This window comes from Agelaius tricolor, unplaced genomic scaffold (genome assembly GCF_023055355.1).
Source record: "Agelaius tricolor isolate 1412-34295 unplaced genomic scaffold, bAgeTri1.0.p SCAF_3, whole genome shotgun sequence".
NCBI lineage: Eukaryota > Metazoa > Chordata > Aves > Passeriformes > Icteridae > Agelaius > Agelaius tricolor.
In genome coordinates, this window is record NW_027269263.1 from 45,102,230 (window position 1) to 45,246,408 (window position 144,179).

At 37.2% G+C, this 144,179-nt stretch overlaps 2 protein-coding genes across 2 annotated transcripts; one reads left to right on the plus strand and one right to left on the minus strand.

The window, feature by feature from the left end:
* Nucleotides 1–9,593: 9,593 nt before the first annotated feature.
* LOC139587649 (uncharacterized) lies at nt 9,594–10,460 on the plus strand. The gene has a single exon (XM_071422044.1). The coding sequence runs from the start codon at nt 9,594–9,596 to the stop codon at nt 10,458–10,460; it is 867 nt and encodes a 288-aa protein (XP_071278145.1).
* Nucleotides 10,461–23,267: 12,807 nt separating this feature from the next.
* On the minus strand, nt 23,268–88,371 carry TFEC (transcription factor EC). Its single transcript, XM_071423687.1, has 8 exons — nt 88,287–88,371; nt 61,661–61,891; nt 59,402–59,497; nt 41,576–41,690; nt 40,663–40,719; nt 37,350–37,425; nt 29,093–29,240; nt 23,268–28,180 (listed from the first exon to the last, which is right to left on the minus strand). The coding sequence occupies exons 2-8, from the start codon at nt 61,730–61,732 to the stop codon at nt 27,800–27,802; spliced, it is 945 nt and encodes a 314-aa protein (XP_071279788.1). The 5' UTR covers nt 61,733–61,891; nt 88,287–88,371; the 3' UTR covers nt 23,268–27,799.
* Between the last annotated feature and the right edge of the window lie 55,808 nt (nt 88,372–144,179).

A 144,179-nucleotide genomic window follows, 5' to 3' on the forward strand; every position in this document is an offset into this window, starting at 1 on the left:
AAAAAATGGCTGCATTTGTGTAGCGTACTCATCACCATGTCACCATGGTGACATCATCCCAAATCACAGTCTATTCTACCAGTTTGGCCAGGCATCTTGGCATTGGTTTATGGCACCAGTTTGTCATAGATTTAGGGAACCCTGTTTTCAGTTTTGCTGGGAAACACGGGGAATCATGCAGAATGCTGTAAATACTGAGGACACATACTAAATCGCCTAAGGTGGACCCACCCACTCCAGATGCTATCTATAGCATCCAGACCTTGCTCACTGCCACTTAATACATTTCTGAAAGTATCATTTGGATGTTACCTCAATTTCTGCAAGGACTGTTTAGTTTCAAGTAGCATTTGTATATTTAATTATGTCAAATATCCTTGGTGCTTTTTGATTCAAAACTAATTAGACAACATATTTCACCAGGGTATCTTTCCTCTAACATACAAAACTCTGCTAATAAAATGCATCAGCTTGGGAACCTGAGAATGGAAAAATTGTTTTGGATCGAGTTTCTAATTTTTTTCACTTGAGAAATGTTCGCAAAATACCAGGTGAAGGATGGATTTGAGGCATAGGAAAACTGACATGGGGGCCATCCTAGTTTATTTACTATTTTCAGCTCGGTTGTGGAGTAGTCAAAAATAACAGTGCTGCTCTGTAAATGCAAAGTGTTGCAAGCCAGGTGAAGACAGAGCAACTCTGTTTCCAAAAAGCTTAATTTCATAAGACATTTTGCTCTTCCAAATATTCTGTGGTCACTAGCAAGAAACAAAAATCTGCATCTCTTGCATATCATATTAATGAAGCCAAAAGCTTTGTGTGTAGGGCAGTGTGCCCTGAAATAGTTTGAAAGTTTAGCCCTGATACACCCTGGAGTCAATTGAATCTGGGGGAGAAAAGGTAGGGCACTCTCAAGTTTTCAAACCTGGAATTTTTTTCCTGAAGTAGTGTTTGGAATAAACTGCTTACAGTAAATGACTGTAATACTGTGGGAGTTTTTGCTGATAGAGGAATGTGTTTAAGACACCCTGACATAAAAAATAAATCAGCTTTGACTTCAATTATTAAGTGCTAAAAGAGAGAAAAAGGGGTGGGCTTCCTGCTTTTTGAGGATAAATGTGTACAAAAAAGAAAAACATCACCATGGAAACCAAAGTATCACCATAGTTTTTCATACAGAAAAATGTTACAATGGAAACTTGTGTTCAGTGCAAAAACAAACAGCTTGAAACTAAGTTGAAGGTACTGTTACAGCATTGTCAACCTCTTCAGCCTGGGCTCCTTTGCAGTTCATTTTCTTTTATCCGTCTTCTTGTGTTTCCCATCTGGATTACAATTACAATGTCATACTTCAACCTGCTGTCTAAGGTGAAAAGTTTAATATTTTTCCAGTTCAATAAAGAAAAACTTTAATAAAGATGAAAGGAAGATAAGCATCCAAAAATGGTTCTCTTCACCTGTGTTCAATCATAATGACAAAAGCTACTTAAATCAATTTTAAATATTAAACAAACATCAAAAAATTAAATTAAAGCACTAATCCTACAGGCACAGTTCTTCATGTGTTTAAACTTATAAATAACTTAACTGTTGTGACTAGCGTCTTTGTAATCAGTGAGATATTTGTGTGACTGTTTATTAGCAGGCTCAGGACTTCAGTGGATGAGAACAGAAAATACTCAGAAGCTCAGAGATGATTTTAAATTATGTAATACATCAGAAAGGAGAAAACAGTAGGAAACTGAATATTAATCTATGAAAACTGCATCCGCAAATGCTGTCAAAGGCTATAACCTTCTGTTTGGTATATTTGCCCCACTGAAGACAGCCTCTTTGGTAAACACAGATGATCAAGCATGTGCTAATTTGGAAGCAGTGTAAATGACTTTCAGCATGTCTCATTTGCCAAGACTATAAGTGAATTTGCCAAAACACTTTACCACAGCTGGGCAGCACAATGTTGCTAAATCTTACTTTCTTGGAGTCAAATCAAGAACCCATTACCCACAGGCAAGTAATGCTATTCTCCCAAGGAGTCCCTTTGGTTTTAATAGGACTCATTGTGTGAATGAATAATCACAGAGGAATGTGAGCAGGAGGCTAAAAATCTGGCTGTTGAATCTCCTCTTTGCAAGCCAGGCGGACAGCCCAGGTAGGAGCGCTGTGGTTTTCCGTGGCATTGTTCCCCAACCTATGAACCCACATGCCAAGAGGCTTTTCAAATATCTTTATGATAACTTAGCTGACTTCCTATTAGTAACTATTCTATTTCTTCTCTACAGCATAGGAGTTCTTTGAATTACTATGGGCTATTATTTAAATGCATATTTAAATTCCTGCAGACAGGAGATTTTTAACCCCAATAGACTACAACTGCTCCATTAAATCAGTTTCAGAATTTCATGTCTATTTGGCTGCTGCACATACAGAACAGTCTGTGAGCAGTTATGAAATATATTATTTTTAAAATTAGGTTGTGGGTGTATCTGTGTATAAATGACCAGTTGAAAAAAAATATTAGTTATCTGGCATTTTCACAATAGCTCTTAAAACTTCTCTGCCTTTAAAAGACTAATGGCCTGCAAAATTTAATTTTAATTTTTTTTTTGTTTCATAAACCAAAAAAGGCATCTAATACAACACCATTCCCATATCTTTCATTTATGCAACATCATAACAGCTGAAACAATTTGCTTCCATTTTTTTCTTTAGGCCAGCTACATTTGAACTTTAGATCCTATAGTTCCTATAGTTTCATCCCAGAGAAAACTCCAGCTTTGGACTTATACAATACACCGAACCTTAATTCCATGAACCAAGTTGTCCCATTGCAGTTAGCCTGTCAAAAAAAAACAGAGAAGGTCACAGCATTGCATTCATGCTTATTTATATATTTACTATAAGGACAATGCTGGGCACTCAAGCACATGCATATGGTTTTTTTCCAATACTCTGGTCTAAGTCTTTTTTACGAGACTGGATTCCTAATGGTTTAATCATAAAAATCTGAAACAAGGAGTTATAAGTGAAAAATATGACATAAATGTACCCAGAGTGGCACAAATGGCATCATCATAGTAATCACACTAGATATTTTCAGGGAGCAAAACAATATAATTCAAATCTTTCTACTGAGGAAAGAAAAAGAGTTAACTGAATAAAGTACTTCAGAGGATTGTAACTCACTTATGTTTTCATTTAAATACACATTCAGATTTTTCTAAAAAGGCCAAAGACAGTTTTTGTAACACCACATATGGATGTCAGCAGTGTATGCAAAATGGAGAGAGAACAGTTCATTCTCATTAGGTTTAGTGCCATATTTTTCTAGGTAAGATCAGCTGTAATAGTGGTATTTCATTGTGATTTTGAACCATTAATTTTCTCAATAAAAAGTGCTAGATTTTTAATAAATGGAAACCTAAGAATGCGTGCATGTTCATGGTCAAGTGCCAAGCATTATTTAAAGAAAGCTATTGTAAGTCTACTTTTATTGTTCTTCACAGACCACCAGGATCAGATAGTGTGTGGCCTACAGAGCAATTAGAGATTTACAAAGGATTCTCTGCTGGAACAGCATGCTCAGAAACAAAAGAAAATCTGATTTGTAAATAGCAAATACTCAAGGCAGGAATCTTGCTGAAGTTCTGTCTCTTTATAAAAATAGATGAAAAATTATCATGTGAAAATGAGAGTGGTTGCTGAAATTTTCTTCAGGTCACATAGCAGGGGAAATTGTATTCTTGATCATGGTATTCTGTCTAGGGATGAATGCCTGGTCCTTGTGCAGCTGATGGCAACACAAAAGTTTCATTTCTTTCCCTCCCACTTCTCTCCAAGCTCCAACACCAGGGAAGCCAATCTGAAGCCTAAATGCTGCTCTCCTCTGGCTGACCTGGACAGCTGTGCAGGGGAATACATGGTGTTTCTCCAAGGGCTGAACTAGGACATGTCGTTGACTCTGTCATCCCTGAATGTGATGATCTTGGCTCTCCCTCTTCAGCAGCTGATGCCCAGCCAGAACATGCACGATGGATGTCTCTTGTCCATTTTTATCTGCACAGCTTTACAAGTGGCAGGCCTGCTCCACAGCCTGGCTGCAGCATTGCTGCATCTCTCGGGAGAACAACCCCTGCCTGAAACAAAGGCATATCATTCTGGCAGCAAATAAAGCCCTTAGCACCGACTCTGAAGGGCCATCAGAAACTTCTGTAGACACACTTTGTCTCATGCATTGCTGCTAATAGCATACTTAGTCCTTATCACCATCCCCCAGCAATGCTAAAGACACAACCTTATGTCACTGGAGGTATTTCCCTATTAAGTGTTCCCATCAACAGCAATACAAGGGTCTCCAGGAAAATCCATATACCAATGCCTAATCAGGGACAGTGCTTAAGGTGACATCAGAGGGCTGTACAGAGAGGAATATGGGCAGCCCATGCTTCCTATTACTCTCAGTTAAATAAAAGGATTTTAGTGTTTCTTGTAAACAAAGACTTGGGAATACAAACTAAAGTAACAGCAATTCAAATCAAACATCCAGTCTATACAGTTGAGAATCTGCTCCAGTGTACATATTCTTTAAAGGCTAAACCCACCCACAGTTTAAAGGACTATTAGGGTCAGAATACATATCATTAAGGCACCATAGTCTGATGGATGGAGTCAAGCTGAAAAATACATGTGGCTTTTAACTATTTGTTTATATTCCTCTTAATTTAAGTGAAAGTAAAAACTTCACAGGCAGAATTATAGCTGGTATAGATCTGTACAGCTTTGCTGACTCTTCTGATTTACATCAGCTGGGGATCTGGTCCACACTATTGCATTGTCAAGGAAAACATTTCATGTTTGCTTGATTATTATACCCAATGTCTTTTTTATAATATGAAGACAAATTCCTTTCCTTTCCTTTCCTTTCCTTTCCTTTCCTTTCCTTTCCTTTCCTTTCCTTTCCTTTCCTTTCCTTTCCTTTCCTTTCCTTTCCTTTCCTTTCCTTTCCTTTCCTTTCCTTTCCTTTCCTCTCCTTTCCTTTCCTCTCCTCTCCTCTCCTCTCCTCTCCTCTCCTCTCCTCTCCTCTCCTCTCCTCTCCTCTCCTCTCCTCTCCTCTCCTCTCCTCTCCTCTCCTCTCCTCTCCTCTCCTCTCCTCTCTCCTCTGTTAAAAGTTTCCAGAAACACAAAACACAACTTGTAAATAATTTTTGTCTTGGCAAGCTCTCATGCACTAACGGTTTACATATTGTTCTGATTAAGCAAGCTAAACATGGTACTAAGTATGCAGACGTGTTTCAACTCATGATGACAGCTTGTGTATGATTTACAGCATTGGCTGCTAAAGGCAGTTGTTCTGGTTCAATATTCCTATTTATTTATGCCAGCATTTTGCTGTAAACAAAGGCATTTATGTATCAGATGGCTACTGACAAAGAGTTTTTTTGAAAGCTCACTGCCAAGAAATGTGCAGACATATATCCACAGTTTAAATAAGTATTCTAGCATTCTTTATACATTTTTGGATTGAAATGAAACTGAAGAGAGATGTTTCTATAGGAATTCAGCAGTTCATTTTGTCTGATTCTCTTTCCTTCTTAAATTTATCTTTAAATATAAATTTAATGCCAACCCAACAGGCTGATAATATCCCAAACATGAAAACAATACAAAGTGATGGGTAAGGAGTCTCCACAGTACAATTCATACAGGGAAACAAGACATCTCCAAATACTTCCTTTAAGTCAGAATTAATATCATAAGAATTTTATTTCCTTATATTCACAGTGGATGTCAGCTGTAATATTATTCTCTTACTATCTCTGCAGACCTATACATAAACTGACTGATAGTTGGTGTTAATACCCTTGTGAAGCAAAGTTCAAAATCCTTCAAATCTGCTGCAAAAGCCTAACAGTGTGACCAGAAGGCAATTTCTGCTTTGCAGAGGCAGAACGGGTAACTTCCACTAACAATTAATGTCAATGACAAAACCTACTTTTTTTAAATGCAAATATTTGTAATACTTTCAGCAAATGGGATGAAGGTGGACTCTGTCTCAAGTTCTCCATAGGTATTGGATCTTGGATCTCTGGTGGTTATACATGGCCCATTACATCTAGTATTTCCCAGGCAAAGAAGTTTCTATACACATAGACTTTTCTCTTTTCTAGGCTGTTAGTTGTAAAACTTAACCCATACTTCAGTAAGTCACTGATGAATACCTGACCTGATCCTGCCAAAATGCAAGTATGTTTTTCCCTACCCAGTACCATTTTCATTTGAGCTTTTTGATTTGCAAATCTCTCTGTCCTTTTTTTATTTTACAAAATGCACACATGTCTCCAGACCACACACGTTCTCCACAGCAACTTGAGAGAAGGCCTACCTTCTCCTCTGGGTAAAGTGAGTTTATACATGATGGCTCTCTTCTCAGAAGCCACCTTTGAACATTTACAGTTACAGTCTTTCCCAGAAATCTCCACCAAAGCCATGGTGGGGTCTAACATTTCAAGAAACATCCTCCTGAAGAAGCAACATAGAAGCTCTTGTGAGGACCAACATGTAGAGAAATATCTTCCCAAAAGAGGTAACATAGGATAACAGTTTGATCAGCACTGCTGTTAAAGAACATCATCTATAAACCTGCCATGCTGACCAGGTGTGTTTTGCCCTATGTAAATGTAAAAGAAAACCTAAACTCTAAAAAAACCCCCAAAACCTAAAACCTTGGAAATCACAGATTCAGGCTCACTGAAAGCTGTAGCTACTACTGAGAGCAGGTGAGGGGTCTGCAGAACAAGGACACTTCCAGAGATAATACAATCCTTTCTTATTTTCTTAATTTATAGTAATAGCCAAGCCAGCGTCCAGGAAAAGATGAACTAAAAATATTGAGGTCATGGGTCTATTTAATGCAGCAGTTAACAGCAATGGATTTATGAGACAAAATAAGGGGCGCATACTCCAGGTCATGAGCTGAAGAAAATGCTGCTCTATGTGTCAGCATGGCAGCTGTGTCCAGCTCTGCTGAAGACAAGGCAGCCCTTCCCCATCATTTTCTAGGCTGGGATGTTTCCCCAGACAGGGAAGGATTGGGCCCTTGGCCTCTGGCGTCTCTTTGCAGTCCCTGCTCCAAAGCAGTAGTGGCTCTGCTCTGCTCTGCCCCAGGAGATGGGCCTGAGCTACACAGCCTATTGGGCAGACACTTGTACTTAATGTATTTCTTATCCCTGATGCACACCAAAGGCAGCACAGCCCAGTGAACACACTGAGAATGGGGGAAAACCGGATTCTGTGTATGACCACTCTGTCTCTCTGGATTCATTCCCTCTCCCTTCAGTACAAATGAATAATGAATCTGGTCTTTCTTTCCCCTTCTGTAAGCCCTAGCAGTAATGATAGCCCTCAGGCTACAATGATCCGTGTGGAACTACTGTAAATGATGGTGAAATTAACTGCATTGAATGTCTACCAGGATTTCAAAACAAAAATGACCTCCTCATGCAGAAGGAGATGAAGAAGGTTTCTTAACACCACCTTCCTTCTACATAATGGAAAGACACTTGCAGCCACTAGGCTCAGAAAACTATGCAAACTTCTCAGTCTCTTAGGATTTCCATTAGTCAAGGAAGGAGGGATTTACCTCTCCACACTGAGTCAAGAAGGTTCTCACCACAGAAAAGCTCCAAGTTTAGTTATCATGCTCTTCTACAAGCTAGTGGTTTTACTCTCAGTGTTGCCTTCTCTGATTTCAAAAATCTACTTCTTTCTTCACTTGAACATCTAAATTGAAACACACAAGTTGGTGAACTGAATCATTCAGTTCACCTCTGTAGTGATGAAACAGCAGTGTCTCACCAGGTGCCAGCAGCTTCAATAAAGTAGGCCAAGAGCCTCACAATACGTATCAGCCTACCAGAGCCTGGTCAGAGTGTCTGGCTCTGCAAGTACAAGTATCACGGTCCAGGTTTTGGTCTATTAAAGATTTGAACACCACAAGTATCCTAAGAATTATGAGTGCATGATTTTCTACTGCTTATCACCTGCACAGTTTTATGTGCTTAGACAAACAGAATGCCACAAGGCAGCATTGGGCAGAGAGTATTCTACACTCACTCTGAAAATTTGGGAACAGTGAAGGAGGTGGAGCTGGAAATTGAAAATAAGGCTTTTTAAAATCTTTGAGAAAAAGATGTTTTTGTCACTGAACAAGCAATTTGGAGTCATAAAAGGAATATTGAGAACTCTTTGCTTTTTAGAATCCTGAGTGTGATCTCACAGGACTGTAAATAAGTAGTAACTCCTGTGAGATTTCCAGCTGCACTATAGTGGAAGCAGTATAAGTGAAATCAGAATCCAGACCTACACTAACATTTTAATAATCCCAATAAGATATTGTGGGGAGTATGTACTCGCACTGTAACTCCACTTATCAGTTTGTTAGTAGGAAATAGATCTCACCTTGAATTCTCTCATCATAGCCTGAATGGTATGATTATGGCCCCGTAACATTTCCTTACAGTGCTTTCTCACTCAGTTCATGTATTTTCTGATAGAGTATTCTGGCTTCTTTTTGTCTCCCAATTTTGGCCATGCTGCATCATCCTACTACTGCTAATTGAAACCCCTTTTTGTTCCCCCCCCCCCCCCCCACCGTTGCACAGTGTCTCCTTCTCTGTTTAACAGGAATCTCCTCCCTTATTCTGACTGCCTTCAGCATGTTACTGTCAATGATTTGTTGCAGTATGTTCTTCTTTACCTCCCACATTCCCCATCCTGTGCTAAGATTCCCTCCACCTGTCTTCCTCCACCGTCCTTAGAAATCAGAAAATTCTCTCTGTTCCATGGATCTTTATATTCCCTTATAGCTGACATCAATTTGCTTTGCTGTGCTTTTTCCAAATATGATTTGCCTTGATCATGGTGATGGGGTTGTGTTTGCATTTTGTTCAGTTTGCTTCACAGCCTTTGCTTTTATTAACATAACATTATGTGAGTTGGATAGTGTTGTGCCTTATCTGCGTAGGAAGTATAAGGAAAGCAACATCATCCAAGCATTGAAAACAGTAAGAACATGGTAAACAAATAAGTTTGATAGGGATTTTTTTCATAATAAGGTTACAGTAAAGATGACTACCTAGTTAATATCCCACTTTTTATTAAAAGAAAAATGCACGAGAAAGGGGAAGTAGTTATCCACTAGAATTTTACTGTCAACTTATAGAGAAAAATATGCCTTTATTTCCCCCCCCCCCCCCCCCCCAAAAAAAAAGGAATAGAAATGACTGTTAAAGGGTTCACATTTGCAATTATGGCATCTAAGTATATACCAGATCCTAGGTGTCCTCATGAGAGTCTGAAGTTTCATGCTGCCTTTCTCTCGATAGTAAGGCCCTTTTTTACCGGGGCATATTGTCTTATCTGGTCAAATTTTCAACCTTTTGGAAGCCAAGGTGAAAGCTCAAACTTCTCAGCTAAAGAATATCCATTGTGTATTAAAATATCCGGGATGATTCATTCAGTCAACCCAACATCTACTCATCAGCAGGAGAACAAGCTAAGGAGGCACTATATCTTTCTCTAGCACGCCGCTCAAAATGAGGCATTCCGATCGAAAAGGCAGAATTGTTCCTTTGAGTCGAATAATTACCGGGCGCGGGGCCGGCAAAGCTGGGACGAGAGAGACCTCTAGCGGCGGCAGCGCCGCGCCGGCCCGGCACGCCTCCTCCTGCCCCGCACCGACCCGCACCGCACAAAACAGCACGGCACCGCTGCCAACCGAACCGCACCGCACGCACCGCACCGCACAGCTCCGCACCGCACCGCTGCGAACCGAACCGACCCGCACCGCACAGCACCGCTCCGAACCGAACCGCACCGCTGCGAACCGAACCGAACCGAACCGATCCGCACCGCACAGCTCCGCTCCGAACCGATCCGCACCGCTGCGAACCGAACCGCACGCACCGCGCCGCACAGCACCTCACTGCTGCGAACCGCACCGCCCTGCGCGCACAGCTCCGCACGCACCGCACTGCTCCCACCGCCCTGCACCTCTCCGCACCGCACCGCACAGCTCCGCACCGAACTTCACCGCCCCCACCTCCCCCCACCACACCGCACCGCACGAACCAAACGCGCTGCTCCCCGCTTCCCGCACCGCACCGCACTGCCCCGCACCGCTCCGCACCGCACCGCACAGCTCCGCACAGCCCCGCACCGCCCCGCACAGCTCCGCACCGCCCCGCACAGCCCCGCACAGCCCCGCAGCGCCCGCTCCCCTCCCAGCTGCCCCGCACTCCGCAGCACCCCGTGCCAATCAGGGCCCTGGCCCGAAGCGGAGCCGCGTGGCCCCGCGCACCGCACCGCGCCTGCCGCACCCCCCGAGCTCTCCGCCCTGCGGAGGGGCCGCGGTCCTCTGCGGCAATGGCCACCACCGGCACCCCGCTGCTGCCACAGGCTAAAGGGACAAAGGTGCCTTTCTCTCCGTTTCAGGCTTTAATTTACCGCGTTCTGCAGCAGTGCACTGCGGGATGTGACACTAGAAACTAAAGTTGCTATTAATCCCATGTGATTTTTTTAAAATATAAAATATTTCAAGTCAAGAGAAAATTTGGGTAGTTTTACTGCTCCTGTTACTTGAGACCCCTGACCTACTTAAGTGAGGAATTTGGAAAAATACAGGTGATGCAACTTAGGTTCTCCCCAATAAGGTGCTGTCACACCTTAGTAATTCCATATATTTATCTCCTGTTGCTTTACTTGTTTATGGGAGATATCTTTTTTTTTTTCAACTTCTTTTTCATTTTAGCAGCCCAAATGACAACTATTTGTCAGAAGGCATTTGTAGCTACAGTCACTATTGAAAGTCTCATCTCACAAAGTCCTCTTTCTTCTGGATGTACTGATCCTGTTGCTGCCATGTCTGTAAGCATGGTGTTGTGTCCATGGGGCAGCTCAGCTGTCATGCCCAATGCAGAGTTGGCACAATTAGGCCCAAAGTGTGTGAAATCTAGCAAAATGTTAATAATATTAATCAGAGCAATTTTTTGTTTTAAGAAGCAGATTCAAAATAATGCAAGGGCAGAGAGAAAGGGGACATGCACCGTGTATTAAGTGCAGGTTATCAAAAAGAAACTTGTCTCTGGATTATGTACAGTTTCACTTGACTGAAGCTTCATGGAAGATTAAGCTTCTTTTGTTCTCTGTGCTGTTTCACATAGATCAGTTGATGATGTGCAGAATAATTTTAACCACATATTAAACAGTGGTTAATCTAAGATAAGGAGATGAGCAAATATGAAGAGTGAATAGTGTTTTTAGTGTTAATGCTAATTAGAGAAGGAGCAAGCAGTTAATCAGAAATTTAAACTCTTTGTGCAGGGTTCTCAAAAATAAAGGTTTAAAGAGAAGGCCTGTTTACTATCACAGTGTTTACCAGCCAGTCTGCCATGTGGTACACATAATTCATAAAGGAATCAATCACTCCTCTCTGATTATGGAGAATAATAACACTGAAGGGACTGATTTCTGGAGCTGCTGCAGACACGGAAAATACAATGGGCAGAAGGTGTTAAAATCCAGGACACTGTGTCAAAGAGTTTTGAGTATTAAGCTATTTGGGTAGCATTTTTAACAGGAAAAGGAGGTGGAGCTGTGGAGTTCTGCAGTATATAAAAATAACACATTGTATTCTCCCTAATTTATGGTATTTCCAAAATATTACACTTCAGACTTTTGCTGGCTTCACAGGAGACCTCTTCAGTGCCTTTTCTCTTGTAAAGATTTAATTGATCTCTTTTGAGGCTAGGAGAGATCTAACATTTTGCAGATCTAATTTTATTTTCAGCTTTTGCCTTAATCCCCTTCATACACCTTTAATTTCTTCATTTGAATTAATTAAGCTGTCCTCAGATAGATGAAGATGATGTGATTTCTCGACCCCATTCACCACACAGGTTATTCACAGTTCTTTCATGAGTTTTACCCACAGTTCTCAGCAATTTGCCAAGATAACCCACTTGTTACTTGTTTGTAGGTATTTCAGCAAGCCCACGAATCAGACAGCTGGTACTTTGGAATCTGCAATGAGAGCATTTATCTTTTTCAATAGATTCCATTTTAGTAACATAAAGTTTATTCATACAGCTTTGTTTTCTAAGTGACAATAGTACATCAAGGAAACAAGTACATAGTGGTTTGGGTTAGCAAGGACACTAAAAAGGGAGTAAAACCTCAAATTTTTTAACTTTCTGTTTTCTCTTTTCTTTTGGAAGACAAAAGACAAGTTAATGGTATAGTTTATACGCTGTATTATCTCCTCTCAGCCACCTGGCTTTGTGTTTGGATCACATTTACTCTTATATGGTGTATCTTCAATATTCATTTTTCATCCTTCAAATGTTTATTGCATGAAAACAAGTCTTATCAATCAGTTTCTTGAATATATTGCTTATGGCAGAAGAACTACAGAGTCTACTTTAGTGAATAACTTCATCATCTTTGCCTCATCATCTCTGATCAGATAGGTGTCTGGGCTACTTTTCCCCTGTAGGTGGACTCCTCTCTAAATATTATTTAGAGTATTGCTGGAGGTGGTCTACTGCAGAAATTTATTTGGCATTGCAATCTTTGTGCATAAAATATGTGCTGATCTTTTAAACATGAAAAGATTCATTGCTAGTCCTGCAAAAATGTTTAAAAATCAAGGAAAGGTACCATATTGGGGAGGAGCAGGAGGAAAATGGTTAACCAAGTGTAATTTACCAATCATTCCAACAAAGAGGCACATGGTTTCAATTTTCTTACTGAAATTGAATTACTGGTTTAGAACAGGTTGGCAGGGTAAAACCGTTTCATATGTAGCCATCCAATACTCCCTCCCTTTCTTTTTCATCTCCAAGTACATGTGGCAAGTTCAGAGATTGTTTTCTGGAATTTAGGAATCCCAAACCAAAGGATTCTCTCACTGTGCTATTTTTCACACTTTTATTTTTCATTTTGTGATAATGCAAGCAGATAGAACTTTGTAAACTTAAAATAACAGAGAATAATTTTTTGAGTGCTTACTTTTTGAGTGCATTTTTCTTAAATATCTATAAAGCCAAACTCTCTGTTCTTACGTCCCTCAAATGAGAGCAATTTGCAAGGGAGTATACTTTTGGGGGAAATAGGTTAACCGTGTACATCATCATTACCTGAATTGTCAGGGAAAACACCTAGAAAATATTTTTATCCTTTTTATCACTATTAAAACCACCAGGCACAAATATTCCAGTGTGAAAATAAAAGAATGCCTCAGTAATCATTAAATTTATGTTAGTGTTATTGCGCACCTAAAAATATCTTTAAACATCTGGGCAATATTTTGTGGCATTCCCAAACCTCTGCTCCTCTGTCTCCCTGGTCTGTATGTGCTTCACATGCTTGCACCACAGAAGGGAGACATTTGCTTGCAAGGTGTGTGTGGCTGTTTCTGAGGCTACTGCTGTTCACCTTCACTACAGCCTCTACAGAGCTTCACTCAAGTGGACCTGGTTTTCCTCGCACCTGAGTCCACTACTGGATTTCCTGCTAAGAAGCCTGAAGAGTGGCTACCAACATCTGAAATGTGGCTTCATCTCAAATTCCTGTAGCTTGTTTGCAAACAAGGTTATGCCAACACACACTGTTTCCTCTCATGAGCATGCACATACCTTCCAAATTCATGGTGGTCCTCAGACACTCGGAGCACTTGCCGAAATCCACTTGGCATTGTTGGTCTAGCTATGGCTTGCAATAAATTCTGTGGAGAGGCAAGCTGGAAGGTCCCAGAGGAGAAGGGAAAGGACTTGCAGTGAGAGTGAACTAATAGTGACAGCTGAGAAAAGACCTCCCAGCTGCATCAACAGTGACAGAGTCACAGAACCATTGAACAAGCTGAGTTGGAAGGGACCCAGGATGATCATCAAACCCAACTCATGGCCCTGCACATGACATCCCCAAAAGTCACACCAAAAGCCATAGAAAGAATAGATGGAGCAAAGTCATTACTGCAGAGGCTTTACTCCCTTACTTCCCTGACTCATCATAACAGGAGACATCATGGAGAGGGTGTCTGAGCTTCAGAATACAAAATCAGAATTTTTAATTGAAATAAACAAAATAGAGTGAGGAGAAAAATAAGATCATGGTTCACAAACAATAGATTAAAAGCTGAAGAGTTATTTTTCAAATTTATTTTTTATTAATCCTACTCCTTAATATCTATATGAAAAGATTTTTCTTCATAACCTACAGAGTGACTGATTATTAATTTTCACTAATTCAGTCTGGGAGCAGGAATCATTATGTCTTGGCAAACAATCGTTGGCATGAAAGAAAACCTGTTCAGGTGAGGTAATGCATGTGGGAACAGACAATTGGCTCAATTATGTTTTTATAATCCATATAAAACTTGGGAATTACAAATACCACTGTAGAAACTGGAACTGTGAACTAATTTCCAAATGAAAAAAGTGACGAACAATTTTGTGACCAATTAATCCAAGTGTTTTGTTCTAACAGATATTATTATTTTCCCAGGTAGATTTAACAATATGAAAAGATGAACAAAATTACTTTTGTAATAGCATACATCCTTAACCTGGTGGATAACATCTCTTATTTACTTCATCTAATACTTCATTAACTCAATGAATGCTTCCAAGTTCCAAAGATTAATACTTCCCAGGATTAAAGTCTTTTAGACAAAGGATCTGAGAACAAAAATGAGCAAGTACATTGAAACTAAGAGAGGAAATCAAACAGAAGGGTAAGGAATAGAAGCCATAATGCAGGTTGCTCTCCTACAGCTGGTTCCATGAGCTGCTGCTGTCACCCTAATGCTTTGTCTGACTTGGGTTTGTCTCCTCCTAATTTTTTTAAGTATTAGAAAGTAATTTTATCCTTAGCTAGAAGACTGCATTTCTAGCCAAACCTGACAACGATTATTATTTCTGTTGATTTCTGTAGACATCTGGAATTATTGAAAAATTCATGGATCTTTATACAGGTATATTTAATTTTTTACTGTATTATAAAGCTTCCCCTGTGGTAACAGAAAACAAAATTATTCATAAATATAAATTATGGTGTATTTTAGTGAAACTCAGAAACCTTAGTTATATATATACTTTCAAAACCTTGAAGAGGATATTCTCCCTAAAGGTGGAATGAGTGCTTATTTTTTAACAAAATGCATTTTCAGCAGCACTTTCTAAATTTAAATACACTCTATAATCAATTTGAACTGTGATGTGTGCAAATGTAAATAGAATTAAATCTCATAAAAAAACTGTCTTTGGTTCATGAAAAGTCCTGTTCATGAATGAGAAGATACAGACAAATGAAATGCTGAATTGGAAGTATGAGCAATTCAAAATCTGCCTTCCAGACTGACCCACAGACACAAAGTTCTGCTCTGAGACCCTTAGAGGGAAATTTGCCACTTGTCCTATTACAATCATGAGTACTCCTATTTTCCAGCTTTTACTGAACATGTTGAAGATACTCATGAGCTGTTTTGGCAGATACTTATTGATGCAGTTTAAGTCTTCTGTTAGCTATAGTCTTTAGTCATTTTAGTACACTGAGAACTAATATCCAAGTCTGTCAGTCCCATTTTGCATTACAAATCATTTGTAGTTTTATAACTGTCATTTCCAAGGACATCTGGAAAAGATGGATTTATGAAAGGTTATCGTGCATTCTAAGGAGGCCAGGAATTAGCATGACTTTGTAAAGGTTCTTGTAAATTGAGCAGCAGCCATCACTGGCAATAAGCTGTTTTCTGCTCCAGTCAAGTATCTTTATTTAAATATTAAGGAAGAGGTGTGACCTTTGGCCTTAAAGATGACTATGATACAGCAATAGCACAATCTATTAGCTGTCAATGAAGTATTATGGCCCTGGCTCTCTCAAGACACCTATTTGTGGACAGTGTTATAATAACCCTTCCATTAGGCATCCCCAAGGCAAATAACCTTGGCTTTAACAGAGTCAGTTTAAAATTCCTTGGAGTAACATTAAGAGAATATCTGGTTTGTGTCAGTTTAGGATCAACTACCAGCATTAGTCCCATTCTGTAAATTGTAAGTAGCTGTGGATTTATTAGAATTTTTTTATACATGCCCACAGGTAAATATTAAATACAAAGAATGTGAAATCTCCTATTGCTTTCTACTTCCTACATGGAATATATATAGGTTAATGGACATCTGACAGATTGGAGCATTTTAAAACGGGATCAATTTTCTACTGTATATATTTAATTTCTTTTGTTGATGAAAATTACACAGTACCACTAAAATTAAATTGCACTAAAAAAAAAAAAGAAATAAAACAGTAAAAGCAATAAAAAGTAGTCTAGATAACATTCCTGTGAGTTGATATGTTCTGCTATATAAATTGTTAGGTACAATAGGATTAGAGTACTATCAAAAAAGCCAAGAAATTTTCACATGTTGTGTCTTGTTTGCCTCTGCTGCATTTTGATAGCAAGGTGTCAGTTTAATACTCAATGTTCAGATCAAGACAAAGTATTTTCAAACTTACATGGGATGTTCAGAACAAGTCTTTTCTTCATGTCTCCTTTGTTGCTTAGACAAAATAAACCTGATTATTCCCCCTTCATTATCAGCTGAACACCCTTAAAAATTACAAGATATTCTATCCATATATAAATCTGCTAAGGTTGTGCTTTGCACCTTGTGCAAAAGAACATCTCTAAAGTTGCCTTTCCTTGGAGGTAACAATCAAGGTAAACTCCCTTTACATATTTTGAAAAATTAGAAGTACATGCAAATAGTAAAAAAAAAAAAAAAAACACCACTAAAAATCCTATTAACATTTCAAATATTTTGGCCAGTATCCTGGCTATAGTGTTTCTTCTGAATCCAGCTTTAATATCTTACACAAATGGCATTTGAAGCACAAACAACTGAATGTGCTTGCAGTTCTGAAATCAGAAGCTTGTCTGGTTCTGTAAGTATAGCTTCTCTAAAACTTCATTTTCTGTTGATTTTGAGCAGTGGAATATAATTCCTTACACAGGAATAAAAGCATTCATGTGGGGGGAACCACATGAGCTGTCCCCCCAGCAAGATTCAGTGCCTCCACGTCACCTGCCTGTCCCCAGAAGAGCTTTGATGGAGCCAAGACAGTAATGGATCCCCTCCAGCCACAACCCCCAGGAGTCCTCTGCTCAAGGAAGGTTTACACATTGCAGAAGAAGAAAGCACCTGAATTAAAATAACTCAGTGCTAAATTGGCCAGTTCTCTCTGCTAGTTTTGAAGAGTCCCCTCACCACCTGCAGTTCTTGACCTCCTTAGAGGGTTTTACAGGAGGAAGACGAATAAAGGGAAAAAAAAAAACTGTGGAGGCAATAGCCTACCATGCTGTGATCCATCTTCTAATGGGTGCATTGGGATTTATCCCCTTGCCTGACAAAGGCAGACAAGACAACTTGTACTTGTACGTGGGTCCAGACTGGAAACACTCAAAACTGTCAGTGCAGATTCATGCTACAGCCAAGAATATTTGGCTCTTTTACAAGGACCATCACTACTCTGGGCAACATGGCCTTCAGGATTAATATTTTCAGCCTGGGAGCTCTGCTTCCCCCCAACAGGTCGTGGCATGGTATACAGTCCCTGCAAGACACAGAAGATCATGAATCAGACTGGACAATTCAAAAATGTTCAGCGGGTATTTTGACCCTGACATTCTCAGAAGTAAAAGCTGCAGGTCCAAAAAGTACAGCACTGTCAAAGATGCACTCACCTTTCTTGTGACTCTGACAAGCTTGTCACAAACCAGTGTTAGGGAGCTCCACACAGTTACAAAGCAAACAGTTAAGTTGAGGATTGCAGCAGTTGTTTTCAAGTGCTCAGTTCTCACATATTGCACACCATGAAGGCAATTTTCGCTCTCAATAAAGGGCACTTGACTTTTGGTTCATTCTCCCTTTAGCACTCCTCTTACACTGATATTGGATACAAAGCCATTTTCTTTCATAGGGCAATACCTGGCAGAATCTAGGATGTAATTTAAGGGGCTCTATTGATATCATAAATTACAACAAGTCTGCTGAAGCAGTTTATGAATGGCAGTAAAAACCTGAAACTGAACTGCATCATTAGAATCATCCATTGCATACATGTATTATTATTTATAATACAGACCTAAGTATCCCTGCATTTTATAGACAAAGGAGATAATGCAGGACCTTGCACTGAATGGGAACAGGGCTTCCACAGCCTTCTTGATAGCAGATGTGCTCTAATAATGAAATAGAAAAGTGATGTAACTTTATGAAGTTAGTTCGTAAATGAGAAAAAAATCAAGTCTTGGAAAGTGTGATACTGCTGCAAGGTTTTTTATAAGATCAATTCCTTGTGCTGCTCTCTAAATAACACCTTAGCTCCACATATCAGCAGACTGAATTTGAAGGGGACACTTAGGATCTTAATTATTTCTGTACACAAGATCTGTGTCCATATTTTTCCATATATTCCAGAAGTCTGATTTGGCTGTAAATCACTGTCTCTGTTTCTACTTTTAAATTATTTGGCTGCTACTGGCATCTAGCATAAACACTTTTACCATACAGTTAAGCAAAGAAAGAAAGAAAATTAAAAAGCTACCATCACACTGAATGAATAGTCCTGAATCACTTGGTCTCCGTTTGCTTGAGAACTTAGTTCTCCAAAATGAAGTAATTCAGAGCCTGTATTCAAACTTCAGACATCTGCTTCAGGAAATGGGCTTTGAAGGGGAAAGTCCAAATAGGCACATTTTTGCAAATATGTTAGTGTGTAATTTACTTAATTCTCTGTGTTACTTCTCTGTTCAGAACAGTGAAGTAACACAGGACATGAGGCTGATGGTGGCAGTAATAACCATATTTTTCTTAACTATCCAAAAAATAATTTTGAACGTGCATGCATGAACCCTTATTTAGAAGGAAATCCTCAGTTAAGCCAACATGCTCTTGATGAAAATCTGGTCCCACCAGCAAGGTTAACAGGCCATGAGCACCTCCTAGCAACAATAAGAGTGCCTGAAGCCAACAACCATCCAGTTTGGGACTTCAGGGGTCTGAGGGAACCAAATCTATTTCTTACTGGCTTTCAATACACTGAGCATCAAAAATAAATTAGCTCTTCTGAAGCAATGTGTTTATTTTACTCCCATGCTTGGTAATTTTAAGATCAAGATATATAAAAACCCAATCTGGCCTTTTGAAATAATCACATAAATACTTGTCACCAGTAATGTATTCACATTCTTGCAGAGCTACCAACATGTTAAAGCACTGACTGGTCTGGCAGGTTCACCTGGAGCTGCAGCTGCTCCCTGAGAAGCAGAAGGAGCTGATGCTCCTCACGCTTCCACCAGCCTCTTGGGGAGGAAAAACAGTGAAGAAGGGAGGGGAGAATATTTTTTATCTTACAGAATAAGGCACAGTTTGAAGAGGGAGAGAATAATAAGAGAGGTGGGCAAGAAGGGGTACTCATAACTTACCCTACTGAAAGCTGCAAATACACTGAAATAAACTCCCCTCTTTTCCTTTGGGAAGGGACAGGTTCTGCCAGAGCCCAGCCTGGTACTCCTCTGCCTGCTTCTCAGGATGATATTTGCCCTTGAGCAGAGATCTTCCTTTGGGTGTACCAAATCCCATTTGTGACATTTTGGGATCAAGGATGTATCTTCCTTTGTTTTCTATGCTCCTTAACTTCAGTTGTCTCATGTTTTGCTTTCACTTGCCTGAAGGATTCTCTGCCCACTGCAAAAGAGCAAGTCAAATTTAAAGTAATTTGGAGTTTAAATTTCCAAGTGGAGACACTGTCCCTTGGGTGCTTATTGCAGGAGCCAGTTCTCTGGTCCATGCTTAAAATTGACCATCCTTACTTTACTTTGCAGTAAGACTAAATTGCTTTTTGTCAGTTTGTTTTTATAGCAAGCTAGCTCTGTATATTACCTGTTCTACAGTAGAAACTATTTTCCAGAGGAAATGATGGAATGGTATTTCTGCAATTAGTTTTGTTATTGCCTTTATGTTCCAAGTGGCTCTGTAGAAATACAATTTTATTTCTTTTTGTGAGGTTCCTCTCCCTAATGACACGAGGTGCCCATGTCACAGAAAAATTAATTGATAAAAGGATATTATGTTAAGTACTTTTAAGGTTGTCACATTATGTTTTGAAAAGAAATATTTCCTTTAACTCAACCTACTCCTGGAATAGTATAATAAAATACTTTAGCTCACATATTTTTATCAAATTCTGAGTATCAAACTTAAACAGTTTTGAATCTTTGGGAACTGAACACAAGCTCATTAGAAGTAAATTCAATGTAAAAACATGTTTTTTCAGTAAAATGCTTAAAAATAAAAACCAACCAAAACTCCTGTTAACCACCCTTAACAAAATTAATGTTTTCAGAGGGTTTGTAGGAGGGAGTGCTCTTGGTCTGAGATTTTGGCTGCCCTCTTGTTCAAATCTCCTTGGGCTCAGAAGTCTGGGAGGTCTGCAGAAGAGCTCAACTATGTTGCCAAATCCTGGCTTGTATCATGGGCCAATACCAGATTGTGTAATGTCTGTATTATACTTGCAGATTTTGAACCTGTTGGATGTCAGCAGGATTGAAAAGTGACCCAGCTCTGGATTTGAGGCAGGATTATTCAGAGCCCTGTCACCAGCCATCTGAAGAAGAAATCCAGATGGAAAGTGAGACAGGGAGGAGATGTCCTTCCCTGGAGAGATGGGACCGTGGGCTCACCACCAGAGGCTTGTTTCATTTGAACCTTCTGGCAGTGGGACTGGTTGCACAATGGAGCAAATGCTGTCCCTGATGCCTCAGTTTCACAGACACGTGGTCCTGAGACATACCAGAGGTATGATTTTGTGGTGATTCAGGCCACATAAATGCTACATTCTAGAATTCTAGAAGCCTGAAAGTAAATTTCTAATCCAAGGAGTATGTTTTAATAATTCAAAAGCACTTTGAAGAGCCACTACTTTTTGAATGGTTCCTCTTTTGCAAGCAAAACATCCATCTAGAAATATTTATGCATTGATTCCAGAAAATTAATAGATGTGATATGACCTGAATCAAGGTCCTTCACAGAAAACACTGTTTATTGCCTCCTTTCATGCAGATGAGTGTTTCCAGCAGTAATGTGGCTGCTAATCACAGCAATCTGTGGTGTGTAGCTTTCTTGACAACCTAGCATTAAAAAACAAAATCCAAAAAACTCCACAAAATTTCAGTAACTGAAAATTAACATCTTAAGTCCTTCCTGGAAATCAACAGGAAAAGGTCTCAAGTCTATGTCGAGGTGCTAATGCAAGGACTGATAGGCCTTCTAAGGAGGCAAGACAATTAAGATAATTTGCCAGTGAAATCTTTTGAGATTCAACCCCTATATATGCTGCTGTAAAATAGGAAAGTAAATATAAGAGTCAGGAAACTTCATGGCAGGTAAGGATGCCAACATCTTAAAGTGAATGAATTAAATGAATGTATTAAACACAATCTTAGCACCTAAGTACCTATGCTTAGACACAGGGATCTTATTTGGGCAGGAAAATGCAGTTTGGAGAGACTGAGATTTTATATCTCAGTGACATTTGAAAAAAACCTCACTGGTTATTTCTATGATTTGAAGCATTTCTCCTTCTTATACAAAGTGTTGTCTAAAACTCATAAGCATATGAATCTCTTTGACTATACTACTGTTTAATCTGTCTGTTCATAACTCAGCTTCTTATTCCATTATAATGCTTGAATGATTCACATGCAGTGTTTCCAATCCACTTTTCCTATCTTGTGAAACTTTTTAACGAAATGTTAGCATTTGCAGGCACCAGATGTTTTGACATAAGGAGAAGCAATATGTAAATTTTAATCCATGGTAGGAACAATAGCCTGGAGGCACCTTCTTCTTATTACATGAATCATATACTTAACCACAATGTGGTGGATTATATCAAAATCATCACCACTCTCAATATAGAACACTTGTCTTGTGGTTGCCAATTAATGAAACTGGTATATATTTAACTTGATGGGTACCAGTGATTTAACCAATAAGCCTTGGCATACTTCACTGCTGCAGTCTCCTTTATAATTAGACTTTTGATCTGATTATTATCACAACTTCATACATTTTCCTCTAATCTCCCATTGGCTGTCACCACAAATGATGCTGACATTAAATCTGTTTGTCTGTCATTGCAAACATCACTACTTTTAATCAAGCCGTATATCACATAGGGCTTTTATAATCTCTGAAATAACTTCGGATTTTATTTTCTGTCGTTGTTTATTTAATCAATAAGTCTCTGAGTCCTAAACAGGATAAGCATTGGCTTTCACAAAGCAAAGTGGGGGCTTTCAGTCCCTTCACAAAGGAGCTGAGTACCTTTTATGGTCAAATCCTAAGTACATAATAAATATGGAAAAAAGCAAAGCTTCTTCCATAGATAATCACTGAACTTTAAATAATATTTATAATAATATTCAATTTTAATACTGATAGGGGTGTCTTAATTATTTGAAAAAATAAAGAGACTGAAATGTTTAGTACAAATAAAATGTTTCTCTGATGTACACAAAATTGTGCACTGTTTTACATGAAATAATAAACTATTAAAAAACTAGTTGAAATTTGTATTCCTAGTCAACAATCTTACATCATTTCATGCACAGAAACCACCAAATATCTTCTAAAGAAGGCAGCACTTTTGATATTAGAAATTCAAAATGAAATCTGAATCCTTAACTAACTTCCTTAAGTGAGTATCTTTAAGTGCCAAATGTACCTAATTATCAGCTTTAAAAAATGTTTTACATCTTAAAATACAATATTCTGTTTATCCTAGATTGTCTGGGGAACATCTAGTACATTAAAAGGTTTTTGTAGAGCTTCTTAGTGATTTAACTGATATCATCATGCCTGCTAGCAATTTTGCAACATTCTGAAAACACTTTCCATAAATCAAAGCCTTAGCAGCAGGAATAAGCAGATGGCAGGAGACCATATTAAAGAATGTATCAATTATTTTTATTAATGGGATGCTACTGGATCATGATGTATCATAATAGACTAAATGTTTAGCTGTTGTGAAGTATTTTGTCTGTTAGGTATCTCAGATGTTCTTACTGGATGTTACTAGATTGCTTTTGGTGGCATTTTTGAGGGTCTGGACAGGGAAGTTTCACAAGGGACATGAAAAAGATGTTTTCATTTCAGTCCTTTAATTATATTCATACAATAAACATAAAATGCCCGCAAGTATAAAATGTAATTGTAAAAAGATTGCATATATAGTGCGTAATAAAGTACATTCTGTCTGCATACAATGACTTAGAAAACAAGATACTATATGGTTAACAATGAAAAATAGCAATTATTATAAAAATATTCTACAGTCTCATAATAGCAATGTAAATGCCTTTACTTACTTATCTAAGAGACTTAACATAATTTTAAATTACAATAATTTTACATCTTCCATTTATATATACAGTTCTATTAAATTCAAAAAGCATTATAATATCAATGTTCTTATTAAGATTAAGCAACTGAATTATATTTCATTATTTTATTATATAAAGCAACTGTGTTTCTGTTTGTTAAAACTGTTTGCACTTACTGTACCTTTTCATACTATCATGCTGTGCACAATGAAATAATTTAGTTTTATTTTCTTAGTATAGCATCTATATCCATGTCATGAATTAAACAGGATGTTAATATTTCAACTCCCTTTCCTTTTGTGTAATTATCAGTCTGCTGTTTTGTGGATTCTGTAGGAATATGTCCACCAGCTTTGAACAGCTGTTACTGAAAACAAGTAATACCTTCTCATTTAATACATCTTGACAAAAATAGCCAGCTCTTCTACCCCCTGCCCTGCTTGAGGCCCAGATCTGCAAGACTTCAAGTTCTTTTCTAGGCCCAGAGCCAGAGGCATATTATGCATCTCTTTCATGAGATTTCACTAAACAGATCTCTGCTGGAAATAACTAAAAGTTTTATTTTTCTTGCACCACAACTCTGCCCAATATAACTTGCATGGACAGCAAAGAAATTCTGCCAGACAGAAAATGTCAGGATCTGGCCCTGTAGTTATGAAATCCCTTTCCTCTGCAGAAGTTGGTGGGACTGGGCTTGGCTCTGCCCTAGAAGTCCTCCCAGGTTCACAGCATGGTTTCCAAGCCTGTGGTGGGAGAGGGAGTGTTTAATTCAGAAAGTCTGGGATGTGACTACCAGCACATGCACCTCCTAGATACCTTCAGCAGCATCTCTTAATTCCCAGAATGTCCTAGTCTGGTTTTGCAGTCTGTACCACCATTTAATTTCGAGGGTGAGCCTTTAATCCAGGTTATAATTATTAGTTGAAATACTAATTATGGTGACTTCCTACTAGAGAAAAATGCAATTTTGGTGAAATACCATTGCCATGGTAAACACCTAGGAGGGTTGATGTATTTATTGTTTTGGGCAAGGGAGCTGGGGGTTTTGTGTGCAGGAAGACAGCCTGAATATGTTTAATGATAGATGCAGTACAGTGCCTTGCAAAATGAGCATTGACTATCTTAAGTTTCACATGCAAGAACAGAGAGAAAAATTCTGGTGCCTTAGACTGAAGCAATTGTCAGAAGAATGAAAATCAACTTTAAAAAATTTAATGGATGCACTATAATGTTTTTTTAGAACAGTGCTTATAAAAGTGATGAAATTCAGGATGTTATTTAAAGTCAGTATAGTTCAGAAGTATGGTCTAACTCACATGTAAAAGTTCAATGGGAAAATCATGTAATACATTCATATTTAATTTCTTTTTCTCCATTATGAGCAATCCACACTGGTGTATTTAAAACTAATGTAGTAGAAACTGCAGTACAAGGACAAATGGCATTTGATATTAACCAAATAACCCTTCCTTTCATCTGCTGAAATGGACAATACTCATACTAGACTAGACATAATATGGGCATAAAGGTTACTTTTAATTCATCATGTTTTATATTCAGATGTCAATATTAGCAATTGTCTTTGACAAAACTATGACAAAGTGCTTCCTCTTTTAATTAACCCAATTAAAATGGCAGTCACTCCTATATCCTGTTATCTTTGGTTAATACTTGTTTGTCTTTCTGATATGCTACAAAAACAAAACAAAGAAAAAGTGCAAAAAAACCAGAAAAAAAACAAAAAACAAAAACAAAACAAAAAAAACCTCACCCCAAAATAAAAAAGCTAAACCAAACCAAAGAAACAAATAAGAAGACAAACAAAAACACCAAACCAAAACAAAAGAAAATCACCAGAACACGTCTGTTTTCTGTTTTTTTATCTATGAAGTGTGAGTGTATCAAAGCCTCTTCTAATGGTCAGGTCTGTGCTTACACGTCACCTTACATCCAAGTAGTTTGCACAAACTCATAGAAAACTTTGAGATTCCTAAAATTATTAATGTTCTTGTGAAATTGGAAACACCATCATCTTTCATGGCCATCTGTGATTTATCATCCAGCTGCTGATTTTCCAATTATGAAACCCTTGTGACACTGCCAGGGTTGGTCAGGCATGTGCTATGGCCTGGCAGGAGCACAAAGCTCACAAGGACTGCTAGGAGGAGCCAGGTACCAATAACAAAAGAGGCAATGGTAAGAAGCAATTGCTCTGGTTTTGGATAGTATGTTTTTAAAAACTTAAAATGTTCATGCAAAAAGTAATCCCCTGATCTCTTACTATTTCCAAACCTGTGACACTTCTGAAGTGAGACAGGCTCAGTGACAACAGAATGAATACACATTTTTGAAACATATTTTGAATCATTACAGAATGATGGTGGTTTCAGCTGGGGTAGAGTTAATTTTCTTCACAGTGGCTAGTGTGGGGCTGTATTTTGGATTTGTGCTGGACAGATATGGTTTTGTTGGTGCTGATCAGGGCTTACACAGGGCCAAGGCCTTTTCTGCTTTTCATACTGACACACTGGCAAGGAAGCTGGGGGTGCATGGGAGGGCATGGGAGGCTGGGAGGAGACACAGCCAGGACAGGTGACACCAACTGACCAAGGGATATTGCACACCATATCAAATCATGCTCAGTATATAAAGCGGGGAGGAGGAGAAAGGGGGGATGTTTGGAGTGATGGCATTTGACATCCCAAGTCACCACTATGTGTGATGGGGCTCTGCTCTCCTGGAGATGGTGGAACACCTGCCTGCCCACAGGAAGCAGTGACCTAATTCCTTGTTTTGCCTCACTTGTGTGCATAGCTTTTGCTTTTCCTATTAAACTGTCTTTACCTCAACCCAAGAGCCTTCCAGATTTTGTCCTTCCAATTCTCTCTCCGGTCACTCTGGCCAGGCAGTGACTGAGTGGCTGCTTGAGGCTTGGTTGCCACCTGGGGTTAATCCATAACTATTCCCTAATGTGATCTTTTGGCTTTGATTGAGGAAGAGCTATGAAGAACTTGTTCCAGTTTATTTTCCTATGTTTTAATATTACAACTGGAATGATTGCACTTAATGTTCTTTAGGAGTGTACATCACTCTCCAGACTTTCACTATGTATAGAAGTGAGTTTTCTGGATGCCCTCTCAAAGTAAGCTGGTTATGAGAGGTAGTGCATCACATCAGTTTCTGAGTATTGCCTTCAGTTTGACAAGTCTTCCTTTCAAGCTTTTCTGCAGGGAGTCCAAAGGCAAATATGAAATGAAATTCTTGTTGTTTAGAGTTCATGCAATGGGAATCTTGTAATTTCCCTCTGCTTCCAAATGGATCAAAAGCACATGTACAGAGTCCCTTTGCAAAAACCTCATTGTGCTGCCAAAGGACACTGAAAGTGTCATCCAGCAGCCCAGTATTGTATCTGAAATCCAATTTCTTCCATATAAAAAAGGACACAGTTTGAATATTCTTGGAATAAATAGCTGACATAGCACTGTCACAAGTAGTGCTTGTTTTAAATTGTGCTAAGTGTAACGTGGAGTGTCTGTGCTGTCTTGTATATCCACACAGTCTTTCTGCTGCAATGCTGTGTCTTTTTCTGTCTGAGTTCATTTGAATCACTGTCATTGTGTTAGTTTCCATTTTTCTTCTGTGTCCTTAAAATAGATACTTAAAAGATGTTCTTTTCCTACAAATGAAATTAAAAAAACCTAAAGCCATTCCATAGAAAGCTTAATGGATTTTCTCCTTTTAAAGAGAAGCCCACACAGTTTAAACTTCATGCTTCTCTGAAAGCATTACAATCTGATGTTTTTAGATTTTAAAACCTGTAACATCTCTACAGTTCCCAGCTTAAATAGTTCTCTGTTGCTTCACATTCATTTTGTAGAATTTTTGTTATAAAAAAATAAAGAAATTAGCAAATTACTAAATCTCATATTTGTAGCAGAGAAACGTGTGAGCAGATTGAAAAGAGTTTGAATACAGTTTTGCAACATAGGTATTCCTTTAGGGGTAACCATTTTCATAGTACTGATAAAAGTCACGAAGTGATAGTAAAAATATTCCCAGTGAAGAGAGATTTACGCAAATGTTGGCTGTGAACAGAGGGTGAATTTGGGGCAGAGTGATATGGGTTCATGTCCATCTTATTTTCTTCTGAAGTGAGGGCTGATTGAAATCCTTGTCATGTAGTAATTGATTTTTACAGTGTCTCTCCTTATAGGTATTTAAAATAAGAGCAAACACCACGCTTACGTTTAACTAAGTCTTTTAACAAGTGTTTCGAGAAGTATGAGACCCTTTCTGCTTTTATAAATCATCTCCATCATCTGTGCTAAAGCTGCTTCTCCTGCTGCTCTCTTTTGATGCAGCTGGAGATGTGGAGGACAAGAGTGGGTCTGTTCCGAATGGTGACACTGTGTCGTCCAATAAAATTTCCTCTAGTCGTTGTTCTTCTTTTAAAGCTGCGCTGAAGGACAAATCCGTGAAGTGAGAAAGGGGATCAGAAAAGGCTGTAGATCCATCGCAGACATCAGAATTTTGTCCATGTACCAGAGGCATTTGTTGAGAGTAGTCTACAGAGTTCTCCTCTGGATAAGATTGTTGCTTGATGACTTGTGCAGCTAAATCGACAGCACTGAGCGAAGACATGACTGGAAGGCCGTGTGCACGTGCCTGGATCTCCAATTCCTAACATTTCAAACAAAAATAATTAGACAACAATTTTAAAAGAGAAAAGAGTCTCTTCAGAACAATTGCAGAAAGTATACAAATCATGCATGAAAATTTATTATACCTGTTGCCTAGTTGTGAGATTAAATTTTAAAATACTAATTTTTTTATCGAAGAAAATTTGTCAAGTGCTTTTATATTTCTTTTTGTCATTAAGCAACTATTCTAGAGCAGAAGAGGTAGGACAGCCTCTCTAAAACCATTGCACACTGAATCCAATGAAGGTAGCAGCAAAATGTTGCAGCTTGATAGTTCATTATAAAACTGTTGTTCAGAGAAAAAAAATATTCTTTACTTGATAATGCTTATATTATACAGATATATAAGTAAATCAACATATGTAAGATGATTGGTTTTATGTCTATCTACCTATCTACCCATCCCATTTCCATAGGTGCCTGTCTATATTAGAATCTTGCTTTTTAAGCCATGAAGGGCTATATTCTACCTCTTAGTGTAAAAAGAAGATATCACATAAAATAGTCTTACAGGGAAGAGTAATGCATTAAATAGTTTGAAAGGGAAAATTAAAATACTGAAGGGAACTTTGTGACCAGTATTGATTTTTGGCTGCAGGAATATGCTTATTTCTTTTTTTTTTTGTCTTTGTTTCTAACACATGCATAATGGAACTGTTTGTACAAATACTTTATTACTTTTCCACTAGTTACTTTATGCAAAGTATAATTATCAAAGAAATTTCCTAGAAATCTAAAGAATACCCCCTCCCCAATATACACAGAAATACTAAGGCAAAGTCAATTTATTTTTAATAAACGTAATTTGAGGAAAAATTATATAGATTAACAAAATTTAATGGGGGATAAGTACTGAGAAAGCTTTGTAGTTCATGGCAACGCTTATACAAACCTGAATTCGGAGCAGAAGTCTTCTGTTAGCATGCTCTAATTTCTTCTGCCTGTGTTCTAATTCTCTGGCTCTCTGTTGTTCTTTTTGTAGCCACTTGATGTACTCCACCGATGCTTTTAAAATAGTTCCTTTGTTCCAGCGCATATCACTGCAGAATGTAGAGATAACCTTTTCACAATTGTGCATGTCAGCAGAATTCATAAGAACTTACAAAATCTTTTACATTAATATGAAATAATGATTTACATGACTATTATTCACTCTTAGATATTATTGCTTCTGAATGGAAATTTTAATAGAATAGTTAAGAAGCCCTTATATAGTAAAATTAATCCCAGAATGAAAATAAGTGTCAAAAGAAAGTAATAAAGTGACTTTTTGTGGGAGAGCTAAATGCAATATCATGATTCTACCATTACAGTTTTTATATTTTTAGTGAAAATTGCTTTTATTATTAACTCTGAGATTAAAATCTATGTGCAGTATTTCTGCATTAATGAACTAGGAAATATACATTACTGAGGACTTAAGCCTAAATTTTTAAAGATCATTTTGAATATACTACTTCTTTTACCTGACTCTACTAATGAGGTTGCTTTTATGCTTGTAGAGAAAAAATGATCTGTGCTGAATGCCACTCCTCATTGATGACAGACCAGAAAAATCACACTTTCATAACCCTAATGACTAGGGAATGACAAAAATCATGTCCAAAAATCTTGAAACAATTTAAAACACAAGTTAAAATCTATAGCTACATGCAGACCCCAACTCAAAATAAAAGCTTTGTAAAACAATTAGATTAAATCTGTGCATCATTCAGGAAATCATGGCTTGAGTTCCACCTTACAAGCAGCCTCACTAGCAACAGAACACTTGTTCAAATTAAACTGTCCAAGACTTTCATGTAACCATTTATCAATCATACATTCCTTTAAGTAAGGTCTTGGAACAATAACGAATTTTGCTAAAAATTTTTAATTTCTATTAATTTCAGTATTTTACGATACACAATGGGTTCACTGCATTAAATATACAGTTAAATGGGCTCTATCCAAACTATCTACTTCACTGCAAGTTGCTTCGGCTGAGCAGAAGGTTGGTCAAGCTTCTGGTCCCAAACCAACACAAAGCTGTTTTAAGAGCAAGTAAGAATCTGATGTTGGGAGGGACAAGCATTTTTTCAATACCTCTTCCAAAGACATATATTTACATGCTGTCATTTATGGAGAAAAAAAATATGCCCAGCTATTATCACTTTCCCTTATTCATAAAATCATAGAATATGCTGAGTTGGAAAGCACCCACCATCCAACTCCTGGCCTTACACAGGACACTCCAAGTCACACCATGTGCCTGAGAGCATTGTCCAAGCACTTGAACTCTGCCAGGCATGGAGCTATAACCACTTCCCTGGAGAACCTGTTTCCAGTGCTCAGCTACCCACTGGGTGAAAACCTTTTCCTGATTTCCAACCTAACCCTTCCCTGACTCAGCCTCATGTCATTTTCTTGAGTCCCATCACTGGTCACGAGAGTGAAGAGATCAGTGCCTGCCCCTGCACTTCCCCTCATGAGGCTGAGCACCTTTAGAGATTTCTGCAGTTATTTATCTCCTGAAGGTATAGTGCAAAAGCCAGGGAGGTACAGGATTTAGGGACCCAGACCACCCAGATTCTCCAGATGCTTTACTGTGGACAAAACTTTATGGAGCTGGTAACTTTAAAACACTAAGAAGCAAAGGCAAAATTAGTTGTGATAAAGCATCACAGTGTTTAACCATGCCACAGAATTCAGATAATTTTCTAGAGATTTGGGAGTAAAATTTTTTTGGGTGATCCAAGAGTGCTCAAATTCAAATGTCAGTTATTTCTGGACAACACACAAACTGTGAGGCTCCTGAATACAGGGACCTCACCTCCTCTCAGTGCTGCAGGCCAGAAATGCACTGCTTTTGGGATTAAAGGTTGAGGAGTTTGGAGAGAAAATAATTGTTGTCTACAACCCTACTGTCTTGGGTACGTATTCTGATTTAGATATTATTGCCTGGTCAAAAGGCTAGAGCAGAGGTGGGACTGGGAGCCAAGAGCAGCATACACCGCTCCCATGATGATGGCTGAATCATCTCTTGGCAGTGCCTCTGCCTTCTCCTTCCTGTCCCTGTACCTCTTGAGCAGGTGGAAGGACAGAATTTCTTGCCAGCATCCCATAGGCACCCTCCTAGGAGAGGACATTCTCCTCTCAAATGGCTACCTATGTTCAAACTGTAAAGGTTAGGGAAGCTTTTAGCATGCATATTGTCTGGACAATCTTTCACTGCCATCACCATGTCACAGTTTCATTTCCACCACACCTTTTTAGAAAGTTAGGTAAAAATACTGAGAGTTCTCTGTTTATGACTAAATTGCAGTGGAGTTTGAAAGGCAGTCAAGTGTCTGTCTATCTATGCCAGACCACTCATGAATAAAGAAGCTAAATGAAATAAATAAAGTTAGCAGGACAAGAACTTTTCAAACAGGAATTCTCCACTCCCATCTCAGATATGAGCTATATATGCTATATGAAGAAACACAATCTGCCTTGATGAGGAGGTTAGTCTCTAATAAGTGCTAAAAACAAAACTAAGACAGGTTTGAACTGATGGTCCAAACCTAAAGATATAGTACTATGAAATTAGGAATAAAACCCTTGCTGGAAAAATGGAAATAATTGAGGAAATGTAACAGCAGCAGAAAAGTTTGAATATATCACATATTTAGAAAATATTTCATCGTTTTAACAAAAAAAATTCATTAATTCAAAATAAGACAAAATTATGTTTGGTTGATTTTTCTGATTGACATATGAATAAGTCAAATATTCATGATTCTATTTGGAATATTTCTTGAGGAAATTCATTTGTGTTACACTTCATATAATCTTGTGATATGGCTTACTTTTAGTTCACGTTTCCCTGATAGTTTTGGTTTTTATTTCTATGCCAATGTTTTTTCATAATTTTGAATAAATCTTCACTGAAAGATTAATGCCTGGATTCAAACTGCCAGAGAGATGGACCTGGTCAGCTTTTGCATGAGATACATATGGATAGTTATCTGTTGTGGTAATATTTACAGATCTGAGAGGAAAAACTGTAAAGGAGAGCTAGGAAAAAAATGCAGAGGTCATTATTGTTATTTAAGAGACTGTTCTTTAACCTGTGTACACATGTGTATGTGTCTGTGCATGTGTGTGTACCCCACATATGGTTCTACATCACTTCTCATATGTACATACACTGGTTAAATGAAGAATATTCTTATTAAATAAAGAATATTGAAGTTGAACCTTCCAGTGTTTGAAGGCAACATAGCAAAGGAACAGCTGATCACCTTAGAAGTCAACATGTATTTCACTTTGTGTCTCTCTTTACCAGGACCTAAGGAAAATCCTGAAGGTGTCTGTGCTGATTCTGCATCACAGGCACTCTTCACTCATTGCAGCCCAGAGACAGCAGTCACAGGACATTGCTGCAGAGCAGCAGAGGCTCTGTGCAGATGTGCAGGGCTGGAAGAGCAACAATGCAACTGGTGAAGATGAAGGTAAATTTGGGCTGGTAAAGGTAGAGGTATGCAGGAGATTCCTGCATACCAATAGTCTGAAGTGCATCTAGCTCTACATAGTAGGCAGCCAAGCAGATTCATCTATGATGGGAAGAAAAAACAACATTTGAAAATGGATTAACTCAAAGAACAAGAAGTGCATAAAAGGAATTCAGAAATTCTCTGATCGGTTATTTGGTTTCTGTTATTTCTCTGAAAACAATGAATTCTGAATTGGATGTAAATAAAACTGCCTGAAAAGTCATAAAAATGTCACTAGGAAATTGTAGTTTTTGCTTTTTAGAGATTTGTAGATTACACTTAGAAATAAAAACTGAAATGGAAAGCCCTACAAAGACATTTTTAGAAATTGAGGAATCACTAGCAGTTGTTACTAATTTAATTGGAAGTTTCTGTATGAAAACAGACAAAATACTTGCATTCTTAACTGTTTTGATTCGAAAAACTTAGCTATAGACACACTGATCTTCAGATATGGCAGGAATTATTTTCTTCATTTTGATCTTTCAGTTCTATTTATTTGCTTTGGTCTGGGTTTTTTTTTTTTTTGTTGTTGTTGTTGTTGGTTTTTGGTGGTTTTTTGTTGTTATTGTTTTGGCATTTGTTTTCTTAGTAATTATTTTTATTAAATGCATGCATGGCACCATCCTGTAAATTCTGAAATACATGGGAAATTTTACATTCAAGCCAAGTCATTTGAGAGCAGTAAGATATTTTGCCAGTTCGGTCATCAGAAATGGCCTCTGCAAAGGAGGATTGCTTCTTTGTTCCTGTGTGTCCATGTGGTAGAGTAATTTGAAGTTTCTAGCAATCCACAGATATGTTAGTGAGTTTAATTAACAGAGGCCAATAAAAATAATAACATTTTAATGGAAAATTAAAAAAAAAATTTAAAAACACATTATGTTTTATTAGTTTCTGACTCCTGTCCCCTCTTAACTTTATCATCTGAATCTCTCTACAAAACTCAAATGCCCAGAACAAAACATGTAACTCTCACCAAGTAGAGTTTCCTATATTGGATAAACAAAACATGGAAAAGAGACTGATCTTCAGCTCATTTCCATTAATTTAACTTTGTTGAAGTCAAAGGAGCTTCACTAGTTTACAGAAGTTGAACTCCTGTAAGAAGGATGGAAGGATGGGAGCACGTGGTCATCTAAGATTAGAACTAATTAGTAAAAGCAGTGTTTGAGAGAGTGTGATAGTTACAGAGTTTGCCTGACACAGGCCAGTTACTAATAACAAATACATTTGCAAAGCTGAAACTGTTTGCAGAACATTTCTCTCCCTGTTTCTGAGAAATCAGCTTTAAACTAAAGAAATTTGCTCAAAGAAGTACTTGGAAGGACTTTGTACTTGTTTTGAGGACTTGCACAATTGCAAAGTGTTTTATTCTGAAAGAGGCAGCAAGTTTCCACTTTATAACACCTGAGTGTACACAAGCTTTTCCTTTGCAAGGAATGTGTCTGTGCTGGCTGCTAGAGGGTCTGTCCACAGACAGCACAGAGGTCAGGCACTGGTAGATGCAGAGAGCAGAAAGGAAAGAGTGAGAGCAACCCACTGCTTCTGCCCAAATCCTCAGCAGTTCTCTTAACATTCCAGCTCCACAACATTAATAGAATTCTTTTTTCTCATTTAGCTTTCTGGGAATTTAAGTCCAACTACCATTAAACTGTTCTTGTGTAGGCATGGCCAGACTCCATCACAATAAGGAATCCTGTTAACCACCTAAAAGGTGGATTCTGAAAGGTTGAACACAAATAAAAAGGCAGGTATAATTAAAGGAGCGGGTTATGAGTTTTTCAGCAAAATATGACTGAGTATTTCTGGCATTTTTAAATTCTATTTTTGAATTTTGTTCTTTAAAACCGATTTGCATTTCTGAATCATCTAGCACTTGGATATCTAAGCATTGAAAGTTAAACAAAAGAGTCATAGTTCTTTGTAACTTACACTTATCTTCATTTTCTAATGCTGATGAAGTGAACTTAAAACACCCATTCATTTATGCAATGTAATCCACACTTTTCATCATTAAATTAAGAAAAAAAGAAAAAAAGTGCAAAGAATAGGGGTTTAATCCAGTCAAAAGAAAGTCCCTGCAGAAGCTCTGCAGGAGCCAAACAAGCTCACTACATAACCAACAAAACAAAAGTGAAATAAAAATCCCACACAGCACTTCTAAGAAAAATAAATCACAAAAGGTTTCCAAATGGCATAAAAAAATGTCCTTTTCTGTTTCTGATTCTGAATGTAATCTTCTTGAAGCAAGCCATCTGGGACAGGCATGCTAACCACAGTGGCTTAGTTATAGTAGTATTTGCTCTTCAATGCAGAGGCTGATTTTCTTCACTGTCATTAGTCTAAGCATCAGTAAGCTTTCTCCTTTTACAACTAAGTTTCCACTTGAGGAAGAATCTTCTAAAATCAATATGAGGCAAAAATGCTATGTGTGATAAAATGTTACAGATAAAGTACTGTAAGCCATGATAAATCTCTTTCTTTCAAAGAAGAGGGGGCAGGCTGGGGGCACAGTAAGGTGTTATGAAGTAAAAAAGCAAGAACTGAAAGAGAGAATAAGGATGCTGAGTTATGATTTGGCAAAACAAGACCATACCAAACGGTAATAATAATGTTGTTCTGCTCAGCCAATAAAACAACAGGTTCAAATTAATATATTTCTGCCTAAAAATACAAATACAAAAAAAAAAACAAAAAAAAAAAAACCAAAAAAAAAAAAACCAAAACCACTAGTTACATTCTTTGCATTAATTTATCCTTGCACTAAGCTATAGAAAAATTGTGTTGCAAACTGGTTTTTCAAAAGCCCTGCAGGTTTTGATGCCTTTTTTTTCTTAGCACCAACTTAAAAGCTTTTCAGTAGGTCTGCTTTCCAAAGGAGAACTGATTATCAGCTTTTGAAGAAAGCAGCCTTCAGAATGTGAGATGCTTGAGTTCACTTTGTGCTTTTGTAAACATAAACCACTCTGGGTCTGGTCACACTGCTGAACTCAGTCATGGGTTTGCAAACTAAAACAAGATAAGGCAATCATTTCAGAATCTATACCTGAAACTTTTTCATCAGGCAACAACACCAAAAACTGAGGGTGAAGTCCATCATCCACTTACTGAAGCAAAACTGCAGGTCAAGGTAAATCATTTTAAGAAAAGCTTAAATGATTACTCTAGGTATTAATGTTTTGATTAAGTTCACAAAGTCAACCTGAATCCAGACCAAAACATGTAGGTGAAACACCTTTATGGGCAATCAAAAAGTGCAACTGCAATTTGTACCCCATGCCCATCTCTAATTGCAGTATTACCAGTTTCTATTTTTGCTTTATAGCTGCAAACCAACAGTGCCATCCACTGTTTTTCTGAGAAATCTTTCAATTACTTGCCCAAATGGTATTGAATACTGAAAGATGCACTGGCAAAATTAAAACACTTCTATCAGTTTCTGTTTCAATGGATCACCAAAACTTTATTTAGGTAGTTCAAGTGCTTTTTAATTCAGTTTTAACACCTAATTCCATATTAATAACAAAAAAACATGCCCATTTATCCAATCTTTGGTGGATGCTACAGAAGGCTCTGAGTTTGTGAATTCTCTAAAATGGATGGAGTATGTTAACTTTCTCTCTGGTGGCTTCACTTCAAATAAAACCAACCTTCTACTTGTGTAAGCCTCACACAGCTTTGTATTGTTGCAGAAATCCTTAATGTAATCAAAAGTTTCTTAGTCCTAAGGTTAAAAAAGCTGAAATATCAATAGATGTTTTCATTTGAAGTATCATGCACATCTGTATTGACATGCAAATGACAAAGACAAAATCTGTATAATCAATTTTATGCAAGTTACAATCATGATGCTGCATTGTCTTAAGTCTTCCCTGAGTGACAAGAGAAATCTAAGACTAAAGTTCTGCATTAAAAATCACTCTGAATTGCTATTGTTAATCCTGCAATGGGCTTTTCTCCAAGGCAGCTTTTTTCCTGTTGATGACAAATATAAGCTTTAAGGGAATGCACATATAGTTCAAGCAATATGCATTTTGTGTTTCTGTAAGTATATGCATTAGTATAAAATGATATTATTATAGCAATTATAGCAATTATTACTTTTATCCTTGCATTTTAGGACTGGTGCTTTCCCTGCAATGAGTTGAGGACTTTTGAAAAATGCTCAGTCTACAGACTCTTAAATTGATATTTTTTTCTCTTAGTCTGTGGGCAGACAGTGGCAACATAAATTTTGTGTTATCCCACTAGAGGGCCATGGCAAGAGCTGAAAGCACCACTACTTCCTTCTCCAGAGACACCACACAATTGTGCTCAGGGACAGAGAGATGGACTTTCTGTTGGTTGACTTTGTTTGGTTTTTTGTTTGTTTGTTTGTTTTCCCTTTAAGTGGCAGTTTTTCTTAAACACCTTGAAATTGCTTTCACATTATTATGCTTCCACATAAGTTTTTCAACAGGCACAAAAAAACCTGTCAAAGGTTTGTTACTTCAACAGCCTGATCTGAGCCAGTGACCTGGTATGGAAGATTTTGTATCCCATTTCTCAATCCTATAGCCAGTATTCACAACTGTCTCTTTTCTCCTGCATTAATACTATAAACATTATTATAGGAAAGACAGCTGAACTCACGGATCATTAGACTTGGGGATGAGTGTGCCAAGCTCCTTGATTCGGTAATTAATATTATACCTTCTTCTTCTCTCAACTGTTAAAAAGAAACATTTACTATTTTTACACTGAAATATTTTTGGAGTAATTACACATAAAACATTTTAATTAGTTAAAAACATGTTAGCCAATATTCAGAAAAAATCTTCCTCAAATAGCAGTCCCAACATGAGCTCCTATCTGTCTCTGATAGGTGACAATTCACCCAGCAACTGATATTTTGGCAGAGCTCCTGTTCCAAATCACAAGGTAACAGCTTCATTATCCCTTATTTACAATTATCAGCATTTAAACCGACAGAGAGTACATAACTACAGCTGTATCCCAAAGCAAGATTATGTCCCAAAACCACTTCACACCTTTCCTTTGGTGATGGACAGCACAAAAAATATTTATGATCATTTTTAAAAAATAGAGAAAATGAAAAAAACCACCATGTTTGGAGATGTACACTTAAAGTCTAATGGCCTAATTTTGAATATAAACACAAAAAGCCCAGTAGAGCTAAGTTATAAGTGTTCAGCCAAGGGCATCCTAGTGGGTCTTCCAAGGCTGACTTCAATCTTCTCATAGTCATATGAGCATGTCACTTTCAGTCTCAGCCCCACCACCTGGATCACTTTTAGTCCTCTTCTTCCTGTATATAAAATGGTTTGCTTCCTGTCTGTGTGAGGCTCCTCAGTTTGTGCAGCAGTCAGTTATTTCCTCCCTAGCAGGCTCAAGCTCCAGGAACAACCTGAGTGTTATTATTTACTCTGATTATTTACTCTACCTTGGTGGGATGCATTATCTTGTCTTGTTTTCTATAGAAACAGGAATTTCACTTAACAAACTAAAGTATCTCAGTTTTTTTGGTGATGATTCACAAATTCAGAAGACAGGGTTATAATCCTCCTGAGTGTACTGCTCAGTGAGCCCCTGCATTGCATTTGAATGAATGTGCTGGATCTTGTAGGAGAGCCCAGTGTACAAAAACACAGAGCAAGTGGAAAATTTAAAAGGTATATTTCAGTTGTGTTGGCAAAATAATGGCATGGCAAAGAAAATTGAAGAATTTGCTTTAACTATACTGTCCTATGGCATAACAGCTGCTGCTCAATTAATATTTACACTGTAGAAAACTCTGTAAGATATTCATCAAAAAGTAGTCAACTAAGCATTAGCTATAAAACAAGGCAATGAAAAGATATCCTTACAAGTGAACACTTGCATAACTCTTTTTTCTTTGTATTTTTGCATTTTTTTCCTGAAAAGAAACTTCCAGTGGTTGTGTCAATGAGTTAGAAAGGGAGATTTTTTTAAGCTTGGATACATGTTGCAATAGAACTTTCCTGATGTGCGTCTGTAACCTTTCCAGAGATATCCTGAGTTATCAGTAATATTTCAAAAATCAAATTATACATGAGCCAAATCAGAAAATTCTTTTTCAAACTGCATGCACAGGATTATAATATAACATTCTTTTTTTGGAAGGAAAAAACCCCAAAGTTAAGAAACATTAGGTAGGCAATGTTTTAAATTCTGTCTGTTGCATGAAGGGGTTCCACTTCTTAAATCGAACTCCCTTTTCATGGTTTCATTCAATATACCGTCCTTCAAAAGGAATATTTTTGCAGTGCCTTTATTACTCCTTGTTATAAGAATGTACAAAAACATTTCTGTGAAATGTAGGCCTTAATTCAGCCTGAAAATTGAAAGTTTGTATCATTCCCATCAACTTTCAAAAACTGATTTTTCAGACCATCACTAAGAAACCTGATCCCCATAAAAGAGTGAATCACACTGATGAAGCCTTTATATGCAATGAGTGATTGTGTCCAAGCCTTTAGATAGCAGAGCTATGTCCAGAGAGCCTTTGAGCTCTGCAGGGTACACCTGGATGCTGCCTGTCTGCAGTGCCCTTCAGTTTAGTGGCCAGTGGTGAGGGAAAGTTCTCCTACATTTCGTCTGGGATCAGGAAGGACTGTGATAAGCCAAAGCAAACAGCAAACAGTAAGACATGGCATCCCTAATGTATCTATGATGAGCCTCTCTTTCCCCTTGTAGCTCCAGATAACTCCTACCCATCCCTTTTCTTAGTCCAGCAAAACTCCCCATTTCTGCCCTAACAAGACAGAGAGCAGCTGCCCTGGCATTTCAGAGATTGCGTGCTAGCAACACGCCTCAAAATCTTCATGGTCTGCCTGTAACCCACAAAAAAAATTACAGACAGATATAAGGATGCCTTCTGGAAATTCTAAGTAGCAGAATATTGTCCACAGTGATTGCTAGCACATTGTGCCAGTGGATGTATACTGTCAGGTATGTAATTTCATGCAAGTAAATCCATAAATCCCTCTTTGATTACTGGAAATCAAATATCCAGAGAAACAAGACAGAAGTAAGATAATAAAGATATAAATAGTGGCTATTTACTAATTACTAATTTAGGTTTAAATTCATAGAATATCTCAAGTTGGAAGTGATTCATAAGGATCATTGATTACAACTCCCATACTATTTCTGTTGGAAGAACTGGAAAGGAGAACTTGAAAATTTTAACTACTTTATTCAACACTTTCTAAAAAGAATCCTGCAGCCTTTTTCTTTCAAATTATGCTTTAGAGGGAAAAATTGTGTAATTTTATAGGCAATCTCCCAGTAATGAAACTGATGGGGTTTTCTTTTCTATTCTATATAAATTAAAATCTTTTTTTTTTTTGTAATTCTAGTATTTAGACACCGAACTATGAATTTCACTGTTCTAAGACTGTTCCTCTAAAACCAACATGCCTATCATCTGCACATATCTGCACTGTTGTCCATATAACTTTAAGAGGTTAGCAACCACTTAGAAGTTGTCTGATACAATTTTTTTTCCTACCCCATCACCCATAAAGAGATACAGCCTCTTGCTTTGGCACTTCAGTAAATAAGGTGTGAAGACTGAATTTTCAGTGTTGTTTTTCTCATAACCTGCTTCCTTCTTGTCTGCTTTGCACTGTAATTCTTAGAGAAAACATCAAGTCAAGTGTGCTACTATGAAAAAATAATAGCAGGAGATTATATGGAAATAAATTAATTGTAATATGCAAAGTATTTTGAAAGACAAAAGTCAGAGGCATAAATTAATTTCAAGAAAGAAAACTTTATGGAGTCAGCTGCTTTTGTAGTCTGAGTTGGCCTGCTGAGAGGCTGGTCTAGAAGAAGAGCAGAGATGTGGTAGCTAATGTATCATGGTTTTTCATTCTCCATACATTCCATTTAATGAGATGGAAGATGAACATATACTTACTGAGATTGTGGTTATCCTTTTTTTGTCTCTCCTTTGCCATTGCTCTTGTATCTGCTTCTGACAGAAAGTAACATTTATTAAAATAGTCCTTAAAATGCAATTCCAGTACTTCTTTCATCTTCTGAAAATGGTCTCTTGTCACAGAGACCAGCTTTCCAGTCCTTTTACTGCATTACTTTTTTATTATTAAAACAGATCATAGACAAATCTTTATTCTACCAGTACTAAATTTTAAGCAAGTCTGGCAGGTTGCTTAACATTTTTTATGTCACTTTTTTAAAATCTAAGAATATAGAAATGCTATAGAGGGGTATTTTTCTCCAATTTCCTGTATTTTACATCAGGATAAAACTTAAAATACACTAAGGTGAATATGGATTTTCTATATCCCATAATGCAAGAGTTAATCAGATTTGTAAGATATTGAATAAACTCATTGTTTCCTCTGAGTGACATTAACAAACTGTACATGATTTTTAGCATTCTTTGGATTAATTGAATGTAACTTTTAAAGTTCGTAATCCACTAATATAGCTTTACCTTGAATAGCCTTATTGTAAAGTTTTAAAAGGACTATTTGTTCTACCCTGGAACAAATTTAATGGATGATAATAATTTATATTGTTGGTCAGAAGCCAACATGTGGAAGAATATACTGTTTTCTAAAATATTAAGGTTTTTTAGAAGCACAATGTTCATAAAAACAGGAGCAAATAGAGGGTTTCTGAATTTCTAAAGAGAAGAACAGAAAGAAAACATTTCTCATTTATCTTTGTTCTTTTCCTTAAATGAAACCAGAGACTGAAAATTCTCAGGAATTTAATTATGGATATCTTTTTCATGGATAAGATTCAACTTTTAAGACACACACCATTACTTATGCAGTTATATACTAAAATCTCAGAGTTTTTACCTGTGAGCTCCCTTTTTACTGGTAGATTAGCTGGGCAAGAAGCATTTGTGAGACCCATATTAGCTGGTGCCATTCCCTGGTCACTGTTATATATATCCAAAATGCTGCTAGATAGCTTGAGGGGTAAGAAAGGAAAGAAGAATAAGGAAAAAAAATTAAAATAAGTAAAAGACTTAAAAGATTTTTTTAAAAAAACCAATGCATGCAACGAGAAAATATCTTTGGATATGAGTCTGGTTTTCTTTAGAAGGAGTATATGTACACATGTCTAAATGGAAGGATTCCTGTTATGCAATATTAACTAAAATTGAAAGCAAAGAGTCACTGTCTGCTGTTTTTCTATAGGTGCCATTTGTGTGGGCTTCAGATCTACAGTGTGGGCTTGAGATCTACAGTTGCTTCCAAATTGTATTTTCTAAATCCAATGTTGCCATGTCTGCACTTCAGATATCCATTAGATTGAAAGTCAACTTTACCACAGTGATTTTGACCATACTCTCCAGTATGATTTTTTTTAACCACAACTCTAAACTCTGAATTGGTACCTCATACAGGGCCTGGTCCAGCAATATATTCAGGGACCTAGTCATACATAATAGTTAAAATTAGAGTGGACAGTACATCACAGAATATACTTTGAAGAAAGGAACTGTACTGTTGTCAGGATAGACCAGATAACCTAATGGTTTTAAGATGAATAATGTATAATCATGTATACCAGTATCCTTATTCCCTTAAAAAACATAATATAATATTATTTAAATAAGCCCATAGAATGCACACTAAGAAAAGTAAGGCTAAAGTATGTGGATTTCAGGTAATTGTACAATTACTTTTATTTGAATAACTTTACACATATGAGAGAACTGTAAAATATGCAGAAGTTTACTGAAGAGAAGTCCAGGCTTTGCTCAGTTCCTATGACTCTATGATCAACCTTTCAGCATTGATCCTTTGCAGTAAAAGAAAAACTTTTTTGGCTTTTTTAATCACGCATATAAAATTTGTACTGACATCTTTGGGGTTTTTTTGTGGTCAACACTCAAGGACTTAGAAACTGAGTTTGGGTCCACATGGCCAAGAGAAAATAAATCCAAAAGTAAAAAAAGAAAAACACCAAAAACCCCAAAAGGATTAAAAAGTGCGTGAAAAATATGTGGATACAAACACTGACTTGAGACAGTAAAGCATGAAAAGAAATTAGGAGTTATTTAAGAAAATTGTTTTTCATAGACAAGAAAATGTGTTTTTAAAGATTTGCCCATCAGCTATGGATCCTGAAACAACCTGGAATTTTCCAGGCAGGTCATCAAGACACCAGCCATAGGTCTGCTAAGAATCAGACTCTTGTAATTTCTCATTTGTCAGACTCTTGTAATTTCTCTTTTTGTAGCGACTGTGAGCTTCATCACAAGTTACTGTGAATGGAGACAATTTTCCCAATTACATGCTCAGTGTGAAGTTTTTCCATGGCAGTGCTCCCTGTATTTTACATTAAAACTGGAATTTTAAACTAGCTTTATTTTTAGATAATGATTTTGTTAAATTAACTAATAACTTTACTAGATAATCTGAGAATCAAGTTTGAGGTAAAGTCTCCCAGTTCTATTACAAACTTTGAAATGAAGCAATCAGAATTCTTACTGAACACATATACGTAACATGCTCATTTTTAAACAAGAGCTTTATTACTTAGGAAAACTGAAAATTCTTGAATACCATTATAAATCACAACACCAAGTCAGTTTTAAAAATCTGCTTATACATTTGATCTCTCAATGAAAATACTTTTTTAAAGAATGTTTGGAATTCAGATGAGTATTACTCAGAACAAGCTATGTTTAAGATCCAGGATTTGAATGCTAAGAGCATTCTCACATTAGGTACCTTTGTTTCATTTCAGGGGTAAACTGACAAGTGTTACAGAAGTCACTGCAATTTTACCTGTGCATTTTCTTTGTTCCAGTGATAGGAACAAAGACATTACAAGAGTGAACTCATATTAGCTCTCATCATACTTAATTACTTCCTACATTCATGTAAATGAATTTCCTTTATTCAAATGATATATAAACAGAATGACATAAAAAATTGAGAGTCAATGTGACTCCTCCACTCCTGCACATCCAGGTTCCAGGGGACTTTGGCAAGGCTGTTATATGACTTAGGCTACTGTTTTTGTGAAATGCTAGGAAATAGTAACCACTGAAAATAATATAATTAATAAATAATCTAACAAATGAGAAATACATATCTGTCATTCTTTGCATAGTTCACACAGCTGTGTACATAAGTTCAATAATTTGCATGACACTGGTGACAATCTTCAATTTAGTAGATCATCAATGCCATTAATGAAAAAAACAGGTATGTAAACAACAGGTTGACGCAAACATGAGATACTTAATTGATTAGTTCTAATTTTCAGATAGAATTTTAAATTTATCCTTGAAAGATAGTTAAATTTCTAAAGTCTATTCACAAAGGTGTGAATTTAAATAACAATTTCCAAATCCAAGAGAAAATTTCATGACTGGCTAATTTAGCTGGCAAGGAAAAAATAATACCAGGACACCTCAAAGTTCAAAATTGTGTGACGGTTCAAAAGAGCATGAATAAATTCAACTTAAAACCACAGACAGACATTTCAGCTGAGTTCAATTGCACAGTTGGTAAAGGCAATTCCATACAACTGCCAGACAATCCCCTTCCTTGCCCCACTGGTGATGCTGGGCCTGATGCCCCCCAGGACACAGGTGGCCCTCCTGGCTGCCAGGGCACTGCTGACTCACATTCAGCTGGCCATCAACCAGGGCCCCCAGGCCCCTTTCTGCAGCACTGCTTTCCACCATCCCATTCCTCAGTTTGCACACACGTGCGGGGTTGCCCCATCCCAGATGCAGAATTCAAGACTTGTTTTTGTTAAACTTCATTCACTGACTGTCCAGCCCCCTAATTTGTCTGTTTGCAGAGCATCTCTGCTGAATGTACCATACCACCTTTGTTTCATGCAGATGCTCTCTAGCATTCTTCCCCTTGTCATTTCACAATATTTACCAGCCATTAGGAAAACAGAACCACTGCTCCATATGGAGATGATGAAAATGAAGCCCAAACCAAAGTCATTTAACTACTGATGACTACAATCCTATCATCTCACTGATTAGAAGGATTCACATTAAGCATTAATCCAGAAGGAATGGGCAGGGAAGAAGAGACAGTGGGGTAGCTCTGTATTTTAGGGAGTGTTTTGATTAGCTAGAGCTTAATGATGGGGATGCTAAGGTTCAATGTTTTTGGAAAAGAATCAAGGGGAAGGCCAGCAAGATAGTTTTCCTAGTTGGACTTTGTTACAGACCACCCAAGCAGGATGAAGAGGCAACTGAAATTTTCTATAAGCAGCTGAGAGAAGTCTTGCCCTTGTTCCCAAGGGGGACTTCAACTTACCAGAGGTTGTCTGGAAGTACAACAGCCTAGAGGAAACAACAGTGCAGAAGATCCCTGGAATGTGTGACAGCTAACTTCCTGACACAGCTGGTAAGCAAACCAGCTAGGGAAGGTGACTGATGGATCGGCTGTTTGTGAACAGACAAGCACTTGTACAGATTTGACAGGTGGAGGCCACCTTGGGCACAGCAATCATGAAGCAATAAAGTTTTTGAGTCTTGGGGAAGTGAGGAGAGGGGTCAGCAAGACTTGGATTTTCAGAGGGCAGACTTTGGCGTGTTCAGAGACTGGTTGAGGCAGTCCTGAGGGGAAAGGAGTCCAGGCAGGCAGTACCATGAAGGAAATGTTAAAGGAGCAGGAGCAAGACATCATCATGTGTGAAAAGATGAGCCAATGAGGACGACTGGCCTGGCTGAACAGAGAGCTTTGGTTGGAACTGAGGGGAAAAAAGCATAGCGGAAGAAGAGGCAGGCAACTCAAGAGGAGGACAGCCACGATGTTGTGAGGTTATGCAGGGAGAAAATAAGAAGGCCCAAAACCTAATTAGAACTTAATCTGGCCACTGCTGTAAAAGACAATGAAAAATGATTCTATAGCAAAAAGAGGGATAAGGAGAATCCCCCTGTTTGCATTGGATGTGGAAGAAGATACAGTGACAAAGGATGAGGAAAAGGCTGAAGTACTTAATGCCTTCTTTGCCTCAGTCTTTAAGTGCAGTACTACTTGTTCCTTGGGTACCCAGCTACCCAACCTGGGAGACACAGCAGAATGAAGACCTCAGAAGCCAAGAGAAATGGTGAGCAACCTGCTCCACCACTTAGATATACACAGGTTCATGAGCCACAGAGGATGCACCTGAGGGCCCTGAGGGAGCTGGCAGAAGAGCTCACTGAGCCATCTTGAGTCATTTACCAGAAGTCCTGACTAACTGAGGAGATCACAGTTATTGGAGTAAATGTGATGCCCACCTACAAGGTGGGCCAGAAGGAAGATGGAGGAACTACAGGCCTGTCAACTTGACACATGTGACAAGAAATGTTATGGAAAGTTAGTGCCAATTGCACTATCAACTGTCTCTTTCTTCTGTGAATTCAGTAGAAATCTGAATTATATTGCAATGGCCACTATGACAGATAAGTGGCTTTGTCAATATGGCCACTGGTGGTCTCCCTTTCGCACACTCATTCATAGTCAACACAAAAAATCTGCTATGAATTAGTGTGCAAGGAATAATTCTCAGTGTTGGGATTCTGGATCAGGAGAAGAAATAGAGATTGATAAATATAACCTGTTTTGGACACCAAAACAGTGTGTCAAAATGGACTGAATGATCTCTGTCTCTTATTCTTGACTCTGAAGAAAGTTTGGGGTGAATGTTGCAGGTCTCCCATATGTACCTTCTCAGGAAATCTCACTGGGCTCCTAATGTGAAAATCTCCAAATAAACTTTTACTTTAAAAATCACATAAGAAAGACTTCCTTTAAAATTAATACATTTTCTGATTACCAGAGACTTTTATAATATACAGTTAAAAAATGTGTCAAAGTATTTTGTTGAAACTGTCTACCTGAATTTGCTCTGCATTGATATCAAGTATAGAAAGTTCCAAGGAATTTCTTTGCTAATGTTACTACACACTGAGAGCAGTCTTACAGTAAAAATTGGCTGATTTTGATACAACATGAGGAAACATACTTTTTGTCTGACAAAACAGGAAGTTCTTTTAGAAATGTAGACATCTGTAAGCAACTAATTTTCAAATTATAAAATCAAAATATATAGCACAATATGTTATAGAAATTGTGAGTCAAAATATGTCCAGCTGTTTGGATGTGTACCAAAATTCCATATATCATAATGCAATATATTGCTTCTAGTGTTTAAGCAAGGAAAGCTTTTGCAGTACTGAGGCATCAAATAGCCTCCAGGCCTACATTAAAAGATAAGTTTATATGCATATACACACATAATTTCGCAAAAATTCAACACAATGCTACTAAAGGTACAAATCACTTAAAATGGCACAATTATACAATATGTGTACAATGATGATCTTACAATTCTACAGCACTGTGAAACTTGATGAATCCCAAAATACTTTAAAAATCCAGCTGATTCCACCATATCAGAAGCATATTGGTTTTTTCAATTTAGATGTGGAAACACAGTATGAAAATTCCTAGGTACCAGCAAATCATTTATCTTGCAGGTGTCATATTGGTTCACACCTGTGTTTTTCTGAGAAGTCCTTGTAAGTCACATAATTTCCAAACCTTGCATTCATGATACTTATATTTTGCATTCATGATACTTATATTTATGTATATGTTTCAAGGAATTTAAATGCAAGCGGCTTGTAAGGAATGAGAACATAAATATTAAAAATGGTAGAATATAATATGCCATCTTTCCCACTTCTGAAATACAGCCAGCTTTGGACACAAGATCAACAGCCTTTAGCCCAGCAAATGGTTAACTGGGAATAACCAGTGACAATGTAGTATAGAGAATAATACAGTTTCTAATTAAAACTGCAAGGAGCATTGAAGAAAGCAGCCTGTAATTAACGAAGTTAGCATTTGGCAAGGACACTGGGGTTAACATTCTTCCTTTTGTATAAAGTGTCATGGGATCTTCAATGCCTGTGTGCAAAGACTGGAACATGAGAATTTCCATTTATGGGGCTCAGTCCTGAAAGATACTCAACTTTGAAGCTTAGACCAATTATAAAAGCAAACTTCAGCTGGACTACCTGAGTGAATACACCTCACAGGGGCCTGTGACCTTGTGCTTGCTGACAGTGTCCAGGGGAAGTCCTATGGAGGTCTCATCGAGAAAACATTGCTATGTTCAACACTTGGGTCTGAACTGCTGTGCAGGCAGGATTGTGTAGCAAATACTAAAGGTTTATTAACAGCATGGATGACTAGCAATGGACAGCTTTGATCACAATTTGCAGTCTCTAATACCAAGTTTGGGGTGGGTTTATAAAGGAAAACATTAAGTGAAAGACATTGCCTTATGAAATGGAATTATGTGGTATTCCAAATCTTATATCATGATAGCTGTTGGTAAATATCATGTAATTTTAAGGAAGACTTAGCATTTCCATATTTTCCAAGAGAAGGATTTTGAATGCAGCAATAAAATATATCAATACAGGTTGTCTATGCCAAGTGACTTCTAGTCCCTGAACAGATCTATGTCACAACAGTGTTCATTTGCATGATCACCTATTATTCAAGTATTTTTCAATTTTGGCTAATCTTTGCACAATATGTTTGCCTTACTGTAAAATTCAAGTCTGTAAGGATCATGGTTGTATCACAGTCAGTGTTGCACAGCTAGAAAATAACAGCCCAACCCTTTTCCAAAGCTAGAATTTTCTTAATTTGAGAATTCTGCTGAAAATGGTAATGTCCATTTTGGTCCATGTCTTGGACTTAAAAGCATTTCCTGGACATTGAGTTCATTTAACATATCATTACAAAATCTAGTTCATGAGCCAATAATGCTCTGTCTAAAATCAATTAGGTTTCACATCCCCAATATTTTTATTTGGAGTATGTTTAAAAAGTTGACTGATCGCAAATTATTGTTAAAAATCTTATCTTTTTATTTCCATTTGTAGACAAATTTTATTTTGTTTTGTGTTCCTTTAAGACATATGCCATTGTTTAATGTGTCCCCTCCCCCAGGTGACTACTGGGAGTGAACATAGCTCCCTTGAGACTTTGCTTTGCTAAATGGGACAGGCCATGATTCTTCAGGCAGCCTTCCCATGCAATGATATGTTCTAACAGGAGCATCTCTCTACCTTTTCTGCTTTGAATTAGTTTTTCTGAAAGCTGGACACCTTTTTTTGCCTATTGCATTCAAAGAGTTTCGTGCCCAGTGAATCCCTCACTGGATATTTCCTCATGTCTCTTGGAAATCAGTCTCATGATGGATACTAAGATCATATTTATCTCCTTTATGCAGTCCCATCATTTTGATGGCTTATACTATCCCCTGAACAACTAATGTAGCCAGATCTTTTTCTGTCATCTCCAGTTAATGAGTTGTCAGCTTACTGCAGACATTCCTGTTATTAGTATTTAAATGAATGACCTTCCACTCAGTACTATTACATTTCTTCCATTTAGACCATTCTGTCATCACAGTCATATAATTCTTCCTCTATGATATCCTCATCCTTCTTTGTATTGGCAATATTTTTACTTTTGGTACCTCAGTAAATTTCATCAGCATAAATGTATCTTTTTGTTCCAAGATCACTTATGAAAATATTAGGTAAACTGAGATCAAGGATTGGTTATTGGTGCACTTCATTAATATATTTTTTATTTAAAAAGAAAAACTTTATTGTCTCTTTAGCTTGCTCCTTAGCCTGAAAGGAATTCTGTTCAGTTACTTTCTAAATAACTTATACTGCATTTTACTAAAATGTGTTCACACACAAGGTTGTCAACAGCAAACCTTGGATATGCAGGACTAGCTAAAAAATATTAATTCCAGTAGGAAACAGCTCTCCATATACCCAGAGGATGTCACTACTCAGGGATGAAGGAGGGTGTGTTTATCTTTAAAAAGCAGACACCTGACGTGTTCTAGTTGTCTAAAATGGCCAAACCCTAGGACATCAAGAGCTCTTCATCAAAGGTATCTGGACTGTCCTGGCAGGTCAAAACAGTTCATCAGCCAGCCTGTTTTCCCTTGAGGAACCTGCAAACAGACAACAGGATAGCCTGTCTTGTTATACTGCTGCCATTTCTCCAAGGGGCTCACTTCCTCACAGTCACTCTCACAAGCCCAAGTGTGATTAGAAAGGTCAGAATGTCCCCAGAGAAGATAGAGATCATGACCAGACTGCCTCTACCACACATCTTCATTCTGCTTGGATCAGAAGCGCTCATGAAAAGAGGCAAGTGGGAAGCAAGTTGCAGGAATAGTCCTGCTAGCAGGATCTTCCTTTGCTATCCTTTTTTCCAGGGTTAATAACTGCAGACAAACAACCCACCAAGAGTGCCTGTTTCCTGCAGTAGCAGTGTGTGGCCCGTTTCCACAGAAGCTGCTGTGCTGTGCAGAGCATTCTGAGGATCATTCACCCTTTTACACATGGTCAGATCGCCTGTACTGCACCTGCAGACTCGGCAAACCTAACAGGGAACCACTACACATGTGGCTTTACTTGTCACAAGGAGAGAGACACTATGTAGCTGCCTAACCTGAAAGGTTGAGTACTGTATCTGCAAGAGAAAATTTGTTTTGGTTCTTGGAAAAAATTGGTACTCACTCAGACTGCATCTAAAACAAAAGATTAGTGCAACATTTTATCATTTCCCACCCCTAAATATATCCCACTTAAATCATGTTTTCACGAGCTTAATTGATAGCGACACTTCAAGGAACAGTTTTGTAAAATGAGGCTACTTCTTCTTAGCCACAAAAAATGTAGCACCCATCTATTTCAATGTGTTTCTTGCTTAGTCATTTTAATTAAAGGAAAAAAGAACCCACAAAAGTAGGAATTTTGCACAATATTTACATTATTATCCCATACATGCATCCCAAATACAAAAATTTCAATATTAAATTGTGTCCACAGTTCATTTGCCATAAAAGTTTGTGTTTGTGGTACTGGGGTACCAAACATAAAAACACAGTTGATTGCTTGTCATACCTTTACAATTTATTCATGACAGGTAAACAAAACCCTTTTTCAATCTCTCAGGTTCACAGATTGACCTCAAAATATGCACTGGATTTGACCAATTAGTGAGTTGATCAATAAATGTATATTAACACATATTAACAAATTCATTTTCTAAATAACAATACCTGGTGTAATGGGTATTTGCAGGTTTTGACAAGGGGAAAACTGGGGCAGTTCTTGCATCTTCAATGTGTGTTTTAATAAATTGTGACTTTTCATCTTTTCAAATGTATTGCAGACAGGATGCATAATCTTGTCAATACAAGTACTGTGCTGGAAAGACTAGTGTTCAGCTTCCTTTCTCAATTGCTGTGCTGCTTGAAGAAAGTTGAACATAAGCTGTGCTATCCTTTTTATTTGTAAGGATGTGTTTGCACTATCAATTGCCAAAGAAGTTGTAGTGTACTGTTCTCAGAATCTAGAAGATTCCATTTACAGCTAAATATTCTTGGTTCTTTTGCAATTGCAATAAAACACTTATATTTGAGTACAAATGGTCTTCAGCAATAACAATTAAAAAATACTCCAGTTTCTCTTTTTATTATGCAAAGAGACTAGCAGAAAATACTATTCTTCTCAGATTTGTTTTCATCTGAAAAAATTGTATCCCCTTCTATATTTATCTTTAACATGTTTCATAATTACACAATCCTCAACCAGGGACTTAATGTTCAGATATATTATATCAGATATTATATATTATGCATGAAAACTGGTTCATTTTTTATCATCCAATAATGATCATCAAGGTGGTTCATTATTCATCAGAGAAAAATGAACTCTCTTCATATTCCAGTCATAGTACATTTCTGCCCTGGTCATATACTTAGAAGTCCATTGTCTAGATAAATGTCTGATCAAATATGACCAAGCAAAGGAATTTTCTGGAGAATCAACCTTTTGTATGACATACATGCCCTTTCAATTACTACCTTTTAATTGTATGTTTTTAGCTCTTTCTTACTTTTCTGATCACAAAATTAACAGACACAGTCCAGAAGTTAAGTGATGCTGTGATAATGTCATCATCCAGCTTGCAGCTGGAAATCAATTCACAAGAGTACTGCCCACTAAACCCCAGGTTCTGAAAACAAAAGATGCCAATTAAATTATAGATCTGTTAGCTATTTTACTGTTGTTTCACAAGTAACACCAGCTAATGCACCAATTCCTGGTTCCACCTTACTTCAATTTTGTTGGTTACAGCATGTAAATGCATATGTCAAATCATTTAAATTCTCCCTCTAAAAGCAATGAAAAGCACAAAAAAGTGGAAAAATAAAGCTGAGGGAGGAGTGAAAAAGACATTTATTTCTATCATATCCTCTATATATTTTATGCTTTATACTGTGTCCTCTGAGATGTCATCTAACACCTAAGTCTCTGGACATACTACAGTAAGGTTTCTGTGTTCTAGTGTTTCCACATGGGTGTACCATGCAGAATTTCATTTTGGTTGAAAATCTTTTCTGTAGTGTTTGATTTCGGATAAATTCATAAATGCATATTTCTAGTGTAAGTATAAATATGTATAAATATAAATTTAAATATAGTGTAAATAGCTACTTAATAAACTACTTTGCACACATATTAAAGGGCATTGAAGGCCTAGGCTGATGGAAAAGGAAGTGCTAAGATGATTATTAAAGTTGTACTTTTGGAAGTGTATTTATCAAAATGGACAAGAAATCCTTGTTTTCCACAAGGTAGTTTTGTCTTGCAGTAAAAAGCTGGACTGCACCTGGAGAGCAAAGTAGCCACCATTGTTGCCTCTGAGCTCACAAGTCTTTTATTCAACCTATGTAAATGCCATTGACAGAAATTCATAAACTTTCTCTCCAGAAGGCATCATAACCTGTATGCTGCAGAGAGCAGTGAGCTAAATATAATCTTCTTTATGGCCTGCCACGTCCTAGGGACTTCAAGTCTTGCATTGCTGTATACAGAGAACAACACAAGATGCAGCAGAGGCTTTGGGATAAAACAAAATCTTCTTGGTGGCCCCAAACAGCAGGAATTTGCTGGCAGACCCTGCTGCACAGGTGCTTGGAATTAATAAGGAATGAATACAGGGAGAGTTAGAAACCTGTTTTAACTATCCTTTTCTCTTACTGCTATTAAACAAATGTTAAGGTCTGCAATAAAGACCATGTTTGTAAAAGGTACTTACATACAAACAACTGTATATTTTTGAATAATACTTTCATTTCTGTCTGTTTACCTTTTAGAAAGAGGAAGCCAGAGAAGAGAAAAGAAAATTACCTTTTAGAAAGAGGAAACCAGAGAAGAAAAAAAGAATATTTCTCTTAGTTTCAGAGTTATGGAAACTTTACTACAGTTGCATGAAAATTGAGTCTTTTAGCTCCCTTTCGCCAGAGCTCTACCCCCAAAATAGAGAAGGATTAGCAGGCATTGGTCTGTTAGTGTGCCAGAGACAGAGCTGAGCTTTTTGGTCATTTTGCACAGCTTTTGAATGCTGCAGCTATGTAAAAGTAGATCACAGTTCTTCTCCTGACCCAAAGTAATGTATGTCCTTTTCTGTGAAGACCTTTTCTACAGCATGAGGTAAATTGTGCAGGCAAGAGGGCTGTACACTGCCCATTTCCACCTCAAACTACTAAATTGTGTGAAATAGCAAAAGCAAGCCTTCATCTGACATTCGCATGACATTCAAAACAGCAGTGGCAGTGATAACAAAAGATACTTCCAGCTGCAGGAAACAGGCCTGAGGAGTTCTGAATTTGTGCTTTTCATAGTTAGTTTTTTTGCAACTGAAGCAACTGAAAGACACAATTTCCTACCTAACACTTCTATAGTATTGAAGGAAGACAAAGAAAATATTTGCTCACCAGTTTTATTTTTGAGGCGTCTATTATTTCCTTAATGGCTACTGACTGCTCCTTCTCCTTCATTTTTCTTTTTTGTTAAACATGTAAATGATACCAGAGAGTGCTAGACAGAAGTTTATATACTTAGGTGAACTTTGATTCTTCCTTGGACTTTAAGACTAATCTAGTGTAGAATGTGATTGACAAAGCATTTTCATTGATGTTATGCAGCCTTTTCAAGTTAGCCAACCTAAGCAAATGAGGTTGTTAATGTTTACTCTGGCCCTTTCTCTAAAATGGTTTTGAACTTTAGCAGATTTTATCAATTTATAAGGGTTGCCAAATTACATCAGTATTCACAAAATAAAAAAGTACTCGTGATTATGCAGTAGGGGGCTGCCTAGATCAGCAATGCTATATGCACCTCTAGTGGAAAGCTGGCTTTACTTCATGACTGAATAATTGCAGCACTTGTTGAATAAAACACTTTGGACTATACCTACTTGAATTTCTTCCTTCTGTATGATTCCTGAGAATGGGACAGACAGCAGCTTTTGCAATCCATCCAGATGGTCACCATCCATATTTAACAAATAACTAATACAAATACAAATTAATAATGTCATGATGAGAAACTGTGACCTCAATGACCTTGCAATAGCAGTGAGATTTTGCAGAGTGAACCATGCTTTTACTAATAAATAGTGTCTCCCTAAAATCAAATGCAGAGTTAACAGATTTAATCAGAACTTTATACCAGCTGCAGTTAATAGAATCATAAAAATTAAAGAAGAAAAACATCTATCTGTCCTATCCTTATCTAACTTCTACTCCGTACCTGTACAACACAAGGTTTTTTCCAAATGCCAATGGAGCAAAACAAATACAAGTAAGCCATGCAGTCACTGAGGGTTTTCTCCACCAGCTCTTTTCCTGCAAGAGTGGCAGAAGTGAAGCAATCCCACTGACTTGACTCCCAGGCAGACTGGAAATAAAGAGTAGCTCCCAGTCTTGGTAAAATAGTGAACTATGAGTGTATGAAATTAAAGTGAAGCAGTGATCAGAAGATCCCTGAAGAGGTGGCCCATTGCAAGGCACCACCTTTACAGTGTATTGCCACCTTCCCCCAGCCCAGCTGTTTCCCCAGCTCACAGCTGACACAACCCCTGGCTTCCAGCATGCCCAGGTGCTTTGGCTTCCCTTCTCTGGTACTGGTTTAATTCTTTTCTCGACATTCTTGCTGCTAAGGTCATTCAAGGGGATAGTTAAAAAAAAACATTTCTTAAATATTACAAATAAATCATAGTATCATAGAAAGTTAATGGGTTGTTATGGACCTTAAAAACCATATGGTACCACCCTCCCTGCCATGGGCAGGGACACCTCCCACCAAACCAGGTTACTCAAGGCCTTAATCAAGCCTGGCCTGGAACACTGCAGGGTTGGGGCATTCACAACTTCCCTGGACAACCCATTCCAATGTCTCACCACTTTCACAGTAAATAATTTCTTCCTGCATCAACATGGAAACAGTTTTTTCCTGGCTTTATTTGGTACTGGATGTGGAAAAAAATTGAATGAAAAGGTTTTCCATGAAGTAGCTTTCAATTTTCTTCCAATCTGAAATCAACTGCTCCATTTAGTTTAGTCATTCAGTATTGACTACTCCAGCAACATGGAGCTGAACTGATTCAACATATCAGCAGCTGGGCCTCTCCTGGTGGCTTTTTGAAATCCAATTTCATGGCAGTGCAGTGCCTGAAGCATTGCTCTGCAACTACTTCTTAGCTCTCATTCCCAGCCATCTAATTGCTACAGAGCCTCTCACCCCAGGCTTCTTCAAAAATAGTGCTGAAAGCTCAAGTTTTGTGCACCAGAAAAAAAAAGTCAACTTAGAATCCTTGTAAACATTCACAAGATTAAATTACTTTTCTTGCTGGTGCCACCCAAGTCTGTGCAAGAGAGGCCCATACCATTGCAGAACATAAACTTCCTCTCACTTCATTCTCATTGCAAGCCAGTCAATCTCCTAATGCTTTTGCCATAAGTTTTAGTGGACTGCATGTCAAGTAGAGAGCATTATCCCAGTTGTACAGGGATTGTTTGGACTGCAACAGTTATTTCTGAATGAAAGTACTGGTAAATTGCCAACTATTTTCATACAGATCTCCACTGTGGTTGCTAGATTACTGGGTTTACTGGTGAGTCCTAGGGCTGTATATGTATATTATCAAAGCAAAACAACATTTAGTACAAAGAAGTGATTCATAAGATCCCATGTTGTTAAATTACACCTTGAAAAGCACAGAGATCCTAATTTTTAACTCTGCTCTTTCCTCTCTTCACTGTGACTAATGTTCTCAACATTTGCTTTAATATGTTTCTTAATTTTTTCTCTTTGCTGATATTAAAGCAATGTAGAGCAGAGCTTTTTGGTACCTGCCCTAGACTATTAATGATAGTGTGATATATGCTTTGTATTAACAGACCTAAACATCTACACTTCCTGTGTTCTGAACATTTGGAAGTACTAATATACTTTAAATTCACTACAGAATGGTAAATAGACTGTAAGGATTTTGAATAAGAATGAACTTCTGATAAAAATGAAAAGTATTTATTTTTCAAATGTCTGTCACCATATCTGACCTACATGACAGTTCTTTACTTCTAAAACTCACTCATATGTTGTTTCATTTTTTTAATGATTCTTTTATGGTCAGGAACGAACCTGCTGCTCCTAATATATACTTAGAGAAAAATATTGTCTTATAATAAACAAACACTATGCTGTCTGTTAATTAAAATTTCATAAAACGAAATTATTACAACAAGGAAAAAATACTTTAAATTGATGCCATCTTCAATGGTGTCTTTTTTAAATTAAGTCTTACCTTCTCCATAATGAACAAACAGTTTTCATTACATGATAGTTCATAAGAATAGTTATGATTTTATTTCAGTTATGCTTTATCAACAAATATATAATTTGGTTTACAAATTCTTTCAAAGGAATCAAGGCCTCTTGCATGTAGGGAAAACTAGTCTTACATTTTAGCTGAACTTATAAAAGATTGTTATAAAAAGTAGGTTTCTGCCATTAGGGTATTCTGAAGAGCAATAGAAAGCCAGAATATTCCTTAGTTTAAGCAATTCTTATGTAACCACCCAAAACCAGACAGTTTCATGAAACTGTAAATTTGGGTCCAAACACAAGCCAGATAATCCACTCCTCAGAAGCTGTAATTATTTTAATGAGAGATGGAGGAATGTTCTTATTTTCACTTCTCTGATTCTACTAATGCATAACTGTAATTCATTAATTCAGGGTCAGACAATGAGCCTTTGAGCAATTATTCACGAGTGGTCTCACAGAATTCAATGTCTTCATTTAATGTGCCATTAAAATGGTACATGGGTGCACTTAACTAAAGTAAACATTAGTTCACTGCAACACACAACAGGTTGCACTGTAAAAAGTGGAAAGGTTACTCAGCCACTGAGTAAGCAATTGAGAACACTGAGACAGAAAAATGGCATCATGAATTTATCTTTTATAAGAAAAGATTTTGCTGAAAAATTACTTGAGCCTTTTACCACATTCTGAAAACCAAGTCAGTCCATTTCAGAATTTCAGAGATTACTCTGCACAGTTTACAAAATCAAGACAAGTCCCAAGTAAGGAAAGTCTAAAAAGAAATTCTAAAAATACTTAGGAATTATGCTGGAGAATTTTAAAGAGAAAGCCAAAATCAGCCAGATACAGAGGCAACTCAGTCTCCCCTGTAATCTCACTCTGTGTTTGTGTCAGCCACCACAGCAGGGACCTTGTGCAGACGTCAGAGCTACTGTGGGTCCTTGCTGAAGTACAGCACAAACCCAGCACATCTCAAGGAAATTAGATGTTCTCTCATTCTTGATCATGCCTCCTAGTCCAATGCTCTTGTAATACATACATGTTTGGCTCAGATAAAGAAATTTCATTATGTTTAATATGATAATGAAAAACTGGATATAAAAAAATCATTTTCTACCTGCATCTGTATCTTTCTCTATTGCACAGCTAATGACCAAAATTTTGCTGGCAGATTTAGGATGTTTTTTGCTTGAAAGATGGCTTTAAACCAAGTGGCATGAGCTAAATGCCTGAGATCATCTCCATATGCCTAATTTGTTTGTATATTTTTAAAGCACACAGTGCTGAAAGAGAAGACAGCAGAAGCAGAGGCACCACTCCATTTCCTCACACCAGTGCAGTTTGCCTGCCTTGCTGAAGGCAGGCTTTATTTTGCCACAGTATTGAACAGAGCAATTTGGAAATGTGTGCTACTCCCTGGCTTACCTAGCAGCCTGCTGATTTCCTCAGCACAAATGAAAGTCCAAATACCAAATACTTGTCCCAGAGGCACTTCAAGAGTCCCAAATCTGTGCAAGTACAATACCATCAAGGTCTAAAAGACATTGCAGATTTTTTTCCTCATCAAGAGTACGGTATTCAATAAATTTTAGAGACAAATGTCCTTCAAGGCTGAAGATAAAGGCTAATGAACCTGGAATTAGGACAGATTAACATCATCCAATTTTAAAAGGTTTTGAAGGGAGTATGACTTCAACCCAAAACCCAGAATTCATGCCTCTCATCACCATCCCACGCTATCATACCAGAAATTATCCTCCCCTGCCTCACATCAATTTGAGCCAAAATATTAATTCACTCCCCAGGGACCATTTCTTTGCTATGTTCTGTACAGACATATGTGTAAATCAGTCCAGCTGCAATAGTTCTGTATCTGGCATGCAAATAGCAGGTGTTCATGAAAATTTTAATTGGCATTAATGCTGGACTGTAGAGTGGGCAACACAGAAGAGTAGCGATCTTGTCTCTTGAGGTATTTTTGGAGCTAGGGAAGTTCTTTTAGCCGGAAAAAGCTGTTCCCCCAGAGGGCGATAAAGAGCCAGCACCTATCCTTGTGACGTGCCCTTGGTGGATTGTCAAAGCCTCCGACAATCCTCCTGCCTCCATCGGGGGGAAGCTCCCCTTTACCGGTGCACAGTTTAAAGCCCTGAGCACAAACAGTTCTGGACATCAGCTAGGGTAGAAAGGACAACATACATCCTTCTGTAAAGTGCATTGATTACAGGTATTGATATGTATTACTGTCATAAATAATAACACTCTTTGTGGATTTGTGTGCAGAAGAGCTCCATCCTTCCTCTTCAAATATGTAACATATATGGAAACATAAATAGCCTTTGTTAGTCCTCTCACATTTATCCACAAAGAGACATCATAAAACTGAAGTTTTTTACATTAATTCTTGTGAAGACGTAACATTCCTCTTATTTGTTCTTGAAATTATTCAACTAAATGCAACTTGTCTGTATGAAAATCCAGAACTAGAGCCTTGCTTTCAGGATAAGATACTGGAGAAACCACTGCACCATAGAAACTATTACATGGGGGGGTTTAAACTTTTTTTTTAGTTGTGGTAGAAGGATGTTTAAGCAAGGCTTTAAATGGCCTTCTAGGGTCCAGAGACTTTTTATCCTCATTATTTTTAGCACTGCAAAGACATCAGTAACTCCAATGGGTCATGAACCAGGCATTTTGCTGGGCTAGATCCCCAAATGCTATTCAGACCAGTTAAAACAACTATGTGTCACCACACTGGTGCGCTTTTCTGTAATAATTATTGACAAAAATGCAATCAGCTGAAGAGAAAGAAGAACAGTCCACTGATACTATTCCTTAGTCTCTGAACTGTGATGTGCTTGAATCACTCAAAGAAGTTTTCTAGTATAAAAAGCAAAATGAAGGTCAACAAAATACTTACAGTTCTTTGCATTAGTAAAGGAGTTTCAGAACAACCTATCCCTTCATCATTAAAATTTGATTCCATATTGATTATGTCTTCAATAACTTCTTCCATCTGATAAAATAATATTTTAAGACAAATCAGTACAAATAATAATGGAGAAAAGTTATTTTTAAAATACAGAGGATTCATCTTGAATATCTATTACAGCAACAAAACAATTTCAGAAGTTTATATCTTCTGAATAATAACTCAAATTCTGAATTCTGAATAATATAATTCAAACATTTCTATACAATATTCACATTTTTTTACTTCTTGTGAAAACAGTTGTGGTTTAGCAAGATACATCTTTCTCTTAAACACCAGCCCATGCCTGTATTTAACCCCTTATTGCAGCACCATGATCAGATGACAGGAATGCATTGTTAAGCTGTAACTGTGACCTATCATCTTGATCAAATGTCATCTTGATCACAGTGCATTGCTGCATTGGTGCAGGAAGACTGAAAGGAGCCTGTGGTTCTGCAACTGTATGAGTCACTCCAGGTTTGGTGTTACACGTGTCCCTCTTGGGCAGGTAGAGGTTTCTTTGTTTAGCAGTACACTGGATACTTTTCCAGACAGCCTTCTGGTCTCTGTTTTGATCTAACCTGGCCAAAAACTACTGAGGCAGCTCAATAATTACTTGGGATGAAATAATGAGTACTTTGAAGGCCTATAGATACATCTAGGCCAAAGTCCAACATGAGTTTTCAATGATGATTACGGTCTGGTTCCATTCACAATATAATTTTGGGAGAGATCCCATGATAAGCATGTCACTTTTAACTCTGTTATCTGCAGCTCTTGGAAGCTGAAGAAGTTGTAGATGGTCCTGTGCAATGAAAGTATCACACAGACATGGGACCTTTCAACACAGAAGTTTTGGCCACATGGCCCAGCACAACTCATGCATGCATTCCTCTACCTCTCTAAAACCAGAGAACACAGAACTACTGTGCCAGCAGTTGTGCCTAGACTTATCTAGGAAAGCACCATCAGGGCCAAAATGATACCAAGAAATGCTGGCAATGAAGCAATATGAAGGAGAGCAGTTTACTGCACCAACCTGGGTGTTGGCTCGATATTATTTACTAATATATCTATAGTCAACTCTTAACCACAGGGCACACCCACATTAAGAAATCCCATTGTGACAGCAATCCATCCCCCTGAGTTTGAGATGAGATTTATCCAAATCATTGCAAAGCTGCCAGGATCTTGCCAGTGCCAGGTATCACCCTCCCAGTCTCCACCAGGGTGGAAAGTGGTACAGGGCATGCTCCTGATCAGACCCCAAATGCCTGAGAACAGTTTCAACACAATGCACTTTGCCAGCATGGAGGTGGTCACATAGGTGTCCACAAAGGCCATTTAAAATAGCATTTTAAAGTCGCTCCAGTAATCCATACACCTGACTCAAAATGTCAGTTGTCAATGCAGAAGGAATGGAGAGGCCCCAGATGAACTCTCCAGGAAGCTTTATGGGCTCCCTCATGCTTAGCTATGTTACATCCAAATGCTGGAATGAGTCATGGTGTATTTGTAAGATTCTTCTGTTCTATTAAAGTCCAAGACATGATACAGCATCTCCATTTCTCATTTCTGTAGGAATTCCTCTCTTACCTAATAAAGTCTCTTTTGAAATCTATTGAAGTATTAAAAGCCATAATGACCTACATCTCACACTGGCTAAGAATCTGATATTGTTATTATAGCTGAACCTCTATTAAAATCAATGGTGGCACTAAAGTTAGCATATCTTTGCCAATTTACTCAAGATAACCCACATAAAAATATAGCAGCAAACTGAAAAAATGAATAAGTGATTTTTTTTCAGTTATGTATTGAAGGTAATCTGTATTTAACATTTTTCATGCAGCTAGGTTAATACCTTCAGACAGAAACAACTGCCATCTGTAAAAAGGGTGTTTTTCTTTGCAAAGTGCATATTCAGAAAATGTACAGCAACATGTGATGTATATGTAAAAAGATGCAACAATACATTTTATCTGGAAGCAGTCTAAAAGCTTGATCCTGCAGTAAGCTACTCACAGGCACGTGAGAGAACAACCCACATAATTCAAAAGGACACAGAAAGCAAGTGCCATAACCCCTTGAAAGTTAAGAAAGTCTCGTCTTGCCCACTTGTAGTGCAAGGAGGGTGATGCAACAGTTTTGTAGCAGTAGACAGAGCCCAGTTCCCCATTCTTTCTTTGCCCAGCTCTCTCCTACCGCATTCTCGTGTTGGCCCCCGAGGGCCAGCAGCTTGGTGACCGGGCTGTCCCCGGCGCTGGCGGGGGCCATGGGGCCGCCCCGCAGGATGGAGGCCACCCCCAGCGGCTGCGCTGCGTGCGACAGCGCCTGGCTGGACAGCTTGGTGTCGAGGGTCAGGTACTGCTTCACCTGGTGCCTCTGGCTCTGCTGTATGTGGTATCTAGACTGATTTTCCAAGTGTGTTTGTACCTGGGAAGGAAAAGAAATAATTGCTGAAGTTTCAAGTTGTTAGTATCAGGATTTATGCATATACTCACTTAAAAATATTTCAAATCAATAGATTCAGCTTTAATAACACTTGGATAGAATTATTACTTTTTTCACTTTTACACATATATTTTTTATTTCTTTACCATTTTCCCCTTACACAGGTGAACAAACACTCTGAATAATTATGAAGAAAAACAGATTTAGAAAAGATAACCATGTTCCTGAGAAAAGACCAGAAATATGCTACACATTTTTTTCAGTTAAAAGTGATCTCTCTTGAGATCACTGCAATCAAATCCACATGCATATATGAACCCTAAAATTAATACTGACTCTTTTGTGTATGAAAGAGTAAATAAATGCACACAGAAATATCATCCAACCAATTTTAAATAATAACAGGAATACACCTTTATTCACACCTCAATCCTCAATTGTCTCACCTGGTAATAAGTACAGTCACTAAAATGAGGCATTGCTGTAGTTTGGCAATAGAGTCCAAGCTGTAGTTCTGAATTACTGTTCACTATCCACAAGCTGTGCAGACTTCTTGGAGTGCCTCTTGAGGACAGATCACTTTTTTAGTGGATTGAGCTTCATAAACTGAGTCATCATGCCAAAATGGCCGATTGAGTAAGAATTTGGGTCATCCTTTGATTGTAGAGATTGACAGTTGCCACTTCACACAGCTCCCCTTTCAGATCAATGTCACATTTCTGCAATTTAACTACCAGAGGAGCACTTCATACACAAACCTTACTGTCAGTTCAGCCCTGTGGCTCTCTTCTCTTCCTATGGCATGACTGGTAACAAATGTCTTATCATAAATTTTTCTCAAGTGGCCTTTGTAAGCATGATTAATATTTGTTAAATAATAGCAAAAATTGCTTTGAAAACTTTGAAGACTTTTTTCTGAAAAATATTTAGTCATTTAAGCAAACTTCTTTTTGATTCCTCTAAAATACATAAGCAGAGATAGATAGCCATAAAAGCAATTTTCATCTGAAGAAGTCATGTTTTTGTACATATTGCAGTACCTACTTTATTTTAATTGTTCCAGTATAATTTTAATTATGTTTCTTTAAGCTAATTTCTTTAAACTAAATTCATATAAAAAAGACTAAGCCATGCAGTAATGAATATGAGATTAATTACTTTGATGTAAACAAACCCGAAAGTTATTAAATAATATTCCATTAAAATACTGGTATAAGATCTTAAATACACTGTTTGGATTTTCCCCTGATTTATGTCAGGAAGATATGCATAATATATAAGGTTGCAAAAATTTCATGTATATTTGGGATTTACTTACATCATTATTTGTCTTAACTTAGATTTTTGTGATAGTTTTAGAAAGTGTGTAATGCCCTGTTAAAGTTCTAATTTATCATGTGTAAGGATACATGTAAAATCATAAATAATTCAGATACTTATGCATCTAGTTAGTCCTTCATAATTAAGATCATAATGAAAATTAGATACTCAAGCATTTTCTTAAATGACAATCCAATGTAATCTATTGCATGCCAATTAAACCATAATATTATTTTTGAGCAAAATCAAGTATATTAAGGGAAAACAAATATGTCCCATTGGATGGCTGGAGCAAGGATTCTCTGCACCCTCAGTGTCTGCTGTTCTTTCAGAAGCTTTCATGGACAATTCATGATTCTGCTGGACTCTACACCCACTGACAGAATCCACACGGGGTGACACTGCCCAGAGCCTTGCAGTACCTAAACTGATGAAAATCTTTCCAGCAGCACAGTACTCTGCAGTCAACAGCTTTGAAAACACAGATTCTTTATGTGGCATAAATGGGAGTTGGATAACACACAGGCCACAATCGCATTTACTGCATTTCACCCCTACTAATTTTTTATCTTTAATGAAGCTGTTGAAGTCCTTGTAACAAGCAAGGAATTTCTGCCTTAGAATTTCTACAGGCCTACCTGAAGCATGAAATCAAGAATATTGTATACCTTCAAATTAAATGGGAAACATAAGAAAATTGCAGTGTCCAAGATCTATACTACCGTGTTTTAAATGTGTTTTAATAAGGAATTTTTATAGATCTGCTACAAGAAAACTGCTGAAAAGTCAATGGCTTGTTTTTTTTTTTCCTCTGGGCTGCAGATTGCTAGTGGGAGACCAAAATCTCTCTGCATCCTGTTTTCTTAGTGAACCACCACAGGGCCATCCCACTGGGCAAAGGGAAGATCTGTGTAAGACATTCAGCTAACTGCTGATTAGGTAAAAAACAGTTTTCAGAAGTGCTTATTTAGTGTGATAATCTTTCAGTGATTATATCCTGTCCTGAACTTACACAGGCAGAAAAAGAACTAAAGCTTTGCTGACAGGATCTATGTTGCTGTGGTTTTGCAAACCCCTCCACCCCTTTACTGTGCCAGTCACAGTCATTACAAAGCAGAATCTTTGAGGTTAAAAATAGATCTATGCCCTGATTTTCATCTTCATATATTCTAAATAACTCTTAATACTCACTGCTAAAGTAAAGCACTTTTTAAACTCAAACCACAATGTAAAGACAAAGCAGAATGGGAAACCTATTTTTAAAATCATATTGTTAATGTACAATAAAAGTGGACTGGGGGGGAGGGGAAATTCATACTGTGAGAAAGGAATACTGAGATTTCAAGTCAAGTTCTTCAAAAGTAGAACTTATTTTTAGAACTGTCTATATAATATGTGTGAACTAGGAGTAAAAACTCAAATTCTCATAATTTTATAAAACCAGATAGTCCAGTGTCTCATTCCAAGCATGACTGATTTATCCTCCATTGGGATGTTGAATGACTTCTTTTATATCTTTTATCAGTGCTACGAAGGTAAGTTTCAACTTAGATTTTCTGAATATTGCAGATGACTTTAACTCTTTTAAGTAGGTATTGCAAAAATCGCAAATGTTAAACTTTGACCTGATTTTGAGTTTCCTTTTAATGATGCACAAGGAGCATTTAAGCACTGGCACACACAGTTGCCCTGAGAGGCTGTGGAATCTCCATCCTTGGAGATTTTCAACACTTTTCTGGACAAGGCCCTGAGAACCTGAAGAAGCAAAAGAAATCTAAAAAGAGACAGGGAAATTTGAATTGATCGTCTGCATATAGAAAATATAAATAACCATTATCAAGTCTGGTGAAAAAAGCATGGTGTCAGGTTAGAAGTTCAGTAAAATAAATGCAAAAAAGCAAAAGACTGAAAGATCAGTTCCACATAAAGTAATCTCACAAGTAAAATAACCAAGATCAACATAGACTTAGCTGCTTAGAGACCTTAATCATGGGCATGTTTTAGAGCCACAAAACACAATCCTTCTTAAAAAAAAAAAAAGAAAAAAAGAAAAAATATTTTCCAGAGTAGAAGAATTTTTTAATTTTTTCCCAATAATCCTAATATGATATACTCCAGCAGTGCCACGAGACCAGTTTTTCACCTTAGAATCTTTTGCGGAATTCCCATAATCTGTGACAATATTTTACCAGAGTTTATGTGGAATTTTAAGATTCAGATGTTGATGCTGATGCACTTTTTACTGCCACAACAGTCTGAATATAGGGTTACCTTCTTTTTTTTTGTCTCTGTGGGTCAATGAATATTTAGTCCTTTGTTTAAAGCAGTAAAGCATGAAGGAAGACCCTGAAATGCTTTCAGGACAGTGTATCCAATAATCTGGCACATCTCTGGAACCTGGATTCACATCTCTGACAAAAATTAAGCAGTGTGATTTGATAAAGCAGATCTTTGAGCTCTCAGCAGACCATTTTCTATTAAATGCCTTTCTGCCATCCTATTGTTTTGTGAGATGGATGGCCTTGCTTGTTGGTATGCCTGATTTCTATTAATAGCTAGCAAAAGATGGGCACTCAGTGACCACCTAATGATCCAGACCCTGACTCAGACAAACCTCAGACACAGCCCAGGACTTAGTGTTGTTCTACTGGTACCTCTGCTCTAGCCCATGGTGTAGTGGCTTCCCTGGCCCTTCCTGCCAAGTGCTCCTGATAGCACATCTGTAAAGTGTAGCAAGGTGATGAATTTGTGCAGACGAAGGGCTGGTTCTCCTCCCAGACATTGCCCTGCAGCAGCTCTAGCAATGTACCGTAAATGCTAATTATCTAAGATTATTTGAGGAATGAAGGACAGCATAAAACCTAGCAGTTAATAGATTATCCACTCCCTTCTAGGCACTGCTTTGGTTTAATATCTGGCTTTCCTGAACACGGTGAATTTAAAGTCTACTCAGAACCAGAAACTTCAAGCATGAAGGGACTCAAAAGCCTCCAACAGAAATGCAAATATTATAACTCCACCACTTCCACAAAGCCAAAACAGAAATGAAAACTTTGAGATGGATTTTGTAATCCAGAAAAAGATCCCAGTGCACAGGAAACTGACTGTACCTATTTCTATTTTATATCTCACTGACAAGCCAGTTCTGGGAACAAGAATATAACAGCCTTTCAGAATTACAGATGCATATTCAGACTTCTTCAATTGCTCTGTCTAATTTGAGCACACATCATCATGTTGTAACACTGCAGTACAGTTGTGTAACATCTTTTCCCATATTGACATTGTTTGCTTTCTTTTCTTATATGTTGCACAATGGCATAGCTAGACTTTCAGTAGTTTATTACATAAACTGTTTTACTTCACAATTTGCTGATGGATTTTTTCTTCTGCTAGTAAAAGAATATATAGAATGTCAAATTTAAGAAAAAGTAGCTATTTAGGGGACCTAAAGAAGGAATGAACAATGCCACTGATTCCATTAAGCAGTAGTGCTACATCTTTCTAGGTGTAGAAAGATGCTCTTCCACTAAGAGCAAGCAGATGACATCTGTATTCCCAGGCTGCTTAGCCCAACATCATTCCCAAGAGAAATAATAGGAAAACTGAAAAGAGATTCAATTAATAAATTATTAAAATATAGGAATATAATTAATGCTAGTCAACATAGTTCTGTGCAAAATAAGCCTTGTCAAACAAATCTACTTCTGCTCTTTGATGAGATTTTAAGTTAGGCTGCCAAAGGTAACGATGTAGGTATAATACACTTCAACTTTTGTGTGCCTTTTGACTTAGTATCACTCAATATTCTAATTAAAAATATAGCACTGCACAGTATCAATAAAGCGTGTTTTAACTGGATTAAGCATTGGCTGATGAGCACGCATAAGAGAGTGATCAGCAAAGGCTTGGCATTAGAAAGAGGGGCTGCTCACTCTTGTATTACTCCTTTTACCATCAGTGATTTGGGACTAATGAAAAATAAAACAAACTAAAAAGCATAAATATTTTTAGACTAGTGTTCCCAGTCGAAGTGATACGAATCTGCATGTACTGGAGGAAGAAATACAGGATGCAACAATGAAGTAAACACCTCAAGCAATGAGTCTGTAAAGAACCTGGGGTCATAACAAGCCAGCAACTCAGCAGGAGCATCCCACTGATGCTATAGGAAGAAAGGAAAAATGGCATAAAGAAGGTAGTGAATAGGGGCCTGGCTTTACTCTGCTTTTTTTTTATGGCTCAGGCGAGATAAATAATGGAAGCCTAAAAATATTTCTACCCTAAATACTTTTGAAACACTGTTGAAAAGTACAAAGTATGTAGAAAAGAACTATGAAAGTAATTGGAGACTGAGAAAGGGATATTTCAATGAAAGCTTAAAGAAGCTCAGTTATGTTCTTGTTGTCAGTTTGTGAAAAAAAATTGTGAAATTCATGGGACATTCTGAATGTGGAAGCTAGCACAAAAAGCATGTTAAGAGCCACTAGCCACAAACTGAAGTGACACATAGCAGAAATTGTGTGCATAAACAGTGAAGTACTCAAAAGGAAGTGCTCTAACTACTGCTTTCTTCAAACAAACTATCGATGACTTTCCGGGAGAGATAGAATATCCAAATCCAGGGTGTACTTTTATCAAACATATTCTTGAACTCAAAGCTGTGTACTAAGGTAATTACTGAATGCAATACAAAAGTCCATGATTTTAGAGGAATTAGAATGAGGAGTCTAATAACTCTTGCTGTGTTTAGATTTTATGGGCTTCTGGACTTGAGAGCTGGCTATTTTAATGACAACTTTTGATATAAATTAACTCTGGATTTAAAAAATGCTTAAACATTTGCTACAAAATAATATGCTTAAAGATGATCATAGTATACTGGACAGAACTCAGCAGACTTCACTGAAGTTTGCCATTTATACTGGATATTATTTTGTTTCAGTATTTTTAATAGCTTTTGAAGAAAAATTTTTCACCCTAATAGGATTACATCATTCATCATCAATCCTGAACACAACACCTCTCTGCAAATGAGTGATGGGACTTCATGTTCTTTTCAGCCACTGTACTAGAAAATAAGCATTTAATTATCCACTCTTAATTATTAAAATGTTCTGTAACTACCCAGAAATTTTAATTCCATTTTAAGATAAGAAACACAGTCACAACACAGACCATTTTTGTTCCATATCTTAGGACTTTCAAATGTATTTTAAATGTTAGGAAAAAAAAGCATTTTTAGTTATGAAATAATCCTTTTTAACATCTCTTACAAATGAATATCAGTTGTTTGTTTCTCCTGCTCTCTTTATTAAACTTTTTGAGGGAAAAATATTAGTAAAATTATTTAATAATAAAATGAAAATTCAATTTAACTTAGGAATTATACACTTCTGTTCTATCCCAAAGACTATCACCAAATACTGTAGCTGTTCACTTTAATGTTTAGTTTATAAAAGCATGTGTGATTATGCCAATTAATTACTTAAGCTAAACACAGTAATTAATTTTTAAATGTGAATATTTTTCCTATAGGAACTTTGATCTGACTAGATGAGACCTTCCCATTAATATGCATGAAGAAAGAATACAAAAGACATGTAGTCTGGAAACTTAGAGCTGTGTTTTGTTGATGCCTTACAGTAGCTTTCAAGTTAAGAAAAAAATTTCATGTGACTCTAATGCACCATTTTTCATTTATTTAGCCTTTGACATCATATTCGTCAGGAACTTGTGAATATTCTTTCAAGGGTGAAGGGACTGAAGAAGAAACATTTAAAAGTTCATTGACAAAGACCATCTCTTCAACAATGACTACTTCTTGTGTCTTTTAGTATCTCAATGTCTAAAACTAGCTGATAAAGGTGGGGTAGGGTGGGAGTAATTGGAAATTCTCCATCACACGTCCAAGTATTACAAAAAGCAAGAGGAATGTGGGAGCAAAACAATCTGCCAAACAGACTTTTCAGAAATCAGTGCTGGGTAAGAAAACTTTCTTTGCACAGCATAGGCAGCAGAACAGTGTTTCTCTCAGGAGGAGGAAGGCAGCAGAGCTCTCAGGGCTGTGGCTAATAGAAACTAGATCTTACAGCTAACCATTTCCTGACAAATCCCCATGCAGGCACTGGGATTTTGATAACATTTCCCCATTGTTGCATTCTCTAGCACTCACTGAACATTGATGGAGCTCAGTCCTTTCAGGTATTCCTCTGCTAACCTCCTTGTGCAATCAGAAATGAGTTGGGGGAAGCCAACTACCTGCACTGAGCAACTACAGAGACATTATCAAAGAGAGCACTTCCATTTGCACCCGTGTACCTGAGACACTCTTGGCTTCTTAATTGAACTCCTGCAGTTAAGATACACACAGCTCTGATGGCTCCTTATCCATCACCAGCTTGACTTCTGAAGAAAGGATCCCTAAGGTCTTAAGGCCAGCTTGTCATGTTTTAAAATAACAATGAGTCTCCATGACTTTGTGGTCTTCACTGGTAGAAAAGAATCAAGTTTTTAACATTGCACTATAAAAACATCTTATAAAGTTAAGCAAAGCAAACTACAGGAAGTATTTTTACAAAACCATCCCTTTGATTTAACTTGGAATTTAAGCTGAAAATCTAAACTGTGAATGAAACCAACCACTACAGGTAATAGGCCACACAAGCATAATAATGGCTCACAATCAAATTAAGAAACCGCGGCTAATATCCTTACTTTGACTCTGCACTGTGACCCTCTCCGTGCTCTCACTGATTCATGAAATCTGTGAATATAATAAATCTTTACTGTTCCAGTTCCTCTTTATTGTTGGTGTTATTACAGGACAGTGAATATGACTAGAGCATTTCAAGAATGTGAAGAAACTTTTTGTATGGCGAGCTACATTTGAAGAGCTAGGTCCTGATACCTTTATTTAACTACTTGTCTTTGCCTCCAGAAGTTATTCAAATTAGGTCAGTTACTAAGTTGCTATTAAATGGAGAAGATCATACCACAACCAAATTCAATCAGTTTTGAGTATAGAAAGCACAATCATCTCGTTTTGAATTAAAAATGTTAGTGTCAATGAGTTTCCATCAGTGTGGGTTGTTCAGTCCTAGCAGGAGAAACAAAGTAGCAACTTTAAAAGTCCTGTATTTGTCAACTCCAATGGCTAGCACAGACCCATAGAAATAGCAGTTATATTACAGTTATAGCAGCATGGAAAATCTGTAAACAGAATGATGTATTTTATTCAACAGTTCAAGATTTTCTGGTAAATGTCATACATCTAAAAAAATCTACTCCAAAATATAGGACTCATATATAACAGGCTAATAGACTATACGGAAAATTCTTGCAGACACAAAAGCTTATATTTTAATTTCAGCATTTTTAACCATTTAAGTTCCAATGAAAGCACTCAGGGAAGACAAAAGATGATTGCTTTATAAACACCCATATAGTCTTTTTTGTTCTCCATCTGTAAAGTTTGTAATATAGGTCTGACATTGGAGAAATGCAGTTGGTATGTGTGCTATATTTATGTGTAACAATAATTTCAAAATACTTTGGTTTGTTCTTCGATTTCTAATTTTTTTCATGTTGCAGCTATAATATTTTTTTCAATTTTGTCTCACTTTAAACGTTAAGAGAACTCAGAAAGTAATCAGCCTTAAAATGTACAAGGAGAGATCATGAAGTAACAAAAATTTTGTCATTCTTTGCTGTACACTTTTTCTGGCTGCCCAGCTGAGCAGACTGTATCTTTTGAGATTTAGTGATGGCAGTAATATCTATCTTGTTGAGTTACATCTAGCAAAACAGTCCTTGAAGCTAGATCTAAAAGGTGTATTTTCCTGGTATGTAAAGATATGGACATCAACTATAATGTAGAAAAGTACTGGTGGTGAAACTGTAAGAGCAGAAAACAGCACATTCACTTTTGAGTATGTGTCTGAGGGAGGGGCATGTCTTTTTGTCCTTACTTCCTCATTCCTTTGGACTTCACTGGTTTTGCAGTGCGAGCTGAAGAAAATTTCAAAGCCTGAACAAGTAAACTTACCTCTGGTGTGCTATTCTTCCACAAAAATAAAGTTTAAAAAGTTTAGTCATTTTGGACAAAATTTCTGGGTTTGCCTTGTTCTAATATGAGATATTCATGAATGTATGCCAAGGGGACTACATCAACATCCTCAAAATAAGAAAAGAAGCTATTGGTTGAAAAGCACGGTCAGTTTATTAAAAGTGGTAACAATTTCACCACCAGATGACAGCACTGCTTATTACCCTGTTTTTTGTGTGTTTCAGTCCTCCCTCATTTTGACAACAAACTGTAAAGAAATATGCACCCCCCCCCAGCCCATGCACTGCAAGAGCAGAGGAAATAAAGCCAGTGCCACAAGGTGGTTTGGTGAGGCAGTCACATCAGGGAGGCTGATCTGTTGGACAAGATATTTTAAACCTGTGAAGGGTTATAGCTTCTGTAAAGGCACAGACAAAACTAGCTTCAGTCTGAGAAATGTGCCTTCTATTTCTATTTCCTCAGCCTCAGAATGATAAAGAGGGCAAGGGGGGAAGCTTTCAAAGTAGGCATCTTAGGTTCAGCTTCACAACACGATTTTTGTGAAGTCAAGGCAGCAACATCATTTTAAGCCAGTTTAGGATCTGGCCACAGAGTGTGCTTTCATACAAAGCGAGCAGATTGGGTTAGCTGACAGCAGTAGGTGATGTTTCTGTTAAAAACAGGAATGGCACTTCAAGGATAGCTATATGACAAAGTTATAAAAAAAGTTTAAAAAAAAAGTTAAAAAAAAAGAAAAAAAATTTTTATCAGCTGGTAAAATAATTTTTTAAAAATCTACCTGGCCTATTTTGTGTCTAAATATGTTTTCTGGCTGTAAGTGGCAATGAGTCTGAGCGTGTTCATGCCCCAAGGATGCTGATGACATGCTGTTCACAGAGTTAGCAAAAATTTCCTTCATTACCTGAATGTAGCCAGAAATCTGTGTCCTCTTTTGGCAATACACTTCCACTTATGGACTGAGAGTAGTAGCAGTGGATTTACAATGCATTAAGCATGTGACCTTTGAAATACTTTAATAACTTCAAAGAATTTGAGTTTGTCACTACTCCTAAAAATAAGAGTTAAATAAAGAGCCTAGCTGTAAATGAAAAAACACCTAATATTACCAGAAGTTATCATGAATATAAATGTTCACTTAAAAATTTGTAATTGATTTTGAGGAATATTTGCTTAACTGTAATTTTTTGTTTGGATCAGAAAACAGGCATTTCAGACTAACACTGATGAGCATCTGCTGGAGACAAGGCAAGCAAAAAATTTATTTGGGGAGCACTTACAGCATGCAAAGCTCCAAACACTTAAGTTTTACTGTACTCTGCAGTTGACAGGAAAGCTCACAAAAATAGCATAATTGGTACTTTCAGTACTGAACTGAGAAAGCAGTCTTGCCTTTTGATGTGTATTTAAACTAATCTTAGTTCACAATATGTTCCATTCAGTACTAACTCAATTAGTAAAAAAAAAAAAGATAAAATGTTAATGCCATTTCTAATATGCAGCAGATCAAAATTCAGCCTTTACATTCTGAAATCAGCCTTTAAAAAAAACCTTAGAACCAGAACTGCTGTAAAAACACCATAAATAGAATCAAAAGTCATCCTAGCAGAAAAAATCACGTGCTTCACTGTCAGAGTTATACTCTACAGTATTTCCATCTCAATTTAGGTACAACAAACCTTTTTGCACTCAGTCGACACTGTAGAATAGGAGTTGGAGGAAAAATATTAGGCTAAGCTCAAACTACTTAACAGTTTCCAACTAATAGCCACTAAATAAAAACATTAATTAACAAAAGATGATTGATTTTACTGGGATTAGAGAAACTCCCACTTAGTTTAAATGGGAGTTCTGTGTGAATATGGAATTAAAGCTTACTACTGGTAAGCCATTATTAAGAGCGTTATTTCTAAGCTGTATTGTACAGAACAAGTTTTTCAAATTAAACAATCCTAATGTGGAAAGGAATGTACAACTTAAAAAGTTGTTAGAGTTGCCTGGAAAAATTATTGTGATATCTATGTACCTGTGTGAAATATTTTTAGTTGAAAGAAAGAATATTTAATAACAATAGCTATTATAAAGAGTCCTTAGTATTTTGCCACAGAATTTTCAGCAGGAAAACATCACAGTGTTTGCACAGCACCAAAATGGTGTGCTGTGAATGTTAATGCTAAGATTTAGTAACTGAGTTTATTAGTATTAACGAATTTATTTAATTATCAAGTGAGTTAATTAGCATTTTGCAGCATAATCAGTAGGCCATGTTACAGAGAGAAGGCAAATGCTAGTCTCTGTGGTCTGGCTTAAGAAGCTGGCAGATGAAACTATGATTCCATCACACACGCAAAATAAAGTATGAATCAATTAACCTGATTTTTATCAGGAAGCTAAAAGTACAGAAATATTGATTGGCCAGCATCATCACCTACCTGAGTGCCTGGACTTCTATCAGTTTTGTCACCTTTACACAACAGCATTGCCCCAGAGCCTGGGCACCCAAACACAGAGCAGCAAACAAGAAAAGACTAGAACAAATCTGGCCATGAATAATGGATGTCCATGTATATCCTGTCAGTTTGAGGGGAAGAAAGGAGAAATGGTTCATAAGGGCATTTCCTTAACTCTGGCTGGAATTTCAGTAAAAGAGGAAGAAACGATATAGAACTTTAAAGGAAAGAAACTTTCTATCTGTGTCTTAAATGCACTATTAGCTGAAGAATATGTGCTAGAAGAAATCAATAGCATAACAGTATGGCTGTGTTAGCAGTTTCCTTCAGTCTTTTTGTCATTCTGTCATCACTGTTGCCATTCAAAAGCCCACAAAGCCTAAATGCTTTGTGACACAGAACTCTTCCTATTGTCACAATTTGTTATTATTGTAATCTGAAATGAGATAATTATCTTCAACATCAAACACTACAAACACTAGAGTTATTCTCAATCCAGTTCACAATCACAGGTTTTTTAGCACTATCTCAAAGTAGCTTAACAACAGAATTCACTGAGATTTACTCAGGCTCATCACATTTTCGTTTACTGGATGCAGAGCATATACCTAAGACAGTTAAATTTTGGTAATACTCCTATTTTTCTCACTCAAGTCCAGATTTTATCCTTACATTAGTGGCCCTCAGGACCATCCTACTGAATTAGCAGATGGATAAGTGCTTGTCAGAGCAAGAAAGGCTTTCTTACAGAAAACTAACACAAAGTACAGCATAGGTAGACATGGCTTCAGACTATAGCTGTGCTGATGTCTGAGATTTTCTTTCCTTTTCATTGCTTCTTTGACCACATATGCATGAGTGCACAGCCCACAATTAGTCAGGATGATCTCTTTATTAGGCAGGAGTATCCTTCTCTAAAGATTACAAAACCCCACTACTTGAAGTGTAAAATTGCTGCTGTCCTTCCTCACGGCTGGATTTCCAGCAGAAGAATTTAGCTTGTCACATTAATCCATGAGTCTCCAGCCCAGCTAATTTAACCTACATTTTCAATGATTTTTATGTAGACTACTAAAGTTTCATATTCACTTCCAAAATACTATTTCAATTATTGTTGATTTTCTCTCTTCAAAAGCATTTATAGTGCAGTTCAGCGGAAACTTCCATTTTACAAGGTAAATGAAAAGGTCCTTTTCAGTTATGTCAGCAAACCCCTTTTCCCCTGTAAGATCACGGTAAACCTTGAATAAAAAACTAAGCATAGTCGTATCAACAAAGAATATTCAAGTCACCTGAGATTTGCAAATGGTATTATCCTCCTATTTACTGGAAAGCTTTGAGGCAATATTCAGAGTAGATGAAAGAGGAGGATATGCTGACTCAGGATGAGTAGCCACAAAACAAGAACTGGGATTAGTAAAACTATGAAAGGGGAAAACACTATGACCAATTAAAAATGGAAAATTTACACCATCTAGATTAAGCTGATAATGTAAGGAGAAAAAATAATAGACCTTCATAAAAAGCTATCAGAATAAAAAGCAATAGAAAAAACATTAAGATCACTTTCTACTTAGAAGGTATTTTGGATCTCCCTCTATTCCTAACCATAATACTTGAGAGCAAAAATAAAGCCCCCAAAAGAAATAAGCAGAATAAAACTAATGTCCTGGCAACATATGAAACAAATATCTTCTCAGTAGCTGGTACAGAGCTGTGTTTTGGATTAAATCTGAGGATAATGTTGATAATACACAAATGTTTTAGTTGTTGCTAAGTAGTAGATACTCAGGGACTTTTCAGTGTCTCTGCCAGTGAGGAACTGCACAAGAAGCTGGGAGGGAGTATAGCCAGGACAGCTGACATGAAACGCCCAGAAGAATATTCCACACCACAAAACACCATGCTTAGTATATAAACCTTGGAGATTTACCTGCAGGGGAGAGCCAGTTGTGGCTCAGAGACAGCATCATTCAGCAAGTGGTGAGCAGCTGCATTGTGCATCACTTGTCCTGGGTTTTATCTCCCTCTCTCCTTCTCCTTTCTATTACAATTATCAAAAGTAGTATTAGTATTGTTGCTCTTGTTGTTCTTGTTGATTTTATTATCTCTTATTTGCTTTAATTATTAAACTTTCTCTATGTCAACCCATGAGTTGTATTTTTTTTTCTTTTCTTTCCTTTCTGATTTTCCTCCATGGAAAATGGGTGGCAGGGGAAGGGGAAGTGAGCAAGCAGCTACGTAGTATTTAGTTGCCTGCTGGGCTTAAACCACAGCAACTGTAAAGGAAAAGAAAGATTAGTCTGTCATCATAATGAAAACTAAACAGCCTTAACAGAATAAAAGAAAAACTGGAGAAGAGAAGACTTCTGTGTATTTGTACAGAACAAAGGGCCCTGATGTTAGACATGAAGCTCAAAACACCACAGGAGTATATCAGCCAGAAAGTTCTTTACCAGCATGAGCTGGGAATCATACAAAAGACTACCAGCAAAACAAGAAACAGTCATAGTCCCAGTAGGGGTTTTGATCATCTTATGGATCCAAACAATGTGCTTGTTTTGTTGCTAAGGTTTTCTTCAAGGTGGTAAATTTTGGCCAAACAGAGATGGGCAGGCAAATAATTTTAAGATTTTATTCCTTCGTTAAAGAAAATTTCAGCCTGTCTATCTCAAAAACAAGACAGTACCAGCAGCATGGCTTCACTGTTAAGAGGATGCACACAGAAACTTATTCGACATATATTTTTTGCCAAAGTATGAAAAGTGTGTGTCCACTGTGCAAAAACTACTGTGGATTGGAGGGGAATAGTGTCACATGGAAAAGAAGTCTTGGGAAGCAACTATGTTTTTTACTAACTATACTTCAAATACTGAGCAGTTAGCAACCTGGTAATTTTGGTTTTTGGCCGAGGAGCCACATTAAGAGCCACAGAAAATTCCAGTTAACATTTTTAATCTTGATTCCCGTTTACAGATCTCAATTTCAGTGTATGGCGTGTCCAGTGGTCCTAGGATTTAGACCACAGTAAAGAGAATTATGTGTTAGAAGAGAGGTAAAAATGGATATTAATTTCCTAAACCTACTTTTAAGGTCCACCATTTGGGAGGTCTGATATAAGACACTCTGGGATGTGACAGATAGAGAAAAAAAAGTCTGCACAGCAGCAAGACAAGTTAAAATGATTCATGGTGCCCATGGCTGCTGTACAGTAAAATTCTAAGTCATTTCACTATAGGCTTCAGACATGGACACTGTCTCTGAAGTCTACATACAACCCATCACATGTAGAGATTTTTTACAGCCTGATCACTGACACAAATTACATATTCTGTGTTATAGCTGAACAGTAAAATCAATCAGTATTGAAATAGGGTATATATTGCAGATGAAAAATGGGAGGCATCTAGGGGCTCTCTACTAGTGATCAACAGATGTTGAAGTCCTCGGCCCGTGTCTCCTTCCCCCTATGTCTGAACTCAATAGCTTTAGGAATACAGATAACACAGAAGGTGGACACAAAAGCAGAAAGTGATTTGTAGAATGGTAAGAAATAAATGTATTTAATAAATATTAATTTTCAATTATTCCTTCCATTTTTCTGTTCCTCTACAACTTTTTATAAATGCATAGTTCTTGATTCCAAATAGGAGGGATTACCTGCTTATTTCCAATTCCCAAATTTTCCTGTTAACTAGCAGCTTACTTTATCTCTATTTCCATCCATCTCATTAGAGGTGGGATGGTGAAAGTGTTGGTTTCAGTTTTATCATTGCTTATAGGTACAAGATATCCTTATCCTTGCTAATACCTTTCTAGGCCCTGATCCTACAACTACTTAGAGTTTCTATTATGTCCTGTGAAGGGCTTTCACTGATTTCAGGGAAAATAGTCATATGGACAATTGCTTGTAGGACTGGAGCTTTCATCAGTAATTTTCCAGAGCATCTTGCATTAGTGAGCTATGAAAAAAGTCTTTAAGTGTACCATGCTACAGTTTTGTGGAAAAGAAGTAATATTCTATCCCTATTTACATTGCTGAGAATCGATCATGCAACTTTAAATAGCCAAACAATATGTATGTCTTGGAAGAAGTAAGACAACTGGCATTTCTTGGCTTAAGTTAGCATTTTTTAATCACCAGACCATGATGTGGCTCCACTACACTAGGTTCTTCTTGAATGCAGCAAAACAGTCATGCCATTCACAGGAAAATCACTCTTTCCACAGTACTTGCCAGTAACTTAAATTACAGTGGATTGGCACTCAACAGTACTGTGTATTCCCTGCCCTTGCTACATTTTCCCTATATGGCCTTGAGCAAAACTTTGAATCTCTTTTCCTTGATAAATTTGAATAACTGTATCTATTTATCACTATTAGTATATCTTTTTCATCTCGGAAAATTCTGAGGGCAACAATTATTCCAGTCCCCTTGGGAAAATGTCACCACCTCTTCACTGGGATCTTGAGCTGAAACATTTCTTATTCTTCTACAGCTATTACTACTACAATCACCACCACCACTAATAATAATAATACCTTGCTTATTTGCAGTAAAAAACAAAAACAAAAAACAGATTAAGCAACTTTGTTTTTCAAAATACAATATGAGGCTTTGAGACTAAACATAAAAATTCAGTCTTTCTCCTGCATAATAACCCATAAATCCCTGTTAAGAAATTGGTAGTTTATAGACAAGACTAGAGAGGCAAATACTTTCTTGCCATTGTAAGATTTATTCTCTCAGTTTATCAGAAAATTAATTGTTATGTCACAAGAAAATTCACCACAGCCAAGATATTTTCTTTTCTAATTAATGAAACACTATAATATTTTCTCGAAAATATTTACAATATTTTCATCTATAAAGGCTTCAAAAGAGTATATAAAACTCTAGATATAGCTTGTCATTTTGTCCTTTTATTGATAGAACATGATGTTTCTATCCTTAACTAGTAATGTCTTCTCTGCTCATGTTTATGCAAAACTGATTTTTTGGAAGAGAAGGGAAAAAAAGGTACTGTAACATCAGAAGGAAACATCAAAGGACTAGTGGCAACATCTTAAGGCTTTTATCAAAGTAGTAAGGGAATGCATTAAAGCAACAATATATGTAGCGTACAAATGATAGGCCTATCAAATTCAACAGCATGTCTGATGAATATAGAGGACACATTTTTGCACACATTCTTTGTTTTAAAAGAAAGAGTTTATCAGTGGTTTTGCTTTCAAAACTGTGAAAGAAAAAAATATTTATACATGGGTCTTTAGGTTGTGTCATCTAATGTAGCTGCAGTGGAGCCACAGGCAGCCAAGCCCACTTACACCTGATGACAAGTTACACTTTTTATATTTTTCAAAGTCTGTGTCTTCAACACATACACACAAAATGTATTTTGGGCTTTTTATTCCCTTTCACTTTTATACCTATATGAGAGCTGTGTAAGAAACTACTGGGACCTGGCATAATGAATAAGATGTGAAGATAGTTCTAGTAGCTCAGAACAAGTCTCTTATGAAATGGTGGAGCATGCCCACAAAATACCTTTCTGTCAATTGTTTCCCAAAAAATGTTTCAAGAGTCTCTGGGTTGGCTTCACTTATTAGGGAAATGTTGTTCTTTTTTTTCCTTTTTTACCCTAAAACTTAAATTTAAAAGCTTTGTTTATACAAGCAGCATCACCACATGATAAATTCCACAACAAAATTATAGCCCCACCTTGACCCTTAACCTCTGTGTGGAGCACAGATGCCTCTTGGGTTCAAATTCATGTGTTTTGCAGCCTACTGTAGGAAAAAATATAGGTTATGAATCTACCCCAGGAAGACATGGCTGTGCTCCCAATCCTTGCAGTAGTGGTCAGCTTCAAGGCCCAGGTAAGCCCAGCACCCAACACCACAGCTTTTGGTCCCAGGAAGTCCATCAAATGCTCCTAATATTTCACTAATGCTGCCATTACTATGCATTGATGGATAATAAACATTCACAAGTTTTACAACTAAAATAACTAAGAGTTCCTACACAGGTAATTCAGATACAGTTAAGATCAAAGCCTAGTTCTATGTGTGTGTTCACACAACACGTCCATACATGCACACATATATGTATCTGTGTATAAATGTATGTATTTTAAAGGCCTAATCTCAGTCATAGTGTCAAGAATTTAGGAGTAAGCCTGCCCTTCATAGCAGCAATAGCAGCAAGACAATATACATGGAGGCAGAAGAACAAGTAATGTCCTTAATAAGACACTTTTCCAGTTAGTTTATGTCCACGTAAAAAAATGTTCTAGGTCTAGTTCTGTGAAATTGTTCCTGTTGGATCATCATTACAACAGTTATGTTTTCCAGGATCCTTGAACCCTGCTCAGGAAGAGCCAGGAATAGCTAACAAATGTTCAGCATCACTAAACCACCTCTGCATGTCTGCTTGACCCCCCACTGATGTGCCATGAGTGTGTTGCTCTGGGTAGGGTGCTGTAGGGATGCTGAGCAGCTCTTGATTTAGCAACTCTTACAACATATTTATGGATCTGTAGGCTGAAAGCTCACAGACAGATACTAGTCCACATGGAGGTGAATAGCAGTGGATTAAAATTAGCATAGGAACTTGGAAATCAGAAACCTCAGCTGCTGGAGTATTACTGCAAAGTATAGAATTTAAAAAACAATCTGATGATTCATCTTCACTGTGTCATTTTTATTTGCTTTTAATAAGGGCACTCTATTTTTCATTATAGGATGTGACAGAGCTGGAGTGTATTTAAGGCTGGCACCAGTGCCTGTACAGACAGATACCAGAAGGTTTTTCTGGGGTAAGAGGCTAAAATTCAGGAATAAGTTATTATTCTTGAAAGCATAACTGAAGTTCATGGGAAATCCAGGATATTTGCTTATATGCATCAGATATCCAGACTGATGAATGCTCACAACAGCAGGAATTTATGGACCTTCCTTTCTCATACTTCTTCTGTGAGCCCAATACAAGATGATTTTTTTCACTTCATAACTCATAAGTTCTCTACCCATTTATGCTACTTCAAAATATCAGCAGGCAAAATCTGTCCATTAGAGCTGATTGCTATTTATGTATAGCCTTATAGCAGCATAAAGCAGTAGTGGAGCACATGAAAGGAACAAAATGTGGTCCCAACCCATCACACTACTTGCACCTACTTTCAGGCATCCTGACAGGCCAGTACCTGCCACCACCTGGATCCATACAGCTGCAGCCCCCAGTAGCCACGTTATTCCTTAAATCTTGTGGTATGTCAGAAACCCTTCACACTGTACATTTTGAAAATTTGGAAGAGAATTTCAGGCTCTGTCCCACATTGCAGGCTGCTCAGGAGGCATAATCAGCCAATAGTTAGAACCACCATGTGGAGGGTGGTAATACAACGTGTCACATTTCCTGCTTTTTTGAATACGCTGGAATATTTAAGGCTCCTATAGTGAAATTCTGATTTTGGAATAAATTCTGAAATTTGTTTCTGTAATGCTGGTAAAAATCGAATATATAAAAGCCTCTGATAAAATTGAGGAACTGAAAAGGGATGAGAAATTTAACACCCATTTCTGTCTTTTGAAGTGCTTGATTGTTATTGCATTACATGTGCATTACACATTTATGAAAGATGTAACAATAAATACAACTCTGAGCTAACAAGAGAAAAGAAACAGTCTGGGACTACACATTCCATGCCTGTTAACTGCCTTGCTATATGGTCCTCTGTGCTTGTGGGAAGTCATGTTTTAGAAACATTCATGGAGGTATCCAGCAGAGAACATGATATTCTTTTCAGTAGGCTTACTCATAGACCAGCAACAGCTAATGAAATAATGTCAACTTTTTAAGAATATTCAGAGCTCTTTTGTTAGTAAAAAAAAAAAAAAGCAGGCATTATAATAGCCAGCCATTATGTAGGCTGGCACCAACTGTTCAACTTTTCTAACAGATAAAAATAATTGTGTGCAAATTGTTTTGCTCATGAAAGTGAGACAGATGTAGGAAGAGGTCAGACAGACACCACAACACTTGCACCCCACCTCAGGCTCCACCTGGAACACCAGTTATTCAATTACCAGGGCTGACCTCTACAGTCCACACAACCTTATGCAGCTTTGCACAGTAGGGTTATGTGGATAATGGTTATACAGCACGTTTGTAGACCTGCATCTTTCAATGTAGGAATGTTGAAACAACAGTACTCAACAAGGTTGAGACTAAAAAAAAGCTAATATTTTCCCATATGGGCTAGGTTAGATTCAAAATTTTATGTGAAGTTTTACACTCCCAGAACAGGTGCATCAAGTTTGCAGTTTCTAAATGTATCTAAGAGGTATGACAAACACACAAAGAATACAAGGATTCCTACTTAAGTGTGGCTTCCTATCTTCTACAAAAGGAGTGGATAAGCTGCTGTTTATGAAGAAAAAGCTGTCTCTGGAAGTCCTACTTTCCCTGCAAAGAGTGATTTTCATTTTTAGATAAGGGAATTCTGAATTTGCATACATAAATGGATGTAGTTGTCTTACAGCTGATCAGGCAGTGCCTAACTTGAAGACATCTGCTACTCCTTTCCCCTCACCATCCTCCCTTCCAAATGAGAGCTCTGTTCCTCAACACAGAGCAAAGACAGACAGACATTTAGAGCATTCAAATATTTCATTTAAATTTTTTATTCTAACTGAAAGTTAGAAGTGGTAAAATAGGAAGTTCTAAATAAGAGTTCTCTGAACTCATTTACTTTAATGTTCCATAACACTCAATTATGCATATTTCTCACTTGCACAAATTGTGCACATCTGTAGGGATATTAAGTGAAGCTCCAAAAACTTTAATAACAATATTTATATGATATTTTTAATTTCCTTCATGCTTTTCCTTGTACTGTTTGACAAAAATGAGCAAAAAAACAATGGTGCACTCAGACTTTCAGTAGCTGCTAAATATGTATATGTTTGAAGCGATCTTATTGAATTTCATCTAATAAATTTGTTGATATTTTAAAGATATAAAATCATGACTGTCCTCAATGACACACAGGTTTTTTGGGAGTTTCCAGCACAGTATGCTGACATAAAAATGGAACATAGCTTAAAATAAAATCTAATTGAAATGGTATGAATCGGAAATGGCAATGTGGAGAAAAATAATGAACCAATGGAATTAACTTGAAAGATCTTTAAACATGAAGTCCTTTGAAAAATACTGATAGAAAAGTGTTTGTGCATAAAAAATAGTCAGCTTAAGCAAGATTCAAACAAACAGAAAATAAATTGTTTCCATTATTTTCTGACATAATTAATTATGGTAATTCCAGAAATTGAATTTGCAAGAATAAAGTTTTATCATTATGTAGGAAGAAGTTACATTATTAAATATAACGGGAAATCTACACTTTGACTTTAACCCTGTAGAAAGGCTTTTTATAATTTAAATATGATTTGAAAGAGGAGGACTTTCTCCTGCATCTTTCTCTGTTCTGTTTCATCTTTATTTAACCCTTTGAGCATTTTGCAGAATGAACAGGATTCATGTGCTTCAAAGAAAAAATTAATTTTGATTAATTCAGTTTGGTTAAAAAGTAGAGGTATTTTAATGTGCTATCATGTTAGTAACTATAAAGATAAGCTAAATTCTTGTTGGTGTTTATAACTGGTTGGACATCTTTTTGCACAGACTTCACTATAAAGCAAGAGAAGCTGCAGACCTGATCAAACATCTGTAGGCACTAAGGTAACTCATACCCTCCCTTTACCTCTGGGAGCTCAGGCTCCCTCAAAATTATTTACTCCTGGGAGGAGAAAGACATTTTTCAGGTTCTGTCTTTTCTCAGGACTTATTTTCAGATAAAGTAACCTTCTTTCCAGCTGTTAAACAGCTCATGGGTGCCCTGAGCAGCAACCAGATCATCCACTCTGAGGAGGAGCAGAAAGCACCCCAGAAACACTAGACAGGCATGTGGCAGAGTCAGTCTCAGCTGCCTGCAGGTCCCTAAAGAGAACAGGAAACTCTCACTGTGCACCAGCTTCACCCAAGACATTACTACTTGAGGGGCTCTTAAGCAGCCAGATAACAGCAGCAGGAATTAAGTTACCCCTGCAACATTTCTGGAACCAGAACTTGAAAATTTCCCACACTGCAGTGGACAGGTTTTGTTTTGTCATCATTAAATATATTCATGCTGTTGAGCTACAGATGCTGTCAATTACATGGTTCTGAAGTTATCTCACATGAGTAAGGTAAATGACCATCCTTATTTTGAATGCTGGTCACATTGTCTGAGATCATGACTTAATATAACTAATTTCATTGAACACTGAGATATAGTAGCTAAGTATCTGAACCTCTTTAATTAAAGTTTCTATGGCATCATAATTTATACAACAAAGATTTGAGCTGTCTTTACCAAATTTCTGCCAGAAAGATAGCCTAGTATTAGAAACTAAAACTGAACAGAGTCCATCCTTAGTTTGAGTTAACAATGGATTCTAAGAAAAAGTAGTCTGAGTCATGCTGTTATTGCTCAAAGTCATTATATTTCACTTTCCTATTTTTAGTCCTTTTTTTAAAATAGATGTCAAGCCCAGAGACTGAAGATTTAGGAACATTGAGATGAAAGAGAAGATTGACTTCTTTTATTAGAAGATCTACTTTAGAACAAGGAGGCAACGTGTACTCAATTCACAGGTTCAATTTTGTGTAGGTAAACATCTGGACTACAGATGTTTTTAAATTGTACGAATACCTTTGTTTTTATTTCACTGCCACATCATTCCTAGTCTTCATCTTTTAAGTCTGCCATCTCATTCATGTTTGTAAATCATTCTCATGTTATTTCTGCATTCTATCCTTTTTTCCCCCAGCGTGAAACACATCTCATGTTGAATGCTGTCAATACAGTCCACTAACAGCTTGCATTTACATTTGCATACCATTTAAGATGCTGCTAAAGCAATTGCAGTTCTGCAAAAATAGCAGAAATTATAAAAGAATATTTCATGTTTCTCAGATATATTGATCACGTTTATGGAATTTGTGAAGAGAAATGGAAATTATGTTGTCCACAGAATGGAAGTTATGAAAAGAAAAAGTGCAAAGTGATGTCAAAAGTATTTCCACATTTTGATTCCCCAAACTATGTGGTAGAGATTCTGAATTTCCACTTAAAGCACTGGCACGATTGGTTCGTATAATAATCATAAGAAACCCAAATTTTCCTGTTTATTTGGCCATTTTCAAATCAGTACAACTGAGAGCATATGAAGTAAAATCTGTTGCTGAACTGGTTTGCCGCAGAATTGTGTTTGGCTCACTGCTTCCCTTAAACAGTCTCTGAAAATTGCTGTAAAACATACTGAAATTTTCTGGCGTGGGTGTTTTTTTTGGGGTTGGTTTTTTTTTGGTTTGGTTTTTTTTTCTTTTAAGGCCTGATTATCTTGCAAAATGTCCTGCACTTCCTTTTCCAGAATAGGCTGAGAAGTCTGACCAGTCTCATCTCATGCTTTGTTCTCCCCTTCTCCATCCCAAACTTTCGGCTATTACTTAAGACTGTGACTTAACAAGGAAGTTCAGAGCAGTATGACAAAATCAATAATAAACTCGATTAAAATTGATCCAAGATACATGGTGAAGAACTTTATCTTAGGACAGTTAGGGTGTATTTCTATGCAAAGACTGAGGGACTGGATCCTTCTGGTAGATGAAGTGCCTCTAACACAGCTTGTGTAGCCATTTAGACTTAATAAATCTCTAAGTAAAGTTTTATCTGAGTTTGGTTGGACTTTAATTCAACAGAATTACTCTTCATTTCAAAGTCACAATTCATTAAATACCCAAAAAAGGGGAAAATTATTTTGCACTACAATATATCACATCATCCCCTAAAGACTTTGTAGCACATGCAGCCATTGCAGGGACTTGAAGAGGGGCATCACACTTGTGTAAAGGCAAACAGCTGGATTGAGCACCCTCTGAAGGAGCAAGGCTTTGAAACATTGTGTGAAACTGAGGAAAACAATAAGTACTTCCTGCAACATGTCTAGCCTGAGACTTGAGAAGCAGCTTCCCCTATCCTAACTTAATTTTTCCTGAAATAAACATCAAACCAGCAGGTTTTGAACACACCTATATAGTCTCTGCCAAGATGAAAAGTTAACAGATCCCAATGGGTATGGCTGCTTGATCAGCAAGGTTATTTTGTGCTTCACTCTGTTGGGCTTTGCAAGTGCTCCTTTACTGAACTGTGGTATAATTATTTCTTGCAGAAAATAGTTTGTTTAGTTCCCAGCCTTGTGCTGACAACAGCCTGCAGCCCTGTGTTTTCACAGCTCAGCAGAATCTATCCCATTGGTACAAGGCCAGTGACAGGCAGATGTAACCACAATATTGACCAGCCCTGCTTACCTTTCATTTAGATGGGCAACATACTGGTACAGTTCCAAGAAGCCTCCCAACAAAAAAGAATGACTGTGAAACAAATCTGGCCCCTTGCTCACTTGCTCCTCACTTACTGCTTCAAGGTGGCTTCACAGCACAACCCTCCTGTGCCTTTTTGCCCAAGGATCCTCACAGTGTTCCTGTAGATTTTGGTGCAGGGAAAGCAACTGCCTGGGAAAGCTCACTGTCTCTGTACTGGCAGTACAACTCTATCAAAGTGAGGCAGCTTAGAATGGCAGATTAAAACAAAACACACCAGCACAACATACAGCTCAAGGGAAACTTTGCCTTTTACCTACCTGATTTAGAAAGTTGTCATTTGCACCTTTGTTTTCTTAAATACATAACATTTACAATTAGGTACACCGTCACACCTGCATTCACCCAACATGACCAGTCACCCAGAGAGAATACAGAAGGGTGTCTCCTGTAAACAAGTGTTATTCCTCACATTTGTCATCTCCTGCTCAGCAGAGGTGTTGGGCATTCCTGACCTTGGGGAACACATAGCAGGTCAACATGAAAAGAAAATTATGGCCTCAAATATAACACTGTTATATTTTTTAAAATTTCTTTTTTTTTTTTTTTTTGCTATGTTTCTTTCATACAAATTCATGTCAGATCCAGAAGGCAAGTTTTGGATTTTAAAACAAATTAGGGAGTTGTGTCCTGATTATGTCTAAAATAGACAAGTGATTTCTCTGTGTTAGATCTTGCTTCTCCACAACAACAACTGGCTCAGCCCACATGTCAGTCTTTTAGAATGACACAGATTAGATGAGCTAACCAGAAGCAGCTTTAGTTTATTATTTGAGATAATTAACTGTGGAATTTTTAGGTTAATCTTGATTTAAAATTAGGCATCTAAATTAATATTCAGTCCTGTCAGTTGCCACAGTAGTGCCAGAATACATTTATGTATAGCTCTCCAAAAGTCAGTTGTTCTGCTCAGCATTTCAGGAAGCATACTGACTTTGATGTGAAAGTATACATTCATTATATTCTTCTGAGAACCACAAAAGTCACAAAAGAGTGCCAATCTCCACTCATCTTATTGTAGACCATGCTCTTAAACCACTCTCAGGCTTTGAAAATTCATTTACATTTTGGACATCCAAATTTGAGAGATTTGTCCATGACTGTGGAGGCAAAAGACCAAGTATCATTAAATTCTTTCGTTACTGAATTTTAATTATAAGTTAGAGGGACAGAGGGGCATTATTAAGGTTTTGTTTTAGATCAGTGAATTTTATTTTCCTTTCCCTTGGGGACAAATTGCCTATATTTAAAATCAAGTTTTTAGTTGTGAATGAATTTAGCTGTCTATACATCCATAAACATGAACTTAACATTTGTACATACAATCATTAAAGTCACTAAAAAGTTCTAAAGTTTCTTTTTAAAGTTCTAAAAAGTTATTTAATAATTAAATATAAAATGAATCCGTGAAAGCAGTAAACTGCACAATGAAAAAATGTGCTGTCATGTGAATATTATTTGAAAAGAGCCTTGCTCTGAATTAATCATCAAAACTTCCACTGAACTCCACTGAAGCTCCGTGTAAATAAGCAGTAATAATAATGTACTCCTTTTGTAGTACAACAAGTTTAATTTTATAGAACAGGGAAATCAAATCTTCTTGTCTCTTCAGAAGGCAGTTTATTAAGTTAATGGTCTAACCTAAACTCATTAGCTATGGTATACAACACTATGGCTATAGAAGTACAAAACTTAATTGTAATGTGGTCCAAATACTGAAGGCAGTGAACTAACTTTTTAACCAAGCAGTCCCTGCGACAAAAATACACTGCAGTGTTAGTGGAAGTTAAGATACAAGCACTAAAATTGTTAATGACTACACCACTGAGCCCTGTTGGGCGGTTGCTGCTCTCACACACTCGCTCAACAGTCGGGAGCTGCCTGCCAGGCTTGGAGGGATTCCTGGGCTCTCCCCAGAGCTGCCACCAGCACTGCGAGGTCCTGCATGCTCTCCTGCAGTCCCTGAACCTGGGTTAGCTCCTGCCAGCTGGTTTTCTCCAACACCAAGAAGTAGAACAATCCCTAGAAGGGGCAATTTCCTCTCCCAGTACTCACCCCAGCTCCTCAGCCATAGCACGGGGGGCAGCCATGACCATACAGTGGAGGTCAGTAATGCCAAGGGAAGCAAGCACAGGGGTTTCACAGCTCCTGCTTCCCTTCCCCTGAAGGGTGGGGACAAAGTTTGCTTCTTAAGGAACTAGTAGAAATTTGCTTCTGTATTTGACTTTCATAGGCTGTTACAGACAGGACAAAGTTTGCGTAACACCACCTTCTTCTCACAAACACACAAACAAATATGGTTTTTTTTGAAGTGAGGTGGAAGTTTTAGGTATTATTTCAACAGTTTAAAATTCTGAAAAATATATGAGAAAACCTGCCCCAGAAGCTATAGCATAATAATATTCATAATATATACATCTCTAGACAAAATTAATACGAGATGAGATGACACTTTCATCACAGTAGGGAGGCTCAAGAAAAGAACTTGAATATGGATCAAGGCTTTCTGTATTTTGTAGGGAAACTCTGGTTTATCTGGTGTTGAGGACACGTTTACCTCAGATTGTGATTAAAAAATTCTGTGATCAGGATAGGCTCATATAATGCAATTAAGTCCTCCAAATTAGGAATAACTAGAAATCACACTAAGACTCCTAAGCTTTTTTTTTTATTCTTACCGTGGTAATTATATCCTAGACCCTAAAGGGAGGCACTTTTTCCTCCTGAAAGCCTAGTTTTAACACTGCTGTAAGTGCTATGGGCATATTTGCATCTTCACATTCTAATACTTTCAAACATAGGGAGTTGCATCCACTGCTTTTTCTCTCACACTGTATTATTCTCTGTGTAATATTAAAGGTTTCATCTAACTCTTTATGAGAGGCAAGTATTGGAGGACACCAGTAATGACAAATGAGGTACAATTAGCATGGCATTTTCCTGGTTTAATTGTTCTTTACTTACTTGAAAGCTACAAAAATACTTTGAAAGTTCTCACAAACAAGTTTTTATTGCATTGCACAAAACCAAATGCAAGGAGGCTGAGGTTCAAACATCAGTTCACAGTTTTTAGCAACAACACTGGGAGAAGTTAATAGCACTTATTACCAAGCAGGGAAGAGATCCAATACCAAAAGTTGTTCAGGGACAAAAACATCAGACAGACATAACACTTGGACACTGAAACAGAGCTGCCTTCTTAAGTGCTGAAGATGTCATTGCTATCCTCACAGCATTGCAAAACTTAAAAAGAGATAATAGGACATGCACTTGCCTTTCCCTGAGCTCTACTCTTGACAGGGACAGCCTAGCTCCCCACAGGGCACTTGAAAATCTTAGATGGATTCAAAGGTCTACAAACAAGACAACATTCACAGAAGTTTATTTTTTTCTATGAGAAAACTTGTTTGAACCTCCAGCCAGAAAAAATGCTTGCAAGTGGTATAAAAACCATCATGGAAGAGACCAGGAGGCAAAGGGCACAAAAAAATTGAAGTCCTGGCCCTAGGGGGAGGGGAGAGATGGGCTAGCCACACTCTTCTTGGTTGGGCAAGACACATTAGCAAATCTAATATCTGAAACATTCTCCTCAATTGTTCCCTGTTTCTGTCTTCCACCTCAGTAATTTCCATGAGAAGTGGCTGGTCAGGATTATTTTTTCAGCATCCTTGTGCCCTTCCACATCCTGCCATCCTTTTCCCTGAGATCCAGACATGATTTCTTGTTCTTTTGTAAAAGTAGCACAATTTGCAGGGAGATACAAAAATTATTGATTACAGGGGTCAGTTCCTTTCCAAAGTTAAAAACATTTCCTTTAATCATTGTTAGAGAAATAATTAAATTTAAATGTCATTATTGTAATATCTTCCTGCTATAGAAACCTTTTACCTAATAATCTCAAAGGGCTTTGTCATGGTGAATATTGTTATCTTTGGAAGACTTGGTAATAAATTTGGTGTATGAAAGTTTAGGAATAAAGCTTAGATACATTGATTATATTCCCTGAGTCTAGTTACTGCCATCCTATGCTTTTTCCTTTATGGTACCTAGAGATTTGAGAAAAAAATACTATTTTCTCTCCCAGACCAATTCAGCCCATATTTTGCCAATAGTTCCTGTAAGACTCTGTGCAGTGCCAGATAAACCATACCAAGTTAAGATTAAAAAATACAGCAAAGACGAATCTGGATTTTGCAAAGTTTACAGCCTTTGAGATTTTCAAGCACATCATATCAGCCAAATGAAGACCCTGCTTCAGAAAGTGTCTGGATCTTAGTCAAAGACACCTAAGGTTGCACTGAAATGCCTTTTCTTTCAGGGAACAGGGATTTGAACGGAAGCTCAGCACTTCCCTGACCGCAGGCCAGCATGAATCCAGCCCCTGGGTCCCTTCCTATGGGAACACTAGGCAGAGAGACCCTTTTCAAAGGAGGTCAGCCTTTGAAACACAAACTGACCTTCAGCAACCAAAACTCCCTTCTCTTTTGCAGGCTTTGTGCACTCTCTTTTAGAAAGCAATGCAATGAGTTGTATTTTAATTCTCATCTGCTAAACGTCCTTAAAAGTCTGGAGCTGCTCCTGTTCTCACTAAAAGACAGGAACTGAGCATGCTTGAGAGACACAGCTGTCCCTCAGCTCCTCTTCCTCTGCATTTCCCATTTACAGTTAGTTCTGCTACCAAACCAAATCCATTTCTAGTGCCTAAGAGTCACTTTGATAATCATAAGTAGAAAGTATCAGCTCCCTGTGCATTTCAGGGAAACTTTCTGTGGTCCAAAAGGATCCAGGCTGCTGCACAGTCACATGCAGCTTTCTGCCTTTTCTCGGGAGTGCAGCTACTTGCAGGAGAGGGAGAGCAGGGAACAGGCTTCTACTGTGGTCACTTCCATCTCCAGAGAGAAGAAAAGCAGAGGGTACCTGATGGAAAGAATGCCCTCAAGGGGGTCCAGGTCCCACAGTCCAGCCTAGGATCCAGACTTGTATCCAGCTGCTACAGTCAAAACTCCAACCCTAAATAAAGACTGTCTTTTTTTCCTAGTCACATAATGGGAGCTGTTTAGTTAAGCCCCACATCATAAACACATTGTGATATCCAAAGTGAGAATAACACTTTTTCCCTGCAAGAGCATCTCCTTTTTTATGGAGGCTGATAGGGGAGAAAATGGAAAAGTTTCCAATTCATTTAAAATTGAGTGACAGAGCTTTCTAAATCAATATTGGTGCCCTCAAATCTCAGACAAAAAAAATCTGTCAAAGGCAGAGAACGGCTGTACTCATCATTTCAGCCATCAAAGTTATTTTGATCAAGTCTGTGTGTGTGTATTTTTAATAACGATTTTCCTTCTCCCCCAAAGTCTTGTTATTCACTTGAAGGCAAAATTATACAAAAAGAGGAGCAACTTTCTGAAAAAATGTAAGAACCTCTGAGATAAGATCAATCAGTATTTTGTCAACTCAGGAACTTGAAATATGTGTGACAGAAGGCACTTGGAGCACGGCTCTTCACAATACAAGTAGTTTTTAAATATTTATTTTAACAACATATAACAGTGGCAAGACTAAAAAAAAATCACAGTTTACTCTTTCTTTGCCATCCTTAAAAGTTATTATTGTGAAGATATACATATATATATATATATATATTCATGGCATTCATGTCCTAGTGTGAACAGATGGAAAAGACTTCCTCGGTGCTATGAAAAGCCTCAGAAAGAACTGCATTTTGAACTTAACAATTCTGAAATACTCTCAAAGTGTTTCATGTATCATCTCAGTCATGCTGAGATTTTCACAAGAAACCTCTGCCAAAACCACTTGGAATCACAAAGAGCAGAGAGCAAACATTCTGACTAACAGCTCTGTCACACTCGGCTTGGAGCACTGTTCCCAGTGCAAAGCAGTGTTTTAAAACAAACATTTAAAGGTTCTTAAAATTCCAGGAAGTGTTGCTTAGAATTTATCAAAAGATAAGTATTCAATTTAACACTAATGAAGCCTTTCCTAAGCTGCAGTACTTTTGCCTATAGCACAGGCAAAGCTATTGATGAGGCACGAGTTCTAATGGAGGAACCTGCGTAATAGAAGACAACAACAAAGCACAACTACACACAGATCAGTGACATCATTATGTCAAACAGCATGACTGCACTCAAGTGGTTGAGGCTGTTTGTCATGTACCACATTGTTGCACTTATAGCTGCATTTATACACTGGCAATTCAAATATGTATTTGAATATTTAATACATAATTGCTATTCTCTGAAATATGATTAAAATTAAAATTAAATACCACAAGTTGTATCAGAAACTTTTTCTCTAACTTTATTATTACTCAATATTCTACTGTATGACTTCACATTCATAAAACATAGTCCTCTTGAAATGAAATTCTGCATAAAGTTCACTCAAGCTCTTTCCGATCAGTAGTAGTATAATGGAGATCAGAATCTGATCCGTAAGACTTAGACAGAAAATAGTTGCAGACTATCTCCTCACAGACTGTCAAAGGAAATGGGAAGTTTCTATGTTGCTGTGTATGACAATAAGGAGCACAGTTTTCTATTTAAAATATTAACACCATTTTGTGTATTTGCTACGAACCTAAATTCAGAGTAACATCATTAACCAAGAAGAAAAATAATTTTATACCCATTTGTCCTTGTAAGTAAGCTTATAAATTTAAACCACTTCTCAAATTTCTCTAAAGGACAGTTTTTAGCTAAAGTGCCACACAGATTTTAACCATAAATGCAATTGTATTTACCACGATGGTTGGAAAATAACAATATTTAGTAGGGAGAAATGACCATGGCAAAATGACAGCAGAGAAAAAATAGATATCATTCACTCTTTGAAGATGACTGCTCTAATATCCTGCTTCTTCTTCTTCTGTTCTTTATCAAAAGCCATTCTAATTAACTAAGTATGTTCTCAACAGTTATATCAACCTTTTACAATAGCATTTACACTAGAAACAAACAGAACAGTGGAGATTCAATTTCTGATTTCAGAAAAAAAAACAACCAAACAAACAAACAAATTCAAACCCTCAAGTAAAATTTTGCAGATCAGAAAGATATTTTTATGGATTCAAAATAATAAATTTTCCCTTTACAACAATGCCGCCAAAACAGGGAGAGAAAAGTCTCTAAACTGTCTCCATGAGTATGCAAATAATGTCATGTACATGTGACACATGATGTCAGGAATTCTATTTCATTTCTTACAGCTGAAGGAACAGAATATGGGTGATTTGGAGCAGAGTTGTACATACCTGCCCGTACCAGCTGTATTCCAGCATCGTAACCTCGGTGAACACCAGGTCCTAGGAAACTCAGAGCAAATTCGTGGATACCAACTGTTTCATGTAAGACAAAGCCTGGGACTATGCTGCTACTTTCCCTTTCAAGGGAGTGTGCTACACTCTACAACTTTTGCTTAGCCACCAGCACTGCTACAATCATAGCTTTGTTGAAGTGTTGTGCTCTTGCAGCTAAAACCTGTTGATAATGAACCTGAACCCATTATTTTGAGTCAATGAATTGAAAGAAATAGGGCAAAGAATGAAAGCCACAGGGCCAATTACCAGCATTCTTTGATGTATTACTTGCTAGCACCCACCAAATCACTTTGTGTCTTTGTCTTGATCCCCTCTGTTATTCATTAATTATTCTGGAAGGGTTAGAGTTCAGATAGCTAATTGCACAGACAGTCTTACTTGGTGGGGATTCTCCCTACACTGACACTTTCCCCAGCTGTGCCCAGCCACCTTGCATTATGCCAATTAATCCAATTCTTGGCATTTTTGTACAGTCCTCCAGGTTCTTTTAAAGCTTTGCCTAAAATATTTTTCTCAGGCTTGTAAACAGAGACTGAAGAAGGTTTGTGAACTGGACAGATAATGTTTACAACTGTCTTGTTCTTTCTTTGTGGAGGTCACTGGCTCTAGTGACCCTGTTTTCCTCCCCATAAGCCTGTCACTTTATTTACAAGCATGGTGTCTATTATTCTTTTTACCTTTGTAGGAATAAGAATTATTTTACAATATTTAATTTTCATTTTCACTTTTTTCTGTGCCCTTACCCACTCTTCACTTTTGTCAGAAGTGATCTTTGCTAAATTGAGAGGTAGATACCCCTTTACATGTGAAGAGACAATTTCTAGGAGAGTAGTCTTCTAGTTAACAAAAGGAAAACACCTCATTTCTTTGTTGATCTTAGTGCTAGGAATATTTCTATGTACAACATTTTGTAACAAAGAAGGAATGTATTTTAATAATGAGAATAAAAAAAAGGGAAGTAAAACCTTCTCTTCTGAGGTCAAAGCTCAGGATCCTGTTCACAAACTCAGAACTGTTGATCGGCTTCAAATTTCAGAAAAAGCAACTTAGGACTCATCATTTTCACTCAAAATGGGTAAGACTGTGTCTGTGTTCCTCGGGTTTTTTCCCTCATCCACTATATGTTTGTTTTTCTCCTGCCATAGATGACCACTTTCCTGCTCCAACAACCCTAGAAAATTAGGAAGTTGGGACTATAGTTTGGGGGCACAAATCAGAAGGGACAGAATTAGGACCAAGCCTAATCACAAGTAGATATACCCTATTTTTTAGGTAGTTACACTGCAGGCAATTTCAGGTCCTCATAGACACTTCTGTGTGTCTAGGAACTGTGTAATCAATGGCTTTACCTGAAAAGTTGGAATGTAAAGAAAAGAGGTCCTCAGAGAATACTGTGAGCTGAAGTATGCACAGGCAAGAAGTCCTTTAAGAAAGCAGTCACCAAAATAGCCAGGAAACAGCAGCCACAGAGAACTCCCTTTAATTCCTTTAAATTATTATTAGCAGTACCTAAGTAATTATCCAACTATGTAATTATTCTTTTCCAGAGACATCACTTAGCTAATAATATCGTACTGAAGACCTTAAAGAGCGTACTAAAAATTTATCCCAGGAATGTCATCCTCAAACAGAACAGATAATACAATGAGTGAAATGTGAATGCTGAAGTTCAAGGTAGGGAGGAAAAAGAAGGTTTTGTCATAAATCTGTTTTTAAAAAAATTAGCAGTGTTTTAGCACTTCAGGTGATCTGACTCCTAATCTCCATTTGCAGATAAGAGAAATCCAATATCCTTCAAGCAACCAGGTCAAAAGAACAGTTCAATAATTACAGGAGTCTTACATTAGAATCTGTAAAACACCCAGGAGCATAGGTTAGTTGAGGAAGATTAAAGAAAGAAAGTTTGTTTATAGATTTTATTTTTCTGCCACAAGAATCTAAATAAGCTTAAGATGGTGCTTCTTCCCCTGTACAAAGTCCAAAGAGAAAGTTATTAACCACAGCTCTGTGTGACAAGTTATACTTTGCATATGTGTTCAGAACCACTCAAGCTCCATCTTCAGGTGAACAATGTGCAAAATATTTCTGTTAGTCTAAACAAAATACAGTCTCCAACCACGCTCCATAGACTGACCTGTTGATTGGACTAATACAAACTCATCATCCATGAATTCAGGCTTATTAAGTGTTCCATTTAAACTTGGCTCTTTTAGCATCCAAACTAAAAACCAGAGAGGTCTCTGAAGTAGTTTACTTTTCATAGTTGTGTCCATGCAGAAAAAACTGAACTTTCGCACTCCCTGAATCGACTTTTTCCTTATTAAATACAGCCCGAACATAAGGTTTTGTCTCATTAATATGTAATTCAGATAAAGCAGGTATAAATTAATTCCTCTTGAAAGAACTGTAATTTTAACATCTGAAAATTAATATCATTTATACAAATAGGAAAATTCTATCTAAATCCAAAGCAGAAGAGTACTTTACATCAATGGTGCAGAGTTGGGCTTGTGATATTATAGTCAAAAATTAACAGACTAAAACATTCCCAAATAATCATTCCCTAAAAGAGAGATTTATGCTAAATCCATAAACCACCAAAATTGGTTTTGTAAAATACAGCCTCCAAATTCTGAATGCCTTGATAATGCTGAGTATGTCACATAAATGGGGAGCCACCATATACTGTGTTAGCAGGAGCAGTGCTGAGGAGCATTTTCACCAGGCAGAGGAGGGTGAGAAGACCTCTGATCCTCTGGGATCTTACCTCAGGGTGCCATTCACAGAAGACTAGACACATTCCAGCATGTGGCTGCTCTCTCCCAGTAGTTTCTCCTCTGCCTCCTGAAAAACGTTATCTGCTACAATTCTTACAATGCTGTTAAATTGAGGCAATATTTTCAGGGGCATCTGACCACACAAGCTGACACCTCACTCAGCTGGAACCCCTCACAGCATTTAAAGCAGAGATTAAATAACCCATTCTGGGCAAGACAGTGGAGAATTTACAGTTTCCGTGCACAAGATAATTTCTATGTCAATGTCCTAAATTTCTACGTATTGCTTTTCTACAATGAAGAAGTCAATTAAATTTACTTTGTACAGAGTCCTAATTTTTCAGGTAGATTTCATTTTCACAGGAATATTTTAGGACCCCCAGAGCTACGAATGTCTCTTTATTTCAGAGAACTGAGAACATTTTGTTTCAGATATAGCTTCAACAATTTTTTAATGCAGAAAAGTAAAATATCAGCCAAAGTATTTAAACAAACATATAACTTCAGTATCTGCATTGAATGATTACTGCTATCCTTTCCACTTTTTTTCTATACTGCTGGATTTGACATTGAAACTTTTAAAGTTTAAGATGTGCTTTCTGTCAATAAAGTCTTTTAAAGCTGTGAAGCCCTTAAGGAAGTAGTTCACTATGTCTGTATAATGTTTTGCACACTGGGGCACTGATCTGGGGAACAAATCAGAATTATCCAATAACTTCTGACTACAACCTGTTTCAGTCACAGTAGAGGCTTCTGAAAATGCTCTGTTGCTGAAGTCAATATCAGTCCCTTACAACTTCCACAGGAGCAGCCCAGTGCAAAGGTCTGTCACAAGTCCCATATCACGTGTGATAGCTAAGTTTGGAAGTCTTCTAGATTCTTTTCTCTATGTCCAAACCTGTATGAGATGTAAATTATTTTCTTCCTGAGTAATCAGGAGGAACAGGAACTCATATTATTATAGCTTACAGATTAATATTCAACTTCTACATCAGAACATTAATAAAAGGCCACCAAGAACCACAACATAAGCTGAACTTGCACTAGATCAGCAGGGAATACAGCAGGGAACAGAAATAGGAGTTGATTATGTCAAGAACAATTGATTTGAGCTTGAAAAAAAGCACAAACAGCAACAAAACTGCTTAGAGAAAAAGTAGCTGTTCTCAACTAGATTCTTAACTGAATGTAAAATATGTTGCCCTGGCAGACTAAAATCTGAGCATCTGAACTCTCTAAGAACTGAACATTATTAAGCTAAAGAATACCTCTTTTTCCAAAGTGGAAACAAGTTATGTATCTTGTCAATAATGTGATAAATAAAATACATAAACTATCTATAGTCTATCAAACTATTTCTTCATTTCATTTAAAATGCTGCAGTCCAAGGCCAGCTGTGTGTTTAATACAGCAAGATTGATTCTGAAATTAGTCACATTAATTCATCTTTCTACTTTCAGTAATACAATTCAGAAATTGTGGTTTTCCCCTGGGAATTGCATCTTATTTTAGATCCTCTCTCTTTTCCAGTAAGCAGGATATCTTTTTTGAACAGTAGAAAAAGCCTATTGTTCTCATTTTAAATTATTGGTATTGATTAGGAGCCTTGCCTGAATAATAAGTACAAGAATGATGATGATGATGATGATCATCATCATCATCATCAATATATTTTCCATTAACTTTTCTGCATTGAGCAGGACTTCACTGAAGTAGATAAGTTACCTCAAGTGTTCAGATAAAAAAGGTATCTATTGAAACACTGTAAGCTTAGCAAAAAAATACAAAACCTTGTTCAGAATTCAACACAGCAGGCAAAAGCACTGATTTATTACGCTACCCTAAAAACCTGTAGTGCACAAATAGACACAGAGGATCAGCCTCAAAATGAGTGTAAGCTCAAATATGATAAATAAAATATTGCCATAGTGTCTCTTATCATGAGAATTTTACATTTACACAGTAGAATTTGAGTGTTCCATATGAACAACTCTTCCATGAATAGTGAAACCAATAAACTGCTGTTTCCTGCAGATTTCTGTTATATTTCCCTTAAAGCTTTCTCTCCCAAGACTCCAAGTTACCCAGTTTTGGATTTTGATCCATGATCACTGCACTGCACTTTCCAAGAGGTGATCACATCTCCTGCCAGGGAAGGGAGCTTTCAGCACACAGGCTCCTGAGCCCATATAAACCCAAGCATCCCCACTCATCTGCTGCCCTTGCTCATTACTCTGCAGACTCATTAAGAGCTATCTTATCTTTTCCCATTGTACAGTTTATGCTTTTTTTCTCTCTGCCTGTGGATTCCATGACACCGCAATGAAGCTCTACTGAAACTGGACTGCAGGAGCAAAACATTGAGGTGGAAGGAAAGGAAGGTTTATGATGAGGAAACAGACAGCAACAGTCATCAAAACATGCAACATATTTTTAGGAAGCTATGCTAAAAGTGATCAGATATTGCTGCCGTGGGAAAGCAATGGATGTCACTTTGAAACTGAACTTTCTGGAACACTGTTTCACACCGAGGCATATTCAAGAGGTTTTTATTTATTGAATACAGAACAACCTAAGGAAGCACTCACCCTATAGGAGATAACAAGAAAATCTAGATTTCTACAGTATACCCCTTATTAAAACAAAAATCAAATATATTTATTGACTCTGAGTTTGCAGGAATTTTAGAAATTTTAATCCAAAACTCTCAACTGATTTCAGAGAAGTTACAAAGTCACAATGGTATCCTTTGGATCCCAGAAAAACTGTGAAACCTCACATCTACAACATGAAGATGAGACAATACAGAAGGAATAATGCTCTTGCTCTTTCAACAAATATTATTTTTAAAAATATTGTATTTTCTTGTGAAGAAATCCTGTGAAACAACTCTCCAATTTTAATATTGATTGAGAGGTAGAAAACAGATATGACAGGGAATATAACTTCATTGGGTTTAATGTGTAGGAAATAGCACATGTTGAAGGTAGAAAAGGATTTAAGCAATGGCATGTAAGAGAAAAGGGGTAGCAAGGAGAAAAAATCTGTTGTAGTAAAACTGATATTAAAAATAGTGGAGGGGAAACAAAGTATAAAACCTTTTGAAAATCAGACCTGAGTCAGTCTACACTAAAGTGGATTTCAAGCAGGTGAACAGAAGTTCCAATCATTTTTACGTTTCTGCAGTAGGATTTTCTCAAATTATGCCATCAGTGTCTTGTATGATCTAGTTTCTGACTAATATCTAATAATTGAAACTGCAGTGACTTGGATACTGAAAGACATTGAATTAAAAATGTATATTGTATTTGTGGAAGTCTTAAAGAACACCATTTAATTTTTCACCTGGGCATATTCCCTTTTCAGTGAATATTTCAGAAATACTTTCTGAAAGAGCTAACACACATGAACTAAAGAGCCACAAAGTAATCCAATGAACTGAATCATTGCATACAGCCAACATTGGCAGCAAGGAAGACACATAAAATAATATGCTTATGTTTGGAGGAACACCATGAAGCTAAAATAAAATCCACATTCATCTTCCAGCTGTGAAAAAAGCTATTGCAGAAAAAATAATTGATAATGTTCTTCAGATTAAGTAGCTGAATATTGTTGACACTTCCGGAGTTTAAGTATTACTGATGAAAAGGAAAAATTATATATTCACCTGTTTGCTACGTAATTCAGCGTTCACTAATTAACTGAAATCATGGAGGCTGCATTTCCCAGTCATAAAGGCATTTTTGGGAATATCAGCCTAATGTGCCTCATCTAAGCATCTGAGCAAGTGCAAATGTACTAAACAGTGTATCACAGCTACCTCAACAGCAATCATGGGCTGCTTGTCTGTTTGATTACCAGGTGCTTGTTTCTGTAATAAAACATTATGAATAAGAAGAGGTTAGACTCTTGGGGACCAAGCATTTGGGAGCACTAGTTCAGTGCTCATATGCATATTTATGGTGTCATATTCAGTGAAGTGACAATGGACCACTCCTCACAGCTTTTGACATTTATATATACACTTCCACACATACATATAGAATGTCTTTTAAGCAGGTATATCTATGCTTACAGGGAGTCATAGGTATATTTATATATTAAGTATACCAAATTATCAGGGAAAAAAGATTAAAAAGAGCTTATTCCTTCTAGTAGATTCTCTTATTATTTTTAAGAATAAAATCCAGTTAAGCCTCATTTCCTCCAAGTCTGAGTTCCCCGGATAAGGCTTTAGTATGTTTTTTTTTTTAATCAATGGGCATAATGCAGAAAAAGATGTTTCTATCTGCAGCAGATCATCACATTTTTAGAAGCAATACTGCTGCTATCACAAGAGTGGCCCATTAACTGGAGCACAGCAGTGAGGGAATCACTTCTGAAATGTCATCAGCAGTTCTTTTGGTAGAAACTGTGCTTAAAATAGCCCTGTACACACTGAGGCCTGACTTGATATAAAGATTTCAAATAAGAGCACAGAAAAGGTTCATGGTTTTGTTTGGAGCTTTTCATTTTACATGTGTTCAATTTTATTCAAAAAGACACAGGGCTCTAAAGAGCTGGATTCCCCTTAAGTTTTATTGCCTATGATCCAAAATAATACCTTCCATAGCAGTTTTTTTAATAATGCTTTAAATACATATCAGTGGAGTGTCTGGTCAGACCAAGTCTCTTGAAAGTATCACTGGCTGGTATGCTTTAAAAATGTTTTCACGCTATTTTTCTATCTCAACACAGAATGATTCTTCATTTAAAATTTTGCTTTTGTAGACTGGATGTAAAGCTCAATAAAGTCAAAAAGCCATCAGTGGGTTTTGAAATTGGTCCCAGGTCTTTTGGTTTACAGGTGGCAATCTTTAGCCAGCCTGCAGGGAAGTGATATTTGTTTTACTGCAGAACTATTGTAGAAAATTTTTACATTGTGGATACACAAGGTAGTTAACACACAAGATCTAATATGAAATATTTTGTGTTTGAGATCAGAAGACATCATGTTACCAATTCATCTTGACTACCAGTGGTCAGTGTAAGACGAGCACAATGTCAGCCAGGTCATCAAGCTGTCTACATCACTATCCTAAAAGATGCTTTGGCATTTCGCAGTCATTTGTAGAGCAGTATTTGTTGTACTCCTGCTGTGAAAGAATGAAATGCACATTACTGACTTGAAGGGGAGAAAAGACTTCATGCTTCACTTGGCTGTGAGAGAAGTGGACTCAGTCTCTAGAGGAAGATCATCTGGGTTGCAAGAAGAATAGTTCCGTGGTTACCTGTTACACAAAGACATTAAAGATTCAGGTGCAATTTCCTACCTGCACTTGAGTCCCTGGATAATTTTGAGCATTCATCACAAGTGACATTCATCTCTAAGAGGCATTTTTCTAGTCTACATTATGAAAAAGTCTGTCTTTTGGACAATAGGAAGAGAAAGAATCTCCAGAAAGCGAATCACTTTCAGATACCCCTGGGAGACTTCATAAAAAAGCAGGATTTTTTTTTTTCATTCCTCTGGACATGCTCCTCTTTTATGGTTCATCACAAAAGGAGAACTTCTCATCACAGAAGGCAATGAACTTTATTTAGATGCCTGTTATTTACATGACTAAAAAGCTGGATCCATGTAGACATTATGGAAGCTAAACCTTATGATATGAGGAAAGGAATTTGTGTCTCTACAACTTAAATTTTTACCTGCAAGATGTGACACCTTCCTCACAGTCAGACTGTGCGGGGTGAAACATTACAATTTATATGATATTGTCAAAATGTCAGTGAAGGCCAGAAAATTGCTTAACATAAATACATAGAAAAGGATGCTGGAGTCAATGACCCCCAACCCCCAAAAGGTATGAATTGAATGCCAGTATTCAAATCTTGTTGGCATTTTTACTAACTGAAGAAAAAATCTAGAGGGAAGTAATCCTGGAGTTTGAATGAACTAGATGCTTCTTCAAGCATTATGTATGAAATGTATTTTAACTATCAATATTATCACTTAAGCCACAAAATCAGCATTTTCAGTACTACAAAGTGGATGACATTGTTTATTTGTTTTCAGTTCCATTGAATTTTTCAAGGCAAAATTCTCACTAAGTGGTTGGAGGTTGTAGTAGCAACATTTTTTTCATTCACTATGTGTTAGATGACAGTTTATCTCAGGACCTAACGCAATTTATTTTTTAGTTATTCACACCCTTTATTCTGTAACTATAGTTTGTCTCTTTTAATATTAGAAAGGCAGGACACAGTTCAATTGTTAATGGTTCAGATATAAACAAAAAGTGGAGTTTGTTCTTTAGAAATATGTCTATGATTTGTAACAGCACTAATGATGAAAGTTGTAAGCTTATATTTTTCATTAGTTCCAACCCAAGTATTAGTCTCATAATCTTTTGCCAGAAAAAAAAAAGAAAAAAAGAAAGAAACCTTTTGTTTGTTTGCTTTAGAGAACAATTGAGTTTTCTTCTGCATAAGGAATTGACTGCAACTACAGTTGTGTCAATGCACCTCATAAAGTTACCAGGCCTTCGTGGAGCCACTTCTGGTCTGAACTTGCAAGGTCTTTGAAGGTAACAAACTCTGAAGTAAATTAATATAAAGTAATAAGGCAGAAAATTTGTGAACAAAGAAAAAATGTTCATTATCTGTGCATTTGTCTGAAATCATAGTACACAGAGCAAGAATCATATATCTCAGTTTGGAACCAGATTTGCTACCATTGCTATTTGTGCATTTTGGTCAAATGATCAGTTTAGACTATCTTCAATATTCATTGGATGGAAAACACTTTCAACAGAAAAAATAATCAATTGTTATCACAATTTATCATCTCTAATATAAAGTGAGTAGTGGAAATGCAGTATTTCAAGCTGTGTCCACTTTGCTGGTTTCAGTGTTGTTCTCCCTAATTTTTCATATCTTCTTTGCTTTCTTTCCATGTTTTGATCTCTTTGCTTGTTTACTCTGACTTCCAACATTACCTCTTATCATTTTTCTTCCTCTCAAACACCTTTTTTACTCATGGTTTTTGTGATATTTCAACAACAAGATACAGTTCTGAAATATTCCTGCATCCTGGTCTCCTTCCAGTTTGATCTCAAATGATTGATTATAGCAGTCCCAAGGGTATAATAGTGAATATGCTCTATGGGTATGATTAAAGACAGAGCCTATAATTCCCAATGCATAAAATTCCAAAAAATAGAAAAAATAAAACTTGGAGAAATTCTTTGTTTACTGGTGTTCCAAATACTCCTTAGTCAGGGGTAGAAACTATTTCCAAAGCCACCAAGTCAATGGCCATTCTTCTTTTAATTTCTTTGACCTTTGAAAAAATTCACCATTTATGTCTTTGAAGGAATGCACAAATAAATGTACCTGATTAGGGATCTGATATCAAAGGGATCATCTTTGTCCTGGGTGGTCTTTTCCTTATTTTCCATCATAAGCAATTAATCCACCATTGTGTGCATGTCTTATGAGAAGTTCTGCCATAAAAGCAGAATCATTTAAAAAGTACTCAAATTCAAAACATCGTCTAAAACTACAGTTATCTGGAAAAGGCTAAATGGAAGATTTGGAACAAAATAGCTCCTGGGTTAGAATCTTGTATGCTGTATTAACCTTGAGCAAAATTTTACAGTGCAGGTACTTAACCTACAAGGAAAATTTCATAATGGGAATACGGAGAAACCTGTGGCTATAACCAGTACTACTGGGCCCCAGTATAATATTTCATTTACATTTCTTACAAAGCAATTTTTGTCAATCTTGCTGCATGAATGAAAAATCTCATCCCATAGTCTCCAATTCACTACCCTCATGAACTCATAAAAAGGTCTTTTAACCACTGCTGTGATTTTCAAGTGGAAATAATAAAATGGCAAGAGTTAAATATTAATATTCAGTTCTTACTCTGTGCTTTTCTTTGATACCAATTACAACTTGAACTTCACCTAACTCAAAAAGACTGCAGACTTCTCTCAATTAGCAGTAATAGGATTAATACATAGCTTTGGAATTGAAGATTTAAATAGCAAAAAAAAAACTTGGCAAATGTACACTACATGTACCAAATTAATCTCAAAATAAATATGCAGCCTTGGGTGAAATAAGTGGGATGTGGAATGCTAGAGATGTGGGGGTTATTGTGGTTTTTCTGCTCTCTTGACAACCTCTGCAGGTAGCATTGCTTTGAAAACTATCATGGCTGTAGAATAACAGTACCTTTTCTTCCTTATGTTTATGGCCACTAGAAAGTTGCTGCAATTCACAACAGGTATTCTCCTTTGTACAGCACCAAAGCTATTTCTGTTTATTAGACTTTGCTCCATCACCACTTTTTATGGGTCTCAGCTTTGTGAGTTTCAAGCAATCTCACAGATTCAAATAATTACATTTAAATAGCTGTCTCCTGAAAAGGATAAAATATTTGGTGAAAAGTGTTAGATGGACAAAAGTGTTTCTATACTACAGAATGAACAGCAGGCAACTGAATTTATGGAACATAATTCTTGGATTTCTTTACTCATATTGAGTTGTTTGGGGTTTATTTTGTATTTGCATTTGATGGGCAATGATTGATTTCTTTCTCCCTGCATTTTGAGTAACTACCTCTACATTGTATGATACAATGGCCTGAACTAGAGATGACTCTGTTTTAAGGTGTACATTTGATGTCTGAAAAAAAATTCCAATATCTTAAAATTCCCTGTCAAATCAAAAAATACTGATGTCAGTTATAAAGAGCTGTTTATATTCTTTTCTCAGAGGAAAATATGAGATACTCAATCGTGTTTTACTGATCAAAGCTCATTCAGCAGAACATTTGAAGTGTAACTAAACCAACACAGAACCAGCTGTGAGTCAGGACAGATGGAAGTGACAAGTTTAGTTTTTTATTTCCTTCCAGCTAGTGGAGAAATCAAGACCAAGGTTGACCACAGCCTGTTACTGTTGACAGTAACCATGTGCTTCATTTCTGGAAAAAGGCACTTCAGGAAATACCAGAGAATGACTAAGGGCCCCTTTTCAAAATAGTACAAGAAGATGCTACACAGATTTGAAATTAGCATGAGTTGTTGCATATTTCAGAAGTCTGGCCCTAGAATAATGACTGATAACAAGAAAAAAAAAGAAAAGAAAAAGAAATACCTTCCTGAGTAAAGTTGAGGTTTGCTTTATACTTCAGTTAACTAAGAAAAAGTTTTCCTGGGAGTCAATATAGCAGCAATCATTATGAGGAAACACTGTAGTCAAGATCTCAACAGAGATCTACAAGTGTTTAGAATAAAAGGAGCAGAAACACCATGATCTGAAAAGTGTAAGATCTCTTAAAACCTATTGGTGTCAGCCTCTCTTGTTTTGCTGGACTTGCAGGTAACCACAGATAAAACATAATATCTTGACACTATTGCAACCATATTTCAGTTTGATTTCAACTACTAGAGGTTATCTGGATCTTCCATTCATTTCCATATGTTAGTCTCTCTCTCCAACAAAAGAGGTTAACCCAAAATCAGTTGATCTATACATTTTAATGATTCAATCTTTTATTTGTAGCTCAGACTTTTCATGTCCCACCTACAAAAAAAACTATTACTTTCCCAAGTTTTGAAGTGCTGGTCTCCATAAGTTCTAGACCTTTGGTCAGAAATAAATAATGCATGGAAGCTAATTCAATTAAAGTATAGCTATTAATTACCCTAATCTTGTTTGGTACTGCTCAGAAAATAGACAGGATAATCTGTGGTCAGCATACTGAACTTTGAGAGATGGCTGGAAATATTCTTGAAACAATGGATGAAATGCACTCCCACTAGGGCTAGGCTAGAAAATGGCAGCTGAGATAAGCAAAATCCTCCCTCTAGGCAGATGGATCACAGCATAGCCCAGAGGTGTCCAGCATAGCCAAAATGAAAATCTCACTTAATTCTTCCTAGAGTTTGATTCAAAATTTCCCTAATTTCCCCTTTATAAAGCAGAGAATCACCCAATAACCTTTTCTGATGTGTTCAGATACACAAATTGCCAACACATGAAAAATATAGACTGTAGAAGTTGATCTGGACAGGACTGAAACCAATAAACTGCACTTTGGTGAGGAGCAGAGAAGGATGGGATGAATGTGCAGGTTCCAGCCATTCAGAGATGGTTGTCATTCCTTATGAAGATTAAGGACTTGTAGCTTTGCATTCCTACATTAATCCAAAGGCCAGCCAATGCACAAGCTGCCAGACTTCCAGACACTTCACTCAGAGTCTTGAGCAAAATGAACTCCCATTTCTACACTGCCTTTTTCTGGCTTTACTCTGTGAACATTAATGGCACATAGGCAAAACTGACTTTAAATTTCTCTGGGAAACATTTGAGAACAAAAAGAACAATAATGAGCACAGTTGAAGAGGACTCTCTCATGTGACCACTGGCCAGTTTATTGCATATTGAAAGAATATAACTTTATGAATCCTTTTCAAACTAAGAAACTCTTATAGTTAAAGGTAAGAATCATGCACATAGAATTTGCTTAAGATCTACACATGTTTCAGAGCAAATGTAAGGCTCACAGAATAGTGAATGAGGGTTTTTTATTCTAAATACCTTTTACTGTTGAAAAGAAAACAAATAATCCTGATTTTTTAATAGGGAGGTAAGGGAACCATACACATTACAGAGAATTTTAGCCTAGCATCCAGTGATTTACATAATTTTTTATAAAATTTAGAGTTGGTTTGAAGTCATAAGTAAATCAACTGTTGTTAAAATTATAACTTTTTCCCTGTTATGTCCAAGTCTGATCTATGTCATCAGTTCTCACTTCTATGACTAATATAAAATTCAGACACAATTTCCAGTTAGAAAGAAAACTATTTCTGCCATGTCTTCTTCCCTTATTTTTTAACTCAGTGACAATTCTGATATCCAAAGTGGCAACTAATTGCCTTGACAATTAAATAGTATTGCCACAGTACAGCCTTTATGCATTGGTCCTAATAAATGTCAGATGAAGCTCAACTACTCACTTCAGCAGATGCTAATTTAAGCTGAACACTACCAGCTATTCAGAGGGAGAATTTTTGCTTTAAATAAGATTAATCTCAGAAATTAAGCGTGGGATTCCCTCTTAGAAAAAAGGCCATTTGTTATTCATTAAATCTGAATTACTGGTTTAACAAACACTTGTATAAGTATCATTAATATTATCTGTTATATAATTACTAATATGGTGTATAATACTTAATATCTCAGTCAGGTTTCTTCTAAATTCAATAACTATAGCTCTTGTCATAGAGACTAGCACTGCTATTTTAAAGCTCCTTTTTTTCCCTAGTGACCCTTCAGCTTGACTACTTCGTCCTTGGCTGCCATTTGTCAGTTCAGGAATAGTATGACTGTCAAGCCAAGTGTAGATTTATACTGGAATCCTAACTCCCATCATGATCCTCACCTTTCCACTGAAGTCAGTAGGAAGCTGGGAATCCTGTTATGCTTTTAATCCTGGGCCAGCATTTCAAAAAATGCTGATCTCTTTCCAAGTTTGTGGAGCTTCTCTTTGCTGCAGCTGACAAGAAACTGAGTCTCCTTTCATTAACATTGGAAAGGCCTGCACACCCTCAAGGTAGAGAGAGCAGTGTTTGCACCGTTGTTCTCTACTTGACAATTGCAAAGTCTTTGTTAATTCACATTCATATTCTTCATGGGAAGGGAAAAAAAATGCTTATCTCTTGTAAATGTGTTCCCCCCCTGCTTGCACCACCCATTGAGCAGCACAGGGTTTCAAAAGAAAAGTTTCATGGGACCCTCTCAAGCTATAATTTCATTCATAAAATTGATACACTTAGGAATGGTGGTGGACACTGAGCCCAGAAGTCACAGAAGAGTTCATATTTTTGCCATTGAAGCCTTTGATAACTAGACGAATGCAGCTGTTTGCAAAATGCTGATTGTGAATTGTGCCAGGACCCTGTAACTTCCAAGCCTCAGTGAGGGGCAGCATTCATAGGCATGGGCTAAAACTGTGCTAGGGACTCTCCTAACAGTAGGGCTGCCTGGACGTGTCCTAGGCATAGTTAAATGTACAAGTGTGGATAGACAGCTCACTACTGCTCAGGGTTCTGAGCTGAGAATACATGGGAAGAAATCAGGACACCCTGTGATTAAACCATGACTAGGTCTTCCACAATTTGCCTGGATCTCTTCTAATATCTGTCTTCCACACTTTCCCTCCTTCATATCAAGAATCACAGCAGACTTTAAAGAGAACCACCCTTACAATAGACAGCTTCAAGTCTTTAAAATGTTGTTACCTGCAATTCTAATTTTGAGACAAAAATCAAATTTTGATTCAGCATTAATGCTCTCTCTAACTGCTGAAGGCAATGGACCTGCTGAACACACTCTTGGAATTGCAGTTACATCAGTGGTTTCCATACCACAGGATTATCACACAGAAGTAGGTTAACAGCTGTGCTCAGATGTGTAGAGGTGTGTGCAAGAATAGACATAGCAAAAATAAAAATGTCTAAAAAAATTATGAGATATATGGGAGAAAGAATAGAGACTGTGGACTTTAGACACTGTAAGGTTAAAAAGATGAAGTCTGTGAAGTGTGAAAAAGAGAAGATATATTATGAAAGTCTACAAAATAATGAGTGAGCCTGAGGATCTTACACAGATCTCTCTATTTATTTCCCACTTACTCATCTCTTTTGGTCTCCATTCTGCTCCTCCTCTTTCTAGATCTTCCAAATTGCATTTTGTTCTTTTTCCCAATTCCCTTTTCCCTCTTATTTATGTACCCCTTCACATAATTTTCCTTTTTTCTATATACTTCTTCTCATGATAGAAATACTAATACAAAATCTAAGTATTTTCTTAATTTAAATAAATATAAGCATTATTTTAAAAAAATTAAAATATTATAGAGCACAAAACTAAAAAGTAACATATTTTAAGTGACTGCCATGAAAAAATCTGCAGACAGACAGCTCTGCTGCTGCAAACTGCTTCAGCAAAAGGTCTAGGAAGACTTAAGCATAGCAACCTCAATTACTACACTGTGGTAATTTAACATAAAATTAAATTTTAACCCTCAAGCATCATCTCATAAGCTAATTCAAAGTGGAATCAAGAAATTTTGAGAATTCTATACTTTCTCTGAAGCAAAAAAAAAAACCATAGACATGGAAGGTATTTGACTGTGTTTATGACAAAATGCAGATGCCTACATCCAAGCTAAGTATCTAGATTTTTTTCTGTCAACAGGGAGAAAAATATCACTTGGAGGGTGCAATCCATCTTACTTCAAAGTACATGCTTAAGATGTGCCAGATACATTGGATCTTAAATGGGTCCACCTACCCCACTGGCTGCAGAAATTGCCAAGGCATCAAATTCAGATGTAGACACCTGTTTTGGAGATGTGGCATTCACGTTCTCTGAAAAATCCCTTCACCCAGGATATTTCTCCTGGGAAGATGAGAAGCCTCAGAGTAAAAGGAAAACAATAATTATCTCATTTGCTTCTCCTCTGGTTTGCTCATGTGGAATGTGTTTGGAGATTGTTTACCCACAGGTGATTGTTTCATTGGTTTCTGGTGTGAGTTGTTTTGACTCATTGGCCAATCAGGGCCAAACTGTGTCAGGACTCTGGAGAGAGTCACAACTTTTCATTATTATCTTTTTAGCCTTCTGTAAGTATCCTGTCTGTATTCTTTAGTACAGTTTAGTAAAGCATTCTTTAATATAATATCATAAAATAATAAATGAGCCTTCTGAGAACATGGAGTCAGATTCATCATTCCTTCCTTTGTCCAAGGGCAACGCAAATACAATATGGAGATAGGTGAGAGCCCAGTGAAGGTATTCTAAACAGATTATTAAGCTTTATAGACATCTGATGTATTCTAGTTTAAGTGTTCTTGTGTTTCTGTATGCTGCTACTACATCACTTACACAGCAGTTGCGGCCTGAAGCAAAGCCCTATAATGGTATTAGAGAGCTTATGGAGGCAGATGGCATATGTACATGGATCTGAAATGGTTCTTCTTTGACATGGAGTGCATTTTCAGCTTTTAAATTATATATTTTTTGGTGAGAGAAGTAAAAAAACTGCCATTCTGTTCTCCCTTTCATAGTGTCTCCTAATCTGTCAAAAATCCTTCCAATTATGTGCCAATCCACCAAAAAAACACACCAGCTTAAGAAAGGATTTGCCTTATTGTATAAAGTTGCTGCAATCAAGAGAGCACATCTGAAAAATAAACTGGAAAGATGCCAGTGTAGCAGACACTGGGTAAATGAGACTGCCTATATGGGAGATATAAGGCAGGCAGCAGAGGACATTAAAGGTATTTGTGACTTTGAGAATACTTTTAAAAAGCCATGACTTCCCTCCTAGCAATGTCTGGACTGGACCTGTTCTATCTTTAAATACAAAATTTGCCTGCAGAAAGGTCTCAAAAGAGAAATTATTAAAATTAAAATAGCAACCTAAAACAATTATTTGCAAAAGAAATACAACCATTTATAGACAATGTTTGTTCTTATGTTATGTTTGTGAGAAGCTTATCTTCGAGCTTCCTTAGTGTCCTAGGCCACTGCAACAATATTATACTTCCTAGCCACTCATTGAGAAAAGAGCAGTACAGTGGGGATTTTAAAGTGGTTAACAGGCAGACTCTTATGCAGAGCTTTTCCCAGTATAGGCAGTAAAACATTACTCTTATGTTTATACTCATTACTCAGGCACCTGAAATCAACTTCCAATCTCAGTCTGTGTCATACCTTTGCTGTGTATGTTGGAGAGTATGTTCTCAATGCTTTGGTGTCTCTTAGCTGTTGAGGGATTCTTCTGCAGGTTGCCTTTAAATTTTATTTTGCCCTAGTTAAACAGTTAATGCTCCCAAAATATTTAATGGTAATTTAGATCTTTTTTATACTTTAATGATTTACTGGTCTCTGGTTAGTCTTCACCTTCTTACCAGCTTCCTACTGGATCTGTGGTGGTACGAATTGATACAGCATCCAGTAATGGTCAGATCAGCCCCAAATACACAACTACATCAATATCACTAGTCCTACTGATTTAATTTATTTATTTATACTCATTTTTATATGGAAATTTGGTTTATTATTTTGCTGCAATGTTGCTTGTTTCCAATTGATCATGGTCTCTGACTCATGTCTTTGACAAAGATACAGGTTTTCAGCATAAAGAATCCCAAGAAGAAATGGCCTCAATTTGCTCTAGGGGAGATTTAGATTGTGTATCAGGACAAATTTCTTTGCAGAAAATGCTGTCAACCACTGGAACAGATGGCCCAGGGATGTGGCGAAGCCACCATTCCTGGAGGTATCTAGAAAAGGTTGTAGGTGTGGCACTTAGGCACAGGGTTTAGTGTTGGACTTGCCAGTGTCCAGTTAACAGTGGACTTGATATTTTTAAAGCTTTATCCAACCTAAAATGTTCTATTCTACTCCATTTGATTCTATCTTGTTAGTTTGTTTTAACTGATCGTTTGAAGAAAAAAAAAAGATACTAAAATTTTCACCAAATATTGGACAAAAACCACTCCTAGAGAAAATGAATTTTCCTTCAAAGGGAATTCAGTGTTTAAGGTGAACTTTCACTAATATAGTGGAACATTCCTGAGGAAAGGGCAGCACGGTGTAAGCCTTTGCCCGGTGACTGATGGATGGCGTTCCTCATAACACATTGCCTTTCACCTTTTCAGGCATTTGTTCAAGAGCAGAAGTCACTTTTTGAGTTACAAGTGGCATCTTACTTTGATCTGGATTTTTTTCCAGAATCTTCAATCAGTGTTTGCTAAAGCCAGCGCTTCTTACTTTATAGAGCTTACAAATACTGCAGGGAAAAATCTGGTGGCTCTTTCACTGCCTTGGGTATTTCTATAAGTTAACCTGGCTTCCTGCAGAACACAGGTAACTGGCCTTGATCAACACAGAAATTAATCTGACTCAAGATTTTGTGTTACAAAGAGAGGTCTCAGTCTTCAAGCTCTTTCTTGGGCCTTGGCTACTGTTTTTAAAGTACCAAACTAACCCTTTCCTGCTACTTCCCAAACCCTTGATCTCAAAGACAGCATTCTCAATGGCACTCCATGGTAAATCTTCACACAGAATGGATTCCCCATCAGTGCTTGCTCTGGGCAATGAAAAAGTGCTTTAAGATGTTTTTTCACTTGACTGCCATGCAAACATGCTACATCTGTGAACACAAGAACTTCTGGGCAAAGAAAATTTCATACTTGCCAAAAGGTACAAATCTCCATCCTTACATACTGTTAACCCCAAAATCTCACTTTACATGTTATTGCCCCTCAGAGATTTGTAATCCCTCCATTCTTCTCAACAAATCCATTTCTCCTTCCAAACAGCCAACAAAGACTTTGCTGAGAAACCTCGAGTAGAAAATGTACTCAGTAGTAGTAAGTCTTGCAACAAGACAATGTCAGTGGGTCCTTAACAGCGTGCTGGCACCCCACAAAGGTGAAAAGGAATCATGTCTAGAAGTCAACCTATCTATAGGTATATAACTTAAAACACTGACACTTAATTATGGATTGGACACAATTTCTTGTCCAAATTCTGAAACCTGCCATGAAAAATACCTCTGGTCTCCTGATATTCTTTGAGTTCTTCTGGAGGTGTTCCTTCCTATCTGTCCTAATTTAGGTACAGGAATATTTTTTGTTTTCTCTTTTTTTTCTTTGAGCCTTGCTTTTCAGTAATATGTTACTTTCTACACCTTTTTATCTTTTACTTCTTTATATTTTTCTCTTCTCTTATTTGTTTTCTCAAGATTTTTTCTCAGCCCTTCCCATTTCCCTAGTTCCAATTTTTTCACCATTTCTCTCTCCTATTCCCCCTTGCTTTAAATTTCCTCTGCGCCCTTTTCTCCATCTTTTCCCAATTCTATTTGCATCATGATTTCCAACCTGCAAAGAAATGCTATCCTCACAGGCTCTGCAGCACCCTTTGATCACCCTCTAGCCTCTGCAAGCCAGCTCCTCCAGCAGTTCCAGAGCTCCAGTTAACCCAGAGGCTCCAACGAGGTTGAGAGGGACTTCTGTCACAGCAGGAACCAGAGGGGGGCTAGCCCTGCCCTGAAAGGTGAAGCACAGGGGGTCAGTTTGCCAAAGAGAGATTGGCAAGCAAATATGGTGCCAGCCACATGCTGCCTCATTCATGTTCCCCCAATTAAAGCAGCCTGTAGGGAAAGTGGCATGCCACTGTAGTGTACTGGTGTACTGACCCCTCCGAGTGCTTGTTAGTGCTCACCATACTCAGCATTTCCTCTCCCTGATTGATAGGACGATACGTGTGTGTATGGCAGAGAGCAGATTCATTACAGCACATTAGCCAGACAGGCAGGCAAATGCCCACAGGGGCAGAAAAGCTGTAAGGAATAAATAAAAACTTTACTATTTTTCTAAAACTTCTTTTCCCCAGGCTACAGTGAAGAATACTGGAGGAAGGGGAGAGTGGAGGGAGCCCAGAAAAGAAAGGGAGTGTTGAGAACAGGAAGGAAAGTTTATTAGCAGTCAAAGAAAGGCTTAAAATATTCATTGTTGGATTCAGAGTTTGAATCTCTATTTATATTTTTATTTTTGGTCCCACTGCAAACTAGGAAAGAAAGGTTCCGTGCATCAGATACCAAGTTATCAGAACATTCCTGATGTAACACGTCTGAAATGTCTGAAACCCGGCTGCTCCACTTAATGACATTTATAATTCTTCAGTTTTAAAAATGAAAAACAAACTAGTACCAGCCTTTATCAACAGCTGCCACCATGTGGTATTTAAAATACCACAGTTACTTTCAAATAGAAAGAAATATGGTGGCATCATCTAATCTGTCCAGTGACAGGTTTTTAGCCTCCACTCAGTAGCTCACAGCTCACAAGAGGTGATGTAGCTGTGAGGCAGCTCTGCAGCCCTGCACACACTCTGCTAAGGGCTAGGAGTAGATAGCCTGTGCAAAATTGTCCTGGACACCGCAGCCACTGTACCAAACCACTTGTCCATCACCAATCCTTGGAGATGGGGGACCAGATCACAGTCCAGAACTGCCCCAGGCTGTCAACAACAGTGCATGGAAAAATATATCCCCAAATGGCTGGTGCCAAAACCTTTTTTGCCAGGCACAGATTTACCAGGGTGCAGCATTCTCTCTGCCTCTGTCATGAGATGCTGCCTGCTCTGACAAGGGGCAAGGAAGCAAACATGAAGCTGCTGGACTCTGTTCTCACTGCCCACTGGCTGGATCTTAGCCTGTCTGCTGTCTGGAAATACATTGTGGTGCTGAAAGAAAACTCCAGAGACATTCCACTATCCAAGAGGAACATAGAGGGCAAATTGTTGGCCCTGGACCATTAGAGAGTTGATCCAAAGAATAATGCTTCAAAGGACATGATTTGAGACATCAGAGGGACAAGATTTAGTTAGTTTAATACCTTGGTATTTGCTTGCTTGAGCAGTATTTTTTTTTTAGAACATTGTAATTCCAGCAGCTTCATCCTCACCTCTCCCCTGATTTCATTTAGGCGCACTCCAAAATGAGTTAAATGTGTTAAAATTAAGAATAGCTTTTGGCAGATAACACAGCATTCTGAAATCTGCTTTGTAAATATCTACTGGTAGTATAGGTACCTCTGAGATTGCTGGAGCTTTGTCTGATGAAAAGTGTGTTCCCATTGGAAAAAATCCATTGAACGCAGGATACTGTGAAACTGGCATATGACACTCTGAATAATGTGCATGGGCTTCTTCTCGAGGGTGCTTGTCTGGCCACTTTTGATCCTGTAGCTTTCCTCTGAGCTGAAACTGTAGTCCAGTAAGTGCCTGCAGCATTGCTTTATTTCTTCCCTTCCCACTATTCACACAGCTGAAAAAATCACTATAAAACACACACACAAAATAGAAGCAGCAATTTAATTTCTTGAACAATGTACATCTACTATTTAAAAAAATAAAAAACAAAACCAAAACAAAACTTCAGTATAAATCCAAATTGATATTATGGTTATTGGGCACCCATAAGAACACAATCCCTAACATAGTACTGGAAAAAAAAGGAAAAAAAAAAAAAAAAAAAAAAAAAAAAGGGAAAAAAAAGATGAGAAGAAACAGTTGGCATTCAGTTAACAATCATGTTTGGAGGTTTGTGACTGACTTTGTTATTCCAAGGGAAGCCAGGTACCAGGCTCTTGGGATTAGGTACAAAGGCAAGAAAAAAGTGGACACGTATGAATCTCAAAGGTGACTGCTGGGTTAATAAAACAGTCTGTTTTCTGTTCACCCACTCTTCCTCTCAGTGTGCAAGTACATTAAAATATGTCAAAAGGAAAGCCATTTGCTGGGGAAAAATAATTCAGCTAAAAGTCCAAATTTCCAGCTGGTGTGTTGCCTTAGTGTGTGCAAGTGCGCTAACAAAGTGACCCACACATCTCACTGGATGAAAGTTGGTATCCTCATTAAAGTAGAAACAAACACTTGAAAACAGGAACAACTGCCAGTTAGAAAAGGACCACAATTGAAATGAGAAGCATTCATTTTTCCCCATTCTGTTTCCTACTTGCTTGATAGCAGATACTATATATATATATTTAAGTAACTGCTTGAAAAATAATGAAAGAAAAACTGATTTTGTATGCAGTAACAATTCCCATTTGCTGGAGGAATTGCATGGCTAACAACCATCCACATTATCATCGTGTGTTTAGAAGAAGAAATATTTTCACAGTCCAGTTTCTAAACTGCCACATACAACACAACGGTTGGTTCCTGCAAAGAGTCACCCTTTCAAAAGTGAGTAGCTCTGGGGAAGAAAACCTTATATCAGAATTGCTCACACTAGAAAGTGATTGTAGGATCAACCTCCAGCCCTTTAAAAGAAAAGCACGTTTATAGTGGCATATACTGCCTCTGCCCCAGGAAACACAACGAGACTTGAACCCAATCACTAATTCACTGCAGTGTGAACATTTCATGTAATATGAACTGCATGAGACATTAGATCTTCCAGGGCCCAGGCCCTGACAGAAAGCACTATTAGATAAACAGAAAGCAAAATGAGGGAAGTGGTACACCACAGTGTGAGCAGCCTTTTGTTTATTGATGACATGATTTTTCCCTGGGGGTGAAAAGAAAAAGAAAAAAAGGAGTAAAGAAGTATTCCAAAATCTCTAATTACCTCAACAGTTTATTATGATGAACCACAGAATCCCTTCATGAGTGAGGTTGGAAAGACCTCTGGGGATCATCTAGTCCAACTGCCCCACTCAAAGCAGGATCAACCACAGTATGTTGCTCAGGGCTGTGTTGAATTTCAAATATCAAGGACAGAGATTACACAGCCTCCCCAAGCAAACTATTCCAGTGTTTGATCATGTATGCACTAAAAAAATAATTTTCTTATGAGGAATTGAAATTTCACCCATTTCAGTTTGTGCCTATTGCCTCTTGGCCTATCACTGGGCACCCCTAAAATCCTAGCTCCACCTTTTTTCCTCCCCATGCAGTAGTGCTTACACGCATGAAGGTCGTCCTGAACCTTCTGTTCTCCAGGCTGAACAATGGAAGCTCTCTCACTCTCTCCTAACTCACAAGTTCCAAGCCCTTCAGCATCTTTGTGGCCCCTTGCTGACTCCAGTACAGAGCAGCACTCAGAACTGGAGCAGCACTCCAGCTGCAGCCTCTCCAGGGCTGAGAGGAAAAGGTTCACCCTTAATGCAGTTATGCAGTGTAGTTTCTGATGCAACCAAGGAGAGGCTGTTGGACTTTCTTTGTGTTGAAAGGGTGTGCTATGGGCTCATAGCCCACCAGAGTCTCCAGGACCTTCTCTGCAAAGCTGCTTCCCAGATAGCCACAGATGGAACAAGGATCTTTTCCTTTCAGTGCACCTTCAGTTAAGGCTGTGGTGTTGCATACATCACAAAAACTACAGCACCGCTTCTCACAGCAGCCTCTTCTTATAGATACAAGCAAGAGGGAAAGCTGAGGAACAGTCTAGCAAACACATCTGGGCTGATTCAAAAATAAAATGAAATTAAGTACTATATCTCCTAACTGCTGATGTCATTCCTTAGCCACAGAATTCTTCCATACACAGGCTTTGATCCATTGTGCCTGCATTATTTGCCAGCTCTACAGGTACTGACAGCATAGTCCAGACTAAAGCTCAGCAAAAAATGAAGGCTTCCCACGTGCCCAGAAAGTCACCTTGCTCTTGTGCTGCAGCATCAGGCTGCCTTAACCATGGCAGCAGCTGGTGCTGCTTCCCAGCTGTCCTGCAGTGTGAACTATTTCTCATCCTTACCTCCCTGGTCCTCTCTCCTATTTTGGAGAGACTACTTCAATATGAATACCTGTAAATTTCTGAAATATGGAAAATGAGAAGGTGGGTGTACCTGCCCCTTCCTGGTCACCACAGTCTTATCATGCCTGTTTGGTGGTCACACTTGCATACTAAAAACCTAATCTTGGAGTCCTTTTGCAAACTAAACTCCCCATTGACTGATATGTCTTTGTATTAAAAAATTTACTGGATATGCAGAGCAGCAGTTCTGAACAAAGGAATTTAGCATTTTTCTTTTCGTTTTCCCTTCCAAAAATGCCCTAAGGCAGTCATCTATTTCAGTCAATGGAAGGCTGAAAATGTTCAATCAAAAAAAAATCTATTTTTGCGCAATAGAAACATAAAAGACATCTAAAAGCTGCAAATATTATTTTTGTACACATTGAGGACCAGATGTCTTCACATTTCATTGACCTTTTTGTTAACTCTTTACTTGCCAACTTTTTGCCTGGAGCTACTTTTGACAGTGAAGGAATATGTGTTTATTAAGGAATATATACCTATGATCTTTTGTTACATTATTGGGGAAAGAGAAGGACAGTTACATATACAAGCATTAAGTATAACAGACATACAGAAACTTCAAAAATTCTTCTATTTATAAAATATTCATTTATCTGTGTAATTTTGCAATTTAAAAAATAAAAAAAAAAGTTAAAATAATATTTTGAAACTGAAATCCAACCCAACTTACATGGTTTACACAATATCTCACAAGTAGCCAAACAAAGTAAATAGTAAATCCTATTAATTTCTACAGTAATTTCAAATACAATTTGCTTTATTCAAAAGTGATTAAGTAGTACCAGGAAATTTTTTAAAAAATCATGCAATATTTTTTTCTTTTATTCTTTATAGTTTTGGGCTTTCAAAATTTTCTAGTCAGGCCATCAATTCAAAGAATTCCAATGGAAACAAAAAAAATTGAAAGTTCTGTTAAAATTAAAACTACATATAAATTATTTCAAAGCAGAAAGTATCATAAGAATTTTTCATGAAGGTTAGGTTCAAGTGAAAGGTAAATACATATGGGTTTGGAAATATTCAGATATAATCCATTATAGCCTTAACTCCAATCTGTAGCAATGGCAACCCACAAACATGCATTTATGTTGGTAGCTGTTTAGCCCTTGCCACTCCAGGAAAAATAGGCTGATGTTTAAAAAATCAATATACTTTATGTAATGCAAAATCTAGCTGCTTTTTTTTAATTTTATTTCCATTTTCAGTAAAATATAAGATTCAGAAATTATGAAAAAGAAAAGAAGCATTACACTCTACAAAGGGTATAAGGAAATAAATAGGATGAGTTCAAATACTCAGTGATGAAAATAATGGGCAAGTTGGCTTTCTTGAGAATTGGAAAGATAATTCACTAAAACAGATTTTCAGCAATGTGGAAAAGGTATATTGGTGCAATAAAAACAGGAATGAGAACTGGTCAGACAGCTGCATTAAGTTAAAAGGAAGAGATTTGGAGATTTGAAAAAATACAAATCCTGATGCATCACATTATGACTCAGACAAAAGCCCTGCTGTAGAACACTAACACCTAAGAATCACACCTAGAATAATCTAATGAGCAATACACACCTTTTTGAGCAGCCTATACCAGAAAGATAAATAAAGTGGAAGGAAATTAAATTAAAGTAAACAGCAAGCATTAATAAGGGACTTATGATCTGACCTATAAAGAAAGCTGAAAGTAATTACATGATAAATACTTCTAACATATATATGAACATATATAATTCTAACATATATATATGCTTTTAACATATATATTATATATATATAATAAAATATATAATACATATAATAAAATATATTATATATATTTTTAAATATATATTAAAAATGCCAAGAAAGAAGCAACTATTACAAGAATAAAATAAGTTATTCTGTAATTATGGTGATATTAGGAATATTAAGTAGAATATCCCAGCAATTCTTCATAGCAAATATGGAAAAACAGGGGTATATTTTTCCCAAGGAAACCAAAAGTAATATAATCCCCACCACTTGATTTGTTTAAATTGAGACTTGGCAAGACATTAGTGAAGTTATTGTACAGTAGGTCATGATCCTGTATTGGCAGGGGATGGACAAAATGACCTAGCAGGTCTTTTCCTTCTCAATCTTCTTTGATTCTAAAAGGCTCTAAGTCAGATGCTTCCATCATTTGTCTACAAGATCAGCAGAGCTAGAGCTACCACAGGGAGACCAGTAAGGGTGAGGGTGAATGTAGACTGGCTAATAAAATATCAGAAGCCCATAAAAGTCAAGAAATTCTTTCTCTTTTATTGTTATAAATATATAAGTATCTTCTTTTCAGGGTTCAGTGTGAATGACTGCACAGAAAACTAAATTTTAAGACATTGAAAAGCAAAATGAAGAGGGATCAGGCTGGAGTAACAGCAAAGAAAATGTGCAGTCCCCTACCATCAACTTTTTGAAAATGCTTGTCTCAAAGGTAAGGGAGTAGCAGGATTTCATGCACAAACTTTTTTTCCTGATTACCATTCTCATAGAAACAAGTTTTTGAATAAAAGCTCCTACCAGCAGTTTCATTGATGCCTATCTGTGCTATCTCCAGTTTTTCTTTACATTTAAAAGTATTAGAAAATAATATTTGAGAAACAACCTAGAAGCAAAGAAAGCTATTTCATTTGTGGATGTTCAGAAAAAGCCTGGTGACTCTGGTGGCAATTAGGGTTTCTTGCAATGAAAGCAGGAGGTGGTGACACACGATAGCAGCCACGGGCTGTGAAGATCTGTTGTGGCCTGGGTCTGTTGTGGCCAGAGTCTGAGCACCATCCCTGGAGTTTCCTGAGGGTTCCCACCTCCACTCTAGGTCAGAAGTGTGTTCAGCTGTGCTGGGTGTCAGGCTTACAGCATGTGAATGGGACAGCTAAATACTACTGCTTACATCCCCATGAACATGGTGTGTCACCTCTGCAGAAGTGTCCAGCCTAGTGCACAAGCATGAAAAGACATAAAGGGCAGCATCAGTAAGACTCCAGCCAATGACATTCAGAAATAGGGCTGTCTGTGCATGTGGCCACTCTATTTTGCCTTCTTCTGAGGCTGAAGAGAGAGCCCTGTAATTTACTGTTAGCTTCATCTGAGGTCACCTATTGCATTCATATGAGGAAACAAAAAGCATCTCTGGGGAGAGAAGATGGAAAGAAGCACATACGATAAAATAACAAAGTCTTCTGTAAGGTAACACCTACCTTTTCTCTTTTCCAATGTATAACTAGATATTGTCACCTTTTTATTATTATCTTAATGAGAAATAGCCTATACCCACTTGTATTCTATGACATTGTTGGTTTTAAGTTTTGGCTGTGTTTTTTGAATGTGTGCATGCACACTCATGTAAGCACAAGCATATTTTCTACCTAAACTAAAATGCATCAGAGCCACCATCAATGTACAATCTAAGTTTATTAGCTAATATATCCTTGTGGTGTAATTCTGAGGAGAGTGTTTATGGAATGGAAGTCCCATGGCCTTTTGGAAGGGCATGTGCTCTTCAGTTAGCAAGGGGGTTTGAAAATTCCTCTTCAGTGCATCTTCCTGCCTTCAGAATCAAAGGCAGATTCAAGAACACAGGATATCAAATCCCAATAATTCATTAAATTAATATTTTAACACAATAAAAGACATCAGAGACTATAATACAATTAACAGAGAACCTTGAATCATCAGCTCTAGATGCCCTCAGCTGTCTCAGCATTTTCCAGTTTGGAAGGTGTTCCTTACAGTATTTGTCCCAGGGTCCTTAATATTAATCCATTCACCAGACTACCAAAAAAGGGAGTATTTTCTGGTTTTTTGAATCAAAGACCAATCAATTTCTCATCCTGAAAAACAAACTAAATTGTCAATATTTTCTTTTCTAAAAAAATACTGTTTTGTCTAATTTTTTTTGTCAATAGTATATCTGCATAATTTTGCACTAATTTGATTAATTACTCCCTGGTATCCTACAGATTAGCAACAATTCACAGTTCATGACTGCAATACATTGACTTACAGCACTCAAAGTGGAAATTAAAACTGCACATGGCCAATTAGTATATTCAAATGCTGATTAGTACTGTCAATTTTCTTAATGAAAACATTAGGGATTATGAATAATATGTATAGGCATCTCTTTAAAAATAATACATTTGCCATAAATCATCAGTCTGGATAGTCACACGGAATGTGTAGCTTGATTTGAAAAGTTACTTTTCAGCTTGGGCCAATTCTGTTTATATGCTGAGATTTAGGTTTTCAGCTCACAGAGCCAAAAACAGATGTAATAATTACCAGCACAATGGCAACTCTTCAGTGTGAGGGCTTCTGGAAGCAGGTGATCCCACTGTGCTGGGTGGTTTGGCCCTGGGGAAGGGGCTCCTAATGGATGGATGAGAGAAACAAATTTCATCAGCAATCTGGAGTCAAAATGAACAATGTAACTTTGCAATTTAGGTTGGGTTGTTTTGTTCCATTTAGATGACCCACTAATCAATACAACTAATTGGGTTCAAAAAAGATAAAATCATGAACATTTATAATACAGCCTATAAGGATATATGCTTGAAGAACTGTGTACTTCCCTAACAGAAATCAATACTTTTCATCACCAACAATAAAGAAATAAACACAAAATCCTTTGATTGGTACTTTCTACTGTCAAGACACAAGAACCCTGTCCACCCCAAACCGATGGAAGAAGTAACCTTTCTGTCACCCTGCATTTGTGCCCCCACATCGTGAAGTTCCTGTCTCAGTGAAGTATCAGGATTAGTTTACATCAAATGCCTGGGACTGTATATGGACTAAAGAAGCTGAGGAAGACTCCACACAGCCCTCCTGCATCTTCATGCCCACAGCTCACCTCACAAGGCACACCAGTTTGCTGGCAGTCTGCTGACACCCTGATCAAAACTGGGTGTACAGCTCAGTGACACAAGCACAGAGGCATCTCATTACAGTCAAAAGGCATGACTGTTGTATGCTCCTTTCCACTTCCACCCAGAAACTTCAACACCCACCTCAGGCTGCTTCCTCACCCAAACTGGGCCTTCTGCAGTCCTTTGGTGCCCCTCCAGTAAGAGCCCTAGTACCTCCTAGGCAATGCAAAGCCATGTTCTCCACGACCTTTGATAGCATATTTGTCTTTCAGATGAACGAAGAAGAAATTCAATTTCCATGGACCCTCTAATGAAAATACATTCTATCCTGTATGGAATGCAAATTGAGATCAGATACGTTTGACAGTCTCTCCTTAAGCAAAGTATATCTAAAACAGTGCAATGAGCCCACTGAGTTCAATAATGTACAAAAAGCATGCTATTTCATTAAATAAATTTTAAAAAAATCATTGCTTGGGTTTAAGCTTCTTAACTATTAAGGTTTTTTTGGTATCAGAAGAGCCAAAAGCTTTTATTTTTTGAAAGACAGAATGTAGGAGACACTATTGTATTCATAAAATTTGAAGGAGGGAGATGTTAAGAAAAAAGCACATAACACTAACAAAAATCTCTCCGTTGTATGTACAATCACACTACTTGTTATAGGCTGCATATCAGAAGAATACATCTGGTTGTATTTTTCCTCCATGTATTAAACTTTTTAAACTAAGCATTTAGGGAGGAAATGAAGAGAAAGTAACACATTTGATAAATGGGTATATGCAGCTGAAAAAAGCTGCCAATGACATAAACAGTTATGGCATGATGTCCCAAGGAGGCTTGCACTCTAACACATTAACTGTGACCCTTCTATAGGAAAAAAACACCAGGTCTTCATGATCTACACCTTGGGCTAGCCTTGCAGCAGCCACCCACACAAATTGAGAGCAAGGCATAATCCTGTCAGCCTTACATTTTCTCTGAGCAGTCTGTAACAATGTGTGCAGCAGACCTGTTACCAGAAGCACAGTTGCTACATATTAAATCAGATGAAGAGCACAAAAATTCCTCCACAAACAGCCTGAACACGCAAGTATTCACAGGGAGTGTGAATACCTGCTGGCCAGTTTTAAGTTCCTGATATTTCTCAACGTTTCAATAGGAGACTTTCCTATTTTTGTGTTCTCCATCTCCCTGTCCCTGTACCAAGGGGAGTCCTGGAAATGAAGATGAAGCATCTCTTTGATCTTTCTTTTGTGACCTTCAGCAGGCAAAAGATCAGCTGTGCAAATTTTTTTTCTCAGTCTCTGCAAATATGTACTGCAGCAATGCTTAAAGTAATACAAGAGATTTGTTGCTATAGTTTGAATAATCCCAAGAAATTATATGTACTCTACAACTATTAAATCTAATAATATGATATAATGATGATGTCTATTATCATCATCATCATCATCACCATCATCATTATTATGTTTTACATACATAAGACTTTTCTGTTCCTCAGTATTCTGCTGTGCAAAGGTGAAGTACCATTCTTACATCATGGTAGGACAATTGTTTTTCCATTAGAAAACTGGAAGAGGTTTTAATGTTGGCCTGGTGTATTTTGTCCATAACTTTGCTCTCAGATGTGCTTTCTATACAGAAACATGCACACAAAAATTTGCCTGGGGCTGGGTCCAGGAAAGAGAACATTTCCTACATTCAGAGCTCACTTCCCAGGACAATTGATCTCTCATCATTCTCTTTCAATCTATGATGTCGTAAAAATTATATATGCAGTTGTGCAGCTTCCTCACTAGATAGTTACTATATCTGCAAAACCTGTCAAACTTTAACCTGGGCAAGATTATAAATTATTATTTTGTAACTAGAGAAAGCTGCTTTAGAGGGAGAAAAACCTGATAGTTTTGCCTTCTTCCTGTTTCACGGGCTTTATTTTTGCCTTCTCAGTTCCAGAAGACTCATGGAACATGAAAAGAAATGCCTATCTCCATGGAGCTGAAAGGAATTAAGGATTGGGGACTCCACACATAATTCCTTATCCCTCATATTCAAAAAAAGGGTTTACATGCAAGACACACGTCCCATTTTTAAAACTAGAATATGTGTCTGCAAGTCTGAGAGAAAGAGAAACAGAAAATTGTCTGTAACCTTTTTTTCTAATATAAGTAGAAAAACTATCTTGCAGTGGATTGGAAAGAAATATAGGTAAATGTCACTTGACTTCTTAGACTGGTACTTGATATGATACATGCATGGAGGAACTTCTCTCAACTCATCAGCAATCATGAACTGAAACCCAAAGTGCTACAGAAAAGGATCAAAGCCTCTGCCTACCTATTGTTATAATATTTAAGTGAGTCCTGAGTCCTAAGATTAGGATTTTAAATCTCCTTGATTAAGCTTTAATAAATGCCACCACAGATGCATAGTTACCACATTTAAGCTACCAATTTGAGTAAGAAATTGGCAGCATTAGGTTAATAACACCAGTTTTGAGAATCTTGTGCATTCTTTTTGTCTCAGTATTTGCCTTCCCTCTGGATCTTTCCCTTCTCACTTATTCTCCCTGAGTAATATTTTTCTGTGCTGGACTTGCAGGGATAACAGGCCAATACTTTTTACTCAGACAGCTCCCTTCTTGTTCTTCTGCTGGGATACCTTTTCTTTTTTCATGAGTGCCACGAAATGGGAGTTTGGCCTCCTAAATTACTGGATCTCAATGATAAGGCCATTTACCTTCACATACCAGGGCTCCTCCAAGCAACGTGCTGCCCTTGCCTCACTACACTGTGACTGTCTATTAGGTTGCTTCTGTGAAATTTCTGAAAGGTTTTCTCCTCTCCTCTTTCACCTTTCAGTCTTTGAGAATGAACCTGCAGGGCTGCATGGAAGGAATGCACAGAGGGCCCTGAGGACGAGAAGAATTACTCTCAAGGGAAAACTAAATGCCATCCTAACCATTCTCTGCTGGCAGAATCAGAGATCAGTGCTCCTGGCTTGCCACTCCAGAAGCCTTGGACCTAATTAGGTGACTGATTACATATACACTGTTGTCATACAAATAAACATCTGCATTAAAACATATATATCTATCTATACATATAAAACACTACTGGAAGAAATATCAGTTACTGAATTTTGAGGATTATTCTATATGAATTACAGCTGCTACCTTTTTTTGAATCCTATGACTTAGGATCCTCCCTTTTCAACTGTCTCAAGTTACCCATTATTAATGTGTTTTTCATATAAACACATTTATAAATGGCATTTCCCATTTAAGTACAAAGAATTTCCTTCTAAGCAGGTTGCAACCTGTGACACATGACAGATTTTTAAAGATAAAAGCAGAACTGTGCAGTAGGTTATGGAGTGAGAAACCCCATGGATGTGCTGAACCTAACAAACTCATCTGGAATTCAGTTAGGGTATAGTTCAGCATTCCTCATCCTGCTAAAAGCACCATGGGATGTGTGGGGATTGCAATGAAACCCAGCGTTAGGGTTTTTGTCATTCAAACAATGACTCAGCAATGTAAAATGTCTCACAGCTCCCTATGGCAGCAGTGGTACATTATTACATAATCAGCTAACTGTTCTGTTTAAATATTTCCACAGTGGTGTACAGCACCTAGACTGTCCCTCTGCATGCCTCACTCTCATTAAAAAACGTCCTTAGGTCCTGACAAGAGCACAAAGCATGCACAGCGCAGTAATGCAGTGCACAATGATGCCTGGATGTGTACATCTTCCAAGGACCCATCAGGTGTAGCTCACTAGAATGTTCTGTTTTCACTGAGTCAACATTTTAAGGAAAAACCCAACAAGATGTACTGTATTTAACCCAGCAATATTAAAAGGTGGGTGCAGCTACTTCAGTACCAACAGACATTTCCTACAGTAGCAGCAGACATTCAGAGTAGCTTCTTAATAGAAAATTCTGAGTTAAAACCCCATGTTCTAAAATAGAAAAGTCCTGAGAAACCTTTTCTGTTTTATAGGGATTGACCTCTCTTTTTCTGTAGATCTGCTGTAGTACCTTGCCCAAAATAGCACATAAGTCCACTTCGAAAATATTGCAGACTTGTTTACTAAAAAAAGTTCACACTGAGAACCAAAACTATATGAAATAAAGTTGCAAAAATAATTTTGATAGAAAAATCAATCCTTTTCCTGTACAATTGATGTTTGATAAATATTCAGAAGAGTTATATAAATATATTAATTTTACAAAATGTTACTAAAACTTTTAAACAATATGCTTTTATGAGCAAATAAAATATTTTTGAAGATGCTCAAATCAAACTACAGTTCATATATTTTGATTAAAATGATAAAATTTATGCATGAAAGCCATAATCTTATTAATAGTCACTAACAGAACTACAAATAAATACTCAGCTAATGTCACATAATGTTATACACATATACCATGATGTTTCTACAATCTTGCAGATATTTTAGCTTATGGATCATTCCATTTTGAAGATATATATTTGCCATTTAATGAAGAACATAATTTTATGTAAACAAAAAAAATTAAAATACTTGTTTTATAGTGCTGTGTGTTTTGCTTGTTTTCTTTACCAAGAAACCATATTAACAGAAGACTGGTAGTTTAAGCTCTGGTTATAGAAAAAAAGATATATACAGATATGTCAGAGATATATATTTTCCCAGATTATACCCCTTTATTTTACAACTCTCTCTAAATGTGGGGAGCTTTTTCAAAACCTACATATTTATGTCACAAGAATACGCTAGGTATCTGTTGCAGTCAATGAAGTTAATAACAGGATTTGATGGCATTCAGTTTAGGAACATCCAGTAGTCCTGTTTTATGACAGTTATATGAGTTTCCAAGAGCTTCCCAAATTTGCTATCAAAGAACCCTACAACATTTTTGCTTTAGTCAGAGAATCATTGATACTCTAATTATAAAAGCATACTTACTAGTCAAACTGCTGCAGGATTTCTGCATCACAGCTTATTCACTGAATCAAAGAGTCTTTTCTCCTATCATGTTGATTTGTAAAACTTGCACTTGTCATTATTGCTCTAGATGTAGTTTGGGATAATTGAAAGCAGAATTCCGAAATTCAGAATCTCCTTTTCCTCCCCTCTCTTTTTAAACATTTATTTTTCAATGCTTTGCTTACAGTCCTGTAACAAATACTGCTACCATGCTGGTTAAAATCTCTATGCATAACAGCTAATTGGCTATCTAAGACATCTTCTTTCAATGAGCAATGGTCATTGAATAGAATACAGTGGTATTCTTGGAAAGGGAAAAAAAAAAGACAAGAATAATGGGCACTAGAATGACCATACAAAAAGAGGAGAAACTCAGATTAGCCGAAACTCCCAGGCCCTAATCACTGACAGAAGAATCTGGTAAATCAAGGAAAAAGACATCAATCCATTCAAACAGGATTAAAGGTTTAAACTGAAAACCAACAAACTTCTTAGCCTTTGTGGGAAAAATTTGCATCAGGATTTTTTTAGATATGAAACAGACAATGAAATATTTCCAGCTGCCTATTTAGTACCTCACATAAAAGACAAGAAAACAATACCACAGAATATAAAATCAGTGCTTAAGTAAACAGACTCATTTGAGGATGTTGCAGAGTGCAATGAGCAGGCAATAATTAAGATTTGGTGCTGTAAGATTATCAGCATAAAAATAAATATTTATTACTAAAATGTATTTTTGAATGACAGCAAATCTTTGTTAACAAATCGATATATGGGGGTTTTTTAGACTTTCAGTCTTCAGGTTAGAATGACATACTTCATGTGGTGGACATTTACTAGTGCTCTGGGAAAAGCTGAGAGAAACCGCTATGATAGAATTTTTTTCTGACTACAGAAGACAGCTACCAAATTTGTTTTACCCCTTTATTTAGTGGAAAAATAAAAGACAGGTGTTGTTCATTACGGTTTGTGTTATCCTTAACTCTCTTGCCATAGTGACTATAATTTTAAATGACATGCAACAAAAGGATGAAAATAAAATTTCCGTGCCACATGCAATACCATCTACATCAGCTTTATAGCATTGTTGCTTATGCTTTTCCAAATGAAATTTTATTTCAATCATTCTAAAAATAGAAATGCCTGTTTTATAGCTTTTTCTGTTTTAATTAATAGATAAGTCAACTCTTAGCCAAATTATTAACTACAGTACCTGATTCATGAACCTTATTTTACATATATTTGTATTCTTTCTTACTGTTAGAAACCTTTGTAAAGGAGGGTTAGAAATCATTATTTTAATATCTATTTCTTTCACATTCTTTTAATTCATCATTTATCAGGAGCAAAAACTCTTGTCAATTGCTAGTTATTTCCTTTTTTCAATAATTATTGGCAATCCTGATGCCATTCCAATTGTGAGATACCCATAACTTAGAAAAATTATCTGATTTACCAGTATCTTCTCTTTGCTTAGTCTTTCTAAATATCCTTAAGAAAGCTTCTTTTACAAGAAATGCATGGTAGTACACATCTTATTTATTACATTTACAATGGACTTCTTCAATCCTAGTCAGCATATACAGTGTGCCAGAAATTTAAATAATGACATTCTATGTGGAACTTATTATTGGCCTGGGAATATTTGACCTGGAATGCCATTAAGTTATCTTATACATTTTAAAATCATGTTTGAAATGCTGCAAAACTAAGATTGTAGTGAATTTAATTTCAAAGTCATTTTGGGTGTCCTTTCAAACTGCATGTGGTAATCCTTGATTTTTGCACTGATGCTAAATGTTAATGAACAGAGCCACAGTGTACCATTTCACCTAAAGCAATGAAAACATTAAAATCTCTTTAGAAGACTGAATAAAACTTTATTTTATAAATATAATCCTTGTTGAAGCTCTATCATTTCACTGTACTTTTGAAATAAGAGCACATGGAAAATATGGAAGAGTTCCTTTGAGATAGCTAACTAAAGCTACAAAATGAGCACGGTACAGTATTTCCAAGGAACACGGTTCAAAAGTTGTACGATTACTACTAAGGTTGTTTTATTCTTTACCACATTTGGAACAGGAAGTCTGTGTTGTTCTTGAAGAATTCTGAAAAGCAATGTCACAGTCTGATGACCTCTTCTCCTCATTAAAACGTTCCCAAAGACAGCTCTCTGCATGATGTTTTGTAGCTTCAGCAGCCATGAACTAATTTGTACCTCTTATTTTGATCATGCACTGGTGAAAGAACCAAACAATATTTTTCTTTAAACACAGAGAGGTCTTTCAACAGCTCAGCATGCACTTCTACCCTCTTTTTAATCTTGGAGCACCTATTTATTTGCTCTTTTCACCACTAAATCTTCTTTGCTCCTTTCTGCCCCCCTGCAAAGCTGCTAGTTAAAATCTTCAGTGTTTTTTCTTCATAGGCTTAAACCATTAGAAGGGTATTACCATAAAAAGGGAGACAAGGACTCAGAGACATGGTGCACCAGAATTTGCATTTCTAATTTTTAATCCAATTAAATTAAAATAATATTTATTTAGCTACAACCTTTCTATAATGGATATAAATTCACTAAAGCTAATGGAAAATTTTCTTCCTGGAGGAAATTAGTTATAGGTGTTCACTGTGATAACTGATTGGTTCTGCATATTGAGTGTCTCCAGATTTTGCATATAGGTAATTAGTATTCAGCTAGTTGATGTGTTTATTTTGCACACCTTCTTTTTTGTGCATGTGTAATTCATTATGCAAGTCATTTTTGCTCTACATAGTGGATTCTGTATATGCAAATTGTTAGAGTGTCTAAGGGCAATAGTTTTTAATACATACCTAGAAAGAAAGACTGCATGTGTTGGCATACTTGCATTACAACCAAGTGTTGTTTTCTCAGACAGCTTCTGAATAAAAGCTTATGGCATTATTACTTGTATTTCCTTTTCAATCAGTACATTTTAATCAGTAATGTATACTTGGTGTACAAAGCATGCCTTTTGTAAATCCAAACCCATCTAAGCTCACAGAGAGCCTCATTCTACTTCCTTTGATTTTGGCTCAAGTGAAGAAGACAGGCTTTTAGCCTCTCAGGTGTTTTAGTAAGGAGAGAGGACAGCAACCACTTGGAGAGAAAGTACTAAATCTTGCCTTTTAAGGGGAGAAAAGCTCAGTGTTCTCACTCATAATCCCAGGTATAGCTGCAAAATGGGAAATTCCTTGCCCAGAACTTTCCCCTGCTCTCCTGTGTCCTGCGTGGGCACATGTCCACAGGGGCCCACCCCATGCCTGAGCAGACCCCCTGCACACAGGGACTGCAGCACGCTGCCACTGGAGACTGCAAACTGGCATCTGGAGAGTTATACATCCCCTTGGGGAAAGTCTGCCATAAATCACCATTCTTCCTCTCCCATCCTGACTACCTGATTCCAGAATTTTGTGGTCCAAACTACTATGGGTGGTCACGGGCTCTAGGAATGATGGCAAAGACTGTAATAACACCAAAGCAGCATTCCCTGCATCCATAGATGCCAGTCACGGCTATTCACCTGCAGAAGAATGTGGGGGGACTGAGGATGAACATATATTTTACTCATTTATTTAATATTGTACTGGATATCTTCCTGAAGTATGAACCATTCAATCATCTGGAGAAAATGAAGCCACAGCCAGCTAACCATTCCTGGTTGCTGCTGTGTATTCTACAAAGCAAGGACATTCATGCTCTGAAGAGATGATGTTCTTATCTAAAAGATCGTTTTTGGAATTTTGTTTTGATTTCTTGGGATGCAGGGAGTTTCTCAAAAGGGCACACTAACAAAACAAAAAAAACAAACAAAAGCAGTTCTCAGCCAACTCTTGCATTAGCCTTGGTGTAAATTTTTCAAATCTAAATAATCTGAAGTTGACACGAAATCTTTCTACCTTGCATTGTAAGAGGAACAGACATGCAAATAACAATAAATTTTCAGAAGTCCAAATAAGTAGGCAGAGCTATATTCACAATTTCCCTACTTAGCTGTATGTATCCTGTGTGCATGTATGGATCAGGGAATTGTCATCAGGTACGTTCTTGCTGATACATATTGTCCAGTATTTCTACAGAAAGAATAATGTTTTGTTCAGTACTATTCAAAATGAAGTCAAGGTTCTTCTAGCATGTTCCTCAGGAGAAAATTTCATATTATAATATGACTCCTCCTACCTTTATATGAATGTTTTATTAGAGGATATATTTTATATATTTTACTTTGAATAGGCTTACGTTTTTCATAAAAGAAATGCCATTGGACTAATTTTATCAAGGGATATTTCTGTTTGTTTTTTAAAAGTAGGGCTGAAATAAATAATATGGCCTACATTAAAGTGAATCCTGGCCAAAAAAGTCTGTTTTTTGAACACATCTCTAAAATGGGCTGCATACCATGAGACTGGTTCCCCATCACACTCTGGCAACTCTTGTTATGGCATTTTTCTGGAGCAACAAGACTTGCCTTTGTTGGCAGAGGATCAGACATGGGAACATTTAAAACACATAGGTGCATGTGACTTAGTAGCACATAGTTTGTGAAGCCTCTCTTGATCATCTTTCCTGGAATGATGTCAACCTCAAAAATGGGAAAGAAGGAAGATATGGGGTAAAACAGACACACACAAACTGACTGAAGGCAGCAAGGCAGGAGACCATGAAGATGATGAACTAGGTGAAGAGGCTGAAAGGGCTGGGACTAGTCAGCCTAGAGAAGTCTAGATCCCTGATGCAGGGAGTAAAAATATGGAGCCAGACTTCTCAGTAGTTCCCAGGGACAGGACCGAGAGAGAGGGCAGAAATTGAAATATAGGAAATTCCAATTAACTATAAAAAAACATTTTTTTACTGTTCAAACACTGGAGCAGTTTGCCTGAGGAGGTTGTGGAGTCACCATCCTTGGAGATATTCAAAATTCCATGGGCACACCTCCATGGGCAGTGTGCTATAGCTCACCTTGTTCTAAACAGGGAAGGTGATTACCAGAGGCCCTTCAAATTAACTATTCAATGATTCTGTATTTTTTCAGTACAAGTGAATCAGAGACACCATGAACAACTTCTGACACTGTGATAAATTATCTGAATTTGTTCCCATATCGATGCAATAATCCCAAGGAAAGTCTGTAGCTGTCATCCCCTGTTGTTTGGATTAAAACTATTTACCAAACAGGGAGAGGTTGTATTTTCCATCATGAAATTATAAAAAGCCCTTGCAGTGTTGGGAAGGATGATGTCAGGATTGGTGTGGCTTGTTCATAGCAATCCAAACAACCCCTACTAGCTTAGAGAGATGCACCAAATTCATGAAGATTTCTGTAGCTTTGGGAATAAATTTGCTCACAGCTAAAGAGAGCCCACTTCAGCAGGAAAAGGCTGGGATTTTGAAAGGAAAAAATCAATCTCACTCTGCTGGAAAATTCCCATGCCTTCCTCACCTAAAACCTGGTGTTATAATACAATCCCCATTTATTATAAGATCTTGTGACCAGATCCATACCAGTTAGGTCTAGATTTAAGGATGGAATATTCACCACAATTCTGTATGGTGTAAATAATTAAAGGAGTTTTTTTGCTACATAAACTAATTTTCTAATTTTACTACACCTCAAGCTTGTTGAAACCTTTCCTTCTGATGAAAAAACTGAGGAAAAGTGTATGACAAAACAGAGGAACTGCAATCTTCCTTTTCACTAGAACTGCTAGAGTTATTGAGGTAGCTGTTGAGCATGACACAGAGACAGTCCCAATTGGACTAAGCAGCTGCCTGTGACTGCTCAGTAATGATTATGTTTCCATGCTGCTTCTTCTAACTGCTGGGATAAAGGAATACACTTTGTTTATGAAAGACAGGCTCTAGGGAAAAAGAAGTAGATACCACACTGTACATCAAAAATGTAGATCCTTGCTCAACTGCCAGAAGAGGTGAGAGGTGCATTGAGCATCTCAAGGAGAAAGGTTAAAGTGAAAAGAAAATAATAAAGGCAATGTCATAATAGGGATATGCCAGAAATAACCTAATCAGAAGGACTTAGAGAGTGCTGCTTGGTACATTTTGGGGTAGCCCTTTTTGTTTTTTTCTTTGAAAATAAGACAAGCATCCAAAGGGTGCCCTCTTACTTGTTCTGGGAGGCTTGAATCATACACAGAAAACTGCTGCAAAATAACATCAGGATGAAGAAAGTCTAGTAGGCTTTCAGAACATATTGAGGACAACTTTCCTTTAGGAAGATGGAAGAAGGTACTAAGAAGTTTTCAGCTGTTTTACAACTGGTTCCAACAAGTAGGGAGGATCTGGCTGAGACATTTGGGGTAGAAAGTAATCTTGGTTAAAGCGATTACAAAACTATGGAGTTCACAAATCTAAAAAAGGCAGGAATCAGAGCAGCTGAATAAGAACAATGTAGTCCAAAACCAGCAGAATCCGTCAGATTGAGGGAACTAGAAGGTGGGGTCTCTCGGGAAGTTATTCCAAAGGGGAAAAAAAAGACTGCAACAGGGTTCACAGTTACTGGAAGGGACTATATTAAAGATACTATGGTAGACTCTCATGCAAAAGAAACATGGAGCACAGTAAGAGACCAATATGGCTCAATCAGAAGCTGTTTAAGAGACAAGAAAAGAAAAAGGAAAGCAAAAAAATCTAAATATAAACAAAAATATAAGAAATACATAAGCAGGAACAAGGACCTACAAGCATACATGTAAGACCATAAAGGAATAACATGCAGTGTAAATCAAAATGAAAATTAATTTAATTTAACAAGAAACATAAAATTCAACAAGAGAAACAGTTTAGGAATGGGAGGACAGCAAGAAAATAATGCCTGGTACTTAACAAGGGAAGAAAGAGAACAGCAGACAGTAAAGGCTGAAAAGTTTGTATAATCTTTGCTTCAGCACTCACAAAGGGTGAGATTTGATCAGATATTGGTAGACAGTACACTTAGTAATGCTACTGGCACTGTTTTAAATACAATTATTGCTCACAAAATATAGAAATACAGAGTACAAATTGATAAACTTTGGTAAATAGGTGTGTAACTACCCAAGAAAATGCACTTTAATAAGGTAGCTTTTAAAGTTATCTGCCCAGTTGTGAGAAGAAATCAAGTGACAGGCTGCAGACACCCATTGCAGGCTGCATTCAGTCATTTCCTCAATGTCTTGGATGACTGACCAGAGAACATACTTGTGGTATTTGCAGAGCTGCTCAAACTAGAGCAGGTTACAAATGTGCAGCAGAACTTGGTTTGAATTTTTTAGTAATGTTAACAAACAAAAGGCACATCTTGAAATCAACATGGTAGAATTCAGTATAGGCTCAGTAAACTGCTATGTAAGGAATATTCAAGGGATAAATACAATAGGGAAATAGTTGACTATTCAGCTATACTGAAAAAAGGCTTTGGGCTTTCAGTGAATCAGACATTTGATTTAAGCCAAGAATGTGATACCATTGTAAAAAGACAGTCAAATGTCTCATACTTTGGGGATCATCACATACAAGACATAAGAATTGTTTAGTGTAGGAGAAGTCACCTAGAGTGGAGTGCTCATTTTTGGATACTTTAATGTAATACAGAGATTACTTCTCCTTTAAGAAACAGCCCAATAGTTAATAATATAAAAGACAGAAAATTTTGCCTCCAAGGTCTGTTAAAAGAAACATTCTGTTTTATTTAAAAAAAATAAAAATTTGAGGAAATGGGAATATTCTCTCAGAATATGAAAGGGCTTTAGAGAAAGTATGAAACCCACTGTCCTTTATCAAATCTACCCTCTTCAGATTTTATAAAAGCTAAAATAATTAAGATTTGCTATCAATAAGAGTATTTTAAATTTTAAGATGGTTAAGTATTTGAACAGGCTACTTGGAAACATTTGATTAGAGTTGTTAAAGAGTAGGTTTGATAAAGAGAATGACAGAATGACAACCAGTACACTATCTGGTTGATTTTCCCACTATTGTCCTATACTAATTACTCTATCTTCATTTATTATAGCAAGATTTCACTAGATTGCTCTTTCATTTATTCTTGAAGAAATCCATGCAGCATCTCCATCTCCAAAAACACTTTATGACAAGGAACATGAAGAAATTTGTAGTAAAGATAGTCAGATTTTTCAGACCAATTAGTTAGAATACTAGAAGTGAGTCTTGTAAACAGAACAGGGTAAAAAAGTAGTAACCAGACAAAAATATTGTCAGGCTTTCCATATTTTAAGAATTAAAAAACGCAGGGCCCTCTTTTTCAGCAGTTGCAAGTAACTTTCTTGTCAAACAAGATTTTCCTTGTTTTTCCAAGTACACAGTTAATTATCTCCTTTGCCTCACAGCACTCTGCCACAGCAGAGTACTTCAAGAAATCTGTGACTGAGAAAAGTCTGGAAGTTTAGTCAAAATCTGAATTTAGAACACCTGGATTTTTATGCTTTGCTACTCTAATTTTCATGTAAAAACTTTTCAAAATAACAAGTTCAGAAAATGTTGGTTTTTTTTATTGCCTAAGACAACCATTTTTAAAAAGGGCACAGATCTCCCATACAATTTCAATGTTTTAAAATGGGACAGGCACACCCCTGAGATAAGCACTTCACCTTAGTAAATCCACCTATCCTACATGTGGCTTTAAATCATTGTGTGCCACTTCAATAAACCAGTCCTAAAAAATTCACTTCATATTTTTCATTTTTTTATAGTTTATACATAGTTTGAATATTTTTATATTTTTAATAAAATTTAAAATATTTTTTACCTTTTTTCTATTTTTTAATGTGATCCAAGCCACCCTTACCCCAAGGAATATATTTTTCTTTTGCTTGATAGAAATAAGATGATGTTGAGATATCATTGGGCAAATACCTTCATTCTCTGCAATGAGCTGGTTCAACCAATGCTGAAACTGAGTCTAGAAGGCAGCAGCACTTAATTAACTTTTTTCCATAAGGAAGAATGCACCGTGCAGCTTGTCTAAAATCTCATCAGTCTGAGTGAGAATTTAAGCCTTTCTGTTTTCACAAAGACACATTAGTCTTGAGTCCTGGTAACAGTAGCAGGGGAGTGAACGGCTTGTTTAGCCTCTACCTTCACAATGTCTCCAATTTCATGGGCAGTTTCCCCAGTTACTCAGACAAGAGTTAGAAAGTCTGACCTTGGACATCACCCAGAGACAACCACCTGCTTACAGGACTGACTTCTGTTCCCTTTGATTTAATGGAAGGACAGACTCTTCTATTAAAGAGGTCAACTGATCCAAGAGGGACTCTGCTTACAGCCAGGAAAAAATCTCTGGTGCGATTTTGTCTAACAGAGGATGAATTTTTTCTTTTCTAATCCAGTCACACACATGCCCAAACTATTTCCAGTTCAAATGTAGTTTCATCAGAGCTATAATTTAAACTCTCTCAGTGTGGAATCTCTGAAAAAACTCCCCAAAACATAGTATTTATCTACCTAGTGATGCCAATGGACTGGTTCTCACTGGAGTAAGAGTTGGACTTCAGTAGTGTATGATTTAGCTATATGATGCAGAATCTTGGCAAATCTTACATATCTATTAGGCTTAAAATCTAATTTAAATAACTGTTAGACCTTCAGTACCGATTCTTCCTCCAAAGAGGCATTTACTATTCACCCAGGGCCTATTAAATGAAGGGAAGATTTCAGAGGACAATTTCTGTAAACAAATAGCAGATAAAGGAACAGTTTATCACAATCCCATGGATTCTAATACACAAAGGGTTGAGTGTCTTCTTTTGCTGGTCTTACAGTAGAACTCCATAGTAATACTGCCTGACCACACATAGCTCTCACTAGCCTCAGGAAAGCAGTAGTCAGGACTGTTGAGAACCTGGCTAGTGTAACTCAATTTGTGGGAGAGAGGATTATCATGAGATTTATCTGGAGAGAGGAAGGACACTCTTCTACAATTCTAAGGAATTAATTTTTACTCCTGCTTATGGACTCTCTCAATCTACCTGCCTTCTTGAAGAGTGCTTTTTAGAATAACTTGTTAGATTAACTCCCAATGGCTAAGACTCGGGGTTCATGTGCATTTATTTGACTTTTCAGAATTTTGTCATTGTGAAGAACAACCTCAAAAATTCTATGCTAAACTAAAAATCTGTGGCACCTTTCCAAGGTCTTTTGATGCACTGAGAATAATATAGTATAAACTGAGTAGAATAGCTGACATGTTACCTCTGAGGAGCTGCTGTTTCCCGATTCTCTCAAATTTCAGACCCAGAGTAGCCCAGTTCTTCCCTGAGGTGATTGCTACCCAAGCTGTGTTTCCCTGCATGTCTACAGAGGCATTACTAAGTGTCCCTGTCTGAAACCACTGCTGCTATTAATCTCTTTCACCAACAGAAATGTAAATCAACATATTTTGGTGGTGTACTACTTCCCCACAGGTCCTTGGTACAGCTCAGTTTAGCTGCATCCCATATTATGGTTTTTTACATGGCAGGGGATTGGAACTAGCTGATCATTTAAAGGTCCCTTGCAACCCAAGCTATTCCAGAATTCCAAGGCCATACCATAACACTTTCTCTCCCATATGTTCTAGTCTGAAACTTTGCTTGGAACTAGGTGGTTTCCTTGGCTTTGGCTCCTGGGATCAGTCTCAGACTGCTTCCATAAGAAGTGACTTAGCAACTTAGCATATCACAAGCCTACCTGTACATACCTGTGTGGGTTTCTTCCTAAGTGATTTGAGTATGTAAGTGTAGTGAGATAGATGGGAGGATGTTTACTGTGTTTATTAAATATTATTTGGCCTGTCTATAATCACAATGGCAGGTCAGTAATTGTTTTGATGCTACTCCCAAGTAGCTTCTAAAACCTGCAGACTCCTTTGACTGGCCAATCTCAAGGAATACCACTCTCACTGGTGTCCTTGCAAGTCAATATCCCACTGCCTGGGGATTTAAAACTGCCTTGAGAAAGACTCAGGATTCTGAATCTGTGTTTGAAGTAGTCAAAGTAAGCATTTTTCTTGCTAGTATGACAGTACTACAGTTCCAAAACCAAGTTAAGTTGTAAGGTCATATAAAAAATGTCAAAGATGAAATGTAATAACACTGGTAGTATGAGTAGTACAAATCCACTTAACTGACTGCTTTAATTTTAAAAAGCCTAAATTCTATAATTCTATTTTAAGAAAGGAATGTTTGAGCTACCTGTATGCACTTCTTATAACATCTTCCATCCAAACATCTCAAAATTGATAAAATAGTTGACAACTATTATTTGACAAACATTATCTTTGTTTTGTATTAGGCAAGGAATCCAAAATAAATGTGAACAATTTACTTACCAGATAAATTAAACAATAGGGGGAAAAACCCTCCTGCATCCATAATGAAATTAAATTAATTTTAATGTATTATTTAAAGACAACTACAAAGAAACAATCGAATCTTCTACAAATATGAAACAATTTTATTTTGTCCAGAAACTTCTAATTTAGGGTTTAAAGAGAGCCAGTTTCTGTTCTGTCGTGAAAGTCCTGATTTTGATTTTAGGGCAACAGCATTTTTAGTTCCTGGCATTTTTAGTATTTTACTTTTTCTCCACTAGATGTCCCCAGCCAGTCACAGTACACTGGGCTTTCACTGATCCCATATTCGTAATCTGAAAGGGCAGATACTCCTTTGAAGTGCATATTATTAAGATATCATGATTAATGACTTTCACTCTAGAGTTCATTTTATCTGGAAGATTAGGAAGACACAGATCCTTAAGAAGAACACAACAATTTAATTCTCTGCCTAAGATATAACAGTTTCCCAATTTAGGAAGAAATTAAGAATCATGTATGCTTTCTTCTCTGAAAATATTTAAGTAATGAAAGTCTTAAAACAAATGAAAATCCTTGTTGTACAAATCCTTCTATATCAAAAGGGAAGCCTTAGCAGGTTTTTTTTCCTCTTACTCAGTTACTTTCAAAGGATGTGTAAGCATTTTGCAGAGCCCTTCACAGCTGACTGAGCTAACAGCAGGAGTCTTGCTTAATTTGAGTTTTAATGGATCTTTAAAGTAAAATGAGACCAAAATCTGGAATGACTATAAATATCATTTTAAGCCAGGTTGGAAACAATACTTTCATATTAGACTTTTAAGACAGGTAAACTGAGCTAGAACTAATTTTGCCTTTTGTGACACGCAGCGAGCTCTGCGCGGCTTTTGGGCTTTGCAAACCCTCAGCTGTGAGCACTGCTGCAGCACAGAGCTGCACTGCACTGATGTGCCTCTTATTTTGAGGGATGCAATAAGCATTTGTAAAAGGCAACAGGGGGTCTTAAACTAGAACCATTTAGCAGCATGTTTCTGACTCTCAGGGGATCAGCTAACATGTTAGTGCTGTCTATATAAGCAGCTTCTGTACCAGAGAGAAAGAAAGACCCCAAAGCAAGTACCCTGCAACTCACTCATTCCCAGGAATGACAGCAAACACCGACTGGGGACCCACAACCTTCAAGTGGTTTCATCAGCAGAGCCACCGGGACTCACAATGCCAATAAAGGCATAATTTTGCCAATACAAACAATGAATAGATGAGAGAAACCGTGAAACAAAGCCCAGTGCTCTTGTTGCCATCCATTTGTTACAGTTAGTTAGGTAACTTTGTTCCTTCCAGAACTCAAGTCCGATACTCTTTGCTACCAAGGGACTTTGTCTGGGTTTTTTTGGTTTTTTTTTAATTTTGTGTAAAAGGTTTGAAAGAATCTTACAGTGGAAAAATGTGAGTCTTAAAGGTGAGTTAGCTGAGAAGGCTGCTGAGAGGCTCTTTTATGCTTTTTTATGACAGAAATCTTGCAGAGTTCGTGTAGGGATTGATTTTGGAAAGAAAAACGATTAAGAGTCTAATTTGCAGGTGGTTCCTCTCAAAGTTTTTTTCTCTGTAGCCCTGATGATCAGTACTTTCCTAAAAAAAGAGATGGTGAAACAACAGTATTACAGGACTCAGGGAAACAAACACCAAGCAGTAAAAAGTAGACTAAAAGAGAATAGAGTGAAGTATTTTTAAAACTTTCTGTTGTTTTCTTTCTCTTAATGGAGAAAAGCAACAAAGGAATTCCCCTATACCAGGGAAAATCTTCATTTACCCCATTGCAGCAGCTTTCCTGTCCCCTTAGGAGCATCTGGCCCACAAGGAGTTCCTGACTCTTGTCACCCGCAGTACTTTGTGCCCAGGGTTTGGCACTAAACTGGAGTCAGACTGAACTTTCACTGATTGAAAGCTTTCCCACACCTCCCACTTTCCCACACCATGCCACTCTGTGCCTTGGCCTCTGGGCTGCACAGGGGCAAGGCAGGAATGGGGACTGGGGGCTGGAATGTTCTCAGGACACACCAGAGCTGCCAGGCCGTGGGACAGGCCTGGGGAGGCCGTGGGACAGGCCTGGGGAGGCTGTGGGACAGGCCTGGGGACGCTGTGGGACAGGCCTGGGGAGGTTGCAGCCCCTCCACCTGCCCTTCCTCCCAGCTGGCACCACAAGGATACTGGAGCAGAGCTGCTCCTGCCCTGATCACCCTGACTCACCAAAGGATTTCACCCTCCCTCAGCAACATAAAGCCTCAGCTGCTTCTTGCTTAGGCAGGAAAATCAAACAGAGGAACATTGATGCCACAAATATCTTAGAAAATGTAGCCAACCTCACTAAACAGAGGCCAGATGAGATTCCTGGTTCTTTTTCTTTCAATCTTTTGTGACTTTAACACCTGGAGTAGTGTGCATCCTCTTCTACATACAACTAGCTGCAGTCAGCACTTTGTGAAAGAACTTTGTGAAGTAGAATCAGTTTGATACTTCTTCATTTAGGCCTCAAGCAAATTAAGCTAAACAAATTGTAATAAATGGCTCGGGCATTAGTCCAAAAGTCAGCAACCAAGTTTTACTGCTGCCTTCCTGTGTTACCTTCAATTCCCTGAGGAGCTGCCTCTCTGAGCATCCCTGACTGCAAATCAGAGACAATATGCAACTGTCCTAATTTTGTGTCAGTCTGTGAGAGAGTATCAGCTTCTAGGAGCTAGTGTTATTTATATATTCTCACTGCATCTTAGTTTGGCTAGCAAACAGGGTGAAGTAAGTTACCATGCAGTTAAGGTTTCCCTGAATAATGTGCAAGGGTTGACTTCTACCTCCTCTGTATTCTAAAATTCATAGAAGCATCCCAATATGTCCAAAACTGAGAGCTGAGGTCTTTGATTGTCTGGATTTTGTCCAAAACTAGGGCAGAGTATCTGAATTAACTCAGTGCAAAATTTGTGTGACTTTTTTTTTGTGGTAGAAATAGTGTTCGGAGTGTTCAAAATGTAACTTGCACACAAGGGATGTTTGACAATGTAAAAGGAGAACATTTCCTCCCTGAAGTTCTCGTGGTAGGCTGACTAAAGCTCTCTGGGGGTTCCCCTTCTGCAGACATCAAGCAGGGGAAATATTGCCAAATATATCAGATCATCTCTTTTCTTCTACCCTTTCCTGTCTGCAGACAGAACTCCCCTTTGATACCCTATAGAGTTTATCTGGTGGACAAGGTAAAAACCTCAGCTTTTCTTTTTGTCATATGTTACATTCATAAATTTTTCCCTCCACGTTCCCAACTTCTCTGCTTTGTCTTCTCCCTATTAGAAAGCCATATGCTTTCTCAGTGGTTCAAGTGTCCTGATACCATAAAGAAGGGAAAGTTCATTGACTACATAAGCCCACTCATTATCCTCTTCTACAGAGTTGAGCTCTGCTTTATTTATCCTTCTCATCTTTTTCCAGACTACATTCATCTTGCTGAAAGTTCATGTGTGGTCTAAGCTCGCCATCTAGGCTCCTTAATAGAGACATAGAAAATGATTCATTCCATGTCTGTTTTAAAACTTCAGGGGATAAAATTACTCACCTTGGGAGGAGGTTTTCTGCTTCTTATCCCCCCATCCTCTTGAGAGGAAGTCCAGACAAAAGTTTAGACTGAATGCTTAACATGCTTTGATGAAAATTAGATGGGATGAATTTCAGTCTCACTTACCAAAACCTTCCCATTAAGTAGTTGCTCTGCTCCTCCAACAAGTAGTTTGGAAATTGCAGAGGCATTTCAAGGAGCCTCAAAAGGAAGGAGGCATGTCATGATTTATAAAGCTTGCAAAGCAGTTGATCCACTGAGCGAACAATAGGACTAGAAATACTCTACAAATACTGGAAAAGGTTAGTGTTGCCTGTCATGTCTGTGCCTCAGCAAAAGATGTGATGTCTGGAAAAGGGGGATACATTACTTCCAAGAACACCCACTATCTCACCACTTCACTGCTCAAAAATTACAAGTTAGAAACCAAGAAAACACTAAGTTAAATTGCACCCTACAAAAAGGACATTCAGATTACCATAACTCACGACTCCATTCACAGACCAATTAGCTAACACTGCATTGAGTTTAAAGCTGTGCACAGATTGATGTACACATACATACAGCTCCAGGGTCCTGGATGAGGAACTTCCAACATGAGGTCATTTTGTATAAATATGTGACAGATATATAAGCCTAAGGCCTTTCCTGCAGGAAACTCATAGAATGTTTTACTTGATCCAGAGGTCATGAAATAGGAGAAGGTGGTCTTTCCTTACAATTTGCTGAACCAGAAGAATTATTGTACTTATATAGAGGCAGTTGGGAATATCATTTATCATTTGTGATTTTTAATTTCCCATCTTGAAACATCATAAAAAATTAAATAAAAATATTAATATGAACATGTAAAGAAGGTAGTAAATACTTTATATATTTTTCTGTAATGAGTGGTATTTTGTTCGGTGTAAACACTTGTAGGCAGGGTGTTTTAAAAATTCCCAACTACACTAATATGTGGTATATTTTAATATGGCTTCCTAACTGTACTCTTGTGGTTAAAACAGTATTATTTCATGATGTTATGAAACATTAAAGTGTATTATGGTACAAAGTTCAGATGGGATTGGGTGGGTTTCCCTTTAGACTCCACAGATTTATTTTATCTTTTTATAACACCTATGTTCTTGAAAGATGAAACTCAAAAACCTTGCTGTGCATAGGATTTTAATAAAGTTTTCTGAAAAAAAAAAACGTTATTAACACAACCTGAAAGATGGTCTGAACCAATACTCTTTCTCCTGTCAGATGTAATAGTCTTCCAGAACAGACCATCTTTTGATCATGGATATAAGAAGCCCAGATTCAGGAATATTCTTCATCAGTTGTACAGAAGTTGGTAAAGTTTTTCTGTCTCTCTCACTCATAAGTATATGTTTAAGTGTTGGGGAAACAGAAGGATTCTGAATTTTATTTTCTGGAAAATACATTATTTAAAATTAAAGTTTAGCTTTAAAAAATTGTATTTCTCTTGAAAGTTCAATTTTAAGAGCTCTGTTAGTTACCTTGCTAGGAGTTTCTTTCAAATGTAATTCTCTTTTTATGATAAAGTCTATCAGATCATCAGATGTTCTGCTAGACCTCAGGAAGGCCTCAGACCCTGTATTAAATCATTACTATCTGGGAACAT

Coding starts and splice junctions, on each gene's coding strand:
- LOC139587649 (XM_071422044.1), top strand. CDS start 9,594: ATGAGGCATTCCGATCGAAAAGGCAGAATTGTTCCTTTGAGTCGAATA.
- TFEC (XM_071423687.1), bottom strand. CDS start 61,732: ATGGCCCCCGCCAGCGCCGGGGACAGCCCGGTCACCAAGCTGCTGGCC. Junction 40,720..41,575: donor AGTAAAAAGGGAGCTCACAG/GTAAAAACTCTG, acceptor ACTTTCTGTCAG/AAGCAGATACAAGAGCAATG. Junction 37,426..40,662: donor AAAGGATAACCACAATCTCA/GTAAGTATATGT, acceptor TCTTTTTAACAG/TTGAGAGAAGAAGAAGGTAT.